Source organism: Eptesicus fuscus, chromosome 11 (assembly GCF_027574615.1).
Source record: "Eptesicus fuscus isolate TK198812 chromosome 11, DD_ASM_mEF_20220401, whole genome shotgun sequence".
In the NCBI taxonomy this organism is placed as follows: Eukaryota; Metazoa; Chordata; class Mammalia; order Chiroptera; family Vespertilionidae; genus Eptesicus; species Eptesicus fuscus.
In genome coordinates this window covers 14,527,288-14,671,466 of record NC_072483.1, presented here as the reverse complement: position 1 = coordinate 14,671,466, position 144,179 = coordinate 14,527,288, and the positions used below count along the sequence as shown (strand labels likewise).

Below are 144,179 nucleotides of genomic sequence, written 5' to 3'. Positions count from 1 at the left end.
TGTTTATGGAGCTCTGCTTCCATATTAAATCAAAACAATGGGACTGTCTATTTTCTTTCACATTCCTCTATCCAATCTGTCCTTTAGGACTTTTTCTCCTTCAGATCTGGTTTCAGAGCTCAGATGAATCTATTATCACCCGGATATGGTTTTGCAGCAGGTCCTCGAGAAACATCGTTGAATTCAATGTCATTTTGTTATGACATTGATGAGATGCTGTAGGAACTTGACTCTTGTTTGTGTCAGTTAGCGGATGGTAAAATTGGTTTCATTGTATGTCATTTTGCTTAAAGTCACAGAACCTATCGATGACCTTAAGTGGGACTTCCTGTATTTGACCCAGATTCTCACAGTCCCAGGAACAATGCAGGATCCTGCTATCCCTGAAGATGGGGACCTTGCACTCTCTATCTTCCAGAACAGATGTCACGTTGCATGAAGTTAGTATCTACAATGCTAGTCTTTTTCAAAACTAAATCGAAGTGAAAGAAGGCCCTATAAGTCTCTTTAGCTTTTGCTCTTGGGTTTAATTGGATCAACGTTCCACTATTCCATTATTTACCACTCAGGGTAAATAGGTTCTTCTGGTCAGAAGGTGCAGCATGGGACCACTTCCCTTGCAGAGCGCCTGGTCTCCTTGGTGATGGGGAGGAGGGACTGAGCATCCTAGCTTGGTGCCTGTGCTTTACTGTGCTGATTCCCTGCTCTACCTCTCCTCAAGAATCTCCCATTCTGTTTCTCCATGAGGTAAGCTTTCTATGTCAGCATTTGGCCTTATGGTGGGGAGACTTGAAATTTGAGCTCTGTAGGGTTAATTCAAGGAAGAAATGATTAGGCGACCTGAATTTGGCTAGTACCTATGCTTCATTCTCCAAAGTGGCCCTTTGAGTAATAAGATTGATTCCTGTGTCTGCTTCTAAAGTCAGAGGGTTGACAACGAATTATCATTTCTATAGAAACAAAGAATCCCCAAATCTTAGTGGCTAAACCAACAAAGGTCTGTTATTACCTGTTCAGCAGGGTTCTGCCCATCTGCTTTGACTCTTTTCCAAATGCCTGAAATCTGAGAGCTCAAAGCAGTTTTTAATATTTGAATACATGCCACACAGTGGGAGTTTAGGGTTTTAAAAGACTGGTTTAAATTTTAGCACCTCTGAGTAGGACTTTATTAGAAAATAGAACTAGAAAAAAAGTTTGAGTTTGAATTCTGGGATGTAATTACAAAAATTATGTCAGAATCATGTTCTCAAATGGAGAATAGTCTTCCTATTGGAGACCACATACATCTATAATAAACAACAGAAAGAAATATCGCCTACCACTGAAGGCCTTTCATATCTCCCTGCCTTGCTGAGAATTATTTTTAGTAATACTTAATTCATAGCTTTTCTTTCAGGGTGTTGGTACTTTCCCTTTTTAGATATGAGTTATACTGGACCAATCTCTATTATTTCTGGATTTCATGTCAGCAATGAAAAATGAATTGAGTGCTTTGAGAAAAAAAAAATCATTACTGGGAAGATGAATAGATCCACTGTACTAGGTTACTAAAAGTTGGGGCTCTGGAAAGATCATTGGTTTGCTTTTTCCAGGAAAACATATCTTTTTGGATACTCTTCAAAGTTGTTGTAATTTCCTCCAGCAGCAGGTGGGAGGTAGGTCTATTGATATCACTTTTTCTCCTGGCCCACTGACTTCAAAGACAGACCTTTCTTTGCTATGTGGTATTTAAATGTAAAAACAGCTTTGAGCTCTCAGATTTCAGGCATTTGGAAAAGAGTCAGCAGCCAGCCAAAATTATGTATTTGTTGCTTTTGCCATTGGAAAGAGATACCTTTTTTCAATAGATATGTATTGTTCCTATTATGTACCAGAGAGTGCTGTGTGCCAATAACACAATAGTTATCAAGACTGACACAGGCCATCACCTAATAGACTTCTCAGTCTGGGAAGAGGGAGGTGGCTGTATATGGGTAAACAGCCGTCAATTCAGTTTGAGAAATACCATGATGAGGACACACAGGGTGCTATGGGAATCTTATAGCAGAGGCAATCAGGGAAGACTTCCTGAAAGAAGTGACTTGTCATTGTGATCTCAGGGACAGCAGGTCTTAACCAGAAGAACAGAGTCAGCAAAGGCCCTGAGGTTGGCATATTTGAAGGAACTGTGTATGGGTAAGGGAGAGAGACATGTTTTCTAGAGAATAATTGAATAGGAAAGGGACAAGGCATGAAGTAAAAGGATTAAGGAAATACAAGGTCATGGAAAATCTAGCAAAATATGTTAGCAAATGTGGACTCTATCTCCATGGAAATAATCACTGAATGGTTTTTAGCAGGGAAGTGGCATGGTAAGATTTGTTTCTAGAAGCCACTCTGATTGCTATGTTGAAGATAGATTGGGAGAGACAAAGTGTGGAGGTAGGAGATGGAAAGATCAGTGGGGGGATAATGTAGTGATCCAGGTGAGAGATTATGGTCTCCTGAGATTATTGACTGTGGAATGCACAATATGGACATATTTGAAAAGAATATAGAAGGCAGAATTAACAAGCTGATGACAGACATGATATGGATGGTGTATGAAAGAGAGAAATCTAGCATGACACTGAGATTGCTCAAGTCTCTGAGTTGGACACTAGGCTGATAATAGAAACCCAAGAGGAAGAGCAGATTTGGAGGTTAAGACCTTGAATTCAGTTTGGGAAATGTTGACTTGAAGTGTGTGGTGGACACTGCCATTTATCCACTTGCATCCCCTTGGCCTACCATTGAAGTTGCCTGCAGATAGGCTTGCATGTGAAGACAGCTTCCTATCTCTCTGCCTGAGGCCATTCTCTGGCCACAATGTAAGCTGAGCTGCAGAGAACATGTAGTCAGGCCAGAAGTTCCAGAAAATTAATGTCCCAGGAGTGACCATCAATAGTGAGGGACAGGGATTGATGAATAAACAACTCAGCTTTCTTGTCTCTTTTTGCATCAGTTCTGAAAATAAACCAGTTGTACCCAAATAGGAGTATCAGAGTCTAAGATGCAGGTGTTTGTGAACAATCAAGTGGAGGTTCCAGAAGACAAAATGGATATTAAGGTCTGAAACTGGGGAGCAAAGTTTGGGCTGTAAGTATCAATTTGGGGGAGACATCAATATATGCTTTCTCATTGAGATGATGACTATAGATGATTTTCAAAAGAGAATGTGAAAGAAGAGGAGGGTTTATAATAATAAATTATAAAATTAGGGGACAGGCAGAGGAAGCATTGGCCACTAATGTGACAGAAAAGGAACAGCCAGAGGGGTGGGAGAAGGAGCAGCAGAATGTGGGACCACAAAGGTCAAGGGTGGGTGAGAGAATCTCAGGACAGAGGGGTTCTCAGAGAATAACTGAAAAATGTTCACTGGACTTAGCTAGAGGAGGGAATTGGTGACTTTGGGAAACACAATTTCAGTAGTACGTGAAGGCAAAGTCGGGCATCATGGGTTAAGTCATGGCTCCCAGTTCCTGAACTTCTTTGTTGGCACTATTCCTATAAAGCTTTAATGAGCTCTATTCCACTTTGATCTGAGAGGAAGGGAAGCAGAAAGACAGATGTCATCAATGTGCAAAGGGACCCTGGAGCATGAAAAGGGTGGCCTCAGCCACCCATCCAACCAGCCTCTGGTGTGAGGTGGCCAACTCACACAAGGGCCACAGCCCAGCCTGCGGGGCTGACCTGTGTGGAAAGAAGTATAATCTGAGGCTGGTGAATGGCCCCCAGTCTAAACACACTTCTTAAGCCACCACTCTCTAAGCTGAAAAGTCAAAGTAACAAACATCTCCGTGATGATTACTTTACCAGGTTGATTGGTAGTTCAGCAAGAGCATAAGGGAATGGGTCAACAGCCCAGCAGGCAAGCAGGCAGAATTGCCCAGGGAATGTAGGTCACCCTAAGCAGAGTGGAGAAACTGGGCAGCAAAACACCCTTTTGGGTTCATATACATGGAAGTGACCTAGCACATGAAAATAGCTCATACTTCCTGAATATGCATTAGCAACAGATCTAGCCCTAGATCCGTTACATCACCTTTATTTAATCTTATCACCTGTTCAATGAGTTCCTTTTAGCACCTATAATTAAGAAAACTGAGGCCAGAGAAGTTCAGTTACTTACTTATGGCCACACAACTGATACATTTAAGAGCTGGTTTCAGATTTAAGACTTGTAACTTTAGAGTTCCCTCTTTCAAGCAGGAACTACTTCATACAGCCTTCTCTTCTGAATAGTTTCTTCACAGTGGAGGGACGATTCAAACCATCAGCCCATCTTGCTCTATAACAAGCAAATTTTTTCTAGGGGTATTTAGGGTGAAGTCTGGGACAAATGTGTAAATCAAGTAAACTATGAAAAAATACCAGCAAGGGAAATAAAATAATGATGGGCAGGTATTTTGCTTTATCTTCATTTCAAAGATGATAGTTAACTTTTGATTGCTTACATGAGAAGTGTAGAGAATTTATAATAGTTCATATGAACAAATACTTATTTAGTGTCATCACCAGGAACAAAGATGGTGGCTGGTATTTTACACCTTGTCTTCAGGAAGGCCTGTTTGACTTGATTTTCCTCTCTACCTTGGGAGACGTGAGGTTGCTAAACCACAGTGGAGAAAGAAACTTGTGCTGGAATTGCTTTTCTAGATCTGACACTGCCCTAGAATCCCTAGTTCTTCATTTTTGTTGAATCATCCTCATATGAGCACCTAGGGTGTGTTGTGGCAATGAACTATAAAAGATTGTGCCGTGACCATCCATCAGTGTCTAATTGACTGGCTGATTCACTAGGGAGGGCAATTACTGTAGGTAGCTAGTGTGTTCCTGGTAAAGATGAGGCTGAAGTTACTCCCTGACTCTCTCTGAAAGAATCATGGTGAGGGTTAGGATTATCATGTTGAAAATAAAATCACAAGCAAAACCTTGTTGAGTCTTGGCAGAGAAGCAAAAGTTAAATGCTAAATTATGAACTCCACTTTGGGGCTATGCTCTTGCCAGAACCCCCTTATTTTGATGCTTTTTAGCCCAATGTTATTTATTTTCCTAATGTCCCTTCTCTTGGAATTCATTCCAGTAAAGTACATTTAGAGCAGTCTATTATATTTACTTTATTTTATAAGGGTATCATATTTTATGTAAGCATCCTATTACTGATGGTCATTATGTTGTTTCCAAACTTTGCTCTTACAGTGAAGTCTTGTAATGAATATACCATTTTATTTGAAACTTTCCACATATATGGAACCGTTTTTGTGGGATAATTACTTAGAAGTGGAACTTCTGGATCGAAGGGTATGTGCATTTCTGTTTTTGAAAGATATTGCCAATTTGTCCTTCAGGGAAACTGTATCAGTTTTCATTCAGTTAGCAATGGTTCAGTGTTTCTCCATTATCTGCTTATTTTTAGTAATTAATTATTTTAACATAATTTCCGACATTAATGAGTATTCAATAACCATATCAGGAAATTGCATTAATAGTTTCTCAATCTTTTTTTTATTTCTATGACATTAACACTTTTGAAGAGTCTGGAACAGTTATTTTGAAGAATGTCGCTCAATTTGGGCCTATCTTTTCTTTAAAACCAAGAATCAATGTCAAATAACTCAAAGCAAAAAACAAGGAATACTTGACAAGCATAAAAAAGAATAAGCAAAATAAAATTTAAAAATGTAGTTAGCAAGAATACCTATCACTTTAAAAAAAATTTTTTTATACTACTTAAGCATTTTTTTTGACACTTACTTGATGCCAGATATCACTTTTGTGGTGATAATAGCCAGCATTTGCTGGACGTCAAATATGTGGCAGGAAAAATACTAAATGCTTTATATGCATTAACTCCTGTTCCTCATAATAATGTCCCATATTATGGATGAGTACATTGTGGTACAGAGAGGCAGAATGGTTTCTGTAAGGTCACAGAATTAGTTCTCTCTCTTCCCTTCTTTTCAAGCCACAAAAGCCATACATGCCCATGGCACTAAGTCAACCTAATCCAGAGGGGGGTAAAGTAAAAGTAGAGTGCCTGGGCTCTCTCCAGTGCCCCACACCAGAGGTAACCTCTAATAACAGTATTTAATTCCAGACCTTTTCTATTAGAACCAAGATTTGAATACAACCTTTCTGAATTCAAAGCCTGTATTCATAATGAGTATTCAATGTTGTCTCCTATATGCAAAAAGAAAATTACGTTGTTGTATATATTTTATTAAATAAAATGGCTCTTAAAACACTTATCAACCAGATTATTGTTGACAAGCAGGCAAAGCAAAAACAGATTAAGTACCATCCATCTCTCTGCTTCAAAGAGCCTTTTTTATTCACAGCATAAAGAACACAAAATTAATTAATTAATTGAAACACAAAGAGGTTTTGACAACTGACCCCCTGCAAGTGCCTTTTGTGAACTTTCTATTTGGCCAAGTGTTGACTATAAAAACAGAAATAATAAGGCATGTAACCGAGGAGGAGGAACAAAAGCAGTCCTGTTGTGTGCTAGCTAATCTAGTTGAAGGTCTGCTGTAGGAGGAAGTTGGAGTTAATGGTTCTAACAAAATACTTGTAGCTTCAGGTAACCTAGTATTAGATACCTTGTGTAGTGCTGACTGTCCAGTATCCTGGTGAGGTTGTAATGGTGACCAGCATCTCAGGCATGTTCCATTTACTCAAGGTCAAGACAGCAAACTACCCATGGTAATGGCACTGGAAAACAAGAACTCACTTCTTCAGGTCTTAGAATGATCCAATTAAAATATTATCCTTGCGCCTGGCAGGCGTGGCTCAGTGGTTGAACATCGATCTATGAACCAGAAGGTCACGGATCAATTCCTGGTCAGGCATATGCCTGGGTTTCAGGCTCGGTCCCTGGTGTGGGGCATGCAGGAGGCAGCTGGTCAATGATTTTCTCTCATCATTGATGTTTCTCTCTCTCTCTCTCTCTCTCTCTCTCTCTCTCTCTCTCTCTCTCTCTCTTCTTTTCTGAAATTAATAAAACTATATTTAAAAATTATTTTTGTATTTTGGAGGTTGCCTCATTCTTCATAATCTGGGAAACTGGGCACTAAAGGGTACCCAGGAGTTTCACCGAGTTAAGATTCTTTCTGCCTTTTTTCTATTTCCACTTGGCAAATAATTATCACTGGGACTTAGACTAAAGGCCTGTTGGCTAATATTTTACTTAAATTTTTTTCATCTTTATTTTTCTTTTCTTGTATTGTCTTTGTCTTGTCTTTGTGTCAGGGTGATTATAACTTCATAAAATAAAGTACATGGCTTTCTTCCTCCTCCTCTTTCTCCATGTTCTTTAAAGCTCAGAAAACTTTGAATTATCATTTCTTTAAAGGTTTGCTAAAATACACCATAAAATTGTCTGTGCCTTTTCTCTTTGTAAGTGGAGAAAAGGTTGGGAGATTCTTGGCTACTCTCCATTTCTTTATTTGGGTTTTCAGTTTTTGGCAATTTTGGCAATTCTTTCTTTAAGTTTTCAAATTTATTGGCAAAAAGTTAGTTATACTGTTATTTATACTTTTTAAAATCCCTGCTCTATCTCTAGTTATGTCCCCTTTTTTGTCATCACTCTGTCATTGTCATATTTTCATTCTCTGTGAATTTTTCTCTGTGTCAATATTTTAGGGTCTATCTATTTTAAAAGGCTTCTCAAAGAACCAGCTTTTGGTCTTGATAATTTCTGCTTGTTTGTTCTTTGGAGGCTTTATTCTTTGCTTTCTAACTTGTTAAATTGAACATTAAATACTTAATCGACTTATTTAAATATTTTTATGTAAATACGTTTTAAAACTTTATCTCGATAAACACCACTTTAGCTGAGGGTTGGGAATACATTTCCCTGATCTGAATCTTGGTTCTGTCACCAGCGATGTGATCTTGGACAAGTTATTTCACTGTTCTGTGATTGTTTCACCTTCTTGTTGTTCAAACTATTCTTTATCCTTAAGAATCTTTCAAATGTTTAATTTATCATTAATCTCCCAGTTGGGGGATTGACATATTTCAAGGCTATTTTTCTTTTCTTCCTTGAGAGGGGTGCATATAAGTACACGATGATTCTGCCCTCATGGCGGACTGTTCCTTATCATAGTGTTATATCCCTCTCTATTCTTAAAAATGCTTTTGATTTAAAATACAGTTTTTTTGCAAATATTGATATTATACCACTTTTAAAATTTAGAATAGACACAGTGTATTTTTCTATATCTTCATTTTTGAAGATACCCAGCTAGTTACTGGCAAAATTAGTTTAATTCCTAGGTCCCCTGACCCCTTGCCCACGGTTCTTTCTCCTTATCAAAAATACATGCCACGTCTGCCTTCTTCCATAACGCAGCTCAAATCACTCTTCCCTATGAGGCCTCTGCCAACAACTCAGCCTGTAGTAATGGCTGCTTCCTCTGAATGAATGCTCAATGTCGGTAGCACTCACTCAGGCCTTAAGTATGCTATCCAAGTTTTGTGTGGATATCTATTTTAGAGGTTTTGTGAAAGCGACAGGATGGATTATATCACTTCTGCTGGTGACTCCAGATATATTTTATTAAGGGGGTCTGAAATGCCTCAAGGTTAAGAAATCAAAACCTAAGGACAACCAATCACAAACTACCAAGTAGGCTTTTCCACATACAGCACTTAGCCTGTAGCCTATCAAAATATCCCCTTGCTTTGCTTTCGCCTCTTCTCTGTAAATCTTTCCACTGGCTGCTGTCCGTGGAGCACTCCTAACCTCTCCCGGTTTAGTGCTGCCTGATTCCAATAGATTTTTGGTCAAATAAACTCTTAAAAATTTTACTATGTCTCAGTTTGTCTTTTAACACTACAAATATGCTCTATTCAAATCATTTTAGTAAGCATTTATAATCATTACTCAATGTGAAGGATACAAAAGAGGCATGTAGCAAAAATATAATGGCAAATATTTATTGAGCACCTGATATATGTCAGGTTAAATGTTTCATATTCATCCTCTTATGTATAATATATCAACTTCTATTATGTGGAGATTGTAATCATGGGCTGACTTAACTACCCACTGGCTCACTAACCACAATGCCTGGGTTCCACAATACTTTTGTTAAGTCCAGGAAAATGTTTTAGTTTCTTTCAGAATTAAAAAGGAAAATAAATAAATACAACCCTCCCTGTATTAGTCTTTGTACTCACACAGTCATAACTATAATTTGTAACATTTTTTTATAGAGTAAGGTGCCCATTAGGGCAAAAGTGCCTTGAGCCTTTGAAAGTCATAATGCAGCCTTCACCAAATTCATCCTCACTTATCAGATGAAGAAACTGAGACTCAACAAAGTTAAGAAATAAAACTTGTCACACAACTTGTGTTGTGGAGCGAAGGCGAGTGAACGACCACTGGAGTCCAGACCAAATTAAAATTTAGGGAGCCTTTATTAGCCAGCTGGCCGGCCAGCCAGCAGACCAGCGACTGTTCTGCCTTTCTCCACGCAGGGAGACCAGAGAGCAGCAGCGACCCTTTGTGTAGGACCGCTTTTAAACACATGAACCACATCCTGTTTTTGCAGAACAAGTAACCCAAGACAAAACAGTTTTTCCCAAGCAACGTCAGAGTCATGCCACTGACGACCATGTTATTCACAGGGTCATCCTGTTCTTCAGAAAGCTGACAGTGTTCTATGAAAGAAGGCCTACATGCTGGGAAGGAGCCATGAGACCCTATCTCAAGGCCTGGCCTGGTGTCGGCACTGACAACTCTATCTGGGGCATAGTCCACGGCCTCTCTGGAAGCATGCTCAAAAATTCCCACTCTCCAACACTTGGAAGTGGCAGAAGTTACGTTTGGAGTCTGTAGGACCTCACCAAAGACCATTTTAATTACCACACTACACACTATACATTTTATAGCAAGAAGCTCTAAGTTGAGAAAACGAGTTAATTGTACATTAACCCATTAGAAAACACTTCAGGGAAAGAATATAATCAACTGCCTAAACTCAGGGACAGATCCAGATTATGTAAGACCTGAGGCTTTTACAACTTAGAAGATCTTATTTAAGAAAAAATACAAAATTATAAATAAAAATTGGGTACATAATCTTGGAGAGGCCTGTCCAAGTAAGGGGCCCTCAAATGAAAGCCTCATTAGTTCATGGCAAATTCGCCCCGCCTAAATGTCCTTGGGCCTGAAGGATGCCAGAGAAGGAAGGATCGAAATCCGTCAGGAATATCAGCAAAGGTTTTAAGGAGGAAACGGGACTTTGAAGTGTGGCTCTGGTCTGGGAACCCTGCAAAGTCTGGGGGGCAAATATGAGCAAAATTTTTTTCAGGGAGGAGTAGAGAACTTCACCTGGCTGAAACCCACAGCATGTTGGTGACAGGGGAAGTGCAGGTAGCCTCAGGAAGGTGGTGCCTATTTTAAATGCCAGCATAGCCAGGCTGCTGGGAATCTTTGTATGCTCCTGGGTCTCCTGTCTTTACCCAGGAAAGGAAGCACAAGGATGAGGAATCCAGCTCCGGGGCAGGACTCTCGGAAAGGGCGAAAAGAAGCAAAGAGATGGAACTGGAGAACTAATCTGGGTCCGCTTTAATGAGCACCTCATAAATTACGGTTGGAAGGGAAGAGGTGGGGATACAAAAGAAAGGAAAAAGGGAAAAGTAAGAATCAAAAAGGATCAATGAAGTAGATACAAGGAATAGAAAGAACTAAGAGTCTGTGATAATTTTTACATTCTGAGCCTTTATAATCGAAGGGATAGTTGTGGGATAGCCAGAAATTTCAAGGTTTGTTAGGTTTGGTTTTACTGTATAGAAGTTAAAGTCAACAAAAAAGATCGCAACAACCAGGCTACATACATCACCCGAGGAAGCTGAACCCCTGGGACAGGGAGGCATCTGACCAGGGGCCGGCTCGGCTCTGCTGGCATTGTTAGCCTTTGCCATATTTTCTGCATACCAACTCCCCATCTGCTCATCACATTCTTTCTCAATTATGTTAACAGCTTTAGGAACCTTGCAATCAGGTCTCACTGTTCTTGCTGACTAGGAAGCATTTTGCCTTTTTTTTTTTTAAAGACTGCTGGGCTTTAAAAAATGTTTTATTATTATTATTCTAGAGAGAGGAAGGCAGAGGGAGAGAAACATCGATGAAAGAGAAACATCAATCAGCCGCCTCCCACACAGCCCCCACTGGGAATTGAGATCCCACTCCCACCCCTCGAACCCCAGCACCACCCCCACCCCAGCTCACACACCCCACCCGCCCACCAAGGACTGAGTCAGCAACCCGGGAATGTGTTCCAATGGGGAATCCTAGGACCTCTCTATGTGTGGGATGACACTCAACCGCCTGAGCCACACCGGCCAGGGTGAAGCATTTTGCTTTTTAACAGGACTTTAGTTAAATGCTATTATGAGATTAGTTATAATTTGACTCTGAGTTTCACCCAGCCTGTGCCTCTCCAGGTGAGTGGTCAGGAGGACTAGTCACAACAGAAACAGAAGAAAGAGAATGGATTTGAGAGGGCATTACAGAGCTATAAAAAAATAGGAGGATGTGGAATTAGAAAGAGGGTGGAGGCTTTTGATGATTCAAACATCTTAGTATGTGTCAGGCTCTTTGCTTGGAACAAAAGCCATTCCTATGAGTGATGCAGTCTCTGGCCTGAAGGCATCTGAATTTTCAAGATAGGTATTTGGGAAAGTGACAGGTCAGGCAGAGGATTCATCGCAGCAGATTCTAGAGGGTGAGGAGCAGGATGATGAGTTTCGTGTTAGCCAGGTTACGTTTGGGGTCATGAAAATGTAAATGAGGGCCAGTACACAATTGTAAACATGGGAATGGAGTTTAGGAGAGAAGCCAGGGCAAGAGGTATGCATTTTAGAGTATACCAACCAGCAGGAAGTTACTGAGGCAAGCATGGGGGGTGAAAGCATTGCTTCCGAGGCTGATAGGCTAGTACAAGTGGGGTTAGTAAGAGTAACAGGTGCTTCAAAAATCGGGGAATGATACATAATTGGTGAAAAAAAAGGAGAAGAGTTAAAACAACTTGACCAGTGAATATAGTACAAACAAGTCATTTAAATTGGAGGAGGGTCAACTTGAGATGTTGCCTTTTGAGATATAAATTTCCCTGTAAGTAATACTTTACATACCTCCCAAAACTTTGATATGCAGTTTTTGTTTTTGCTCTTTTCCAAATATTAACCCATAAATTATTTGGATGTCATTTCTAATTCTGCGGAATTACATCAGATGACAGAGAGCCCACTGGAAGACACCCTGTTCTATGATGTAACTGCTGCTTGACCTGCCTTACCGCCACCGGACCTTCACACTAGATCAGCTAGATCTGAGCCAGAGCAGAGGTTGCTTCCCATAAACCTCTCAGAGACTGTCTGACCTCCCCGCTGTGTCCCAAGCAGGCTGGTTCCTGGAACAGGCCCTTGCCTGGCCCTGCGTAAGTATGTAAGGCATTTCCCCCTTACCTGGGGCAGGTCACATGCTAGTATCCCTGTCCATTCTGTTTTGTCCTGTACAACCTCTTAGTGCCTGCTGTGTAGCTCTGAGGATAGCCATGTCATCTTGCTGCTGCCCAGGATGAGCCTCGTATATACATTCCCTTAATAAACTTATATTGTAATGCTGGAGTTGTCAGCCTCTTTCTTAAGGCTCTTGCCCCGATAATTTCACATAACAATGATAAATGGGTAAATATAGATATACAGATTTGACTAGAGGGGACTTTAATACAGAGAATTGATTCCAAGGTGACCATGTATTGAGAAGCCAACTGGGGACACTGAGGCAATCCAGAGATTAGCAACAGCAGGAACCCATTACCACTTGTAGGTCTGAAGGGACAATAGAAGGAGGTGGCTTTGCTCAAGCTTCAATCTGGAGTCATCTGAAGTGAGTCAGAGCTAAAGTGGGCACTTCTGTAGGAAGGAGGAAACAGCTTGCCTTTCCCTTCTTCCTCCCAATCTCAGGTCAGTGCTATCAGTGTTTCCCATTGGTGGAGACTTCCTGGATGCCAAAGCTCAAGGGAGCCTGGGAATTGTAGTTCCTTTTATAGGGGGAAGAATAAGGAGAAAACAGTGCAGAGGAGTTGAATATCTTTTAATTACTGATTTGTGATTTTATTTTATTATGATCAAAGACTGTCGTCTATATGATAATGACTATTTGGTATTGGTTGAGACTCACTTTGTGAGCTAGGAGATAGTCAAGTTATGTAAATGTTGCACATGTTGTTGAAAAACATGCATATTCTCTACCTTTGGTATGTGTATTCAGTGTTCCATATACGACCATCAAATTTGGTTTGTTAATTGTGTTATCCACATAGTAAAGATATATTTTTATCTATACAACGATTTTGATGACATAAAGTCAGTTTTTGAAGGAAGTTTGTTAAAAAGCTCTGATTATGATTGTGGATTTATCAAATCTACATGTCAGCTACATAGAAAATAGTCTATAAAGACCATGAATGAAGATAGTGCTGTGAGAGATGATGGTAGCCTGGCCTAAGATAGTGAGAATATAGAAAGGAAGGGAAAGAGAGAAATTAATGTTGATTCTGGCTTGAGTAACTGGATGAATGGTGATTGCCACTGACGAGCATTTTACCTTGTGCAAACTATATTAACACTCTGGACTTAGTTTTCTTATTTATAAAAATGGGTATAATAGATTGTATTTCCTAGGATTGTTGTGATGGTGAAAAGAATTAATATATGTAAAGTAAAAGCACAATATCTAAATAACTGTTTAATATTTTTTCTTATTACTGACTACGATATAGTTAATGGAGAGAAGTTTGAGATTGAGGTAGAAAATCAAGATTTCCTCCTGAGGCTCATTATATTTGAGTTGATTTGTAAGTTATCTTTCAATAAAGAGGGTCTAAGTCATCTCAGCAAATATTGCTAAGGTATGAAAGAGGATAGAAGTAAGAAAAGCCACTGGGAGGTCAAAGACAACTTTCAGGAGTTGGCAGAATCAAGGGAATATTTTCTTAAGGTGGGGAGAGAGGATCATGGTTTCAGGCAGAGAAGAAGGAGCCATTTCAGGGGGAGATGGAATCACTGCCTACATGTACTTTCCTGTTGGTGTTTGCTTTGCAATGTTAAGTGTGTTGTTGTCTGGCTTGGTTCTGAGTAAGACAGCTCGTCATCTCCACAAGGCAACAGAAGAGCAGAACTCTGGAAAAAATGACTGCAATTAACAGAACAACATTAACTTAAAGAACAACATTAACATACCTTGTGTGTGATTTATCATATGATCAGCAAGCAGATTATTCTAGTGACAGATTGTTAAGAAGTCTGTATTAAGCTTTTGGTACAACAGGGAAGAGTGATTAACTTTATGAAGATTCATGAGCACATATGTTTCCAGCTTTGAGCTACTACTGGTATGTGGAATGAAGACTGAAATTATGAATTCCACAGTATGCACTACTGTCTTGGCAGAGTTTAGTGTGAGATTATGCATGACTACACCTTTCCCACAAGTTTGCACAGGCGTGGGAATTTTCTTATTAAGGTTGTTATGCAATCTCTTGGCATACAAATGCATAAAAAAATATTCCCAGGAATATTAGTCCTGACTTACAATTATGCTTCCCCCTTTAACTAAGTTAATGCCAAACTACTTTTTCTGTTCTATATTGTTAAGGAGAAAAACAGTACCTTTTTTAAAGATCCTTACCTAAGGACATGTTCTCATTTATTTCAGAGAGAGACATTGCATTGACTGGTTGCCTTCTGTACATCTCCCAACTGGGTTTTGAACCTGCAACCTGGTTATGTGCCCTGACCTGAAGTTGAACCCATGACCTTTCAGTGTATGGGATGATGCTCCAAGCAACTGAGCCACACCGACCAGGATAGAAAACATCACTTTAAGATATTGTAACTGGAGGCATCTTTCATAAATCAGTTTTAGATCTATCACAAATAAATTATAAGCTAGATTTAATTATGAAGCCATTAACACACTTCATATAAATAAAAAATGAAAAACAAGTTATGTTTAAAGATAGAAGATTTAACAGGCATTTCTACCTTTTCATCTTCTTAGAACCCCACTAACACAACCTGTGAAGGAACAGTTTAAGGCTAAAACTCAATGAATGGAGAGAGTTGGAGAACAGATCATCTGAAAAGCAGATGAACATATGGTGATGGAATAAACAGAGCTGAGAAATGGAATCTAATCAAGCAGTGAAGAAAACTAAGAACTAATCTTACAGACTATCCAAAGCCTTAGAAACTAATGGCAGCAGGCACTTAGTGGAAGTGAGCATAAAAGGGCTGTGCATTCAATAAGAAGTATTGTTGGTAAGTCTGTTTAGAAGGAACTGGGTCCCTATTCTCTTCCCCAGATCCACGCAGCATCCCAGAAATTGCCCTTTCTTAACTGTCAGGAATGGTGGTTCATTTTCAGAATAACATAAAACAGATGGTCTGCATGGAGGAATACCAGTGCAGCTGAGGCTCAGGGGTCTGTACTAACAATAGGGGATTAAATGAATGTATGCATATTAGCTTTGGAGACAGAACATGCCACATCTGTTTTCCTGAGTCCAGAACACTGAAAGCTAGACTTTCACCCTCCTGGCAGGATACTGGAAGACTCTTTCCTTGGAAATATGGTTAGTCTATGATGAAAGATATGACATTGAAAAGATATTGAAATTCGAAGTTTCCCCTTTAAACTGCCCCTTCCGATGCTCCTACAGAGAAGCTCACATCAGACCAACATCTCTCATATGCTCAGGGCTTCCAGCCAGTGTTCTAGTGTGTCACTCTTAAACATCGTAGGATACAAAGACTGAGATGTCTGAGGAAAGCCTTGAACCTGGAAGATAAAAATAAAATAAAGAGAAAAAAGTAATGTTGAAGAAATAAAGGTAAAATAAATGTCAAATATCTCACAAAAAAAAGCTACTGTGACCATGAAACAAGAACAGAATTCTACCCCAATATAAATGAACAAACAAGTAGATAAATGGAATATAACCAAAACATAAAGAAGGTGTTGGAAATAAAAACAATAGCAGAAATGGCAATTTTCAATAGAAAGATTGAAATATAAAGTTGAGAAGTTTTACCAGCCAAAAGAAAAAGAGATGGAAAATAGGAGATAAAAACTAAGGTAATTAGGAAACTGATCAAGGAAGATTAGCATTTAAAAAAAATAGAAAAATGGAGTGCACCATATAAATCTCTTTGGCCACGACTATCATATCATTGCACACCAGCTGTCCTCCCAAGTGCCAGCACATAATTCTCTTTGTAGAGGATTTTCTGTGGCCACCACGGCCTGATCTACCTATCGTGTGTTGAGTGCTGACTTTCCTTGTCTTTGTGGAAACAGTCTTCAGTGGATGTTTGTCAGGTGCTGTCAATTCCTGATAAAAAGTATTCTAGTTCCCTTACACCCCATGTGAGATAACTGCAGTGCATATTCTTCACCTGCTCCCAGAACTCCTCAGGCAGGATTGTACTTAACAGTCCAAAATATTGACTTGCTTGATAATGAACTTTATTTCTGTCTCAATTCTCTACTCCCCCACTGGTGTTTTCTTGGATCACCTCCCAAATAAACTGACTGCACTCACAAAAAGGAAAGAAAAAAAGAAACAAGCAAAGTAATAAAAAAAAAAGGAAGGAAGGAAGGAAGGAAGGAAGGAAGGAAGGAAGGAAGGAAGGAAGGAAGGAAGGAAGGAAGGAAGGGAGAGAGGGAGCGGGATGGAGAAAGGAAGGAAAAACAGAAAGTGGAGAGGAGGAGAAAGTTAGTAATCTGAGTTTCTAGACTGAAACATTTACCAAGTGAAAACAGACTCAGGCAAATGCAACAACACTGTGAAATTTCAAATAATGAAGGCAAAGAGAAGATCCTTCAAGACTGTAAAGAGGAAAAAAAATATACAGGTCATATACAAAGGATCAGCAAGTAGTGAGAAAAAAATTGTTCCTCCAAACTTAGATGAAGACAATTGTTTTGTAGTTATGATAATAAGTGGCCATCAAAACTTGGTTTTTAACTTATTTAGTCTATCAAAGTCAACTCCCCTCAATGAACCAATCAGCATCAGTCACTTGCTTCTGAACACTGACCAATCAGGGACAGACTCACTCCAAAGGAACTATGATTCTACCGATGATGGCAACACAATAAAGCCTTTGAAAGTCCACCAGTCTCTGAACTGCATGCTTCCCCAAAACCTAAAACAAGGTTAGCAGTCTGCTCTGCTTGGAGAGACTGAGCCTAAACAGCATAGCTCTCTCCCTTGCTACAACAAGTAGTAAATTCATATTTGTCCTTTAATTTTAGATATTGCCTCTCATCATCCTTGGACATAGATTAACTTTTAACTTCTGAACAGGAGCATTGGAAGCTCCAAAGCAATGGAGGAAGGCTTTCAAATTTCTGAAGGAAAATAATTTACAACCTAAAATTATATCCCCAACAAAACTATCATTTAAATATGAGAATAGAAAATAATATCTGTATATATTCTCAAGGAAGGTCCAAGATGGTGGAGTAGGTGATAGCTGCACTCACCTCTTCCTAGGACTACATCAAAATTACAACTAAATTGCAGAACAATCAACCTAGATAACCATCTGAAGAGTAGCTGAGCAGAAGTCCTATAATCAGAATTTGCAGAAGAAGCCATACTGAGACTGGTAGGAGGGGCAGAGACGTGAAACAGGCTGGCCCTGCAACCACTTGTGGTGGCTAGGAATCCAGAGGAATATCTCAGCTGCAGGGCCCCTCCTGAGGAGAGAGGGATCTCAACCCCATGCCTGGCTCCCCAGCCTGGAGCACCAATGTCAGGAAGAGAAGCCCACATAACATTTGGTTGTGAAAATCAACAGTGATTCCTCTGCCTCCCCTGGAAGACCGTAGGCTGCTGGAAACCCAGGCATCCTCTTAAAGGGACAGCACACAAACTCACTTGCAGGCACTCAGCCTGGACTCTAGCAGAGGAATGGCCACTCAGTAATTCAGAGAGAGGCTGAGTTGTGTGGCTTTGGAGCATGGGATGGAGGGAAAGTCTCCAGTACCCCTATGTTGAGTCATGTCATGGACTCCATCTTTCCTGGGTTAAGCATGCCCCCCACGCAGCCAAAGCCTAATAAGGTCTACTAGCTCCACTAAGCCCACTTTGCAGTCTTTCTTAAAAAACTCTCAAGGAATTCCTGTCAAGCTGGAGGGGTGCCAGAGACACACAGGGAGAAACTGAGTTGTCTGGCTTCAGGGCAAGGCGGTCTTCCCTCACAGCTGACAGGCTCCGCATTTCCTGTGTTAAGCCCTCCCTACACACAGACAAATCCTAAATCTGCTTCAGCCTGGTGAACTCAACTAGCTCCACACTGACAAATCCCTGAGGCTCCTTGCCCCACTGCAAAATTCTGCAGGCCCCGGAAGGTGGTGGCTGGCCTCAGTGTACCCTAAAACGTTTGCTGAGTGACCTCAGACCAGCACTGGAGCTGAGTTTGAAACTGTATGAACACCACTCACCCCTAACTGGTTAGTTCCTGAGAACCTGTCTCACGCAATTTGCATAATGCCCAAGGCTTTTTCAGGGGCTGAGCCTAACAGGCAGCCAGCAGACAGTGGCAGTCTTGGGGTGCCTTGGGGTTTTTGCTAACCTGCCTCAGGCCCAGTACTGGTGGCAGCCAACCTTGGTTCACAGCTTGCTCCCTCCCACGCTCAACAAAGTTCAGCAGAGGAAGCACCCAACCATGAATCTCTTTCTAGCCAGAATAGGTAGCCTGGGGCTGGTCACAGGCAGCATCGGACATTGATCTGCACAAGAGTCCCTGCAAAGGCCCCAGAACCAACACATCTTCAAAGACTAAGTCAAGAAGAAACAAAAAAATAAAATAAATGAAAAGACAAAGCAGAAACATATTCATATATACAGAGAATAAACTTATGGTTGCAGGGAAAAGGCTAGGTGAAGAAGGTAAAGGAATTAAGAAATACAAATAGATAGTTACAGATTAGTAGTCATGGTGATGTCAAGGACAGCATGGAGAATATAGTCAATAATATTATATTTACTATGTGTGATGCCAGATGGGTACTTGACTTATTGGGGGAATCACTTTGTAAATTATATAATAATCTAACCACTATGCTGTACACCTGAAACGAATATAAAGTAATATTGAATGTCAACTGTAATTGAAATAAAATAAATATGCCTAAGGAATCCCTTTCTTTGGGTTGTGAAGGCTATGTGCGGCTGGTGATCTGAGTGTGTGGAATGTTGGTTTAATCCAAGCTGGCGTTTGGCTTCTCGGCAGTCCTGTGATGACAGTTCAGAAGCGCTCCCTCCTGAGAAGCAGAAATGTTCAATTAGCCAGAATTTGGGATGTGACTTGCTTTTTTTTTTTTTTTCTTTCCGTCTCTTTTTAACTTTTAAAATAGATGAATTTGCTTAAGGTATTTGTAATTAAAATGAGAAACTCAAATTAAAATATTATAATATGTACACAGGATGTTTAAAAAAAGAAAAAATACATTTCAGACATGAAAGAACTTAAACAATTCACTTCTCATATACTTTTTCTTAGGAATTCACTGGAGGGAAGCAAGCAAGGGGAAGACATAGGTTACTGGAAACAGGAGATCCAATTTAGGACAAAAGCAAAGGACAACTTCAGGATGACAGTGAAGAGACTCCCAGTGTTATCGGTGAAAGAGGAGTTCTTGGGGAACCACGAAGAAAAGAATTTCCTGAGGCCCCATGGGAGGAGGGGTTCAGTGGAAAGCTGTATTAATGATGTAAAATTAAGGAGGTTCCCTGCAAGTTCCGTCCATCTCGCCACGGAAGAAGTCCAATCTTGTCTTTAACAGGGCCGAATGAAGGCCACTGCCCAGAACTTCTGTTCTATATATTTTTTTATTGTTTAAAGTATTACGTATGTCTCCTTTTCCCCCGATTGACCCTCCCCCTGGGCCACTCCTGTCCCCCAGTGTCCTGTCCCCCACCACCCCAGTGTCCCTGTCCATTGGTTATATGCATGCATTCAAGTCCTTTGGTTGATCTCTTACCCACCTCCCCATCTCCCTTGCCTTCTCTCTGAGGTTGGATGGTCTGTTCAGTGTTTCTTTGTCTCTGGATCTATTTTTGTTCATCAGTATATGTTGTTCATTATATCCCACATATGAGTGAGATCATGGGATATTTATCTTTCTCTTAGCTTAGCATAATGCTCTCCAGGTCCATCCATGCTGTTGCATATGGTAAAAGTTCCTTCTTTTTTTACTGCAGTGTAGTATTTCATTGTGTAGATGTACCACAGCTTTTTAATCCACTCATCTGCTGACGGGCACCTAGGCTGTTTCCAAATCTTAGCTATGGTAAATTGTGCTGCTATGAACATAGGGGTGCATATGTCCTTTCTGATTGGTGTTTCTAGCTTCTTGGGATATATTCCTAGAAGTGGGATTACTGGGTCTCATGGGAGTTCCATTTTTAGTTTTTTGAGGAAACTCCATACTGTTCTCCACAGTGGCTGCACCAGTCTGCATTCCCACCAGCAGGGCACCTTTTTGTCCACATCCTTGCCAGCACTTGTCGTTTGTTGATTTGTTGATGATAGCCATTCTGACAGGTGTGAGATGGTACCTCATTGTTGTTTTGATCTGTTCCATATTAAAGTCCAGTCTAGTCCAGCATCTGGCCAGCTTAACTTATGTTCCCTGCTGCAGTCCATTGCATGTGGGGTCTGCAGGGCCATGGTCCATGTGGCTGCTTAAGGCCACATGGCTATGGAGAGAAAACAGGCAAGCACATGGGAAAGAGTGGTCACAGAGCAAGAGAGTGAGAGGGAACAAGTGGGAGTGGGGGGCGGGGGGACTCTTTGTTTGGGGATTTTAACCTTCCAAGGTTTCACACACTTCTTTTCATAGGTTTGTGTGGTTTTGTGTTTTGTTTTTTTAAATTTTTTTAGAGGGAGAAGAAGGGAGGGGGATGGACAGATAGAAACATTGATGAGAGAGGAACATCATTGATCAGCTGCCTCCTGCACATCCCAGTACTAAGGATTGAGCTCTGACCAGGAATTGAACCAGTGACCTCTTGGTTCCTAGGTCGATGCTCAATTGCTGAGCCACACTGGCTGGGCTCACACACTTCTTAAGCGGGTCACCTCCTAACCGATCCATTGTTTCTCAGGCTAGACTGACAGGAAAGCACCTTCCCTACATCACCCTGACTTCACTACACATGTGCCTAACTCGCGAGCCACGGTTTGCCGACCACTGTCCTAGTGGCCTGCAGGGAATGGACAGTGGTTCCCTGGGGAGTGTGCAGCTATAGCTTCCTAGTAAAGCTGCCCAGATGACCAAGCTTATATGTCTGGCCTTCCCCTTTGCTTTCTTCCTATTATTAATATTAATAAACTGTCTGATTACCACAATAACACAGGATAGTAGTTATACATCAGAGCAAACCAGTCCACTTGCAGCTTGCATCAGTTCTATAGTACTGCATAACGTATTAACCCAAAACGCAGTGGCTTAAGACGCCCATGGATTAATCTCTCAATTTTGCTGGGTAGTTCTAGATTTTCTTAGCGAGCCTCACTCGTGCATCTGCGGTCAGTTGGCAGTTGAGCTGGGTCTGATTAGTTCCAAGTAGCCTCACACAAGTCTGACAGGTGGTGTGGTGGTCACTGGGTCCCTAGGGGTGACTGGGCTATATTTCTCTGCTCACTCAACAGATGACCCTTGCTCTTCCCATGGCAGTGGGACTCTAAGAGCCAAAGTACAAGAACTTTTCAAACTTCTACTGTGTCGTGTTTGCTAACATTTCATTGTCCAAAGCAAATCACAATGTCAAGTTCAGAATCAAAGTGGAAAACATACTGTTACAGAGCGAGGGTGCATGGGCATGGGAAAGGGAATTGTTGTTGGCCATTTTGTTATCAATCTATTATAGAACTTATCAGAAGGTCCCAGGAAAAAATTCCTTAGGAAGATGAAATTGGTCAAATGTACCTGATGCAGCTGAACTTATTGAAAGATGATTTCAACAACTGTCAGCTTTTGGTGTTGAATTCTTGAAAAATATTAAGATAACTAGGCAAAGGGGAAAAAATGGCAATTAACTCTGAGGATAACAGAACAGCATTTAGCAATTTAAAATAAGCATAGTTTGCAACAAATTTAATGGTAATTAGTGTTTACTTAGTCATATGTCAGCTAGTTAACACTGAATATTGAATTAAGCTAAATTTCCATTTGGCCATATAAGGAGAAAGTTGGGTACAAAGAGTCAGTACAAATGACAAGAAGGATAAAAAAGAGCTGAGTTCTACTCTTTCACTCTTCTGTCTGAATGGAAAAACAAGAGATCATATCTAAAACCAGAAAGTCAAGAAGTAAGAATGTTATCTAGAAAAATGAAGATAAATACCAAAAAAATCAGATAAAAGAGGTAAAACTGGTGCCTCTAGAAAGGAGGAAATGAGTGAGGGGACAAGGGCCTGCTGTGTTTCACAGTAAGTCTTGGAGATCTATTTGTCTTCAAAAGTATGTGCATGTTAACTTAAAATAGAAATTAAAAAGGAAAAAAAGAAAAGTAATCAGATTAATATGCAGTAATCTCTGTCTAATACCAAGTGATAAAAAGTGAAATGCAGAATAGTTTGTAAGCTGTTATTTGTATTATAAAAATGGAAGAAGTGGAAAGTATATGCTTGTATATTTATAGAATAACTAGAGGCCCGGTGCATGAAATTCGTGCACAGGGGTGTGTCCCTCAGCCTAGCCTGCACCCTCTCCAATCTGGGACCCCTCAAGGGATGTCCGACTGCCCGTTTTTAGGCCCGATCTTGGTAGGATTGGACCTAAACGGGCAGTCGGACATCCCTCTCACAATCCAGGACTGCTGGCTCCCGACTGCTTGCTTGCCTGCCTTCCTGATTGCCCCTAACTGCTTCTGCCTGCCAGCCTGATCACCCCCTACCCACTCCCCTTCCAGCCTGATTGATGCCTAACTGTCCCCCTGCCAGCCTGTTTGCCCCTAACTGCCCTCTCCTGCAGGCCTGGTCACCCCTAACTGCCCTCCCCTGCAGGCCTGGTCACCCCTAACTGCCCTCCCCTGCAGGCCTGGTCCCCCACAACTGCTCTCCTGTGCAGGCCTGGTCACCCCTAACTGCCCTCCCCTGCAGGTGCAGTCACCCCTAACTGCCCTCCCCTGCAGGCCTGGTCCCCCCCAACTGCCCTTTCCTGCAGGCCCGGTCGCCCTCAACTTCTCTCCTCTGCCAGCCTGGTCACCCCTAACTGCCCTCCCCTTCAGGCTTGATCACCCCCAACTGCCCTCCCTTGCAGGCCTGGTCCCTCCCAACTGCCCTCCCCTGCTGGCCATTTTGTGGCGGCCATCTTGTGTCCACATGGGGGCAGCCATCTTGTGTGTTGGAGTGATGGTCAATTTGCATATCACTCTTTTATTAGCTAGGATAGTGGCCTGGTACACGGGTGGGGGCCAGCTGATTTGCCCTGAAGGGTGTCCCGGATCAGGGTGGGGGTTTCCTTGGAGCCTGGGGCGGCCTGGGCGAGGGGCCTGTGGTGGTTTGCAGGCTGGCCACGCCCCCCGGCAACCTAAGCGGAGGCTCTGGTATCTGGGATTTATTTATCTTCTATAATTGAAACTTTGTAGCCTTGAGCGGAGCCAAGCCTCCTGCTTGCTTCATGGCCACAGCCATCTTGATTGGGGTTAATTTGCATACTTGCTCCTGATTGGCTGGTGGGCGTGGCTTGTGGGTGTAGCAGAGTGGTGGTTAATTTGCATATTACTCTTTTATTAGATAGGATTAGTTAGCAAGTTCTGTTGAATCTACCTTCAGAACAATTTCCGATTCCGACCATATCTCATCCCTCTGTCACTCTGATCCATAGGAAAGCTATCGCCTCTTGGTACACTAGGCCATTGGCCTTCTCATTGCTTCCCTGGCCTCCCTGCCATTCAGTCCAGTACCCACAGCAGCCCAAGGAATCCATTAAACAAAAACTTAATGACTTAATCCCCCATTGAAAACCTTAAAGTTTGTGGTTTTTTTTTGGTTTGTTTTAACAGGTTGAATAAAACCAGACTCCTCACCAGGGCTCCATAGCCTTGTGTGATCTGGTTCTGACCTCATGTCCATCTCATTCTAGTCCATTCTCACCTCAGGGTCTTTGCAACTCATGGCCCCTCTGCCAGAATGCTTTCCCAGATTATCTGTGAGCCTGACCCCTCACCCAGATCCCTGCTCAACTGTTATTTCCTTAGAGTGACCTTCCCCAGCCCTCCTCACTGTACCCTCCCTCTCCCCACACTACCTACCTATCATTGTCTAGCACCTCACCCTGATTTTTTTTTCTTCATAGGAGTTATCACCACTTGACATTTAAATATATTTAACATTAATATTTAGTTGTCTCCCTCAACAAAATGTAAAGTCCCCATGAGGACAGCTATATTTGTCTGTTGTGTTTATTGCATTTATTCCTAAGCATTCAAGATAAGGTCCCATGCAGATTAGCTATTAATTTATTTTGAATAAATTAATAAACAATGAAAAATACGCACAAGATTTTTAAAACTATTCATAGTGGCTGCTTTGGGAAGGAGAACTGGGAACCTGAGTGTCAGGGATGAGAGAATAAGGAAGACTTACTTTTCTCTTCTTTAGGTCCCATGACCTTCAAACTTCTATGGCACCCGGAGTCCAGCAGCAATCTCCACAGTGCTGCACTGATGGTCCACAGGGTGAAAAAGACAAATGTGAGAACATCTGCTTAGAATACCGTTTTCTTAAAAGAAAGAAGGCATTATTAACATTGAATTCATAGATTTCGAGTGCATGTATATAATTTATAAATTATATTATAGTCCATTTAGGAGGTGTTTGTGATCCAATGCACCAAGGTTTTCCTCCCTGGCTTCCTGTGGGTTCTCAGATTCCACTCATCTCACTCCCTGCAGGCATTTTAGTTATGACCCTTTTCTGACTCTGTTTCTCCATTTCAGCCAAATCATTTGTACCTGATGGAAGTGAAAGTGCTGAAGTTTGTTAAGTGTTGACTTAAAAACAGAAAGATTGAGTTCATACACTTAGCATAAGCTATCTTAATATACACTTACTCATTCAATCCTGTTGAATGAGGTTAATAGAAATGGAGTAGATGTTGGCACAACCATGCTTACCCATAAAGGGTGTCCTTGTAAATTATAGTCCCTTGGGTGTGTCCTGGCTGAGAATAGGTTGAACTATAGTCCACAATTATGAACCTTGATACTATAATTATATACGGTCTTTTGGTACATGTGTATTTACAGCCCCATAGTGACCTCTTGTAAGGACTCCTTTGAGTACCGTACATCTGAGTTCCTCAGAATACCAGATATTGAGAATATTCAATAAAGACAGGTTGGTTGAGTGATTAACATTAAAAAGCATGGGTACTGCAATTAACTTAAATTATATCACCATGGTTTGCATAGTTAAGTATATAGAGAGAGTAAAACACACACACACATACACACCTATGTTCATTTAGTAAAAGCAGGAAGAATGTCTCAATCATTTTGGTTTTCCCCTAGTGCCTAGGGAAATAGTTTTGCTATGATCTGTACATTATAATAACTGGATAAATGGATGAATAAATGAATGAATAAAGTATACAATATCGACCTTGCTAATATCCACTATTCATTAAGCACTAACTGTGGGCTGGCCATTGAGCTAAATCCTTATCATCATTTCCTCATTTAATCCTTACAATGATTATATATGAACAGGTTTTTAAAATATTATAAATGAAAAAATAGGGTTTAGAAAAGTGAAATAAGTAGTCCACTGTTACATAATTGCTAAATAGCAGATTCAGGATTCAAACCCAAATCTAATCCCAAAGCCATCAGTCTTTACTAAGCAATACCAAAAAATAAAACAAACAAAACACCCTCTGGATGAAAAGATGTTGAAATTTCTCCAATAAAATATTCCCATCTAATGACTCGGTTGTCACTGAAAATAAACTACAAAATCAGCATATTATGCAAGAGCAGAAGTTAAAGATGTCATTAGCAAAATTAATGGGGGAATGAAGGGCGTTCAGAGTAGAACTCAGGGCAGGTTTAAGCACTTGGCCTAGAGAAGTTAAAACACTCACATTTAAAAAACTTAATCAGAAGTTAGAGAAAACTTTGAAAAACAGTAGACAATTGGAAATTGTTACAAAAATTAGAAGTTGCTTCTTGGCCACAACTTCTATTTATTGTAGATAAAAAGTAATAACTGAACACTTTTTTTTATATACAAGCTCAAGACTCCAGGTTCATTCATCCAACAGAACCTTTCCTATGTGACCAAAGCACTGTTGGGCAAAAAGGAAGTAAACAGTTTGCAGGCTTAAGCGCCCCTCACGAGTATTTCATCATCCACTGAAGAGCTGAGGCATGTACGCATGGCTGGAAGACAATGTAGGTCAAGTGAGGCCAAGCCAGGTGGGTCCTGCCAGCCAGCTAGGAACTGTGGACTGATGGCTGTCAAATGGGAGCTTTGGAGCAGCAAAGGGTTAAGATGTTGCTCTATGCCCAGGCTTCATACACCACCACACTCACCACAGAGAAAAAGAGATATGGTAACCAGAGTCCTGCCTGAGATAAGATAAAAATCTTAAATAAATTAATCAGAATTGTTCTGAATGTGATAAGATAAGGGGTTTAGATGATAGCAAGTGAGGCAGCTGCTGAATAAGAAGAGATGAACATATTTCTCCAGTAGGTAGCTTGTTTAATGGAAAGGAAAATATGCTAATTAGATCAAAAGTTGAGTGTCTCGTGTGTGTGTGTGTGTGTGTGTGTGTGTGTGTGTGTGTGTGTAAAAGCAAAAAAAATCCTAAGCTGCCTGGCAGAGGATTAATGAGATGTTGTGATGGAGGTTTTAAGTTTACTTTAAATTTCTCCATTTTTTTCTAACTGGAGAAATATATTTTCCTTGCAAAATTTATAAAAGTTACAGGTCAAAATAAAGTTCTCTCTGGCTACCTCCTTTCAAAATTTGAGCATGATACAAATAATCCTATATAATAAAAACCTAACATGCAAATTGTCCCCTTGGGCGGTCATTTGACCAGGAGTTTGACCGCTCGCTATGATGTGCGCTGACCACCAGGGGGCGGCGCAGAACATGACGGGCGTCTGTGCTACGGCACTGGCAGTGGGCAGCAGTGGAGGCACTGCCAGCCCCGATGGGCCCCAACAAGAGTGGGACCACAGTGAGATGGTGGAGCAGGTGAGCGGGTGGCGCCAGGCCAAGGCCGGTGTGAGCGGGGCCCGATTGCCCCACCTATCACCCTGCAGACGGTGACCAGTGGCTGTGGTGAGAGGCGGAGCTGCCACCCAGCTCCCAGGCGTTGAGGGAACTAGGTGGAGGACCCAGCCCTGACCAATGGCCTGCAGGCGGCATGGTGGAGCAGTTGAGGGGGCGGCGCCAGGCCACGGTGGGGTGCCAAGCAGGGCTGTGGGCCTGCGAGGCTGGGGGCGTGAGCTGGGGCCCCAATCCCCGCAGGCCACCCCAAGGGACCCCACCTGTGCACGAATTCATACACCGGGCCTCTAGTAATAATAATAATAAGCATGGCAGCAATTATAATATGAACTCCCTTTTACTAAGCAGGTGCTATACTAGACATTATTAGTTCATTCAGCAAATGTTTTGTGAGCAACTACTAAGAGCCAAGGACTAGAAAGACAACAATGACCTCAAAGAATTCATAATCACCTCCATCCACGCCTGGCATCATTTCCATCATAAACTGATAAGGAAAGCCAGACCTTATCTAAAGAAAGACAAAGCCACGCACCCAAGGTTGCTGTGAGGTAAGTGGTGGCACTGGAATTCAAATCTTGGTCTGTTTGTCTTCCAAGGCTGACCCTCCTTTCACTGCTGCCCAATTGTTTTCAAATCATTTATTTTAAAATCAGAAGTCTTTTAAAATATTTTCAATAAAAATAAAAGAAAATTATCACATAATAGCTCAGTGCAGAAGAAAGATAAAGGTGGAAGCACCTATAAAAATAAATTTGTTTCTATCAAGAGGACTGGATGGAATTGCTTAAGGATTAATATCTCAAAGGCCCAAGTCTCCTGTTGTTAACTTTAGGGACAGTGGCCAAACATTAATATTGATAGAGATAATCAAGATGAGTGTATTCCCATCCTGAAAGTGCCATGGAATCAGATTCCTGTTTCCCTCCCACAAACCCTAAACTCACTGGTGCTCTGAAATCTGGAGTCAATCGTTAAAATCTCCCCTGGTGATGGATGATCTGCTAGACTTGAGAAGCAATTCTAGCACAAGACTGATCTGTTTAGTGATTTTTCTTCACCATTCTATCTTCTAGCCTTCCTCCCAATATGGAAATGTTTGACCAGTGACCATAGGGCCACTTTATGGAAGCCCAGCAGTTGTGAATTATCATCCTGAAATATCTTGCTTTCTTCCTTATATTGGACTCATTTCTACCTACCCGGCCATTATAAGCCACATAGTCCTTTCTAGAATGATGCAGGTGTGTTATTCCCAGCTCCAGTCTAAAATCCGCTCCCTAGTTACTGCTTTAATTTCTCATTCTTGTTTGGTGAAATTTAATACTCTCTTCCAGGTAATACCAAGCCTGTTTGTCTCAGCACCTCGGCTTCTCTTTCTGCTGGCGATGTCCTGGCAAAACTCTTATGTTCCCCTCCATGTGCCCTACCAATCAATCTCCTCAGATCAATCCTGGCTCCATGGATTGCTTATGCAGCAATCATTGTTACAATTCCCCTATGAGCCCTCAACCAATGTCTGCTTATTTCTAGTCATGGAAAGCTTTCTTATTCGTGGAAGAGCCTGGCCATTGTGAAAGAGTAATAATGATTAAAAAAAAAAAAAAAAGATTCCTCCAGATTCTTAGCTAAAACTAGCTATCTTATACTTTCTGCCCATTGTTTCTTCCCTCCAGAATAGTCTTTTTCTTTTGTTAATCCTCACCTGAGGATATTTTTACACTGATTTTTAGAGGGAGTAGAAGAGAGAGGGAAAGACAGAGAGAAATATCGATGTGAGAGAAACACATGGATTGGTTACCACCTGCATGAACCTCAACCAGGGCCCTGGCCGGGGAGGTGCCTGCAACCGAAGTACATGACCTTGACCTGAATTGAACCCAGGACCCTTCAGTTCACAGGCCATCACTCTATCTACTAAGCCAAACAGATTAGGACCAGAATAGTGTTTTTCAATGTGGTCCCCAGACCAGCAGTATCAGCATTACCCAGGAACTAATTAGAAATGCAATTTCTTGCCCCGCCCCCATCCCCCTGCAGATTTACTGAACAGAAACACTGGGGACAGGGCTCAGAACTCTGTATTTTTACAAGCCCTCGGATGATTATGATGTACTCAAGTTTGAGAACTCCTGCATCAGAAAGCAAGACCCCTCCTGGACCAGCTTTCTTGGACACATTTAGCTTGATCTGGAGCTTTTAGTCACACTGATGCTACAATCTGCTGGTCTGATTCTCAAAAGACACTTTACTCTTTCTGGTATAGTTTGTCTCTTGGTCAAAGGGCATATCATTGGTTATACCCCTTTTGAGGGGTAGAAGCAAGTGTAGCTTTCAGTTCTTAAATTTCTAACTATAGAAATTATAACTAAGGTTTTCCCAGGGATAAGAATATTTTTAGGCAAAGTTTGACAAACATTGGCCAGTTATGGAAAGCAGCCAATATATTTCTAGCATAAACACAAAATATTAGATCTTGATACTTAGTGTGTCCTGTAAATATTCAACTGATAAATGGTTTGGAGAATATGAGAGATATAATGGTTAGTTGTGGTCAACATCAAGCTTGGTTAATCAGGACTTCCTGGGGACATGAAAATTATGTTGAACTCTGACAGATGGTAGAAATACAATTTTTCATGAAGAAATAGGGATAAGGGCAATGTTGAAGGCAGATGTTGAGATAATAAAGGTGGTTTAGTATATGGAGTCAGAACACTGATTTTGAAATAAAAATGGCCTGCCACTTGCAAGCTGTGTGACTGTGCTTCACATCGTAAGATGGGGGTCACAGGGGTACCTCCAGGTAGTGAGCAGAATTCCAAGATGGCCTCAAGATTTCTGCCCGACGGTGTGCATGCCTCTCCCCTTGAATGTTGGATGGCACCAGTGAGCACAATGGGCTACCACTCCTGCAATTAGGTTATTAACCAGTTGCCTTGGAGTCCATCAAAGAGAAATAATCCTGCGTGAGCCTGACATAATCAGGTAAGCCTCGTCAGGAAGAAGGGGAAGCCTCAGAGAGACCCTCCTACTCTACCACTGCCATGGAAGAAATAAAACAGACCACGAGACAGAGCCACAGGACAAGAACCTGAGAGTGACCTCTTGGAGCTGAAAGTAATCCCCAGCTGAGAGCTAGCAAGAAAGCAGGACCTTGGGCATCTTGCTGAAAGGAATTGAACGCCACCAACAAGCAGTGAACTTGGAAGAGGAACTCCAATGAGAGAGAAACTCTGCACCTTGGTTTCAGTTTGTGAGATCCTGAGTAGAGGACCCAGGTAACCTGGACCTAGACCCCTGACCCCAGAAACTGTAAGAGAATAAAGTTGTGTTGCTCTAAGCCACTAAGTTTATGACACTTTTTATAGAATTATTGGCAATAGAAAACTAATGTATTACCTCAATGGGTTGTAATAAAAAGATGTTTTTAAAGTATTTATCCTAGTGCTTAATATATAGTAAATGCTTAATAAACCCTAAGTTAAAAACATGACATATGATTTTGGATGACCAGATTTGAGAAAATAAGTCAATGAGTGGTGAGGGCCCTGTCAAGAAAGAGGAAGTTAGGTGTTGCTTTGTGAGGGAGTATGGTTAGCGATGCAGGTATGGCCAGAGGGAGAAGGCCTCTAGCCTCATGCTCTTTGGGGCCATTTGGGAATACCGGAGAGAAATATCAACGGCCAGTGGCAGGGAAATTGAGGCACCAGTGGAAGAAGTCTCTGGTGAGGTAGAAACTAAGCATCTCTGCAAGGCCACACGCACTGGGCCAGGGAGAGATTTTTCCTGTTAGGAAGATGAAATCTTGTACCTGGGTCATTGTGCCAACTGTGAGCTTGGCAGTGAAGCACTCAGTAGAAAGTGCTTCTTGATCAGCTGAGCATTGAGGCAGAGTTTCTCTCTCAGACTCACCCAAGGCGCTATCCACTGACTGATGCCTTCTCTCTGCTCCACTAACAAAAGCCTAACTTGACACCTGGGTGTGTTCTTGCCCCAAACTCACCTTACCAATCAAATGAACCCCAACATCTGCTCTCTGACCACCATCTTACAGATAGATTTTGACCTCTATCTGAATAACTCCAAGCATATTCCAACACTTCCCTAGCCCTACCTGATTAGGTTCTTGTTAATCTGACTCAACAGGGCCCTTTCCAAAAGAGAACACATTTTTAGGAATTAACTGAACACAATTAATTGGTGGCAAGCTTTAAGATGGCTTGAACTTAGGAGAATCTAAAGACTAAAATGTCAAACTTTCTGAGAGCAACCGACATGCAAAGTACTAGATCAGATATTATGGAAATTCAGAGAGTCGGAGGTATAGTTCATCTTCATCTACCCTATTTGGGAAATAAAATAGAGCACACAAAATTAACAACACAAATCATACGTAATAACTTAATATGGCAAAACAAGAGATGTTTACAAGAGAACACATGATTGATTACCAGATAGATGGTCAGAATAGTAACTTGCACACAAATTCGAGAAGGACCAAATTGCTGTGGGCTTTTCGGAAAAGGAAATGTCATGGAGAAAGAGGAAATGTTTGATCTGTATGTTAAAGTAGAGGTGATATTATGGGCTGAATTGTGCCCCACCCCCCGAATGTTGAAGTCCTAACCCCCCAGTACCTTAGAATGTGATTATATTTTGATATAGGATGGCTCTTTAAAGAGGCAATTAAGTTCAAATGAGGTCATTAGAGTAGGGTCTAATCTGATACAACTGGTGTCCCCATAAGAAGAGGTAATTAGGGCACAGACAGAGAAAGAAGACCATATGAGGACACAGAGAGAATATGACTGTCTACATGCCAGAGGCCTCAGAGGAAACCAGTCCTGCTGATACCTTGATATTGGACTTCCAACCTCCTGAGTTTTGAGAAAATAAATTTCTGTTGTTCAAGTCCCTCGTCTCTGGTGCTTTGTTATAGCAGCCCTAGCACATTAAGACAAGCAGTACCTGGTATCATTTATCCTTTGAATGCAGGGGAATTAACTGATTCTATAAGACAAGAAGGAAATAAAGGGGCAATAGAAGAGATTGATAAAAACAAGAAGATAAATTTTATGAAATGGTGTAGATAAAAATAAATGAATAAGAAAAAGTGGACAGTGATTGCCACAATAAACTTTTGTTGAGGAAAGAGTACCAAGCTTACTTACTCCAGCAGAGATACCCTTGTTTTGAGTCAATGGGGGAGAAAATTCCCCCAAGCTTACTTACTCCAGCAGAGATACCCTTGTTTTGAGTCAATGGGGGAGAAAATTCCATGAGCTCAATGACAAAGAGGCAAGGAAGAAGTGGAAAGAAAGAACTTCCAGGGAAATCCATGAAGGCAAAGCCCAAAGGAAATGAGAAGCACCATGAAGAGCCTAAATTATTGAAAGCAGAATATAGAAAGGGGAGTAACATGAGTCCTGAGATTAAAGGAAGTAAAAAAAATTAAGAATCAAAGGAAGTAAAAAGAGTTTGAATGAAGCCTAGAGGAGCTAAAAATAAACCATTAAACATAAGGGTCAAGTGTTATGTAAACCAGAAACAGGCCATTGAGATAGCATTAGATCATTAAAGGCTAGAATCGCAGTTTATGGGGATCAGAAAAGAAAGAAACGGTATAATTTTATTTTTTTAAAATATATTTTTATTGATTTCAGAGAAGAAGGGAGAGGGATAGAGAGATAGAAACATCAATGATGAGAGAGAATCATTGATCAGCTGCCTCTTGCATGCCCCCCACTGGAGATCAAGCCTGCAATTTAGGCATGTGCCCTTGATCAGAATCAAACCTGGGACCCTTCAATCCGCAGGCCAACGCTCTATCTACTGAGCCAAACCGGCTAGGGCAACAGTGTATAATTTTAAAACAAGAAACAAAATAAGATGGGAACAAAGACTGGATTTGGGCATGTACTTTTTAAACCTTTACTGGATCCTCTGAGCCAATAATTTCCCTATTTTGCGCCACTTGAAACCAACCAAAATAATAAAATAATTATGAATGGAGGAAAAAGAGTAATGCATTTCTCTTTGTCTATGTTGAATAGGTTAGATGTCATTTACCCAAGGTGGAGCTTATGGACAAGCAAGTCATCACAGCCCTTTTGGGGAAACAGCCTGTGGCTCCTACTAAGGGGGTCATCACCATGTGGCCTCTGCTAAACTTCCCTAAACCCTCAATCCCCAGTTCTCCCACCTCAGCTGACCAAAACTAGGAATGAGTATGTAACCCCAAGGCAACCAGTTTTTAGATGGGTTTATGGCTTATGAAGAGGTTGGCATAGAGCCTCTATTCAAATGGAGATATTGTTGGGTTAGCAGAGACCAACTCCTAGAAATCTGACATAGAACTGACAAAATGTGAGTAAGTTGAAAGCTTTGAGTTATTAGAAAAGTCGAGGAAGCAGATATGAACAAGCAGAAGTCGAAGTAAACTGAAATCAAAAGGTATTCATAGGAGAGTTGAGAAGTTGGTGACTAGAAATAGGAATGGTAGCTGCGCAGATGAAAGGATGCTGAGTCATTGCAGTTATGGGATCCCTGACCTTGCCAAGGCAAAGAGGTGACTCAGATCAGTGACTCTTCACTGCATGCCTCTAGTTCCTGAGTGACTGCCAGTGTCCCTGCGGCCCAGCTCCATAGCTTTCCCTGAATCCCCAGGAGGTTCCTACAGTCCTCATTTCCACAAATATTCTCACAATACCCCTACTTCTGTTGTAGTGTAACCCCCATCTTACAAAGGACACCTCAAAAAAGTCGAATTATGGAGTCATTTATTAAAGGCCGGCGGCATACGAGGGGCTAAAGCTCCAAATCTCGCAGCCCCAAACAGCTTGCCACATCTGGCTTATATTGGCAGAATATCACAAAAGTATCGATTACATCTTTGGGTCTGGAATGAGGAACCTGTTTCGCGATTTTACAGAAGTGAAACTGAGCAAGTTAGTTATCTAAAGTATCTACGAATCACTGAATCAACAGAAACACATTATCTGGGACCACCTGGACAATTTAGAATAATTGTGCTGTCCAGATTCTGGGATCACTGAGTCAACAGGAATGCACTATCTGTAGCTACTGAGACAATTTAGGATAATTGTGCTGTCTTGGTTCCCAGAAAAATGTGCTTCAATGACCAGTGAGATCACAATCAATGGGATATTCAAACCATCATCAATGGAGTATTGGGATAGCATACATAAGTTCAGAAAATCAAAATAGCTTTCTATTGTTTTAGCAAACAAATAAGTACAGAACCCAAACAGCAGTTTCTACCTGAGATGATTGCTACCATACTTCACTTCCATCACCCAAATGAACCATTGCTCTTTGTAGTGAAAGGACACTGACAAACATCTCAATGATAATAATGGCTAACCATCATTTAACACGCATTATGTGACAAGCACTGGGCTGTTAATTTTACATGTTCAAGCTCATTTAATTTTCTCAACAATCTTTGAGACTCTATTCATATTCTCACCAATTTATATGCAGAGAAATCTAACTTAGAGAGGTTACCTCAGTTATTCAAGGTCACACAGCTATCCTGCAGCAAAGCTGGTTCTGAATCCACATCTTTAGAGCCCAAACATATAATTATATTTAACTCCTGTTAAGTTACTCTCTTTCTTTGGGATCATTTTGGACTAGATAGTGGGAGTCAACTACTCCAACTCATAAAATTTGAAATGTGATGATCGTAAAGAATTAATAAAACAAGGGGGAAAAGATTCTTATTGTGACTATCATGTGCTATAAAATAAAACAATCTTGATGAAATTTAATAACATAAGTTCTAAAAAGTTCCCCCAAAGGAAGAAATGCTGAATGGAAATTAATTAGTAATTTCAGATGCATAATATGCCAAATGCATTACTTTATTTTAATAAATGTTTAAGGAAAAAAGTATTTTTTCTAGTTTAATTATAACCTTTATTTCCCTAATTTTTCTCACAAAGTCTTAAGCTTCTTAACAATTAATTCTGTACAAAGAGGTTTTCAGAAACCAAACATGGATGTATGAGAGACTACTTTGCATTAAAAAAAGAGAAGTGAAACTGTAGAGTTTACAAAATTTATATTCAAGAAAAAGAAGCTGTGAAATATAAAGTGCAAGATTCCAACTCTTTTAATTAAGCTTAAGTAATAACTAAGATTTATTTCCCAAAATTGGAAAATTTAGCAGAGGTATATGGAGGATATATCTATTTGAAAATTAATAATAATGTTGAACATGTGTTAGCTCCAGGAGGGCATAGATTTTGTTGTTTTCTTCACTACTGGATTCTTAGAAGCTAGAATAGCTTCTACTTTATAGTAGGTGTGCAAAAAATCTGGAAACTAAAATGAATAAGTGACCCAAACTCAAAAGACTGTGATTTTTCTCCAAATTCAATCTCTAAATGACACATGAATTTTAGCAAGTCATTTAACAAGGTGTAAGTTCTATTTAATTCTTGATTTGTGAGATTTTTATTTATTTATTTATTTAAAAGATATTACAAGAAGATGGGATTTGTCCTACCAAATATCAAATTTAACAACATGGCACTGTTTTAGGACTACACAATAAGTCAGTGGAACAGACTAGAAAATTTAGAGACAGATTCTTTGTGTGTGTGTGTGTGTGTGTGTGTGTGTGTGTTACTCCACAAAGGTAACACACAAGATCAATATATAAAATAAAATGAATTGGTTTGGGACAACTGGCTATTGTTTAGGAGAAAAAATAATGTTAATTCCCTCTCACACCATATACTAAGTTAAATCCTGATAGGTCAAGGACCTGAACATCTATAATAATAAAAGCGTAATATGCTAATTAGACCAGACGTCCTTCTGGATGACCGGGGCTGTGAGGGAAAGCCCAGGTCCTGGGTGCCTGCCGGCAGCTGCAGGGAAGCCCGGGTCCCAGAGGGAAGCTGGTGCCAGCAGCCGGGGGAAGGAAGGCCTACTCTTGCATGAATTTGGTGCATCGGGCCTCTAGTTTTTTAATAAAAAAGAAAACTACCAGGAACAAAATTCACAGAAATATGAATTACCTCAGGGTGATAAAATTCTTTCAAAAGTGACATTAAACTCATAACTATAAAACATATTAAAATGTAAACAACTATAATTGCTTTACATTTAAAAGTACTATAAACAAAGTTGGGAGGTAAATGGCAATAAAGGAAATAATTATAAAAGAAAGTAAAGAGTCATTATCCTATCTAATAAAGAGGGAATATGCTAATTGACCCTCGTGCTGTTGCAAAGATGGCAGTGCCCACATCCAATAAGGAGGGAATATGTTAATTGACTGCCACACCCTCAAATATGGTCGCGCCCACAGCCAATAAAGAAGGCCAGCAGGGGAGGGCAGTTGGGGGTAACCAGGCCGGCAGGGGAGGGCAGTTAGGGGTGATCAGGCAGGCAGGCAGGTGAGTAGTTAGGAGCCAGTGGTCCCAGATTGCGAGAGGGATGTCTGACTGCCTGTTTAGGCCCTGTGGGATCGGGCCTAAACCAGCAGTAGGATATCCCCCAAGGGGTCCCCAATTGGAAAGGGTGCAGGCTGGGTTGAGGGAACGCCCCCTCCATGCACGAATTTCATGCACCAGGCCTCTAGTTAAAAATAAAAAGTAGAGGAGAGAGTACTGGTTTTGAAGTTAAACACAACTGAGTCTGATACTTTCCTCTGCTATTTACCTGGTGTGTGACCTTGAGCACATTGCTTAGTCTATCTGAGCCACAGAGTGTGCACTGAAAAGAAGAGGGTAATAAAAGTGCCTCTCAGGCTTGAGGGAGAACTGAGAAAATGCATGTACAGAGCAAGGCACCTAGCAGAGACTCAATAAATATCAGTCTCTCCTTTATTTATTCACTAGAGGCCCAATGCATGAAATTCGTGCAAGAGTAGGCCTTCCTTCCCCTGGCTGCTAGCACCAGCTTCCCTCTGGCACCCGGAACCCGGGCTTCCCTCTGGCCGCCAGCAGGCACCTGGGACCCTGGCTTTGTCCGGAAGGTCGTTCGGAAGGACGTCCAGCCTAATTAGCATATTATGCTTTTATTATTAAATATTTTTAAAGTTTCTCCTCCTCTAATTCTCCTGTCCTCCTTTTCCCCCTACTCCAGATTCCCTGCCAGCTTTGATTAGACTGAGGAATGATTCAAGGCAGGAAAATCCAGCTCCCTTTGAAACAAAGACATAATTTGGTTAAGGCATTTGTATGTAATTCAGGGAGAACGTTCATGGAAAGCAGCATAGCAAAAGTGTTACAGTGAGTGAAGAAAACAGAACAGAAAGAGCAAACTGCAAGTAAAAATTCGGCAGCAACAAGATGATGAAAAGGAAAAGTCAAACAAGAATGAGAGTAACATCAAACCTAAAACTATAAAGAAAACAGATAAAAAAGTAAATATGTAATTATACACTTTGGAGAGCACATTCTAGCCCTACCATACCCCTTTGTCTTCCACTCATACTCTAGACCCACACTAGAAAAGCAACCAAGTTTAAACTTTTAATGGCTACAGTTTTAAAATTTTTTCTGGGTGGTTACTTCCCTATCTCTCAATAATACAGTCATATTGGCACTTCTTTATCAAGCAGAGGGGCAATCTGGGGACTTCCGACTTCCTTCCCATTCTGACAGATGAGCGTTTAGTTCACTTACCCCTCCCCACTCTCAATATGAATGCCTATTTTTAATTCCTCTATTTGTAATTTTAGGTAATGCAGTAACTTCAGTTCCTTTTCATAACTTTTTAAATATATGTACTTTTGTTTCCTGTTCCATTAACTATAACCTGTATCTCTCTACTCCCCACTTTGTGAAGTCCTCTCCCTTTCCACTTTTAAAACTCTCACACTGCTGTTTTCTGTAAGATTTCAATTAAAAAGTCCACATAACCAGCACAATGGAATAAGAAGTTATAAAAATGACATTTTTAAAAATTGTGAATTAGTTCATACACACAGATAATACTAGAGATTAATATAAGAATATATGCATTCACCACCCAGCTTTATCAAATTTTAACATTATAACATATTTGCTACCCCTTTTAAAAAACATTGCCAATCCATTGAGGGCTCTTATACTAATTACTGACTCTCTCTCCCATCCCAGCATTTATGATTAGATCAAAACCTCTTATTAATTCAGTGGTTATTATTCTAACCCAGTATGTATTTTTGACACATACTTTGGCACCCATATATCATATATTAATAACGACTTTTTCAAAAGTAAAATGAAAGCTACTGGGATTGAGGAGCACTAATATTCCTAAATTCTAAGATTTTGAGGTAAATCTTATGGCAAACGATTTCCAGGAACATGACTCACAAGGCACAAAATATACCATTAATGGGTAAAAAAAATAATAGCTTGGTGGCTTAAGAGGAATTATGGGGTACACCAAAGTAGAGAATCAGGAAGGTGATATTTAATTTTGCATCAAGACTGATTTAAGATTGAGCCTCCATGCAAATGAAGGGCTGAAACTGAAGAGGACATTCCCTAGCAGAGTCCCCTCACTACCTTCACCGGTGGGTAGAAAGAGTATCAGGGACAAGCGACAAGTCTGGTTCTCATTGTGCTTAACAGCATGAATTGCACTTCAGAGAAATAAGATTTAAGGAAGAAGGGACAGGGACCTGTCACTGACCCATTTTCTGCTTATACAGAACCATTTACAGCTAGAATGTATAACAGAAGCAGCTTAGCATCCTGCATTTAAACATGTGAGCACCTGCCAGAGAAGCAGAAGCAAGAGGCAGAAAAGAAAGCACAAAGTTAAGAGAATGGGAGGCAAAGAAAAGCTCAATGGCATGAAGATATTAATGTAGGGACATTAATTTTTCTTTAATACTGAACTAGAGGACCGATGCACGAAAATTCATGCAAGAGTAGGCCTTCCTTCCCTCGTCTGCCAGCACCGGCTTCCCTCTGGCACCCAGAACCCAGGCTTCCCTCTTCCCGCCACTGGCAGGCACCTGAGACCCTGGCTGGCTTCCCCTGGGCCACCCGCAGGCATCCCGAGCCCCAGTTTCATCAGGAAGGACATCAGGAATGACGTCTGGAATGATGTCTGGAAGACATCCGGTCTAATTAGCATATTACCCTTTTATTATTATAGATAAACTAAAATTTTACAAGAGATGTTTTGCCACCCATAATCCCTATATTACCATATAGGAAATTTTTGTTTCTTCATATTCTTTCCCAATTGTATCCCCCCCTCTACATACATACATACACACACACAGGAGTATGTATCTCATGTATACCTACTTTTTTTCTTACTGTTATTTTTATTTTTTATTATACCTACTTTTAATCATTGTATGATACACAGTTCCTTGTGCCCCTTTTAAAATTGGATATGCATTCATGACACAGTTTCAGCCATTAGACTTATTCTCGGTGGCTGCACCTAGTGCCTATTGTTTCCATGGCTACTGCAGTAGCCCCCTTATCTGTGGGTGATATGTCCCAAGATCCCCAGTGGATGCCTGACACCGCAGATTGCATCGAACCCTACATATACTGTTTTTTCCTACACGTTGGACCTGTGATTAATTTATAAATCAGGAACAGTAAGAGACTAACAACAACAATAATAAAATAGAACAATTATGACAATATACTCTTATAAAAGTTATGTGAAAGTGGCATCATTAAGTAAAATGAGGGGTACTTGGACATAAGCACTCTGACACCTCGACAGTTGATCTGCTAACCAAGATGACTACTAAGGGACCAACTGGCAGGGAGTGTCCACAGCGTGGAGATGCTGGACAAAGGCATGAGTCAGGCCCAGGCGAGACTGAGCGGGACTCTCGAGATTTCATCATGTTACTCAGAACGATGTGAAACTTGAGACTTATGAATTGCTTAAATTTCTGGAATCCTCCACTTCATATTTCTGGCTGTGGTTAACTGCAGGTAACTAAGACAATGGAAAGTGACACCATGGATAAAGGGGGACTTCTATATTATAAATATGCTCCTATTCGCAACATTAATAGGGGAGGGGATACTAAGGAAAATTAGAAAATGAGCATTTTTTTTTAAGAGAAAAGAGGTGAATGTGGGAGATTTAGAAGTTATCATTAGGAGCCAGTTGATTCAGCAGAACTGTGTCCCTGTTTCTTTTATGTTAATTAGGTATGACTTAGCAGGCATACTGTTCTGCTAAGGGAGATTCCTAATTTTTGAACTTGAAGAAATTTACAAATGCAGAAATAAACATAGCTAATAAAAATACATGTGGACCCAAAATTAATCAATGTTCATCATATTAGTTTAAAATAAATACTCCTGAAAAGTTGATGTTTCCTTTGGACCCCTCTGTAGTCACAGAAGTGACCTCTTAATGACTCCAAGGACCAAGGCAACTTCATCCCAAAGTAGTTCGTGTAAATGATAGAGGAGGGAGAAATGGGTGTGACCTATGCGGAAAGACTGCTCTTTAATGGGTTGCTGTTTCCAACTTCATTGCATAGTACTCTGCTTGTATAATGCATTATAGTTTGCAAAGTGCTTTTGTGGCCTGTATAGTAGTGGGATAGAAGGTGAGCTTCCACCAAGGCTGCCCACACCCCAGAGGTGGGCATGTGATGCTCAAGGTCGCAGCAGCTAGGGAGGGTGCTTACTGGAACTACACAGAAGGTAGGTCTTTGGTCCAGTTAAGGAATCTTTACCAAGTGACACTACAAACTTTCCTCCTGTTGAAACATAAGCAGCAAAATCCCTTCTTCTTGGATCAGTCCTACCCAGAGACAGTTCAAGGAGGGACAGCTTTAGACAGGTTGGAATTGAGAACTTCCGCCATTAACAGAAGATACTCTTGAGGGCGATCAAGAGAGCCATTCAGGGCTTAGAGCATCTTTCCCAGTAAAGACAGCAGCACTTTCCGAAGTGTGAGCCCATTTGGAAGTTGCAGGATTGCACGGAGCTTTGAAAGTCAGAGCAGCGCTGCATACTAAGACCACAATGTAAGGCCTTTCCAGGTGTTTCTTCTAAGAGATCCTGGGGCATGCTGCTGAGTCACAGGCGCTAATGCTGTGAACCACGCAGCAAGCATGTTCAGGAAAACACAGAGCAGAAAACAGAGATGGGAGCCTTAGACGGGAAGGAAGGAGGAGAGTTTGTCGATTAATGTCAAAAGTGGCACACATATATGTAAATTGCATACCGATACCAGCTTCAGTTTATTTAAAAGAGATCACCATTTATATCTACAATGTAGAAAAAGCATAACTCCGAGCATATTTAAACACTTGAACATATGTCAGAGAAGCAGGAATAAAGTCACAAAAGAAAGCACAATATTTCTAATATATACACATACATATGTATATATACATACACACACACACACACACACACACACATATATATATATATGTATTGTATATATATATATACACATTTGAAAGACAAATTTATGAATAAATTGAAAGGATCATTTAAAAATGAAAGAATTAGGACAGGCCAGAAATACCAATAAACTCCATAATTTATTTCATTTTCACATTGGCTAGAACCAATATGAAGATCCTAATTAGCATTACTATTACCCCTTGTGTGAAGCTTTCTCTTAACTCCCTCCCCCATTAAAGTTGACCAGTCCCTCTTTAGGACCAGAAAGTACTTTCATTTTGAGTCTTTTTTAGCATCATGATGGGTTGCACTGTATTTCATTTGTCCTTCCCAATAGGCTTTGAAGTCCTTAGATAAGGACCATGTTCTACTCACCTCATATCTCCAGCATCCACTGCAGGATTTGGCCAATGTATGTACTCTATACATGCTTGCTGAGCCACTGCCTGTCACAGAGAAATCAGTTGTCCTGTTGAAGTAACCTATTCCTACCTTCCTGTCCAGTTCTTCCAGCTTTTCCTTAGGCAGAGAATCAACACCTGTCATGTTATGTTCACAGGAGTTTTTGCTTCCTTTCTTCTATATGGCTTTTCCACAGAGAATAAAACAATAATTCTTTCTATGTGCCATTAAATAAAAAATATAGACAATTAGAGACCTAAGATGGGGCCTGAATGGACAAGCAGGGAACTTGACCCAGACAGAGGCACAGAGCTAGGAGTCATTCAGGGATGAGATTTGGGAAAGGAGAAAGCGGGTAGATCTACAGCAAAAACACTCAAACTGTTTCTGACCCATATTAGAACAGTAAAATGCCTGAATGATGTTGTTTGGCTGGCAATATCTGCATCTGTTGTTGCATAATTCAGGGATGATTAGAAGGGTCTTCTCTGGAATTATGCTATGCAGGCGCCTCCTGGCCTTGCCTGATGGGGATTATGTCATCCACTCGAGTGTTAGCAGATGCGCTGGTGTCAGCAGGCTTGGTGGGCCAGTCAGAGTTTAGTAGTGCCCACAGTGATCCTGGGTGATTGTTTGAGGATAGAGTTCCCATCTCTACTTCTATCAAGAAGATCAAACCACAGCCCTTGTCATATAAGCTGTGGGTGACTTTGGCAGTCCTCCTAGGAGGTAAGGGAAAGGAATGAACATTCATTCAATGCCTACTGTATGGCAGGAGCTTTGCTGCCCTTAGAAACTTCACAAAAGTTATTAAGTAAGATATCACCACTTCATGGAGGATGCCACGTAGCTATTAAGTGGTAAAGCCAGGATTCAAAGCCAGGTCTAATCTGGCTTTAAAACTTTAGCCCCTGATGCCCTCAAATGGCCTCAATAGGCCACAGTGGCTCTCACACGACCAATGAATGATTTGGCAATTGGCTATGACAAAGCGGGCCAGATATTCATGCCAACCCAGAATTTGTTTTATGTCTTACAGGTCTTGGTTACTTGGTTAAGTGAAAGACTAGAAATTTGGAAAGTCAAGAGGACTGATCAGTGGCACAAAATGCTCTCTAGTCATAAAAAAAAAAAAAAGGAGAAGGAACCAAGATGGCGGCAAAGTTAAACAACTAAACTGCCAACTCGCACAACAATTTCAAAAATACAACTAAAAAACAAAACCTCTACCACCCAGAACCATGGGAAAGCTGGCTGAGTGGTAGATTTACAACTAAGAAGAGAAGGGAGCGCAAATGCTGGAGAGCTGAGGTATGGAGGCGCGCGCGAAGCGGGCTGGCGGCAGGCGACTGGGCGCGCGGCTTTTCTTCAAACCGAAGGGAGACAAACTCCCGATCACTCTGAACTCCAGTTTCTGGGGACACGCGGGGGACCCAGATGCCTACAGGGAGAAGCTGGACTCTCGGCCATCGGTCGGAGAGTGAGAGTGACTTTTCTGCAGAGGTGTGCCCAGCAATCAGGGTTTGCTGCGCTGGAGCGCAGGACACGGGGACTTGGAAACGCGGAAAGGCAGAGACGGCTGAAGGCAGCCATGGCCGTTGGCCACACCCCAGCCTAGTGACGCCCTGAGACCCCGCCCCACCCTGAGGCCCTGCCCCGCACATTCTACAAACCCGCCCAGGCTCCACACAGTGGCTTTTACATATAAATGGCCTGTTCTGTGGCAGCTCAACCAAATTAACTGCAGCTCCAGTCAGACTGCTCCAAAACCGCCCAAGCAAAGAGGAGAAAACTGTAGCTCTTGCTGTAGCTCCTGCTGGGAGGCCTCAGACCTGCACCCCATTGGAGATCCAGATACTAGGGTATCTAGTGGTCGGTGTGGAAAACACCAGATTTCAACCACTCTCATAAGGGACACATTCAAGAGACAGACTCAGTGAGCACCAAAGCCCTACTGTGTCTCCAGCACAGCAATTCTTCCGTTATAGACACAGTAGTCTATAACCAATTGGCCTGGAGGTCAATTCCTCCCAGTGTCCAACAGCAATCAAGGCTTTTAACTACACCAAGACTTTCCACTCAGCCCACAAGGGGGTGTACCAAGAGCGACCACCTAGAGTAATTGGGGAAGCTGAGCTACCGGCCCCTATAGGTCACTGACCACACAAAGCCACTCCATCAACACAGGGAGGCAGCCAAAATGCAGAGACACTGAAGTATGTCACAAGTAGGAGAGATGGAGGAAAGCAAACTAATGGACGACACAGTGTTCAGAACCACATTTATAAGGTTACTCAAGAATCTTCTAAAAACCACTGAGAAACTTGAAGAGACCTTCAAGGACCTTAATGAGAATACCAAAAAAATGGAAAAGGACCAGTCAGAAATTATGCATACACTGTCTGAACAAAAGAATATACAGACACTCAATTGTAGACCACTGTTCCCGAAGAGTCAAACCAAAGATCTGGAATATGAGGAAGAAAAAAACACCCAACCAGAGAGGCGGAAAGAAAGAAGAATCCAAAAGTGTGAGGATAGCGTAAGGAGCCTCTGGGATGGCTTTAAGCATACCAATATCCGAATTTTTGGGGTGCCAGAAGAGAGAGAGCAAGATACTGAAAACCTATTTGAAGAAATAATGACAGAAATCTTCCCCCACCTGGTGAAAGAAATAGACTTACAAGTTCAGGAAGCACACAGAACCCCAAACAAGAGGAATCCAAAGAGGACCACACCAAGACACATCATAATTAAAATGCCAAGGGCAAAAGACAAAGAGAGAATCTTACAAGCAGCAAGAGAAAAACAGTTAGTTACCTACAAGGGAGCACCCTTACGACTGTCAGCTGATTTCTCAACAGAAACTATTCAGGCCAGACGGGAATAGCAAGAAATATTCAAAGTGATGAATAGCAAGAACCTACAACCAAGACTACTCTACCCAGCAAAGTTATCATTCAGAATTGAAGGGCAGATAAAGAGCTTCACAGATAGGAAAAAGCTAAAGGAGTTCATCACCACCAAACCAGTATTATATGAAATGCTGAAAGGTATTCTTTAAAAAGAGGAAAAAGAAGAAAAAAAGTAAAGATAAAAATTATGAACAACAAATACATATCTATCAACAAGTGATCCTAAAATCAAGTGAATTAAAAATCTGAGGAACAGAATAAATTGGTGACCATAATAGAATCAGAGGCATAGAATGGGAGTGGATTGATAATTCTCAGGGGGAAAGGGGTGTCTGTGTGGGGGATATGGGAAGAGACTAGACAAAAATCATACACCTATGGATAAGGACAACACGGGGGGGGGAGGTAAGGGCAGAGGGGGGGTGGGAACCAGGTGGTGGGGAGATATGGGGGGGAAAAAAGGAGAAACAATTGTAATAATCTGAACAATAAAGATTTATTAAAAAGAAAGAAAGAAAGAAAAAGGAACAACTAAGTGAAAAGAGAGAAAGGTTGAGAATAGTAGGGTGCAAGAAGCTCATTAGCATAACTCATTAGCATAACTAATGTTGTATTGGTTTGGATAGTATAAAGAGCACTACATAAAAACCCATGACATAGGAAATGCCCTTTATGACAGAATCCACCGAAATTCAAATGAGAAAACGCATCTGAAAGGGATTTAGAGCTTAAAGTGCTATACAACTGAGAGGGATTCTTTATATAAGGAGAAACTTTTTACAAGAGAAACTTGAAACAGGGGTGTTTTTGCCTCTCCTTTGAGAACTGGAGCAGTTTTGAGAGTTGCTTTTTGTCGAAGAAACAAGGTGTGTTTGTTTTCTCAATTTGGCAAGGTCAGGGACAGAACAAAATTAACCTTCAGGAAAAGAAACTCTGGGTCTATATGAGACTCATAATCAGACTCTGAACTGTGGCCAAGAAGGTTGAGTAGCACTTATTACAGTATTTTTAGAAAAAAACACCATAGTGTAATAAAGTTGTATAATCTAAATTAAACATTAATGGCATGCCTAGCACTTTGTACTAGTGAAATATTTTTACTTAAAAATCAATTTTTTAATTCTAACCCTTGTAAATATTCAATCTGATTCTATTTCAGTTCTATCTGCCCTGTCAAACCCTCGCCCACCATCCCTTATTCATTTTCTCTCCAGCCTTACATTGCTCATTGTACTTAAGAGAAATGTTACTCCTTTCTCCTAGAAATGTTACTCCTTTCTCCTAGAACTGTTGATTCTTTGAGTGTGAGTCCAAGTACACATCATGGCTTCTTCTTCCTTTCTCCTTGTTCCCTGTTCCTCTCCCTACCACCTTAGAACTTCAAGTTCACACTGCAGTTTCAAATATAGAATACTTTGCTGTTCTTCCCACGAGAGAGCTTAAAATGCCTCTAATTACAGTTTCCCCATCCATCCTCTCCTTTGCAATTTTAGCTGCAGCACAACAGTGCAGATTCCTTGACTCTCCTCTCTGGTTTATCATGTCATTTTGATGGATTTCTACCTTATATGAGTCTTACCTAGATAATGGCCCAGCACCCCAACTGTGCCTAAAAGAACTGCTTCCCAGGCCAAGCGAAAGGGCCACAGAGCTGCAGTCACAGTGGGCGATGCTATACAAACAGTGGCAAGTTGCCATTCAATTCTTCATTAAAAAATAAATTTCCATTTTAATCACCTTAACATTTTTTCCCTATTCTGTAAGACGGCATCCTCTTATTTCAATCTAGATGTGTTTGCAGTGAAAAGTAATGTAATCATATGGGTTAGCCTTTTTCCATCTGTCCGGAGTAGTATTCTTCAAATAATAGTGGGGCCTGAGCATCTCCCCTGGACCATTCTGGAACATCCTCAGGTTTGAGAATTCTCTGGGAAGCTATCTTAAGATCAACAAATGTATGTGTCAGGACAGTATTTTGAACATTAAATGATGCTTTCCCTTTTTTGCCATCTGTTCTTTTCTGTTACCTCTACTTTTTACTCTCAACCTTCAGGCTACTAATTATTTTGCTTTTATTGTCTTAAGAAAAAGAAATGAAGAAAAAAAAAAACCCACAAAAACAGAGTTGATTGTTGACTTTTTTTTTTTTTTTTCATTTCAAAACAGACTTTGAACCATAAGCAGGGGAGAGTTGAAAAGAAGAGACTGTTGAAGGCAAAATATTAAGCTTTTGATATTTCTAAGCCGATGCCTTGAAGGGTGGGGCCTGTGCACTATGTCAGAGCCAGACTTGCTTAGTAAGAATCTGGATCCAGGATCTCTTGTGAGGAAGCTAGTGGTGGGTAGACTTAGCAGTTTCAGAGCAAGTGGTCTGTGCAGTATACCTTCTGTCTGATAACAAAGGGGACAGCTGCCCTCCATCTGAGGTAAGGCAGGGAGATACCAGAGTAGGGTGGGGCAGGGAAAACCTGGGCAGCTAGGCCTGAGGCACTTCCCAGGCACAGTTCTGGGGAAGGAGACGGAAATGGTGAGAGGAGAAAACCTTGACTTAATTGATATTAAATCTCTACCACTTGGTGGCACTTAAGGGCACATATAGGGAAGGGAAATTAAACATTTCTTGTACCTTTATTTTTTTTGGCCTGAAATTCATACCCACTACTCAGTGGAAGCAGGAGGTCTTGGGTCAGGTCAAGAGTCTCTTGCAGGTTTTGTGCGCCATCGGGCAGTTTCTCAGCTTTTGTCAACCTTGAGTTCCTCACCATTAAAATGGGGATGTTGACATTAGGTTGAACATATGAAACTGACATTTTTGTGGTAAAAAAAATAATTGAATATCAGCATTTTCATGTGATTCAACCTAATACCTAGTTCACAGGCATGAAGAAAAAAATACATAGAATAATATCCTAGACTGTCCCTGGTGTTCAGTAAGTGCTAACTAAGTACATGAATTATAAAAAGATTTATAAATTAAACCCTGTAGTTTAATGCTCATAGTATAATCTGACCTCAAAATATCTGCCCCTTACCATCCTACATAATAAAGATGTAATATGCAAATGGTTGTTACACAGTGAAACATAACGACTGACTGCGGAATGACCGGATCACGGATCAGCAGGAGGGTGGGGTAGTGAGCTACAAGTGGGCGACAGAGAGCTACAGGGGGGGGGGGGGAGGGGGGCAGGGCAGCAAGCTATGAAGCGGGGTGGGGCAGAGGAGGGAGGGCGGGGGGAGCTACAGGAGGGCAGCAGTGAGCTACTGGTGAGCTACTGGTGCACGGATTCATGCACAGGGCTACTAGTACAGAATATAAAATGCCTATTAAGCGATCTCTTTCTTCTTCTCTTTACGCTCTCCTCCTCCTCTTCCTCCTTCTTTTTCTTCTTCCTCTTCTTTTTCTTCTTCCTTTTCTTCCCCTTCCTTCTTCTTCTCTTTCTTCTTAAAGTTTAATATTTTTCCTTTCCTCCCCTTTTAGAAAGCTCACTTTTTTAAAATAGTTAATGTTTTCTTGGTTCAAAAACCAAAATATGTGTTAGAGTTCTAAGAATAGCTTTAAAACTATCTGTATTTATATGGACATAAAATATCTGTCTTTATATGAATAAAGAAAGAGAGAGAGAGAGAGAGAGAGAGAGAGAGAGAGAGCAAGCTATAGTCCAAGACTTTGAGTTTATGACTAAGAATCTGAGGCCCACAGAAATCTAGTCCCTTTGTCCAAGGAAACCCAGAGAATCAGTAGTGGGTCTTTACATTAATTACACTCATCCACAACATTACAAGTTTTCACATTATAAATATGAACCTTAAATCAAGTAACTTATTTTTTTAGGCAAATAAAGCCTTTTTTAAAAAAAGTATTTCTTGGCTTATGGGCAATGGAAGCCAGGTTAAAATACCTTATTATTCCTGACTTCCACACTTGTGAATTTTTCTACTTGCTCATAATTTATCTGTTACCCCAAAACCAATACCCATGGCACTTTATGGTCATTTCCATACATGAGCAGAGTGGCAATACCTTTGAGTTGCTGATTGCTATGTTCCCAGTTGAGGTCGCACATGGTGACACTTTGCTTTCTTCCTGTCATAGAAGTGACCTTTTCGCAGTCCACTTTCAGCTATGTTTTTCACATTTTTCTTTTTTGCTGTTGTTCATTTTGCTGTTTAAAATGGCCCCCAAGCATAGTGTTGAAGTGCTGTCTTGTGTTCCTAAGTGCATGAGGCTGTGATGTGTTTTATGGAGAAAATACAGTGTTAGATAAGCTTCATTCAGGCATAAATATTAGTGTTATTGGCTGTGAGTTCATTATTAATTAACTAGTGATCTGGTGTGCAGATTTGTGCACATTGAAAGGAAATTAATTAGAAGGTGGCCAACGGGGCGGGACTGGGCGAGATGGGGCTGGACACGCCCTGGAGCCAACCTCCCATCGTCCCTTCCCGGCCGCTGCACCTGGGGCAGCGCTGTGGCTTGAAGGGAATCTGTGGGAATCTGTGGAGTGAGCAGGGTCCTTCCAGCAGGTGGGGTCCCTCAGCCTGGCCTGCGAGGATCTGGCCAAAACCAGCTCTGCAACATCCCCCGAGGGGTCCCAGAGTGCTAGAGGGCACTCTGCAAAGTTGCTGTCATACAGGGTGTGGAAAACAAATGCAAGTGTGCAGTAAATCAGATTCAGGGCCGACAGTGCCCCAGCAACAACATAACCCACAGCCTAAGGTGGAATTGCGTGGCCCCGTGAGGAATTGGGCTCCCTCCTCTCTGGTTCTGTGGTGCGTCACCTGAGAACCGCCGCTGCCAAGTCACTGCAGCTCAGCAGCTCCTGTGTTGAGCATCTGCCCCTGGTGGTCAGTGCACGTCATACCTACAGGCTGGTCGGATGGTCAGATGGCCGCTTAGCCTTTTATATATATAGATTGGCAATGTATATTAAATAAATTTTATTTATTTATTTATTTATTTATTTATTTATTTATTTATTTTTAAATTCTCACCCAAGTATATTTTCCCACTGATTTTTAGAGAGTGGAAGGAAGGAGGAGAGGGAGGGAGAGACAAACATTGATGTGAGAGAGACACATCAATTGGTTGCCTCCCACATGCACCCCAACCAGGGTCTGGATCCAGCCTGGAACCAAGGTGCATGCCCTTGACAGGAATCAAATTTGGCATCCTTCAGTCCACAGGCTGACACTGTATCCACAAACTGGCCAGTGCTAACTAAGCTATCTTTAAATGAACACACATAAAAAATGGTTATGTGTTTGGCTGACAGACATGTTGTGACTAGAGGCTTGTAGGAACCTAACCATTTCCCTAGGAGCAATGGTTCAGTATTTGCTAATTCAGCACCGGAAGAAACTTGATAGAATATAGTTACTGAGAAAAATAAAGATCAACTGTATTTTAGAACATAACATAAAGTCAAGTTTTCCTATCTTACTTTTTAGTTTTTAGTGTTAGTTTGATTTAAGTTTTTCTTAAATATGATAGTTGTGCTTTCATATCCTATGTTCTTTATTTTTTTAAAATAATTTTGGGTGGGGTATGTGCAAAAGTGGCTCCTAAATGCTATGGATGATGGTATTACTGGAAGGCATGGACTTAAAAGAAAGCCATTGTTAGTTCAAATATCTTTCCAATTTTATATACTCTGAACCACTTATGAAATAGATAATGTAGCAGTGGCTACCAAGTTTGCAGTTCCTTCAGGAGTATTTATATCTTTTACTAATGTTAAAGAAGAAATTTGCAGTCATTTTCAATAGGGAATTATGAGTGCATATTATTGTATCAACAACTTAAAATTCAACCTTATTTTGCCATTAGTAGAAAATGTAGTTTTTATCTTACCTACAATGAAAACCACGGGTTATTTAGCAAGTTTTTTACTAATAACCCTACGTTTTGCTACCACTTATGTTATAGTGACGCATGTATATAATTCCTTGAGATTTGTTAAAAATATAGCTACTTCCAGGAGGAACAATATATTAAATTTTAGCTGTTTCTTATTGTTGCTTTATATATTTTTGGACTGCTGTAATTTATACATAGACACAAACAATTTTAGCCAATTATATTTCATTGTGAATGAGTTTATCCAATGTTTTTTACCACAATGATTTTATCCAATGTTTTCTTGCTCAGAAGGCTTTGGTGGAGAGAAATGGACAGGTGGGGATGAAAATATGAGTCCAGCAAGAGATAGTGATCTAATCTGGGTAAGTGGTCTGGTATGGGTTCAAATCTGTCTCTCTTAAAAGGATATGCTGGCGTCTTAACCCCCAGTACTTATAATGTGACTTTATTCGGAGACTGGGCCTTTATAGAAGTAACTAACTTAACGTGAGATCATTAGGGTAGGTACTAATCCAAAATGACTGGTCTCCTTACAAAAGGGTAATATGGAAAACAGAGACAGACAAGCACACACAGAGAAAACGCCAGTGAAGAAGAAGGCAGAGGTCAGGATGATGCTTCTTTAAACCAAGGAACAATGAAGATTGTCAGCAGGCCACCAAAAACCAGGAGACAGCCCTGGAACAGACCCTTCCCCCACAGCTCTCAGAAGGAAGCAACCCGCCAGCACCTTGATCTCAGACCTCTAGCCTTTAGAGCTATGACACAATACATTTCTGTTGTTTAAGCCACCCAGTGTGTGGTCGGTTCTTTGTTAGGGCAGCTCCAGGAAACTCATACATGGCCCATCACTGGTTGAAGAATAAAACTAGTCCCCCTTGTGGCTTCTAATTCTGCTCCATCTCAACAAAACCAGAAAAGGAATTACTTAAAGCTAGACATGATGAACCGAATCCTACCCACGATCATGAAACCAAAGCCTCCATCTTTCACAAAACACAAGTGTGACTTCAAAACCTATGTCAAAGGATGGGTTCCTCCAAGGCCATTTAGGCCACTGACAACTTCCCTGGACTCTTTCATGCAATAAGCTTAACTGCTTCTATGTCATTCGAAGGTCAAACTAATGCAGAGAGAGTTTCTAGTGGGGGAGCATCAGGGACCTTCAGAGGGGTCTTCACTTTTATTTAACATTAACAGTCTTAAATGTGCTTTATTACCTACTTGGTACTGATTACATCTTTCCCTCCTTTGTGCAGGCAAATGTACTTGGAACTATTTTGGGCTCAGTGTGGGCTTGAGTCTTTGTTCACTCTGCTCCATTTCCCATGGTTTCCCTATTGATGGGAATATACTAATGAATAAGGATAAGAACTAAGTGGAAGTGGCTTTTAAAAAAGTAAATGACTGTTTCCATTGTATTATATGTTTTTAACAACATATTTATTCCTTATATCTTTTTGCTGGATATTTTGGGATGTGAGCCTTGCAATACTGATACGAATCCTTCTGTGATGATGACAATTTTCTTTGCCTAACAGCCTAACACCTGGCCAGGGACTGTCACTTCAGTGTATGAGATGGCGTCTGGTCAGAAATGAGAGCCCAAGTGAGGTAGATCAGTTGAGGGAATTTAATACCAGGAACTAATTACAAAGGTATAGGAAGGGCAGGAAAGCCACACTGGGGAAGGAGGAGCACTCTAGTATCAAAAGCCTTTACCTCTCACCCCTATGGTTGGAGAGACAAACAGAGGAGCTGAAGTAACAGACCCTTGGAGCCACTTTCCCTGGCTGGACCCAGAATGGGAATCATTGAAGAGAAGCTGTGGGAGAAGCTCCCTGAATAAGGAGGGGGAGAAATACGTTGGCTTCTCCTCTTCTTTCTGCCCATGCTCCTACTTTATCTCTTTATCTTTCATTGTCTTAATTTGTTTGGGGCACGGACAAGTGAGTTTAGCAAATGGAGTTGGCAGGAATCAGTTTCCTTCGAAACGGAGTAAGAGACAGGCAAGAAATGAATGGATCTGAAAGCAAGTAGGCAAATGACCAATACATTAAGGTTAGAGCATTGCTATATTGGACTTGGGGTAGCAAAAGGTCAAAGCAGGCCAGAGAAGCCCAAACTAGGGGTTGGGCAAGGTCAATGAGGTATCATGGATATTGCATATAAAATACAGGGTCATAAATAGAAGTTGAAGCAATATAGGGGACTAGCACATACATATCATAAATTATAAGTTGGGAAGATTAAAACAGTATCCTGGAGATTGGGAAACAGGAAGTTACAGATTTTCCCAATAATTAGGTCACACAGGAGATAGAAAATCAACACACATGGAAAAATGACAAGCTCAAATATGCTAGAGAAGTACAATATGTTATCTGTACCTAAGAATTCATTCCAAATTAGTTGAAATGTAGAGTTGAATCTAAAAAATGCTTTTCTTAGTTTTTGCCAGTATCTTTTCCATTTTATATATTTTTTGTTATCCAAGTTAATTTCCACATCTGCTTGAAAATTGTACTTTAAAATCGCTGATATTAGCTTGCCTACTTGTTGCTCTTTCTCAGGAGAGCAGATTGTAAAGGAAAGTCATTATGTATTGGAGTTTTCTGTTGATTTCAAGCTCTTTAAGTAGGATATTCCTGTTATATTCAATGGGCATTTAACTGTAATAAAGAAGGCAAAGATAATGGGAAATAAAAAGAGAAATCATCCAAACAATGAACAGAACAAAAGCTTATACTTAAAAAGTAATATAACTTTCAAGTTAGTCTTACATTTTCTATCCTTTCATGGCAATCTCCTATTTATTCTTTTAGTATCATATAAGAAAAGGATAGATACTTTAAAGTGATCATACCACTCTATTCTATATAATAAAAAGCTAATATGCAAATCAACCAAATGGTGAAACAACCGGGCGCTAGGATGTGCACTGACCCTAGCAGACACTCAACACAGGAGCTACCCCCTGGTGATCAGTGTGCTCCCCATGGGAGCACTGCTCAGCCAGAAGCCCTGAGCTGGGCTCATGGCTGGCAAGCACAGCGGCGGTGGTGGGAGCCTCTCCCACCTCCATGGCAGCACTAAGGATGTCCGACTGTTGGCTTAGGCCCGCTCCCCGTGGGCCATCAGTTGGACATCCCCTGAAGGCTCCTGGACTGTGAGAGGATGCAGGCTGGGCCGAGGAACACCCCCGAGTGCACAAATTTCATGCACTGGGCCTCTAGTGTAAAAATAATCTCTCTGAATCCATATATGCTTATTTGGATAACTGAATCAAAAATTATACCTAGCCTTTAATAAATTAGATTTAAAGTTTTTAAAATATATTTTTATTAATCAAGATATTTTGGTGGAATCTAAATTAATATCTGCAGGAGATGCCTCATTCACTAATTATACAGGCTTCTTGCAATAATTAATATTTTGAAGAAAGCAGTGTATTTTGCATACTGTTATTAATTATAAAAAATGTGTATTTTGGAGTGTAATAAAGGAAGAATGTAGAATTACAGAAATACAAGTTTATGCAATCACACACACAACTGAGGCTCAAAGCCTATACAGGTATAATGAGGCTACTGTAGCTATAATTACCTAGGTAATTAATAAAATTCATTCACCTAGAAATGTGAGCATCAACTATGTGGAGACACTAGGCTAGACTCTGAGAACATGTAGCCTCACATAATTCATGACTTCAGGAAGTTTATAAGCTAGAGAGAAAGCCTAAGAGGCTACTCAATCGACTATGAGAAATAGTCCATTGAGTAGGACCACAGGCGGCACAAAGAAGGGAGATGTCCCCAGGTAAGGAACCATCCGCAAGTTTTCAACCTCAGGGTTGGCAGATCTGAGCCTCTGGATCTTAGATAGCTCAGTCCCAGGCCTTGACCTCCTGCCCATGACAAGCTCCAGCCCGGTCTACCACCTTGAGCTAACATCACATTGCTGTACACATAGCCACACCCTCTGCTATCCTCTCACGCCCAGATCACAGGGCACACTTTGCAAACTAGAATTCCACCTCTACACACACACACACACACACACACACACACACTTCACTTTCCACACCAAACAGATCATTTGATCCTGTGGATTGCATAGGACCAAATGATCTGTTTGGTGTGGAAATAACCATTACTCAGAAATAACTCTGAACATTCACCCCCTCTGCACCTGCACTGCTCTGCTTGCCATTTCTTTTTTGTTTGTTTGTTTGTTTAAAGTATTACAAATAGTAGTACATATGTCTCCTTTTTTTTCCCCCCCAATTGACCTTCCCCCAGCCTCCTCTACCCCCTGGCACAGGCCTTCACTGCCTCCTCCCAGTGTCTTGTGTCCATTGGTTATGCTTATATGCATGCATATAAGTCCTTCGGTTGATCTCTTACCTCCCCGCCCCCAACACTCCCCAGCCTTTCCGCTGTAGTTTGACAGTCTGTTTGATGCTTCTCTGCCTTTGTATCTATTTTTGTTCATCAGTTTATAATGTTTTTTATTATCCATAAATGAGTGAGATCATGTGGTATTTTTCTTTCACTGACTGACTTATTTCACATAGCATAATGCTCTCCAGTTCCATCCATGCTGTTGCAAATGGTAAGAATTCCTTCTTTTTTATATCAGTGTAGTATTCCATTGTGTAGATGTACCACAGTTTTCTAATCCACTCATCTGCTAATGGGCATTTAGGCTGTTTCCAAATCTTAGCTATTGTAAATTGTGCTGCTATGAACATAGGGGTGCATATATCCTTTCTGATTGGTGTTTCTGTTTTCTTGGGATATATTCCTAGAAGTGGTATCACTGGATCAAATGGCAGTGCCATTTCTTAATTTATTCTATCACAGTGGTCTCCTATCAGGTCTCCCCATCTCCTGGTTTGTTTGACCTGCTCTATTGCCACTTTTCACTGGTAAAGAGCTATCTTTCCAAAACATGTTCTTCTCTTTTCCAGTACCTTCTGTTGGATCCCCATTGCCTACACACAGTGATTCTTAGACTTGGATGTGCTCAAGAATCACTGAAGGAACTTTTCTTTTTTTTAAAACAAAACACAGATTCCTCCAGAACCAAAATTTCCAGAAGTGGGGCGAGGACAATCTGTATTGTTTACAAGTTCTCCAGATGGCTCTTTCCTGTCAGCCTGGTTCTAATTGGGGGACCAGGATTTTTGGAACTGCAAGATAAAGTCAAATATAGCTCACTGTCATTCACATATTCACATAGACTCTTCCCTTGTATACACTCTATACCACAGCACAGTTGGAAGCCATTTCTGAAAACCCCAGGTTTTCTTTTCACCCTCTGTCATTATACATTATGCTCCCCAGAGGTGCTCTCACCTCCTTTTCCTCTCTGAAAGCATTCCCTAAGCCTTCCTGGAGCTCTCAGCTGACTGAGCTATGGGTCCTCCTCTGCTCCTAAAAGCCTGTACAAATCCCTCCTCATGGTGTACTTTAATTTTTACTTATCTGTTTCCCTTATTGTACTTTGAGTTCTTCAAGAGACGGGGCTGCAAATTACCCATCTCTTTAACCTTAGTGTCCAGCCTTGTTCCCGATTCATAACCGGCATATGGTATAAATGAATGAATGGGCAAATGAATGAGTAGAGTTCTAGTTACACCATGATAAAAATTGACTGTGTATGAAGCCATTACTTTTTATGAACTGAATAATTATGTAACTTCCAATAGAATACTATTAAGTGTAGCTAGCACAAGCTCATCAGCCTTTGAGATGAAATAGAAACCCAAATAAACAAATGTTACTGCAAAAAATATAATGACTGCTTTCCTAGTGCAGGATTGAGGAGGATCATTAAGCATTTAATGCAATGTCTGGCAGATGTCTAACATTTTTATTTTTCATTTGCCTTTGTGTTCACTTATGGACTGGCAATATAAACACACACATGCACTGCATATTTTTTTTTTATTTTTCAATATATTTTTAATTTTTCTGCTTTCACAATATCCTCTTATTTAGTGTTGGTAATTTTTTTTCTTAATGAAAATCTCATGAACTGCCAACCATTAAGCAAGAAATTAACTTAGTTGTGTAGGTTTACGATTCAACATAAATGAAATGTTTAATGAACCTCACATGTTCTAACTTGCCTTACATTCATTACCTCTCTTCAGGTAATAAACACTTATTTTTTTCCTCTTGTGATTACCCCTCCTGCACTTCCGTCCATGTAGGTCTTTTGGGTGGGACTGGTGGAGGTGGTGTGGGCATGACCTAGGCTTGGCCAACTGGAGTCACAGTGAAGTGCTCAGTAGGGCGCCCGATCCATGCCAGCTAATGGGAGTCACTCCCAGTTTCTCTGTTGGGACCACTGAGAAAGAGTATTCTCTGCACTGGGGTTAGAACATAAGCTATTTTTGCCACTGTGAGTACAGCTGCCTGGGAGCAAAGCAGGCACAGTGGTAAACAAAGCCAAAAGAGAAAGGCAGATTCTGATGATATTTTTAGTCTTTGCATCCAGCTATGCCTGAACCCGATTTACCCCCTTGAAATTTACATTTGGAGATCCACTCACTTTAAAGGAAAAAGTTCCTTTTTATTCTTAAGCTGGTTTCAGTTTTCTTTCTTTCGTTTACTACCAAAAGTTTCGTGGCCAATAAGTAGGACATTATGCCAGATTTTATAACATCATTAAGTTTGTTATATTCCACAAGAATTGTGTGAATTTTCATATAGCTTTTATCTTTTAAGGCTCTTTAGAGATGTATTTCAGTAGAAGTACTCTAGTAATTTGTTGTGAAATCTTAAATAAGTTACTTATTTCTCTGTACCCCAGTTTCTTCATTTGCTAAACTAGGGTGTTATGCTGAGTCCTTTTGAAAAATTATTATTCTACTAGAAGCCCGGTGCATGAAATTTGTGCACGGAGTGGGGGTTGTCCCTCAGCCCAGCCTGCACCCTCTCCAATCTGGGACCCCTCGAGGGATGTCCGACTGCCCGTTTAGGACCTAAACGGGCAGTCGGACATCCCTCTCACAATCCAGGACTGCTGGCTCCCAACTGCTTGCCTGCCTGCCTTCCTGATTGCCCCTATCTGCTTCTGCCTGCCAGCCTGATCACCCCCTAACCATTCTGCTGCCAGCCTGGTTGATGCTTAACTGCTCCCCTGCCAGCCTGTTTGCCCCCAACTTCCCTCCTCTGCCGGCCTGGTCACCCCTAACTGCCCTCCCCTGCAGGTCTGGTCACCCCTAACTGCCCTCCCCTGCAGGCCTGGTCCCCCCAACTGCTCTCCCCTGCAGGCCTGGGTCCCCCCAACTGCCCTTCCCTGCAGGCTTGATCACCCCCAACTGCCCTCTCTTGCAGGCCTGGTCCCTCTCAACTGCCCTCCCTTGCAGTCCTGGTCCCTCTCAACTGCCCTCCCCTGCAGGGTTGATCACCTCCAACTGCCCTCCCTTGCAGGCCTAGTGCCTCACAACTGCCCTCTCCTGCTGGCCATCTTGTGGCGGCCATCTTGTGTCCACATGGGGGCAGGATCTTTGACCACATGGGGGCAGACATATTGTGTGTTGGAGTGATGGTCAATCTGCATATTACTCTTTTATTAGATAGGATAGAGGCCTGGTGCACGGGTGGGGGCCAGCTGGTTTGCCCTGAAGGGTGTCCCTGATCAGGGTGGGGGTTCCCTTGGGGCGTGGGGCGGCCTGAGCGAGGGGCCTGTGGTGGTTTGCAGGCCAGCCACGCCCCCTGGCAACCCAAGCGGAGGCCCTGGTATCTGGAATTTATTTTCCTTCTACAATTGAAACTTTGTAGCCTGGAGCGGAGCCAAGCCTGCTGCTCCCTCTGGGGCGGCAGCCATTTCTGTTGCAGTTAATTCACCTTCTATAATTGAAACTTTGTTGCCTTAAGCAGGTGGGCCCAGCCAGGGTGTGCGGAAAGCTTTGCATCCCCTGTTGCCGGGAGCAACCCTGGCCTGCTCTCTCAAGCTCCATTCTGCCACCATTTCTGTTTGAATTTGTTTACCTTCTATAATTGAAACTTTGTAGCTTGAGTGGAGGCTTAGGCCTGGCAAGGGCAAGCAGAAAGCTTGGCTTTCTCTGTTACCTGGGAAACCTTGCTCTCTGTGGCTGTTGCCATCTTGGTTGGGTTAATTTGCATACTTTCTCTGATTGACTGGTGGGCGTGGCTTGTGGGTGTGTCGAAGGTATGGTCAATTTGCATATTACCTTTTTATTAGGTAGGATTAAAAAAATACCAGACACAATGTTAGAGCAATTGACTGCTATTTAAGGATCATAATTCCCTAGGCATAAATGCAGCAATGGCACAAATATGCATCAGGCTTGTGGGGGCCTAGAAGCAGGTGGAGCAGGAAAAGAAAATTGGATAAACTTTTTTTTTGATAAATCCAAAACAGTAAAAAAAATTATTATTTATCATATTATCATTAGCTTCTTTTGTAACTGGGAGACTTGTTTCAGAAATGTGAGAACTGTCACAGGTTGTTGAATTTACCGAAGGGTGAAAAATAAAAGATGTGTCAGAAAAAATGTATTCATAATTGAGTTTGTTCTCATTAAATTGGAACCAAATACAGTTTCAGATTGAGAATAGAAGCCTGAACATTTTTCAAACATGTTTTAAGGAGGATGGCAATGCCTGAGACAGCAGTAGAAATAAAACAACCCAATGAATATTTAAAAATCTGAGTTGCTCTAAAACTAGAACCAGTTTTAGGAAAAAAACAACATGGCATGTTAAACTAAATGCAATGTATGCATTAGACCACATTAAAATTTCCAAGAATTAAGAATGCACAACAAACAAGAAGTGTTGGCCAGGACGTGGAGGAAGGGGAACCCTCAGACACTGTTGATGGGAATGCAGACTGGTGCAGCCACTGCAGAAAACAGTGTGGAGTTACCTCAAAAAATTAGAAATGAAACTGCCTTATGACCCAGTAGTACCATTTCTGGTAATGTATCTGAAGAAACCCTAGGCATTAATTCAAAAGAGTATATACACCCCTATGTTCACTGCAGCATTATTTGGAATAGCCAAGATTTGGAAGCAGCCCAAGTGCCCATCAGTAGATGAGTGGATAAAAAAGCTGTGATACATTTACACCATGGAATACTAGTCATCAGTAAAAAAGAATGAAATCTTATCCTTTGCAATAACATGGATGGACCTGGAGAGCACTATGCTAAGTGAAATAAGCCAGTCAGAGAAAGATTTTACTTATATGTGGAATCTAATGAACAAAATAAACTAACAAAGAAAATAGAAACAGACTCATAGATAGAGAACAGAACATAGCCAGCTCTCAGAGGGGAGGGAGGTTGTAGGTCTGAGTGAAAAAGGTGAAGGTGATTACCAGAGGGAAAGAGGGTGGGGGAGGTAGGAGAGAAGAAATGGGGGGATCAATAGAGATGGAAGAAGACTTGACTTGGGGTGGTAAATACACAATACAAAATGTACAGATGATGTATTGTAGAACTGTACCCATGAAACCTATATAATTTTATTAACCCATGTCACCCCAATAAATTATAAAAAGAATGCATTTCTTTTTATCTTTTATTTTAAAAATAATAAAAGGTACCATTTCTGATAACATTTTTTTATCCAACTGGCAAGCACATGTGTTTATGCATGACTTCCAGTTTATTTACACATAAAAATGTCACTGCAACCTACAGTGTGTTTGTTTTCCCTCTCACATCTGTTTTTTCTCTTCTTTTAGATATTAATACTTAAATTAATGACATTCTCCTAAGACAGGTTGAACTCAGACTGAATTTTCCTAAAAGATTTTTTTTTTTACTATGTTGTGGCATTGGCATTAGATGTGCAGTCCAGGTAACTTGGAAAGTTCTCTCCTATCCTATTATATTTTTTTAAATTACAAAATCAATGTAACAAGATAGAAATTTACTAGTAGTTTATAACTAGAAGTGAATAATCTTCCCCTTTAATCTCATTCCTCTTAGGTTTCCCATTGTTTCATGTACAACTGTCCATATTATCTCTGTTTATGCCACATCCTATATAATAGAGGTAATATGCAAATTGACCCTCATGCAGTTGCACAAGATGGCCACCCCCATGTGGACACAAGACGGCTGCCACAAGATGGCCTGCAGGGGAGGGTAGTTGTGGGCAATCAGGCCAGCAGGGGAGGGCAATTGGGGGGACTGGGCCAGCAGGGGAGGGCAGTCGGGGGCAATCAGGCTGGCATGGGAGCAGTTAGGTGTCAATCAGGCTGGCAGGGGAGTGGTTAAGGGGGTGATCAGGCTGGCAGGCAGAATCAGTTAGGGGCAATCAGGCAGGCAGGCAGGCAGGCAGGTGAACAGTTGTGAGCCAGCAGTCCTGGATTGTGAGAGGGATGTCCCCCGAGGGATCCCAGATTGGAGAGGGTGTAGGCTGGGCTGAGGGACACCCCCCCCCCCAGTGCACGAAATTTTGCACAGAGCCTCTAGTATAAATATATACATATAGGGTCCACCCTTCCTTCCTTTTCCTTTCTTTACTCCTCCCTTTTCTGTATTTTTCTGAATATTAGATCACACTACAAATCAAAGGTCACAAACTGATGGCCTGCAGTCTAGATATATCCAGGGAAATGTTTTGTTTCCAAAACATTATGGAAATTTGACATAAAAACTGGAAGACCTGGCTCCACATGTCTGCGTGATGATAATATTATTGATGCTGCACAGGCCCTCTAGTTTCCATTCCCTGTTACTTATACCTTCACTAATCCACCTTGCTATATCACTGGTATATCACCCATAAGCATTTGAGTTTATATCCTTCTGATATTACTTAGCATCTTGCTTTGGGGATTTATCATATCATGGTATTATCAATTAGAATTAGATTCAGCTTCATATAACTGAAAAAGCCAAATTACAGAGGCTTAAACATTAAGGGTTTATTTTTCTTTCCTGTGAAATAAGTCTGGAAGAGGGGGTTCCAGAGCTTTTATAGGGCACTTCAGGGTCATTAGGGACCCGATTTCCTACTTCTCTGCTCCACTTTCCTTAGGACGCAGCCTCTGGTCTCAGGCGAGTTAATAATCCATAGTGGCTGAGAATCCACTTTATCTGTGTTTTGGGCAGGAAGGAAAGTGGAAGACACACAACTAAAATGGCACTCTTCCCGAGTCAAACTTCTTAAAAGATATTTTCCAGAAGTTCCACTCAACTACTTTTACTTGCATTTCATTGGCCATAACTTGATCACACAGCCACACCTGCCTGAAAATGAGATTGAGAAATGCAGCCTTTTGGTTGGGCACATACGTATCTGAATAAAACCCAGGTGCTTGTAGTATTGAGAAAGCATAAATACCAATCTCTCTTACATATCCCTGCAAATTAAAACAGGTACGTGGAAGAGATTGCGAGGGCCCCTCAACATCCAGCCTCCCCCTCTAAGTTAAAAGAAACCTGAGAGATACCTGGTCACAGAGACACTTGAAATAAAAGATGCATTTCTAATTCTTCACAATTTTAAATAATTCTTCGTGATCATAATCTTTTCTCCCTTCAACATCCAGTACTTTTATTTTTTTAAGGGGTCACCCAAATGGGATTTCTAAGACTAACATATACAAATTTTAACTTTAAAAAAATTTATCTTTATTGTTTAAAGTATTACAGATGTCCTCCTTCTTCCTCCCCATTGGCCCCCTCCCCCCAGGTCTTGACTGCACTATTGTCTGTGTCCATGAACTATGCATATAAAATATTTGGTTAATCTCTTCTTGCCCTCCCCCAACTCCTACCCTTCCCTCTGAGATTCCTCAGTCTGTTACATGCTTCCATGCTGTCTCAGAGGGTATTAATAAATATCGATGGTTAACTTTGTAGAAGGTTCTAGCAATTCATGTTCTCAGGAACAGGTTCAGTGCATGTCCATTTTCTTATACACTTATCAGCACTGGGTATTTTTTTTTTTCTCCTTTTAAATGTTGTGAATGATGGGTGGGAAAAAAATGGAATCTGTCATTGTCTAATTTGTAGTTCCCTTACTATCAGCAATAAAAAACCTCTTTTCCTATGTGAATTTTCTATTTAAATTTCTTTTGTAGAGGTGGTGTTAGGTAGTACTCTTTGCTAATGTTTCTGTTGGATTGTTTGCCTTTTTCTTATCATTTTAAAAACTATTATATATATTAACCTTTGTCATATGTGATGCAAATATTTTCTTTTAATCTATAATTTAAGTCTTTAGCTAATGGAAAGTTGTGAATGTAACCAAAGCTTTCCATTAATAGCTATGGGTTTCTATTTTTTTTTAAAATATATTTTTATTGATTTTAGAGAGGAAGGGAGAGGGAGAGAGAGATAGAAACATCAATGATGAAAGAGATTCATTGATTGGCTGCCTCCTGCACGCCCCCCACCCCCACTGGGGACCAAGCCCGAAACCCAGGCATGTGCTTTTGACTGGAATTGAACCCGGGACCCTTGAGTCCACAGGTCGACGCTCTATCCACTGAGCCAAACAAGCTAGGGCTTTATTTAAGAAAGTTTCCCCCACTCTGAGATTATACAAATATTTTCCTAAATTTTCTTATAAAATATTTATAGTTTTGTTTTTATTATTAGACTCATTCATTCAACTAATATTTGTTGAACTCTTATTATGTGCCTGGTCCTCTTCAAATTCTAGCGGGGATATTTTCTAGTTGGGAGAGAGACAATAAACAAATGAACCAATAAATAAACCAGGTATTTCACCAGAGAATTAGACATAGTGCATGGTAGTCTGAGGCAGGCTGCTTCAGATTGGGTGGTCAGGAAAGGCATCTTTGAGGAGGTAAAATTTAAACTGACTCAGGAACCACTAATGATTAGGGGGGAAGTACAGGGAGAGGAGGCAGGTAGAAATGGCCTTGGTGTGTGAAGAAGAGCAAGAAGGCTGATGTAGCTAATGCATCAGGGGAAGGGGAGGCAAGTTGGAGAGGGAGGCAGGCACTAGAACACAAGGGCTTAGTGGGCCACAACGAGGGGTATGGGTTTTATTCTACATTGAAGATTTGTAGTTCATCTGGAATTTGTGTTTATAGGTAAAGTGATGTGGGGATGTGGAGTCTTTTATTTTCCTTTCTCAATCTTTCTTTGAGACTTATATGTAAAACAAGCTATTCATTTTTTTGCAGGTGGTAGGGGGACTAGGATGATATCTCACAGAATCTCACTTCACTTTAAACTCTGTGCAGCTATTATCATTATGTGAAATACTAGAGGCCCAGTGCATGATTGAATCATGCACGTGTAGGGTCCCCTATACGCTTTCGCTTTTCGCGGTGGAGCTGAGTGCCTGTCCGCTGGTGCCGGAGCAGACAGGCACCCAGCTCCCACGCTTTTGATGGTCCGCGGCCGCTGAGGGGGGCTACCCTGCTGTTGAGAGGTGCAGGGGGCGGGACTCCCGCCCCCTGCGCCTCTCAACGGCCGCTGAGGGGGGCTGCCGCGGACACCTGGCTACCCTGCCGTTGAGAGGCGCAGCTGGGTGTCCACAGCAGGCCCCCTCAGCGGCTGCGGATCTGGCCGTTGAGAGGCGCAGGGGGGATCGGGGGGGGGAGTCCCTCCCGCCCCCTGCGCCTCTCAACAGCAGGGTAGCCCCCCTCAGTGGCAGTGGATCCGTGCCTCTCAATGGCCGGATAGGCCACCCCGAGTCCCACCCCCCAGCCTCCAGCCGCCCAATCGTGGGCATAGCGGAGTGATGGTAATTTACATGTTACTCTATTATTAGATAGGCTATTTTCAATTGAAATTAAAAATATAATGAGTATAATGTTTTTATGCCAGGGAATGTATGTGATCATTGAATAAAATCCTTTCAGAACTTCTTTTTAGAACTATGGTCAGAAGCAGTTGATAAGTCACCTATGAAAACCAGTTTTATTACTTTTTAGTCACATAAAGCTTTTTATCCAAAAACACAGCCCTAGTTGATCAGCTATTTTATTCACTGAACTTGGCTCTGAGAAAAATGACTTTTGGCCAATTCCAAAAGTCAAATCTCCCCACAAAGGGCCAAGATTTGCCCTCAATAAAGATATTTAAAAGAACGTGCTAAGGCTCCAAAGACAAGCCTGAAGAGATCTTCCAAAACTATTTTTGCACAATAGCAACCTGACAAGAGTAGGCACACGGGCCCTATGATAACTTATGTGAAGAGGAGGACCTGTTTTGAGATGTTTAAGTCAATATGTTTAAGTAATAAGTAAGAATCATTAATTTATACTTATACCCTATTTCTCTTGATCTGTCCATAAGATCACTCTGTAATTTGTTAAATGCTTTTAAAAAATTTAAGCTTTATAACACCGTGTAGGTTAGGTATTTCTGCCAATTTTTAGCTGAAGAAAGATTAAAGAACTCATACCTAACTCAAGTTTCTTGATTCCAAGTTCAGTGCCCTCTTTACACACTAAGTTAGTTGTCTAAGACCACACAACTTGAAAAGGGAGAAGCCAGAGTTCACAGCCACCTCCCTGACCACTAGCTACATGAACATCTTGTCCATTGAGCTATCTGCCCTTCATGAATGCTCTCTGTGGGTTTGATTGGTCTGCCAATTTGCAAATAGTCATCCCTGCAGCAAGTACCTAAGTTGATTTTTTAAAAAATATTTCGCATTTAAAAATAATGGAGATTGAGTGACGTGAATTTCTTGGTCATTTTAAGATCCAGAGACATTTGCTAAGTTGACCTTGAATATAGGAATACCCTAGGAAATCTCATGGTACCTGGTAACTAGTATATCAGTCAAAATTAAACGATGCTTGTGGCATTAGAACTGAAGGCCCCGAAAAGGGGTCAGGACCAGGTTTTGGTCTGGACTCTGTTCCCTAGCTTCTCTAAAATATTGGGGAAAATCACTTACACGCTCTGAGCTTCTGTATCACTTAGGGTTCTTAAATTTGATGCAAGTCATGGAAACAGATTACTAACTTAAGTAACAGGGGATTTATTGGAAGGATACTGCAAGACTCACAAATGCTTCAAAGGTTCAAAACCAGGCTTGGAAACCAACAAGAACCAAGCATCTGATTGACCGGAGCTAAAGGTATCGGAGTACTATTAGGGAGTAATGGATATAGGACAGTCAAACAAACCCCACCCATCCACTATTGCTTTCCTTTTGGTATCTAACAAGATAATCTTTAGGACATCTTTTAGCTCTGGCATCTTCTGCTTCTCTGTATTTGGAGAAGGGGGAGCAGGAAGAGGACATATGCAAATAGGGTGGTCAGAAATGCTGTGGCCGGATGTTCCCCTGAAGGAGGAAGGCTGAGCCACCATGGCAGTACAGAGGCTGACCAATTTGGCTTGTAGCAAGCAGGAAGTAAAAGGGGTGTTATGCAAGTAAAGGGTTTGGGTAGACAGATTATGAGGAACAAGCACAAATGACACTTCTAACAAGTGTTGGCAAATTCCAAACACTTCTAACAGTCGTAGCCTTTCCAGACAAAGGGCAGTCTCGGCTATGTGAAAGAGACTATGGTGGGAGGTTTCTTCATGCCTGCAAATGTAGCACCACCACGAGCTTTGCATTTGAATGCCGTGCATGAGTATACGTTAAACAGTCTTGCCAATCACAATTTGCAAACGTGCAGACCACAGGTCAGGCCTAGCTTTGCAAAGAATTTGTTACCAAGAGATAAAAATACAATTTCCAACTTTTCTTGAAAAAACAAAAGGAGGTTCTGGCAACACTGGGCCTACAGAGCAAATTTTCCATTGTCTTCTGTTGGGATGCTGGCTCTCCAGCTTGCCATACCCTCCTCATGGCCCTCTCCACTCATAACAATGCCTGCCTGGACCCAGGGAGCATTTAGGTTCTGACCCGTGCCATAACTACTTCCATGACAACCCAGCGAAGGCCGGCATGTGCGCTGCCATCTTGAGGATCTACCAGAGTGGGCTTCCCTCAGGGACCTGTTCAAGTCCCTAACCTCTGTCCTTGGGACTCCGTTGGTAGGATCCCTTTGCTCCCGACTTACACCTGTCATGCTAGAAACAACCATTTCCTCTACCCCAATCAAGCCACATCTCCCTCTCCTGTCAGAGCCAATCTTCAGGCATCTGTTCTCCTGAATGACCTTGAATACCTGATGGTAGAAAAGGCAGCAAAGAATCCCCACTTAGCATCTTCTAAAATGTAGGGGGCGGGGACACAACTATGCAACTGGAAACATTTCCTTGTCTTCTTGGAAGACAATCTCTGAGGAAAATCTTCCTCCAGGGCTATTTGTTCATTTATTTTCTGTGAGTAGCTGTGGATGTGCAGGGCACTAATAGATGATGATTCCCCTGAGTCTCCTCTACACACAGCCGATCCCATCTGGATGCTACTCCTCATATATTTCTATCCCTGAACTACAGCCCACAATGTAGGGCAGAGACCATTCAGTTCACCCTCTCCTTTGTGGAATCCGTTCCCTACAAAGCAGCCACATTTCCTTGCTTAAATCTCTTCGATGATTTCTGAGCTGCTTTGAGGCTAAACTTTAAGATGCTTAGAAAAGTCTACAAATCCTTGCCTTGTTTGCATCTTCCTTATCTCTCCGACTTCACCTCCCTTTGCACCTTCCCTGGCTCACTTCAATTTGACCACTTGGGTCTTCCTTCAATTTGTGGAAGAGGCCAAGCTCTTTCCCACCACAGGGCCTTGATGCTTGCTGCCCCTTCTTCCTGGAGGGTTCCCCTTTCTCCTAACACCCATTATCCTTCAGCCCTCAGCTTTTAAATCCTACTTTGGCAGAGAAGCCTTCTCTATCTTCTACCTTCCTCCCACTCTCCCACCCATCATCCCCATGTCTCTGCTATTATTCTTAACACAATTTGTGTGTTTCCCCACCAAACTGTAAACTCTATGAGAGTAGAGACCAGGGGTCCTCAAACTTTTTAAGCAGGGGGCCAGTTCACTGTCCCTCAGACCGTTGGAGGGCCGGACTATAGTTTAAAATGAACAAATTCCTATGCACACTGCACATATCTTATTTTGAAGTAAAAAAACAAAACGGCAAAAACACCCGCATGTGGCCCGCGGGCCGTAGTTTGAGGACACCTGGTAGAGACCTTACCATTTTGTGCCTATTGACTATTCAGGGTCAGCCCAGTCTCATCCATAATAGAGTCGGCGAGCAATATATATATATTTTAATCAAATGAATGAAAAACCCACATTCCATCCCCCAGGCCAGTCAATACCACACTATGTGATCTTCTGGAGTGAATTAGACATCCTTTCTTAAGGATGATATTTTTTTTATTACAGCCTCATATAAGCAGCTTTATCAGAAGATAAGCCTGGTCGAGAGGACAGCTATTAAACTTTCAGTTTCCCCAGAGTAGACCATCACCTAGGAACGGAGTAGAAAAACAAATCACCAGGCCCCACTCCAGACCACCTAAGCAGAGAACTCCGGGGTGTGGCCCAGCATTCTGGGTTGTAACAAGCCTTCCAGGTAATTCTGATGCACGCTTAAGTTTGAAAACCATCCTTCAAGGCTTTCCAGTTTTTAACCTTCTTTTTACATTAAACATTTTGGTCCTTAATCCTCGGCGTAATCCTGCTCGCAGAATGGTATACTCTTAAGCTCCCCCAGAGGGAAATATCAAAATGCGCAAGTGTGAATGAATAAAACCTCGGCACAAAGGCAGAAGCGCCAGGCTGCAAACCTTTGTTCAGCCGTCCCCGGCCTGCCCACCTCCAGTCTGATACTGCTTTTTTCCACCCCGAAAAGCAGTCAAGTTATAAGAATGGTTGAGTGCCGCTGACGTTTTCAATCAGATCGTCCTCCCCGGGGCGCGGGAGACCTTTGTGGCTGCGGAGCCCCGTCCCAGCCCTTCCCGGACCTGGCACAGAAGTCATTGAGACGAAAAGCCCTTTCAGCTTCAGAAGCACCGGAGGCTCGGGCCGACTTCCCCGCCCCTCCGCTCCAGGAAAACCCGCAGTGGATTTCACTCACGGCGGGACGGGAGCGGCCGCCGGCGACGCACCTCACTGCGCATGCTCTCTCGCCCCGCCCGCTCGGAGCCGGAAGCGGAGCTCGCAGCCGGCCCGGCCTGGCCAGGGCGTCGGCACCGGCGGCCATCTTGGCTTCCCCGGCGAGGCGGCGAGAGGGGAAGAAGTTGTAGGGTGGGGGCCGGAGTGAGGAGGAGGGGAGAGGAGGGGGAGGAGGCCGCGGTGGGGCAGGGCGGGGACTGCCTGCCCGCCTGGGTTGCGGAAGTGGTAGCCGCTGACCGAGCTTGCTGCTTTCTCGCTGCTGCTTCAGCTTCCCGGTTCCCCCACGGACGGAGAGGGCGGCCCGGCTGTGGATGGTCAGATAGCTCCTGTCTTCCGCCGCCGATCCCTGGCCACAACCAGTACGGAGCAGACGGCGGCAGCGGCAGCAGCAGGCGAGGAGGAAGATGGCGGGACGGCTGCCGGCCTGTGTGGTGGACTGTGGCACCGGGTACGGGGGCTTGCGGGCGGGGGTGGGGAAACTGAGGCTGAGGTGGGAAAATGGCGGGGAGGAGGAGGTCGGGGGAGGAATGGTGCGGCCAGGTGCCGCCGCCTGCTCTGGTGTCAGCTCTGGTCCGGTCGGGGTGCGAGGGGTGGGGCCCGGCGAGACAGGCCGCCCGCGTTCCCGGTTTCACACTCGGGGACTTGGGCGGGTGCGCGGGGCCGAGAACCCCCCACGGGATGGATTTCTCCGCGAACCCCTCCCGCCCTTCCCCCGCCGCGGTGGGCTGCCGCCCGGGGCGCGCGGAGGTCGCCTCCCGGGGCGCGCGGACGCGGTGCGGGGGTCGCCGCGCCCGGCGCCGGCTCGCCCTTCCCGCCGCGCCCGGCTCCCTTCCCTCCGCGTCCTTCCTGCCCGTTGTTGGGGGCCCGGGGGCCCGGGCGCGGGGACCGGCTCGGCCGAGGAGCGAGAAAAGAGAAGCGCTCCTTGTCGGTTTTGCAAGATCGCTGTGACAACACTGCCCAGGGTGTGGGTGGGGAAGGGGAAGAATCGGCCTCGGAAAATGGGAAGCTAAATCGGGGCTTTCATTGGCCACCCACCTCCTCCTCCTCTTCAACTCCCGGCCTTTTCCCTCTCAGCCTGCGTTTTAACCGGCGAACCGAGGCACATTTTAATTTGAGAAAGATGTCATGTGTTACTTCTCTTGCCTTAAAAAAGTCCCCCAGTGAGCAAGCGCGCCGCAACTTCCTTAGTTTTGTCAAAGCCGCTTCCTGCTTTCAGTCTTTTATACCCTTATAAGGTAGTTTTTCGTTTCCAACCTGAGCACATCTTATTAGAACTTTCAAAATTAAGCCGATTTCAAATAGACCCGAGTTACTGGTGCTAGGTGTCAAATTATGTGAACTTAAAAAAAAATGGATTTGTTTTCCGGGGATGGAGGACGGGAAGCACCCAGGAAAATAATTTTCAGTGGTGTACCTTCGTTCTGTGATGGTATCTTACAGCGAGAAGGAAGGCAGGGAGTGAAGAAGGGGATGTGCTTACTTTCCCAAGAGCTGTTGATCAGAGATCTGTAGTGTCATTTACTGAAATACAGAATGGCGTTAAAAAGTGGTCTTTTCCTTTTGCATTATTAGGCGTTGTAAAGAGTTATACACCACACTTTGGAGTTATATATAGAAAATACTGTCTATATTTTAATGTAGAAGGACTGCTTTATGTTACTGTATTCTTTTTGTGGATGTGTCCTGCGCTGATTTATTATTAAATAAATCATCTGTTGATTTCCAAAATACTCCCAATTTTTTTGGGGGGTGGGGGCGGGGTTGGGAGAGGTGGATTGCCAGTCTTCATCTCCCACCCTTTATTTGGGGCAAACCATTCTTAAAGGATGCTCCTCTATTTGCTCTCTGTAAAATTTCTCTTAAATTTATGCTAGTGTGGCAGTTTCTAAAATCCCAGCCATGCACAGGGAAACAACCCATCTATTAATATTTTCCCTTGGGGAAAATTAGCCTAGTTTAGCCTTGGTTACATGTTTTTTTTTTTTTTTTTTTTTTTTTTTTTTTTTTGTGGACAGCTTATTAAAGCTACTTTTCTTAATCCAGTCTTACTTTCCAGTATTTTCTTTTTCTCCCTTCTTACTCTAATTGGTGAATAGTTTTATGTTCAGGTTTAGTTTTAAAATCAGATTTGGCCTGACTGAGAAGGAATTTTCAGTGTTTTGTTAAACTGAAAAATATTGCTACATAGTTAATATTTTTATACTTTAGAAATTATTGGGTTGTCAATAAAATTAGTATAGATAATTGTCACCCTCACCCCAGTAAATAACATCTTAAGTAGGATGTTACCTTGTCTTCCTTCATTTTTTTCCCTTTTGAAATACAGTTTTGGTTATATTTGAATTAGTATACTAGATATTTCATTAAGGTTAACTGTCCTTAAGTGACCTTTCTTTTTTTTTTTTTTTTTTTAAATATATTTTATTGATTTTTTACAGAGAGGAGGAGAGAGGGACAGAGAGCTAGAAACATCGATGAGAGAGAAACATCGATCAGCTGCCTCTTGCACACCCCCTACTGGGGATGCGCCCGCAACCAAGGTACATGCCCTTGACCGGAATCGAACCTGGGACCCTTGAGTCCGCAGGCCGACGCTCTATCCACTGAGCCAAACCGGTCTCGGCCTTAAGTGACCTTTCTGATAGGGCAACTTTGACCTTAAAACACCTGCCAAGTGACCAGGAGGTGTGGGAAGGGTTCAGTTTATATTTAGGATATTTTTGTTTTAACATTTTAGTTATTACTACTTTGTTACATTTTACATTATTACATTAGTTTTACCTCACAAAGAGGGGTTGTTAATTGGACACTCATTATGATTTCAATGGAACTGATTAGGATTCCTCATTGCCCATTACTTTCTTTTACAAAACATCTATCACAATTTGAAATTCCATCTTTAGAGATCCATTTATTTTGGTCTTCAAAGGCTTTTTGGTCTTTCAGTTGCCTTTTAATGCAACTCCTAGAATAAACCTTTAGCTTTATTAGCACATAGAGGATAGCTCATTGAGATTGGACCGTGGGACAAGCATCTCTAAGTGAGGCCTTACTTGATAGGGAGTTTTGTTTCAGAATAGTGTGTGTGATCTCCAGATGCAAATTGTGCACCTATAATTTCTTTAAAAAAATATTTTATTGATTTTTTACAGAGAGGAAGGGAGAGGGATAGAGAGCTAGAAACATCGATCAGCTGCCTCCTGCACACCCCCTACTGGGGATGTGCCCGCAACCAAGGTACATGCCCTTGACCGGAATCGTACCTGGGACCCTTCAGTCCACAGGCTGATGCTCTATCCACTGAGCCAAACCAGTCAGGGCTGCATCTATAATTTCTGTATTCCTTTGTGCTTTAGAGAATGCATTCATGTCTGAGGTCTAATTGCAGTTACCCACTTAATGTAAGTGAAAAATGAAAACCTTAATCAGGTTGCTCATTCCATTTAATTATATACGTTAGGCAAAAGGTGACTGAAGAAAGTGGCCATCTTTGAAACTTGGTGATCTTAGGTAAGAAAAGCTGTAAGAGTTAGGAAACGAAGCTTAGAACTAGAATTTAAAAATCCTTCAGCAAAGATCCTTTATCTCAACATATGATGAATCACTTAAGCTCAGATCATAAAAAATAACTCCTTTTGAAAAAAATTTAGAAAGCATTGTTCTTTCATATTGATACCCTATCTACACACTTTTTTGGTTTGTATTAGAATAGTGCTGCAGAATAAAATTTGGCCACAAAGATTCTCATTGATAGAATTGGTTGCTTAATAACTAAATTACAGAACTTAAAGCTAGAACCAGTGGTGAGGAAACATTTTTATAAAATATATTTTTTTATTGATTTCAGAGAGGAAGGGAGAGGGAGAGAGAGCTAGAAACATCAATAATGAGAGAGGATCATGGATCGGCTACCTCCTGCATGCCCCCTACTAGGGTTTGAGCCTGCAACGCAGGCATGTGCCCTCGAACCAGGGACCCTTCAGTCCCCTGGCCGATGCTCTATCCACTGAGCCAAACCGGCTAGAGTGAGGAAAACATTTTTTTTAAAAGCACTTTTAACTTTTAAACACATGAAAAGTTAAAATTATCTTGTTATTTTTTTGCATCTTTTCACTCACATTTCAGTCAAGCCAAATAAAGGAGCTTTTAATGTACTTTTATTATGTTGTGGCTTGGTTACAGAGCTCTGCATTGTAAAATTTCTTTTCCCCCTTTAAGACCCCCCCCCCCCCGCCCCATATATATTGCATCGGTAAATTATTTCCATTGATTATGATAGCAGAGGTTAATAGCCTTATTGTAGAACTATTAGATATATTTAGATCTAGGATAAATTAAGGAATTTCCCTAATTGACTTAACTTCTTAGCAGTCTTAAAATGTAAGCGTAAATATTTTGTTGGAGTCCATTCATAAGGAGCTTATTTTATTCATCCTGTAACCACATTCTAGCAATAGATGGGATGACCTTGAGAGCAGAGGGGAAGGGCTGAGTGCAGGGGGAAAACAAGTGGAAAGTTCATGTTTCTTACATTAATTCTATACATATTATTTTATAATGCTATTTATTTCTCCAGCTAGCTCCAAGGGCAGAAATAGTCACTATATCTGTTACCCCAAAAAAGTTCATTAAAATTTTTATTCCTTCATGGGTCATGTTTTGCATGCTGTTTGAAGTAACAGACATGTTCCTGTTGAGAAGTTAATCTTATTTAGATTTTCCTAAAATCTCTCTCCTTTTTTCCTTTCCTGATTATTTTGTGATGAAACATTGATTTTTGGATTGGATATATGTTGTATCTAATGAAATTTCCAGCCTTATTGTAAAATGCAGTTCAAAATTTTTATTTTTAAGCAAAGAAGGGAAAGACCACCAGTAGAGGACTTGCTGGTCAGGTTTTTTAGTTATCCTATTTAAACTTGTGACAACTATTTTTTAAACCTAATTTTACGAAAGTAAGAAAATTAGATTAGAAAATTTAAATTACCTTTTTAATGTCATGTAGTTAGCAGCTAGTAAGAGTTGCTATTTGGACTTAAGCTTTCCTGTACTTGAGCCCTGTGTTTTTCTATTTCACTATAGGGACTCAGCCTCTTTTCAGAACTATGCACTTTGCTTTATTTTTATTGGTAAGATCAACTCAATTTATTCTTGTTTAAAGTAATTGTTAAAAAATCCTAGTATTACTAATTTGATTTAATTAATTAGAGAAACCTTATTGTGCAAATCTTTCTGACTTAAGATTTTTTTTCCTCATTATGTGGATTCTTTGACTTAATTCCTTATAACTTTGCTTAAATGTATTCTCTAGAAAAAATTTACTCTTATAAAAGAGAGAGAGAGAGAGAGAAACAGACAAAAGGTTTTGTTTATCAGGTAATAACAGCTAACATTTATCAAGAATTGTGTGTCAGGCCCTGTGCTAAATGCTTTATATTATCTCATTTACTTTTCACATTAACTGAGAAGTATTATCTCCATTTTATAGACTAGAAAATTTAGGGTGAGGGAAGTTAAACTGCTTGTCCAAGGTATTGTAGCAAATAACTGATGGAGCCACCATACAGGGTGGGGCAAAAGTAGATTTGCAGTTGTGGGTATGGGAAACACAAGAGTTTATTTCTTGTATTATTATTTATAATTATTGTATTTTCTATAAGAAAAACTAAAAACCTAACCCAGTGGTCGACAAACTCATTAGTCAACAGAGCCAAATAGCAACAGTACAACGACTGAAATTTCTTTTGAGAGCCAAATTTTTTAAACTTCTTCTAACGCCACTTCTTCAAAATAGACTTGCCCAGGCTGAGCTGTTTTGTGGAAGAGCCACACTCAAGGGGCCAAAGAGCGCATGTGGCTCGGGAGCCTCTGTTTGCCGACCACTGACTTACCCCTTTTGCCCCACCCTGTATAGGGGTCTCCTTATATAGAAGATGAGCCTTTGATAGGATGTTGATTAAGGCAGAAAGCAATGTTAGTAATTAAATACTGCTTGCACAGGTAGAAAGCAGTATTGTCAAATCAAGTCTTAATGTATACTTAGCAGCAGGCCAGGCACTCTCGGAAATATGAAAATGCATAATAAAATCCGCTTTCAGGAATCTTAGTGACAAGAGCTAAAAATCATTTAAAAAATTAGAGGCTGATGGAAGACTGCATTAATCAAACATTAAGATACTTAACTTTTCTGACAGCAACAGCTATATTCTGTAGGTTGTAAGGAAAGAAAGGGATTATTGTCATGAAGAGTCAAGAAATGTTTAGTGAAAGTAGGAAATGAGCTCTCTTTTTAAGGATTTGGAAGGATGCAGAAAGAAAAGCACATATAACAAAATGGAAAGAGTAACTGGTTCTTGTCTTTAGCCCTCTTAGCATATGTTGCATATTCCCCACATTATGAATTGACTACATAATAACATAATGCAGACTAGATTATGTAATGTGTAAAGGTGCTAACACTTATTGAGCACTTACTGTGTACCCAGGTGTTCATTATATGTCAGCAAAGTTTTGATTCAAAGTAATTTTACATGACAAAGAATAAAAATCTAGGAGAATAGGGAAATGTTGAAATTAGGGATTTCAGAATATTTTCAGGGTGGAATGCAGTAGGATCAGATGTAAAAGAGGTATTTTTGGGATGCAGTTATGGCACCTGGCACAGAAGTAGGAACTAAATTTTTTTTTTTAATGAATGAATAAATGAATGAATAAACAAGAATTAGGGGTTTGATTTACAAAACTGCTTCAGAAACACCTATACCCAGTGACTCAGGATCTCAAGGGTTATGCCTAGGAATATTCATTTTAATAGGCTTCCTAGATGATTTTTAATTAGCCCTCTAAACACTAGCTTTGCAGAGTGGGCTGAAATAAGGTATTGGCAGTGGGAATGGAGTAGAAGAGAGAAATTTGGGAAAGGTTGTTTCTTTCATTTAGTTTGTACCTTTCTTCTGGCAATTATATTGCCATTGTTTATTTATGGTCAGCATGATCTTTGCAATCATAGCTGTTTTTCAGTTCAAGCTCTACCATTTAGTATGACCTGAAGCTGTACACTTCAAATGCTGCAGGTATTATTTTTTTTCATCTGTTATTTGGCAATCATAATATCTGAATTTTTTTTTGAGATAATGAATAAAAGTGGTTCATCACAGTGATTGGTATACAGTAAGAGCTCAATACATTGTAATTATTTCAATTATCAGTTAGGCTCCTCCCCCCTCTTTTTTAAAATTGAATTGAAGGTTTTAAAGAAAGGAACACAGTGTCATGCCTGCTTTCTTATCTCCAGCCAGTCTCTTATCCTATTTTTTACTCCTTAGGAGGAGAGTATGTTCAAAATAGGGCTAAATTTTCCTTCACAGTATTCCTCCTTGTTCAGCATGCTTCCCCTCCTCCAACATGTGGAAACTGATAAATGCTTGGACTAGGGGCAGAAGTGTGGCATGGTTAAAAGGTAGCTCCAAGCAATATATCTTCTGAAACAAATCCTCTATAAAAACATTTGAATGCTCACCTGTAATTCTATTGGACTTGTGGCCTCTTTTATGGCACTACTGATCTGTAATAGCCATGGCATAGAGAGGCAAGAGCAGTTAGGTAATAACACTACATTAACATGCTTTATAGCTTACCAAGTACTTATAAATACATGCATTATTTAGTCACAGTGCAAAATAAGGTGATGTTATTGGATTAATGTTTTAAGTTTGGTTCTTCAGAATAGGATAGTGATTCATATTACTTTGTGTGCTATTTGTTTTATAACTTTATGTGGGTCTTTATATCATAAAATATATAAAAGGTTGAGTAATACCAAAGCAAATAGACAAATATCCTAATTTTTCCAAAGGACCATTTTGTAGAATTTTAATACTTTTCTTTCAAAAATTTTTTCAAAACCATTCCAAACTGTTGATTTAAACTCATCATACATACTCCTCGTAACCAGGAAAGGAACAGACTTGGATTTGCATGGTCAGGTATATTCTTTTTGCCTTCTACTCTTCCTCCCTACCCCTATCTCAAAAAACATTTTCTCCATCTGTTCTGATGCTGAATATTTCATCTTTAAACATTCTCTCCTTTAAGGATTCTTGCCCTTTGTGAAGAGTGTCTTTGAGACTTAGTCATTTACAGTAATTAGTGTGAATGAGCCATTGCTACAAGGAGAATAAAAGTCTTAAAGGAAATACATTTTAGGGTTGGTTTTTGAAATCCTCTCTAATAAAATGGTAATATGCAAATTAACCACTCCGCTACATAAGCCACACCCACCAGCCAATCAGGGCGAGTATGCAAATTAACCCCATCCAAGATGGCTACAGCCACAGAGAGCAAGGTTTCCCAGGTAACAGAGGAAGCCAAGCTTTCCATAGCCTGTTGCAGGCCTAAGCCTCCACTCAAGCTACAAAGTTTCAATTATAGAAGGTAAACAAATTCAAACAAATGGCGGCAGAATGAAGCTTGAGAGAGCAGGCCAGGGTTGCTCGCGGCAACAGGGGAAGCAAAGCTTTCCGCACACCCTGGCCTGGCTCACCCGCTTAAGGCTACAAAGTTTCAATTGTAGAAGGTGAATTAACTGCCACAGAAATGGCTGCTGCCCCGGAGGGAGCAGCAGGCTTGGCTCCACTCCAGGCTACAAAGTTTCAATTGTAGAAGGAAAATAAATTCCAGATACCAGGGCCTCCACTTGGGTTGCCAGGGGGCGTGGCCGACCTGCAAACCACCATAGGCCCCTCGCTCAGGCCGCCCCACACCCCGAGGGAACCCCCACCTGATCCGGGACACCCTTCAGGGCAAACCAGCTGGCCCCCACCCGTGCACCAGGCCTCTATCCTATCTAATAAAAGAGTAATATGCAGATTGACCATCACTGCAACACACAATATAGCTGCCCCCATGTGGTCAAAGATCCGGCCCCCATGTGGACACAAGATGGCCACTACAACATGGCCAGCAGGAGAGGGCAGTTGGGAGGCACCAGGCCTGCAAGGGAGGGCAGTTGGAGGTGATCAACCCTGCAGGGGAGGGCAGTTGAGAGGGACCAGGCCTGCAAGGGAGGGCAGTTGGGGGTGGTCAAGCCTGCAGGGAAGGGCAGTTGGGAGGACCCAGGCCTGCAGGGGAGAGCCGTTGGGGGACCAGGCATGCAGGGGAGGGCAGTTAGGGGTGACCAGGCCGGCAGAGGAGGGAAGTTGGGGGCAAACAGGCTGGCAGGGGAGCAGTTAAGCTGGCCCCCACCACTGTACAAGGCCTCTATCCTATCTAATAAAAGAGTAATATACAGATTGATCATCACTGCAACACACAATATAGTTGCCCCCCCCATGTGGTCAAAGATCCTGCCCCCATGTGGACACAAGATGGCCACTACAAGATGGCCAGCAGGAGAGGGCAGTTGGGAGGCACCCGGCCTGCAAGGGAGGGCAGTTGTGGGGGACCAGGCCTGCAAGGGAGGGCAGTTGAGAGGGACCACGCTTGCAAGGGAGGGCAGTTGGAGGTGATCAACCCTGCAGGAGAGGGCAGTTATGGGTGACCAGGCCGGCAGAGGAGGGAACTTGGGGGCAAACAGGCTGGTAGGGGAGCAGTTAAGCATCAACCAGGCTGGCAGCGGAGTGGTTAGGGGGTGATCAGGCTGGCAGGCAGAAGTGGTTAGGGGCAATCAAGAAGGCAGGCAGGCAGCAGTTGGGAGCCAGCAGTCCTGGATTGTGAGAGGGATGTTCGACTGCCCGTTTAGGCCAGATCCCACCAGGATCGGGCCTAAATGGGCAGTCGGACATCCCTCCAGGAGTCCCAGATTGGAGAGGGTACAGGCTGGGCTGAGGGACAACCCCCCGGCGTGCACAAATTTCGTGCACCGGGCTTCTAGTTATTTAAAAAAGTAAACTACATAGTATTGGTCTATAACAGTGGTCGGCAAACTGTGGCTCGCGAGCCACATGCGGCTCTTCGGCCCCTTGAGTGTGGCTCTTCCACAAAATACCACGTGTGGGCACGCACGCACAGTGCGATTGAAACTTCGTGGCCCATGTGCAGAAGTCGGTTTTCGGCTCTCAAAAGAAATTTCAATCGTTGTACTGTTGATATTTGGCTCTGTTGACTAATGAGTTTGCCGAGCACTGGTCTATGATAAAGTACAAGTGTTCAATTATTTAAAGTTTTAGAGCTTAGTCTAATTAAATACAGTGCACTTTTCTTCTCTATGTAAGCATTTTTAAAATTCAGTTACTTAAGCCTACAAAAATAGCATTTAATGTGCATTTGCGACACTTTCATGAATTAAGGGAAGTAAGTGCCTAATGACTCACATTAAATTGTGGAGCTGCAAAAGAATTTGAGAAATAATTTAAACCATACTTTACAAATGAAATAGAGGTCCAGAGTTGAGAAATGTCTTTCAGGATTGTTCCTAGTTATTGATTGACTAAAGGCCCGGTGCATGAAATTTGTGCACAGGGGATGGGGGTTCCCCCTCAGCCCAGTCTGCACCCTCTCCAATCCAGGACCCCTCGGGGGATGTCCGACTCCCGGTTTAGGCCCAATCCCTCTCACAATCCTGGACCACTGGCTCCTAATCGCTCACCTGCCTGCCTGTCTGGTTGACCTTAACTGCCCCCCGCCCCGCCAACCTGGTTGCCCCCCAACTGCCCACTCCCTGCCAGCCTGATCACCCCTCACTGCCTCTGTGTGCCAGCCTGATCATCCCTAACTGCCACCCGCTGCCGGCCAGGTTGCCCCCAACTGCCCCTCCCCCCCCCCGCCAGCCTGGTCGCCCTCAACTGCGGCCCCCCCCTTGCCGGCCTAGTCACTCCTTACTGCCCCCCCCGCCAGCCTAATTGCCCCCAACTGCCCCCCCTGCTGGCCTGGTCACCCCCAATTGCACCCTGCCTGCCGGCCTGGTCGCCCCTAACAGCCTCCCCACCCCCGCTGGCCTGGTCGCCTCTTACTGCCCGCCCCCCCTGCCGGCCTGGTCGCCCCCAACTGCCCCCCTCTGCTGGCCTGGTCGCCCCTAACTGTCCCCCCCACCAACCTGATTGCCCCCAACTGCCCCCTCTGCCGGCCTGGTCGTCCCTCACTAACCCCCCCCTCCCGGCCTGGTCACCCCACGTAGCCTGCTATTCAGTCATTTGGTCGTCCCTCACTAACTCCCCTGCTGGCCTGGTCGTAGGCAGCCATCTTGTGAGGGCGTGATGGTAAATTTGAATATTACCTATTTATTGTATAGGATAGGATAGCATTGTTGAATTCTTTTAAACTTTCTTTGGCGTTCACATTCATGGGTTATAGTAGTTGAAATTTCTTATTAGTAATTAATATGCCATAATGTGTTAATTATAGTTAAGGTAATTTTGGTTGAGGCCTGGTACAGCACGTGCATGAGAATTCTTTAGTGTTTTTGTTATAATATAAACACATTATGTGAGAAATATATATATAAAATATATAAAAATATATAATTTTATGTTCCCCAATATAACATTTTAAACCAAGTTTAGAAAAAATTTTTGTAAAATGAATGCTCTTTATGAAGAACTATGCTTTTCATTGTTTGAGTCATACAAATCTTAAATATATTTATTTTAGTTTTTGGATTTCAGTTATTTACATGGGATATGTACAAATGAGACATTTCAAGGCCCTGTAATAGTTTAGTACCTTCTCTTCTTTTTTAATCCTTACCTGAGGATATGTTTTTATTGATTTGAGAGAGAGAGAGAGGGAGGGAGGAAGGGAAGGGTAAAGAGAGAAAGAGAGAGAGAAAGTAAGAAAGAGAAACATCTGTTGGTTGCCTCCCTTACTCTCCTTAACCTGGGATCAAACCACCAACCTAGGTATGTGCCTTGATGGGGAATCAAACCCGCAACCTTTTCAGTGTAAGGGACCATGCTTCAAAAGACTGAGCCACCCAGCCAGGACTGTTTATAACCTTTTTAGAAACCCTTTGAAGTAGGTACTATTATGTAATTACCATTTTAAAGATGAGGAAACTGAGGTATGGCAAACTTAATTGCTAAAGTAAATAGTGGATACAGTTAAGTAATAAATCTAGAATTTGAGCCCTGAGGCAGTCTGATTCTAGAGTCCATTGATATACTGCCCCCAGTTGGGATATAGTCAACAAGGATGGTTAAATTGTTAACCCAGTTTTTGAAGAATGTTCGAATTTGAACTTACATATAAAAATAATAAATCTACATTTAGAACTACTAATTTTTGTACAAATATGAAATATATAGGGAAGTCTTAGTGACTAATTTATTGCTTTGATTAACCTAAAATATATGCATGTTAAATGATAAAGGCTTACTCATTAGCAGTGTGAATATTGCAAGGACATGTTGTATTTAACATGATAAAATTGACAATTGCTGGTTAACTCAGGACAGTTCAATTAAGGAAATGATATTTCATTACATATAATTTTTAAAATGAAGGTATTTCTGAAGCTGCAATTTGAAAATGAGTAATTTATGCATTAAAAAAATTCCTCTCTCTTTAATAACTGAATAAAACACAGAAATGAAATAGTTCACTAGAATAACTTAATAGTCCTGGCCCGTGTTGTTTAGTGGTTAGAGCCTCAGCCTGTGCACCGAAAGGGTCTCGGGTTCAATTCCCTATCAAGGGCACATGCCTGGGTTGCAGATTCACTCCCTCGCCCTGGTCTGGGAGCTTATGGGAGGCAACCAATCCCTGTGTCTCTCTCACATTGATACCTCCCTCTCTCCCTTCTTCCCTCCCTCCTCTGCCCTTGATTCCCTTCCACTCTTTCTAAAAATCAGTGGAAAAATATCCTTGGGTGAGAATTTTAAAAAAAGAATAACTTAATAATACAGGACTATTAAAATTTTTTTTTATTAAACTCAGAAGACCTTAGTATTTGACTCTGAAAATAAAGAATATATAGATTAAGGGAAACCGGGTTACCACAAAGTAGTTTTTTCTAAAATAGAACTAAAGAGATTGTTATCACGAGTGTATGATAGATTTAGATGCATTTTATATAAAAAGCACACAGGATTTTAGTAAAAGCTTGTATGTTTCCTGTTTGAAAATTTTGCTGTATAATAATAAAAGTAGAGGTAACAGAGCAAAGAAGAGAGAACTTTTAGAGTTTTTTTCCCTTGCCTTTTCTTGGTTAATTTGTTATTTGTTTAAAAGATTAGTTGAAAATTTTATTGCTTCCAAAATGCCTCTCAAAGGGACCTGCTCTGCTTATTTCAGATTGCCTTTCTGTCAGGAAAGTTACTTAAACAAAACAAGGGTTTGATATATATATATTTTTAAGTGAACAGGAATTAAAATTGATAGGAAGACTGTGAGAAGAAGAGAAATGTAACTTGTTGCTATATCAGTGAGGAATCTTGGATGCAAACAACATAATGACTCTAGCTAAAATAAAGCAAAAAGAAAAAGGAATTATTTAAAAGGCAGTGGTGTAGACCACAAAATTGATGGAAGGCTGGAGAACCAGGCTCAGAAAAGCAGAGAAAAAGGGAGACTAGGTAACAACACTCTGCCACCAAAGTCATGCTGTGGGAGGTCTGCAGGATGCTGCAACTAGATATTCACCATATGAATTCTAAACTATCTCTTCATCTTGTCAAGATTCAAAGTTCTGATGTAAGCTCAGATTGGCTAGACATAGATCATGTGATGACAGCAGGTCAATATTAGTTCCTTCCTTCTATAATGGGATGTGTGGTTTTGCCTCCTGCTAATAAGTCTTAATCATTGGTGGGTTCCTCAGAAGAGGAATGGGGATTTGATTCTGGCAGAAAAAATGAGTGTCCACTATAGGGGAAAAGATGAGTATGGGAAAATATGTTGATCATTTTTCTTTATGTTGCCTTTAATTTCTTATTTTAATAACTATTTAGTCTGTTGCTAACTAGCAGTTTGAATCAGCATTCTTTTCCAAAAGTGCAAAAATCCTTAGAATTTGTGTTTAATCTAAACGTGTGAAAGAAGTTTTTTTTAAAAGAATAATTGATGGTTTGAGTAATACAGGCTTTTCGTTAGAACAGAGGAATAAAAGTATAGTAATTTTGTGATTATGGAATATTTTGGAAATGCAGTGATATGAGAGGCTACTTCTTTAAGGTTTTTAAAAAAATATTGAACCCAGAATTATGATTTAAAGAATTCGAGCTGCACTCATTTATTTTTTTCAGAATATAATGAGTTGCGTGCGCCTGCACACACACACACACACACACACACACACACACACACACACACACACACACACCTCTCCCCCCCAAACACGGGAGGAAATAGCTTATGCATTTATTTGTTTATAGTTGGAGAAATTCGTCTTCAGTAAATATCTAGTAAGCATCAACTCTGCAAATGAACACTTTTGCAATACTTCTGTCATGGAGAATATAAAGTTGAACAGAAAATGGTGCCTGCCTTTAGGAAGCTCACATATACACAAATAATTATGACAATGTGGCAAGTGTTCTGGCAGGTATTGAAACTCTTTGGAATTATAGGTGAAGGAAAATTTATATTTTCCAGGGAAGATGAAAAAAGTCTTCCTGGTAGAGATACTAACAGAAGGCCTTGACTGATAGGCAGATATAAGGTGCGAGAACAGTAGGAGGAAACAAAGTGAGGTGGAAAAGGAAAGGTTGAATTTAGGTTTGTTAGGTTTGATATACAAGGAAGTAGTGTGTTTCATATGTTACACAAAAGTATTGAAATGTTTGTTATGGTACAGGGAAGTAGCGAAAAAGTCTGATACATGGAAGATGCTCTGTAAGTGCTTCTTGTTGATTTAAATTTAAAAAGATATGTTGGAACTGAATTATGGAGTTCTGGAAATTCTTATTTCCTTCACCTTTTTCACCCAGTCTTTCAACCCCCCTCTCAGACAGCTGCCAGTCTGTTCTCTGTATCTATGAATCTGTTTATATTTTGTTTGTTATTTTGTTCATTAGATTCCACATATAAATGAAATCATATGGTACTTGTCTTTCTCTGACTTGCTTATTTCACTTAGCATAATGCTCTCCAGGTCCATCCATGCTATGGCAAAAGGTAAGGGTTCCTTCTTTTTGACTGATGAGTAGTATTTCATTGTGTAAATTGTACCACAACTTTTTTATCCACTCATCTACTGATGGACACTTGCTCTGCATCCTTATCTCAGTTAATATAAATAATGTTGCAATAAACATAGGGGCGCTTACAATTTTTTGAATCATTATTTTGGGTTTCTTCGGATATATTCCCAGAAGTGGATTGCTGGGTCATAAGGCATATATGTATGTGTGTGTGTGTGTGTGTGTGTGTGTGTGTGTGTATAAAGCCCCGGTGGCGGGGGCCGAGGCAGAGGTGGTTAGGGGGATCAGGCCAGCAGGGGAGAGCGGTTAGGGGCTATCAGGCAGGCAGGCAGAGGTGTATATGTATGTGTGTATGTATGTGTGTGTGTGTATGTGTGTGTATACACACACATACACACACACACACACATATTAATAAAAGGGTAATATGCTAATTAGACCGGATAGACCAGACGTCTTCTGGACAAAGCCATGGTGGTGGGGGCCGAGGCAGAGGCAGTTAGGGGGATCAGGCCAGCAGGGGAGAGCGGTTAGGGGCGATCAGGCAGGCAGCAGAGTGGTTAGGGCTGATCAGGCAGGTGAGCGGTTAGGAGCCAGCGTTCCCGGATTGCGAGAGGGATGTCCGACTGCTGGTTTAGGCCCGATCCTGCATCGGGCCTAAACCATCAGTCAGAAATCCCCCGAGGGGGTCCCGGATTGGAGAGGGTGCAGGCTGGGCTGAGGGACCACTCCTCCCCCTGAGGGACACCCCCCTATGCACAGATTTTGTGCACAGGGCCTCTAGTATGTATATGTATATGTATGTGTATGTGTATGTGTATGTGTATATATATTTTACTGATTTCAGAGAGGAAAGGAGAGGGGGAGAGAGAGAAACATCAAAGATGAGAGAGAAACATTGATCAGCTGCTTCCTGCACACCCCCCACTGGTAATTGAGCCCTCAACCTGGTCATGTGCTCTGACTGGGAATCGAACCATGCCCTTCGGGATCATTGGTCAGCAACACTCAATCACCGAGCCACACTTTCAAAGTCTAATTTTCAAAACATTTTTTAAAGGTTCCTAATAATATAAGAGTTTTTAAAGAGTCAAATTCTTTTGTCATCTAGTTCTTTGCTATCTCTCCACCAGAAAAAATGTGAGGTTTTGAGGGCTCAGCCTAACTCAGCAAATTTATTTCCAGATTTTAGAATATGACCTTCTGTATTTTTTATTTATTTGGTTTTTGATAATTTTTAATAGAATTTATTGGGGTGACATTGGTTAATCAAATTATATAGTTTTCATGGGTACAGTTCTATAATATATCATCTGTATTATATTGTGTGTTCACCCCAAGTTAAGTTTCATTTCATCACCATTAATCCCCCCTTTACCCTCTTTTACCTCCCTCCACCTTTCCCTCTAGTAATTACCATACTGTTGTCTATTAGGTGTTTTGTGTGTTTTTTTCCCCCCTAATTCCTCCACCTTTTTTACTTGCTCTATTATTTAGATTGTATTCTACATACCACATTTTTCTTTTAGCCAGGAACCAAATTAATTCTTGGAGGCTGTAACTGTCAAGGTTAAGTGAACCAAGACATTTCCTTTCACATTTTTTAAAAAATTGGTGAAAATACTGGCATCTCTGATAGTCATTAAATACTATAATTTAGTGATGTATATCCATTGTATTCAGACTTTACAGGATTTTGTTTTTAGTGTCCAGTTATCTCCTAAGTAGCTACCTCCAATGTGCTGCTTGTTTTTTAATATTTGTTATTGTAAAAATATAGGCAGAATTCACTGTGGTAAAACATTTAAAAAACTATACTTATTAAATTGTAATGCATTCAAATGGTCTGAGATGATAGGCTATTAAAATCTTCTCACCCCTGACCATCACCTACCCCAGTTTCCTTCCCTGGGGATAACTACAGTTGCTGATTTCTTTGTACTTTTTTAGAGATATTCTGTGCCTATACAATAAACTATATGTTTTTAATCTTGCCCTTTTACTTTTTTACAGATGTAGAATACTTGAAAGAAACTTTGTTCTGTACCTTGCTTTGTTCAATTAGCAATACAATTTGGAGATTGTTTCTATCAGTACATAAGAGTTCTTCAATCTCTTTTTTAATAGCTATGTAATATTCCATAGTATAAATTTAGCACATTTAACTAGTTTCTCATTTGATGGTTATTTAAATTATTTCCAGTCTTTTGCTGTTCTAAGCAAGATTGTAGCAGAAAAGATGCAGTATATACATCTAACATGTGTATGTACAGTAACATGGGCTTGTTATATGTTACTTCAAGTATGTAGTAATATCTCTACAGGATCAGTTTCTAGATGTGGAAGTGCTGGTTAAAAGCTATTGGTATTTATAATTTTGAAAGTAGAGATGTTTAAATGAATTGAAGCTATGGAATTTTGTGTATTATTTACCCACCATGGAACTTCACTTTATGATAAATGGAAATCTAAGAATTAAATTAATAATTGCTAAGATTTAAGTGAAATCCTTATAAAATTCTTTTTATTTTGCAGGTATACAAAAATAGGATATGCTGGAAATACAGAACCACAGTTTATCATCCCTTCCTGTAAGTGTTTCTTTTAAGCCACAGATTAACAGATTAAAAGATCTTTTTCTTAATTAAAGTAAAAGAGACTATCATTTCTGATACACAGTACTATTTAATCCTTTAAATACTATAGTTGGCAAACTTTAAGTGTGGCCTCATTTCTGCACCTTTAATCATTCATTTCAGCTCTCTGTTTAGCTCCATTTACCAAATCTTCCAAGTATCTCTTTAAAGATAAGATGAAGGAATTAAACAAGCTTCTGCTTTAAGGATATTGCTGTTAACAGTATGTGCTTGTAAACTAACTGTTAAGAAGGCATCCCCATCACACACTTAGAAGACTGTCCTTTGGCTTTTGGATATGATTACTTTTTGCAGGGCCTTGTGCTTGTTGACAATCCTGACCAAAGCTCATGCTTTAAAATAAGGACGGAATTTCATCTTTAAAGATGTTGACTTCAGCTGTTTTCTAATATCTTATAACCACCCAGTGTTATTATTCTGTCCTATTTTGTCTACTTTAATTGAACATCAACTTTCAGTAGTTTGTCTTTAGTTTTTTAAAAATACTCTCATACTTGGCTTTGTTAGAGCTTTTATTTGTTAGCATGGATTATGTATCTGGTCCTTGGCATACTTTAGTACTTTTGATTTTCAAATGATTCATCTTTTTCATGCTATATAGTAACACCTGTGATTTACTTGTCCTAATGTTGAATTGAAACTTTAACTTATTAGATGACAGACCTTTTGAGCCTTTGCTTGGTGGTGCTAACTCCTGGACAGTTTAATTTTGGTAGTGTCAGTAGTTTTGCACAGTAGTATTTATGTGACTGTTTGAATATTTTTGTGTATTCTTACTATGAAAATAAGAAAGAAATGGAAAAATAAACATGCCGAGAGGAATGAAAGCAGTTGACATTTCAGAATTAGTGAAGTTGAGAACTATGTAGAAATTATTATGCTTGCCAAAGACTGCACATCTTTAGTCTCAGTTGGGTACTAACATGAATAGCTTATTGGTATACTTTTCTAGGAATTGATTTTATAAGAAATTAGCCTTCTACCTCAGTCTAATTCTTTAATACCTAGAAAGGATTTTAGGTGACACTGATGATATAGCTTATTCATGTGAGAATAGTGGCCTTAGTTTGGTGGTACCATTATATTGTCCTTGTGTACACTGAAGGACAGGTTTGCTTTTCTTTACTTTTCCTCACATTTATATATCAATTTATTGATTGTTGTTTTTGATGACAAATATTGGCTCTATTGCTGACTTGTATAGAAGTGCTTTTGTAGACTAGTACTTGACTTTAGTTATACAGGGGTTGGCAAAAGTAGGTTTATAGTTGTATGTGAACACAGCTTATTCTTTTATTATTTATTTGTATTACAACTGTAAACCAAGTTTTGCCCACCCTGTATTTGAGTTTAGTGCTGTCAGACCATTGTATATGCTTGTATTAGTTTCCTAAGGCTGCTGTAACAAAGTACCAAAAATTGGGTGGCTTAAAACAACAAGAGACTTAAGTTCTGGAGGCTCGAAGTCCAAAACCAAGTTGCCAACAGGGCCATGATCTTGCTGACAGCTCTAGGGGAAAAACCTTGCTTCTTCTAGCTACTGGTGTTTGCTGATAATCTTGGACATTCCTCGGCTTGTATATACAATCACTTGGCTGTCTCCTCCCTGTGTGTTTCCATATTGCCTTTCTTCTGTGTGGCTTTCTGTGTCCAAATTTCCTCTTTTTATAAGGACACTAGTCATTGGAGTAGGGCCCACCCTAATAACCTTATTTTAACCGGCAAGACCCTACTTCCAGATAAGGTCACATTCTGTGGTTAGGGCTTCAACATATTTTTTTTTTGCAGGACACAATTCAACCTATTTCTGGTTTTGCAATCTCTTAATATGTAATCTTTTATAAGGCATTATGTTGTGATTAAACAATTATTTTAGGAGATTACTGATATGTCACTTTCATCTTTACAAAATTTGGTTTTGCTTATGTTCTCAAGTGGCTATATGTAGTGTTTATTGGAGACCTTTAAAATCTTGATCTTTTGAACCTTAGGTTCTCATCATCATTGTACCCATTCTCTATTTCGTCTCTCTGTCAAAATATTTTAGTTTTTATTGTCTTTATTTTTCCAGTGTACATTCAGTGTTATTGTGTTAGTTTCAGTTGTATAGCATAGCGGTTAGATAATCATATACTTTACAAAGTGTTCCTCGATATTTCCAGTTACCCAACTGGTAGTTTTCATTGTCTTATTATGAGAATTTGCAGCATGTTAAACATTTATTTGCCTTCTGAAAGGAAGTTTTTGATTTTGGAGTTTTTTCACCCAACTTGTATTTTAATACTTTAGGTACAGAGTTTATAATCAGCAGATATAGTCATGCTACTGATGAGCATAAATATTTGATCTGGAAAGGCTGTAGATATGGTTCAAAGTTATTTTTATATATCTTTGTTTTCCAGGAAATTTATAGTGACTTATCTGGATGTCTATGGACATTATAAATGAACTAGAGGTCCAGTGCATGGATTCGTGCACTGGTGGGGGTCCCTTGGCCTGGCCTGTGCCCTCTTGTAATTCAGGACCCCTTGGGGGATGTCAGAGGCCCCGTGCATGGATTTGGCCTGATCCCCGCAGGCCAGGCCGAAGGACCCCACTGGTGCACGAATTCCTGCACTGGGCCTCTAGTATACATTATAAGATCTTTGGTTAATCTCTTCCCGCCCTCTCCCTTCTCCCCTTTCCCCATGAGATTCATCAGTCTGTTCCATGTTTCCATGCCTTTGCATTGAGTGTCTGCCCCCTGGTGGTCAGTGCTCATCATAGCTACCAGTCAAATGGTTGAACTGTTGCTTAGGCTTTTATATATATATATATAGATTGTTAGAGAAGGTTTCTAACATTTAGGAATAGAATGTGGACTTAGAATTTCTTCAGTATTTTTTACCCACTTCATGACGTATATAACTGTTATTAAATGAAAGTATAACAGTTGAATGCCAGATTAACTTAAGTGTATGCATTTTTTATTATTTACATTATAGATATTATATATAGGTATTATGTATAGGTAATTATAATAATGAAGGACTGCTTAACTTGGAGGATTTATAAACATAACTTAATTAAGAAATATGTAATAAGTTTTACATATAGAACTGTATGCTGAATTTCTGAAGTTTTTTAAGGGGATTATTATAGGTTTTACCTAAATGATTTGAAAAAAAAAAACTTTGTCTTGTATATGATTAAAGTTTAACAGAACCTTATGTCAGTGTTATATTGAAATTACTAATCTATTATAGTACAAATAGAATAGAAATATGAATGCTTTTATTTATTTATTTTAACAATATATATTTATTGATTTCAGAAAGGAAGGGGGAGAGAGAGATAGAAACATCAATGATGACAGAGAATCATTGATCAGTTGCCTCCTGCACGCCCCCCAATGGGGATCGAGCCCACAACCTGGGTATGTGCCATGACCCGTGACCTCCTGGTTCATAGGTCCACACTCAACCACTGAGCCAAGCTGTCTGGGCATGAAGAAAGCTTTAAGAAAAAAAAATTCCCCTTGTAATTTTTGTATTGTCATTAGTTAGTGTTTTTAATTTTTTTCTTTCTGATGGTCCATCAGGCATATGTTGATTTGATAGGATTATAAAATCAAAGTAGATCTTAACATAGTATTAAAAAATATAACTGAAACATTTCCAGAGCCATACTTCTTTTTTTTGGCTTTTAACATTTGAGACCTTGTCTTTGTATTGAGATTTCATTGTGTTAAATGAATTTGGTCATTCTTTTTTTTTTTTTTTTTCCTTTTACCTTTGTGCTTTAATTTGGCAATTTAAATATGCTAGATCATGTTTTGTTTAATAGCACTTTATAATGGAAGTATTTTATAAATTTGTTGCACCTGAAAATAATAAAATTTTTGACATGTATAAATAACTTTTATTTTAAAGGTATTGCTATTAAGGAGTCAGCAAAAGTGGGTGATCAAGCTCAAAGGAGGGTGTTGAAAGGTGTTGATGACTTAGACTTCTTCATTGGTGATGAAGCAATAGAAAAACCTACATATGCAACAAAGGTATATTTTATGATTTGTAAATTATAAATAACATTTTCTGTCAAAAATTAGTTTATAATTGTGCCATTTGGAATTTCACTCTGTTATAGGTCTGATAGCTTCAACCTCTTCACAATAGAAATTTCTCCTTCCCTGTGGCCCCTCCCAACTTAGCTTTAACTTTATTTATTTATTTTCCAAGTGGAAAATTTCAGCCTGTCCGAGTAGAATTTACTTTTCCATACCTACTAGATCTCAGAATCATCAATGTGATTGCCTTTCTCATAGCCACATTTAGAGACATTTCCCATAAGTATTCAAACCTATACCATTTCTCTCCTTTTTGAAGCTTATATCACCTGGAAGTGCTGCTCTCTTTTCCCTTCTTTTTCTTTTTCCCTTTCATATCCTGCCATTCTTCCCCTTCTTCCTTTTTATTGAGGTATAATTTGTATGTAGTAAAATAGGTAAGTCTTAATTATATATTTTAAAAAATTTTATGACTCCAATTGTAAATGTTCAGGATATAGAGTAAATCTAGTAACCTAGAGGCTTTTCTTGTGCCTACTCCCATAATCACCACACCTACCCATACCAAAAGGTAAACACTGTTCTGACATTTATGATCTTATTTTTGAACATTGACTTTGCCTCATTTGCAAATTTCCTCCTTTGCACCTCATTTCTTCTGTTCTCATAATTTATTAATGAACACTACCATATGTAAAAAATTTGGCTAAGTGCTGAGAATACAGTGATAAATAAAATGACTTTCCTGATGAGGCAATTATAATGTGGTGGAAAGGAATACACTGAAGAAATAATTATAGGTGTTAAGGGTGTTACAAAAAGGAAAGTATAGAATAACTCTGGAATGTATATCAGGAGTAGCTAACCTATTTTGTGGACTCAGAAAAATCTTTAAGGAGTAAATCTTTAAGCTGAGGCTTGAATAATAAATAGGTGTTGGATGAATTGTGTAGGCAAGGTTATTTATACTAGGAAGAGATTCCAGTATTCAGGAAGGTATTAAAGTATGAGGGGAGCCTGAAACTGAACGACCAGTGTGCCTAAAGCATAGAGGAGGTGGAAAGAAGTGAGGAAGCTGAACAGGTAGGCCAGGATAAAATTGTTGAAAGTGTTGTTAGGCCATGTTAAAGAATTTAACTCTGTCCTTTGGGTAACATTAATGGTTTTAAGTAGTGATTAAAAGCACAAATATTGAAGTATATTGGCTTGGCTGGAATTCTGGCTGTGCAACTTTCTTTCTTTTTTTTTTTTTTTTCCTTCAGAGAGGAAGGGAGAGGCATAGTGAGAAATATCAATGATGAGAATCATTGATTGGCTGCCTCCTGCATGGCCCCTACTGGGGATCGAGCCTGCAACTCGGGCATGTGCCCTTGACTGGAATTGAACCTGGGACCCTTTAGCCTACAGGTTGATGCTCTATCCACTGAGCCAAACCAGCTAGAGCTGGCTGTGCAACTTTCTAGCTTTGTGATATCATTCAGTATCTTAATCTTTCTGAGTTTTTGTTTCTTTATCTGTTAAATGGTGATAGTACAGGATTGTTGGGAGATTTAATGAGATGATGCATATCAAACAATTGTTATGGTGCTTTGTACAAAATGAATACTCACATATATTGGCTGTTTTTATTTTTTATTTATTTAAAAAATATATTTTATTGATTTTTTACAGAGAAGTGGGGAGAGGGATAGAGAGTTAGAAACGATGAGAGAGAAACATCAATCGTTTAATGTTTGTATAGCATAGCGGTTAGATAACCAATCAGCTGCCTCCTGCACACTCCCTACTGGGGATGTGGCTGCAGCCAAGGTACATGCCCTTGAGCGGAATCGAACCTGGGACCCTTCAGTCCGCAGGCCTACGCTCTATCCACTGAGCCAAACCAGTTAGGGCATTGGCTGTTTTTATTGGGGACACAGCATCATTCTGGGAAGACCAGACTATTGTAATTGCTAAGGCAAGGAATATTAGTGTGTTGGACTACAGTTATGGCAGTAGGCATAGAGAGAAACAGAAATTGTGTGTGTGCACACAAACATTTTACTTTCATCATAGGGCCTTTCAATCAGGATGGCAGCATAGGTAAATCTAGTACTCGCTTCCTTCCACAACCCAATCAAAATTACAACTAAACCATAGGACAACCATTATTTAGAACCACCTAAAATCCGGCTGAATGGAAGTCTTACAACTAGGGAGTTAAAGAAGAAGCCACATTGAGACTGGTAAGAGGGGTGGAGATGCTGAATGTGCTGGTCCCATACTCACATGTGGTGGATATAAATCAGAAGGGATATCTCAGCTGCAGAGATCCCCCTTTAGTAGTGAGGGGTCCCAGCCCCACATCAGGTCCCCTGTCCCAGGGTTCCAATGTCAAAAAGAGAAGTCCCCCTAACTTTTGGCTGTATAAACCAGTGGGATTGAGGCTGAGGGAGATGGTAGACTGCTGGAGTCCCAGGCAGTTCCTTTTAACATGTTAAGCACCATGTTAGTTACCGGTGACTGACACTATACTTTCCGTCCGGACCAGTCAGTCACTGGTGCCGCCAGTATATCGGTGAAATCGGATATTGCGGGCTAAACAGAAAGGAAGACAAAACAGGCTTGGCAGATAACATGTTAAAGGGCTCACACATGGACTTATTTGGACTCACTCCCTCTGAGCTCTATCACTGGGCAACAGCGTGAAAAAGGCATCAGAGACATAGGGGAAGGAACTGAAATGTCTAGCATCAGGGCGAGAGCTGGGGAGGCAGCTTTCTTCCAGACAGAAGTGCTGGCAGAGGCCATTGTTGCCTTGATGAGCTCTCCACCTCCACAGAGCCAGCATGTCTGAGTCTCCATCAGCTTGGCTAACACTGTCCACTTCTCCTCACCTTGTGATCCCTTGAGGCCCCACCCCACCCAATTTAAGGAGTACCCATGCTGTTTCTAGTGGCTTTTCTGTATGAGTGGCTTGTCTTGGCTCATGTTTTAGATTTTCCTAAAAATCTTTCAAACAAGCAGCACCTGGACTCAGCATACCCCATACCTCTCACTAAGTGGCCCCAGGCCTGGCACTAGCAGCAGCTAGCCTTGATTTGTAGCTTGGCCTCTTCTGGGCCAACACAAGTAGCAGACATTTGCAGATTGCTTTGTAGCTCATGTCAGATGGCTCTGGGCAGTAACAGGCAATGGCTGATTTTGGCCTGCACCTCCCTGGAGACCTGAGAGCCTGTGCATCCAGAGGACAGCTTCTGACCACGTTGAAGCATCACCTCACAAACAACTCCACAAGTGACACACTAAAGGGACAAATTCAGTGGGCACCAGAGCCCTGCTGAAGTAAGTCCTACTAGGTGGGGTGGGCCCCTGCATAGCTGATCCTCCATGATGGTCAGAGGTCAGTGGTCTGTGGTCACAGCCAGTCCTTGCAGCTGATGGGCCTGGGGATAAATCATTCCTATTGATGTTTCAACAGCAATCAAAAGCTCAACTACAAGAGGAGGGTGTACACAGCCCACACAGGGGGCACACCCCAGTTGCCCATCTTGGGTTATCAGAAAGGCTATGTCACTAGGCCCTACGGAACACCTACTGTATTAGGCTACTCTACAAGCCTGGGAGATGTAGTGCTCTACGTAATGCATAGAAACAAACAGAGGAAGGTTGCAAAAATGAGGAGACAAAGAAACATGTCCCAAATGAAAGAATAGAACTCAACTCCAGAAAGAGAACTAAATGTATTATAGATAAGCAATCTACTAGATGAAGAGTTCCAAACACTGCTTATAAGGGATGCTCAGTGAACTTAGTGAGAACCTCACAGTATGAAAAAGGATCATTCAGATGTGAAGGATACATTAACTGAAATGAAGAAGAATTTACAGGGATTCAATAGTAGAGTAGAGGATGCTGAGATGAAATCAGCGATATGGAATATGAAGAAGCAAAAAACACCAACTAGAAGAGCAAAAAGAAAGAAAAATATGAAGATAGTGTAAGTAGCCTCTGGGACAACTTCAAGCATACCAACATTCACATCATAGGGATGCTGGAAGGAGAAGAGAAGGAGCAAGATTTTAAAAACCTTTTTGAGAAAGTAATGACAAAAACTTCCCTTAACTGGTGAAAGAAATAGACACAAGTCCAGGAAGCACAGAGAGTCTCAAATAAGGTGAATCCAAAGAGGCCTACACCAAAACACATCCTTAAAATGCCAAAGGTTAAAGACAGAGAATCTTAAAAGCAGCAAGAAAAAAGCAGTTAGTTACCTACATGAGAGCTCCCATAAGACTATCAGCTGCTTTCACAACAGCAACTTTGCAGGCCAGAAGGGGCTGGCAAGAAATATTCCAAGTGAAGAGCAAAGTCCTACATCCAAGATTACCCAGCAAAGCTGTCATTTAGAATGGAAAGACATAAAGAGCTTCCTATACAAGAAAAAGCTAAAGGAATTCATCATCACCAAACAAGTAATATAAGAAATGTTAACGAGTTTTCTTTTTAAGGAAAAAAAAAAGATAAAAATATGAACAATAAAATAGCAATAAGTACATATCTATCAATAATTGAATCTAAAAGACAAAATAAACAAGCAGCACAGAAACAACCTCACAGATAAAGAACATTTTGATTGTTGCCAGAAAAGCAGGGGGTTGGAAGAATGGGTGAAAAAGGTGAAAGGATTAAGAAGTATAAATTGGTTGTTACAGAATAGTCATGAGGATGTAAAGTGCAGCAGAGGGAATATAGTCAGTAATCTATAATCATAAAAGTATAATATGCTAATTAGACTGGACGTCCACAGGATGACCTTCCGGATGAAGCCGGGGCTGCAAGGGAAGCTGGTGCTGGCAGCCAGGGAAGGAAGGCCTACTCTTGCACAAATATCATGCATTGGGCCTCTAGTATTCCAATAACTATGTATGGTATCAGATGGGTGTGAGATTTATCCAGATGATCACTTAGTAAGTTATGGAATATCTAATTGCTGGGGTGTACATATGAAACTAATATAGTAATGTATGTCAAGTGTAATTGAAACAAAAATGATTTGAAAATGGGGAAAAATAAACCTTTGTAATGGGAAACTTTATATATAAAAATAGAGGAAAGAATATAATGAACTTCAGGAATCCATCTCAGAGCAATGGAAGTTATCAACCTTGGACCATCCTTGTTTTATCAGATCTCCCTCTTACCCCCAGATTATTTCAAAGTAAATTCCAAATATTGTTTTACCTATAAACACCTTTAAAGGTAAGGACTTAAAAAAAACACATTTTAAGTATATTATCCCTGAATACAGTGCAGTTTCTTAATATTATCTAAAATCTAGTCAGTGCTCACATTTCTCTGATTATTAACCTGTTTGAATCAAGATTCAAACATTGTGTACTCATTGGATTTGGTTGGTAACTCTTCAGTCTTTTTATAGGTTCTTTTCTGTATGTATGTTTCTTCTTGCCTTTTAAAATTTCAATCTTGATATGCTTATTGATTTTTTTTAAAGTGGGGGAAGGAAGGAGGTAGAGAAAGAGTGGGGGTGGGTGGGGTAGATCAGTGCAAGAGAGAACATCGATTGGTTGCCTTCCATACATGCCTTGACCAGGTATTGATCCCAAAATCTAGGCAAGTGCTTTGACCAGGAATTGAACCCACCAACTTTCGGCATACAGGACGATGCTCCAACCAACTGAGCCAACCTGGCCAAGGCTATCTCTTTTGCCTTTATTTATAGAAAATTTTTCGTTGTCTTGTTAAATGATTCATATTCTGTATTCTGATGATTGCATCCTTGTGTCATTTAATGTGATCCTCTACTTTCTATATTTACTTTGGGGGGAGGGGCTGTTGTAAAATGGTAGTTAAATCTAGAAGTTTGATTAGCTTTTTGTAAAAATAATGTGGGTTTGTTGTTGTTTTCTTGCCAAGTATAAAAAAGTGGATATTTAATGAGTAACAGGGAATGGTTAACAAGATATTGGTGGCAATACTTTGTACCTAGTAATTGAGGATAATTCTCAGTTCTTGGAAAGTTTCCTTGCTCCTCCTTATTTCTTGAGATTGAGAACATTTAAGGAGAAACACTTTTGACTGGGGTGTGATGTAGGGAGAAGAAGGTAAGTTTAGTTTTTAACAAGTAGTGTTGTAGGTATCTGGGAGACATCTGATATATTGTTAGACAGATATTTGGCTTTTGGAACTCAGAAAAAAGACATAAATATTTGGAAGGTATCAGTTACCTAGGAAGGGCTGAAATTACCTAGGGAAGTGTATACCAGGGAAGAGCCTGGGACACAGCCTGATTAGTGCTCTATTTAGGTTTGAATAGAAGAGGAAATCTTTGCAAAGGAGACTGAGAAAGCGTGGTTAGAGGATGGGGTAAACAGGCAAGTGATAAACAGCATGGAATGTTGCTAAGATATCAAGTCACCTGGAGCCCATATATTAATTACTGTTTTTTTAGCTACAAGGATGTCATTTGTCACCTTAATAAAAGTCATTTTAGGAGTAGTGTGGCTGGATTACAGTAGGATGGATTGTGAATGGTAGGCCAGGAAAAAATGTCAATATTCATTGAGGTTTGGCTGTGATTAGGAGAGAGAGATCAAGAGACATGTGGGTTTAAGGTAGAAGAAATGTTTAAATGCTATTATGAAAGCGCCATTAGAAAAAGAGATTAAAATAACATGTAATTCAGGTCTCTGAGAAAGCCAGAAAGGTGAGGTCCAGAGGACAGATGATCTAATTGATATGTGGAAGATTCTCTTATGTTATTAAAAAGTGAAAGAGTGAAAGAGAAAAAGGAATATGTATGGAGTCAGTTTTATAGATTTGATGAAGGGATTCCTAACTGTTGGTGTCTGTCGTCTCTGTGACATACATGGTGTTATCATCTCTGCTTCCCAGGAAATAGTGGGAGGTGAAATCTGAATAATGGGGACATTTAAAATCATCATTGTGGAGAGTAAAGATGAATAGAGTAGAGAAATAAATGCTTGCCTGGCAAAGTTAGGTCCATTTGAGAATAGCAAGTATGAATGCTTAGTTTTATTAACCCAGTTACATATGTTTCTTCAGTATAACCAGCATTCTGTGTATAGGCAAGTTTAGGGTAGGATCATGCTGAGTTGGGCTTTGGTAGATGGAATGACAAAAGGAAATATGAATAGTCAAAGTGATGTGGCATAAAATCTCAGAGTGTGTGTGTGTGTGTGTGTGTGTGTGTGTGTGTGTGTGTGTGTGTGTTTTGGGGGGGTGGTGATAGCTAGGGAATAATTATAATAGCCAGTGGCCTGCTAGTCTAATTGTAATAAAGAGAGATATAGCAAGTTGCTGGCGGATGAACGGTTATGATCAGAGTGGAGCGTCCTTGTATTTCTGGTACTTGGAGATGCTGAGGATACTGAGATCTAAACTAGCCAAAATGGGGAAAAGAAATCTTTGAAGGTGTTGAAGTTAGTGAGCTGAGAGACCATAGTTCCTCTGTACTGATTCTTTTCCCTTAAACACATTTTCATGGCTTCCAAATTCTGCAAGCAAACCTAAAAAACCAAAACTTTCTCAGTCTTTATTTGTACCTGCTTTCCTCAGCCTTTTAGCTATTATTTTCCTTTTGAAACCAAATTTCTTATTTAGTCTCTAATTTTTTGATAAACTATTAAATCTTATTGTAACAGTCTTCATCCTTCTTGATTTGTCTTTTCTGTTTGTAACTTAGACTATTCTTTATTTGTTACTGTTTTATTTTCACTATTGTTACTTGTTCCTCCATTGCCCACTACTCAAATGTTTTTATTTCCCAGGTACTGTCCTTGATTCTCTTTTATTTCTTTATTAAATTCTTTGTGTAGGTGATCTCATCCACTCCTCTGTCTGCAACTACAACCTAAAATCTCTACTTCCAATTCCTTGGCCTCATTTCCAACTACCTACTGTCAACTACCTACTGCCCGGCTCTCAAATATAATCTACCAAAACAAAACTTATTATATATACTCTACCCTTGCTTAGTTCAAGAAAAAATAAAACACAACTTTTGTGTCTTGATTAATAGGTTCTTTCCAGTCTGACTTCAAAGCTAAAAATATTGTTATCTTTGCATTTCTTCTCATTCTTATTGATAGAAATCTTAAATCTGGCCTAATATCATTGATATCACAGTTGGGGCTTTTATTTTCCCTTGGTTAGTTGTCTTAAATTCTTTTCAGCTTTCTCAGTGCTGCTATAATAATCTTCCTAAAAATCAAAGCTGTTCTTGTCACTCCCTGCTTAAAATTTTCTGCTGATGCCCTATTTCTTACAGAATAAAATCTAAATACAAGGAAAATACAGTTTTTGAGAATCTGTTTCCTTTATCTAGAACTGATCTGTCTTTCCACACCCGCTCTCCCCACCCCATCCTTTTGTCACACATATTTCTCATTGTTAAATGCAGTGTTTGTCTTTTTCCATCTTTTTTCTTTCTATTCTACATCTACATGTTCTTCCCTCTCCCTCCTCCAAGAAAATAAAATCAACAAGGTTGCTCCTTTAAGACCCAGTTTAGATATGACCTCATCAGTCATATAGGAGTATTTCTATTTTTCTTTAGAAGCCTAGCTCCTTATCTAGTCCTAGGTACTTTATTTCTTTAAAAACTTACAATAGATTTGTATCTATCTCTTTCACTAGATTGAGCTTCTGGGGGGCAGGTTGTTCATGTCCTTAGCATTTGTGCCAATGGTTCACAGTTGCTACACAATAAAATAACACTTAGACTCTTTAAATATGTAAACTTCAGTAATATTATAAAATGAATGATGTAGTACATATTTTTCCTTACTTAAAGCCAGGAGAATTCATAGTATAATTCCTTAAAAAGTATGGAGAAGACTAGGGTGAGATGTGAATATTGGGGATTAACTGATAATAGGTTTAATGACTGAGTAAATGACTATAGGAGGTTTACTTGTTCTTTCAGTGTAAGGTATTAAGTATGTACTATGTGCATGGAACTATATATTTTTGTTTGTTTCTTTTTCTGTTATATATATTTAAAAATTTTTTGCATAAATTTTAATTTGCTTATTTAAGGAATTCTTTATATATTTGGAATACTAATCTTTTGTTAGTTATATGTGTTGTGGAACTGTATTTTATTGCAGAGATTCACAAATTTTCTCAATGCCTTTTAGTGTCTCAGTAAGATTGTGTAGAGTGATATCTAGACCAAAAGAAATATCTAACAGTTTGCTTATTAAGTGGCTAGGTCTAAGGAACTAAATAGCCTTTTGAAAAAAATAAGACACTTATTTGAAAGGAAAAGATTTAATTGTTAAATAATTACAATTCTATAAGAATATAATTGCCTGTTAGTTACTTCACAACTTCTCACACCTGGAATCAGATTGCACATTGCCTCCTTTCTTATTTTACGGTAGAAGCCCAGTACGAGCGAAATCATGCGTTGTTAGGGTCCCTAGGCCTAGCCTGGCCTCTGTCACTGGCCTCCGCTGCCCTATGACGCTACGTGAAGCTCCCCTCCCAGGGACGCTCCGTGATGCTCGCAGCCCCTCGACTGCTCCGCAAGGCTTCCCCCCCCCCCCCCGCCCCACCGCCCCACCATGCTCCGCGAAATTCCCCCTGCCCTGCCACTGCTCCGCAAAACTACCCCCGCCCCACAGCTGGTCCTCCTGCCCCGCCACTGCTCCGTGAAACTCCCTCCACCCCGCGACTGCTCTGCGAGGCTCCCGTTGCCCCTCTACACTCCCCCCACACAGTGACTGCTCCACTAAGCCCACCACCGCCACTCAACAGTCCCCAGTCCCGCCCACCACCACCACCCCCCCTTCATGGCAAGCGGTTCGGGGGCCGGTGGGGGGGGATGACTTTAGAGGTGCTCCATGCACTTCATAGTGACCGGTCATCCGTTAGGTCGTGACGGCACCTGGCTCTTTATATATTAGGATAAGTTTTTGGGGGAGGTCCTAGTTTTTATTATAGCAACTACTGGCAACTCAGCTTCTCAAAGAGGTGATGTTATTGAAAATAATATATGTAGTATTACCTAATGTTGAAACTTAATTTCTCTGCTAGTAAGATATGCAGTGTTGAACTGATTTTGGGTGTCACTGTATTTTCCTGAAAAATTTAAAGTAATTGGTGTTGTCTTTGTGAATTTGCTATAGTACCCTGGGGTTCAGTTTTGAAAGCATGTTTCTTTGCAAATATATATAGTTTTTCTTTAAATTTATGTGTTTGATTTATTATTGCTATATACTTACCAACTGTGTTTTATATATCAGGCACATATCAAATATCTGTGAAAGAGCTAATAAATTAAAAATTAAGGTAATTGTAGTAAACTATAATTTTCATAGGCTTAATTATAAGTTTTTCGCTTATTGCAAAATTTTCAGAAATTCAGACAGACTAGTACAAATCTAGATGGAAGCATCTAGATTTACAATTTTTAACATTTTTACATGTTTGCATTATGTTCTTAATTGAATCACCAGAAAATATATTGTGGAGATAATTTTATTTATTTCTAAATAGTTATGTATGAATCTCTAAAGAATGATCTACACACCTTGATTATCACACCTAAGAAATGCTGTCCTTATCTAATATTCACTAATGACCTAGTATTCTCTGGGTTTTTAAATTTTGGTAGTTTATTTTGATGTTAATAATATTTGTATTTTATTTTTTTGTTTTAATAGTGGCCAATTCGCCATGGTATAGTTGAAGATTGGGATTTGATGGAAAAGTTTATGGAACAAGTGATCTTTAAATATTTAAGGGCAGAACCTGAAGACCATTATTTTCTTTTGGTAAGTACAAATTGTAATTTTACTGAGGAAAGTTTTGAAGAAACTCAATGAGAATATTTTCATCACATCTGTATTCACGAGGGCATGCTTTAATTTTTATTAAATTGTCATATGTCTAAAAGTCTCTGCTAAAAAGCTCTGTTGTTTTTAATATTATCCTGTTCTGGAGTTCAAATAGAGTAGTAATATATTGAAACAACAAAGTTTAGATACTTAAGAAATTCTTTTGATAATTAATATGTAATTTTTTTGATAGGAATAGTAAGGTTCAGAAAAAAGTTGGAAATGTGGTGCTTCCCTTTTTAATTGTAGTCTGATCATTATTTCATTTGTAATTCTTGGTAACAAAAATACAATATAACTTAATTTTTAAACTTTTTTCTTTTTACCAAAATAGTTGCATGTTCATATCTTTAAAAAATCAAATGGTGTAAGATCGAAAATAAAAAAATAGCACTCTTCTTCCTCACCTCTCCCAACCCTTGATTCGTATTCCCCAGAGACTAACATTTAAAAATTCATCCATGTTGTTGAGGATACCAATAACTTGTTGCTTTTTCTGGATTGTATTCCATTAGATGAATATGCCTTACTATGTATTTCTGTTGATGTTCACCTAGTCCTAGGCTGTTTCCAGTTTTTTACTATTAACAATATTTTAGCTACTGGGAACATTCTTATACAGATCTTTTTGGGGACAAATGTTTTCATTTCTCTTGTATAAATACTTTGGTACAGAATTGCTGTAGGTAGGTGCATAATAGGTTTTATAGGAAACTTTCAGAACTTTTTCAGAACCTTTTATATAAGATGTTAGTAAGTTGGTTGCTCTACAATCTGCCCAATATTTGCTGTGTTAGTCTTTTTAGTTTTAGCCATTTTAGTGGGTGTGTAAAGCTTTCTCATTTTGGTGGTAATTTACATTTTCCTGATGACTAATGGCATTGAGCACTTTTTCATGTACTTACTAGCTATCTGTATGTTTTCCTTGTGAAGTTTCTGATTATATTTTATGTAGAACTTCTTTTGTTTTGGAGTTTATAAGTTTTAAATGCTTTGGTTTTTTAGTTTGCTTAGTTTTGTATGTATTACTAAATATTTTCATACTGTTGAACCTAGTTCCAAACTCTTAACATCAGGCAGTTTAACTATTAAAAGTTTTACATATGAAAAACTCTATTCCTGCTTAATTTTTTAAACTTTATTTATAGTGTCTTTTAAAATTGAAAAAATACATTTAATTTGTTATGAATTCAAGTTTTATCATCCTTTTTTTTTTTTTTTTTGTAATTTTTGCTCTGTAAATGTAAGAAATTCCTGGCTTTCCTCAAGCTCAAAAAGATAATTCTTTTGTGTTAAGGTTAACCTTTTGCACTCGGATGTCGAGTGTGCCTCGACACAGTTAGCATTAGAATAAAGGAATCGAGAAAAAAGCAAGCGAGTGCAAAGGGTTAAAAGTTTTGCCTTTTAACTTTACATATTTGAGATAACAGAAAGGATTGGATTGTCATATCAGTCTCACAAGAATCAGCCTTACCCAGTTTTGAACTTTAATAATTTAAGTGAATTAAATGATCATGAGACATAAGCAAAAAATGAAGTCTGGGATTGCCAGTGCTGTTCCCTAGGTTGTTTTTGCCTCAGACTTAACCCAGACACAGGTTTCTAAGTGATGTATGCAGCCACATAACTTAAACTGAAGAGAACTATGTAAATATCTCCATTTTATAGTCGCTTAACAGTTAATGTTAACTTACATAACATTTTTTTCAGGAAGCTGTGCCATAAATTTGTAGAATCTTGACTTATCTATATAAAACACTAATATGCAAATTGACTGAAAGGCAGAACAACTGGTGGAACGACCTGTTTCTATGATGCGCACTGACCACTAGGGGCAAATGCTTAACGCAGGAGCTGCTCCCAGCCCACAGGCCCCGACCTATGGCAGTGGCGAGGGGTGGGGCTGGCAAGCAGGTGGTGCCAGGCCAGCCAAGGCAGGTGCAAGTGGGGGCCACACGATCACACCGCCAGTCACCCTGCGGATCAGCCCTGATCACTGGCCAGGCCTAGGAACCCTACCCATTCACGATTTTCGTGCACCGGGCCTCTAGTTTACTATAATTATAGACAGATCAGGTACATTCTGCTATAAACAATGCATAGATGATTCTTCCACTAGCAAATACCATTGGAGGTCTTTCATTACCATGTTTACAAGGTGATTTGACTGGGTCTCCTTCTTCCTTCTTTCCCTTTCTCAATGTTTAATTCTTACAAGTGGAGTGACAGGAATCAGTTTCTTTTTTTTATGTGAATAACCACATTTTTGCATATGTTTAGATCTGTTTGAATTCTCTATTTTTTCTTTGATCCGTGTGTCTCTCTTTACCTCTAAGCTTAATGACTTTTAAATACAGTGTTTGAAATAAATTATTTCTCATTTAAAATTGTCTATAAAGTTATCAAAATATTCTGATATTGTCTATTTAAAATGTTATTCAATTTAATAGACTGAACCTCCTCTGAATACTCCAGAAAACAGGGAATATACTGCTGAAATAATGTTTGAGTCCTTCAATGTTCCAGGCTTGTACATTGCTGTGCAGGTAAGCAAGCTCATAAGTTAAGAGAATCTGGATTCTTAAGTTTTAATCTGGTTTAATTCTTATCTATCTATCTATCTATCTATCTATCTATCTATCTATCTATCTGTCTGTCTACCTATCTATGTGTGTGTATTATAACCTCAAAGCATATCATAGTTCTCTCCTGAATTGATAATTTAGAAATCATATTATAGGAAATTGAGTTTTAGTCAGTAGAAAAGAAGTGTTAAAGTATGTTAATGGTTTTTGGTTAACTCATGGCCTTTTATAGGACAGCAAAAAGGGAACTAAAGTTCATTGAGTGTTTCTACCATGTCAGGAACTTCATATCTATAATAATAAAAGGGTAATATACTAATTAGACCAGACGTCTTCCAGGCCTCATTCCGGACTGCGAGTGTACCCCCCACGTCCCGCGTGGTTCAGGGTTCAGGTTCAGGGTTCGGGTTCTGGAGGAGGCCGCACACAAATGAAAGAGATAAGACAAGAAAATACTAATTTGGGAATTGGCCAGGTGGAAGCCCAAGAGAGGACTCTGCTTTGCTCTGGCCTTGTGATCCCTTTTATTCAGGTCTGGGATACACCCATAGCCCTTAGACAGGCAATTCCAGTAATAGCTCCATGATAGCCCATCAGCAAGGATTTACACAAGACTAAAAGGTGGAAGTTGCTTTAGCTCCCTTTGTCTCCACCAGACAGTGGGTGTATGGCTCTGACCCTTGCCAGAGCCTCAAGGTTGACCAGCCTTGCGCATTTCTTGTCCACCTCTTTCTGCTAGTGAAGGCAATGGGCAGCTTCCAACACTGGACATCCTTCCTGACGAAGCTGGGGCCGGAGGGAAGCAGCCCGGTTCTGGGTGCGGGAGGGAAGCGGGTGCCAGCAGCCAGGGGAAGGAAGGCTTACTCTTGCATGAATTTTCGTGCATCGGGCCTCTAGTATATATATATATTCATTTATCCTTATAACATTCGTTGTGTCCTTTTTTTACCGTCTGTTTTGACTGATTTATTGCTAGGTGTATTTGACCACCTTCTCCTTTGTGCCTCTCTGTATCCTATATATCATAAATCCCTGCAATACTTTATTATACTTAATTTGTGTGTATATCTATATGGTACAGCTTCTGTCCCACCCCTCAGGATCAGAACTCACCTCTTATTTTTTAACACTATAGTAAATGTGATAACTTGGTATATCACAGATGCTTGATGAGTATAAAAACTATTGTATAGTTCTGGTGGCACACAATGTTTGTAGTGTGATCCTGTGTTATAATTGGAGGTCAGCCTAGACATCTTTCTAGGTCCATTTTTCAGCTATTTATATTGCAAGTAGATTTTAAAAAGCTAGTTTTGTTCTGTTTTTAATTATTAGTCGTATATCTTATTTGAGGCTTGGATTGTATGAAATACAGATTTTAAAAAATGAACTAGCTGTGTTAATTTCTCAATTTGTAAACTCCTTTTTTAAAGAATTATACTTTATTGCCTATGCCACAATTTCTCACAGAAAAATGTTACCTCATCAACTTTGTTTTATAATTATATCATAGTATTTGGAAGTGTGCAAGGGCTTTTTCTGTGATAAGCTGTTACATATCCCTAGATGCATGTTGCACTTGAAAATTTGGAGATAATCTTATAAGAGTGATACTTGTTTATAGCCATTTTTGTATTGAATAATTCTGGTGATTGGGTTGTTGGTGGTGTGCTTCTCCTACTTTGTTGTTTGTAACAGGCTATCCCATATAAACATAGTTTAAGTCTTGGCAATCTTATACTATACAATTTCACGTTAGTCTTCCACATTTTTTTGGCTTTAGGAGAAAAAAGGCTCGCACTAAAATATGGAAAATGTATAAATATGTCCCTGAAAGCAGATATCAGCTTGTAAGTTTGTCTTAATAAAATGTAGGATGTGAATAATTTGATTGTATAGTGTAAATTAATTTTGTGTATTTTCTTTCCAGACACTACATTTAAAATTGAATAAAGTACTCCAGTAAAATATATGTAATTTTAACTCTCGGTCTTTGTGTTTCTTTTTTGCCTGTCTTACTTCTTTTTATTCAAGGCCGTTCTTGCCTTAGCTGCATCCTGGACCTCAAGACAAGTAGGGGAACGGACATTGACTGGTACGGTAATAGACAGTGGAGATGGTGTCACACATGTCATTCCTGTGGTAAGAATATTTTAAAATTACTGAACAGGACATCAAATTACACATCTGACAAGTTAAATTATATGAATTAATGCCACTTTTTAAAACTTTAAATATTATACTTTAAAATTTTGCTGTGATTTGGCCATTTGTTCAACTATAGTTGTATTTTGCTCAAATTATTGTTAAAATTGTATAAACAAATTCTAAAATGTTTCTTTTGCTATAGGTTTGTACTACTATTAGAAAATAATTAGAAATTTATTAGCAATAGTTTCTAATTCATAATTGGGAAATGATGAATTGGAGTATATGGAATGAAAAAATACATCTTTACTTAAACTTGGAATTCTTTTTTCCAGTTTGATGTGTCTTTGTGTGTATTAGCGAGTTGATAATCTCTCTTGTCCTTAATTAACACATTTCAGACTGGTGTGTACATTAACAAAATGGCAGTTAGTTGTGAGCAATGACTATTAATGACTTTTAAGGAACTATTTATTTTTTTTAAATAAAAAGCTCAAGATATGATGGGGCTTCATGGTTTGAATTTAGTAAAGCATATTAAGAAAAATGCATCAGATTGGATTATTGCCTGAGATAGCATTTTTTTGCCAAGGCCTTTGTGCTTCTAATCTTAATGACAAATTAGCTTTTTTACTGTGCCTCATAGATTCAAAATGACAGCTCAAATTTATACTGATCATTATTTTCTTATTTTCTGTTGAGTTAATGGGTTATTTTAATAATTCTGTTTTATCTTCTTTATTGACCTATTAGCTATACTATATTTTTTTGGTATTGTCATTTGCCTGTTTCTTGGTGGTTGTTGCTCCAGGGCTTATAGTAAACAACTTTAACTTAACACAATCTAACTCCAAGTAATATTCTAACATTTCATAACCTTTCTAGTCTGTATTGTCATTGTCATTCATTTTACTTCTACATGTTACTTTTTCAATAGTATATTATTAATTTGTTTCATTGTAAGTTGTATATTAGTTTTGCTAGGGCAGCCATAACGAAGTACCACAGACTGAGTGACTTAAATAGTAAAGGATTAATTTTTTCACAGATATGCAGGCTAAAAAGTTTGAGGTCAAAATGTTGGTAATGTTGACTTCTGAGGACTCTCTTGTAGACCATATGTCTTCTCTGTGTCTGTGTTCCAGTCTCCTCCTCTTTTAAGAACAGTAGTCATACCGGATCAGGGCCCACTCTAATCATTTCATTTTAACTTAATTACCTCTTTAAATACCCCATTTCCAAAGACATTAACATTTTGACAGTATTGGGGATTAGCATGTTAACTTAGAATTTTGGGAAGGACAAGTCACAAGTCAGCCTATAATAAATAGTCATCTTTAAAAGAGATTTTGAAAAACACATATAATTCTTTTATATTTACCTACACACCATTTTCAGTGCTCTTTATTCCTTTGTGAAGGTCTAGATTTCCATCCTTTCTTTCTGTCTGAATGTTGATTTTTAATATTCTTATGGTGCTGATCCACTGCCTATGAATTATTTCATGTACATACTTTAAAAAAGTCTTTATTTTGCCTTCATTTTTGACAGGTAGTTTTACTTAGTGTAGAATTTTAGGTTGACAGTTTTCTTCCTTTCAGTATTTTAAAGATGTGGCTCTACTGTTTTCTGACTTACTTTGATTTTGAAAGTATCTGCTATAATTTCAGGTTTGTTCCTTTGAATGTAACGTTTCTTGTCTGGCTGCTGTCAAGTTATCTTTTTACATATTCCAGGTTCACTAGATTTTAGCGATTTGATTGTGATGTATCTAAATGTGGTTTTCTTCATTTATTCTCATTGAGCTGCTTGGACCTATGAATTTGTAGTTTTTATGTTATCTGAGAAGTTTTTGTCCATTATTTCTTCACATATCTTTTCTTTTCCTACTTTACCTCCTTATCTTTGGAAACTCCAATTACATGTATATTAGACTGTTTAAAGTTGTCTCATAGTTAACTGATACTCTTCACTTTTTTCTAACCATTTTTTTTTCCTGTACCCTTTTGGATAGTTTCTATTTCTATCTTCATGATCATGATTTTTATTCATTGTCTAATCTGCTGTAATTAAATTTATTGTATTTTTAAGTTCATGTATTTTTGTTCTTATAAGTTCTGTTTGGGCCTTTTTATAGCTTCTATTTCTCTGTTCCTCATGTTTCAATTGATCTTCTTGATTAGGATCAGATGGAGTATATTACCTGTTTTAATGTCCTTGTCTACTAATTCTGTATCTGACATCTCTGCTTCTTTCTCTATTGATTTATTTTCTTCTTGATCAGGGGTTGTATTTTCCTGGTTCCTTTCTTGCTTAATATTTTAAGATATTTTCTTGGGACACAGGTAAGTGACTAGGAATCAGTTTGATCCTTTAAGGGACTCCTTTAAAACATTATTAAGCATGTCCAGAACAATGTTTTATCTAGGCCTACTTTATCCCCCTTGTTGGGGCAATATTCTTTTGGAGACTACTAGGTGCTCTGAGTTTGAGGTCTTTAAACTCTGGTGAGTGGGAGCATAAACTATTCCCAGCTATGTATGAGTTGGGGATCGTTCTTTCTGCCTGCTCCTTTCCAGAGGTTCTTTCTCTGGCCTTGATTTTTCTCACATACACATGATGATTACGAGTCAGCTAAGATCATAATTCTCAGATCTCTAGAGCTCTCGATCTGTGCAGCTTCTCCCATTTTAGAAGTCTAACTTGCAGATTCTGTATCCTCAGCTTAATGAGACTACCAGTCTCTGGATTCTCCTTCCCATTATTGTTGCCTAAGAACTCTCCCTGGGCAGCAAGATGGAATGTTTGTAGCACTCACCTTGTTTGTTTTCCATTCTCTTAGGGATCACTGATCTACTCTGATCTACTGATCTATTCTCTAATATCTGAAAATCAACTTCATATAATTTGTCCTGTTTTTAAGATGAGAGGGTTAATTCAATCCCTACTATATTGTCATGGGCACATGAGGACATCTCTGACATTTCATTTGTTAATGAAATTTAATTTTGCTACATTATTTTTTGTTCTTATTACTTGGATCAATAAATTTATGAATTCTGCAGAACTTAATTATTTGGCATTATTATGGTGCATGGTATGTCTGAAGCTTGTGAAATTGGTACTTACTTCATTGGGAAACATGATAGCCAGCTTTTGATTTAATGATCAAATTTCCTACGATGAAATCTAAATTTTTTATTAAAATTTTAGAAGATTTAAAAATCATCTCATCTGAAGCCTATTATCTAAAACATTACTACTTCAGAAAGTCATTATTTCTAAGTTATTGAGTTATTTCAGTCTTGGTTATAAACTCATCAATGAGAGAATGTTAAGTTGCTGGCCATTCATTTTTGTTACTGTACAGTATTATAAACTCTATGATAAGTAATTGTGGGGAACACAATTGAGAAATAAAGACTAGAAGAATTATCCTGGGATAAAGCAATACTTTAGATATAACTACACTAACCTGAGGTATTGGTCTTTAATAGCTAATTATTTAGGTTATATTAATTGTGAAAACATTGACAGTAAATTTGATACTCTTTTTTCCTCCCCCTAGGCTGAAGGTTATGTGATTGGCAGCTGTATTAAGCACATTCCCATTGCGGGACGAGATATAACATATTTTATTCAGCAATTGCTGAGAGACCGAGAAGTAGGAATCCCTCCAGAGCAATCCTTGGAAACTGCTAAGGCAGTAAAGGTAAAGAGTGATGAGGTGTAATTCACTTAGAGATTAAAATCAAATTTAAAATATTAACATGAAAAATTCTTAAGAACGGTACTTAAAAACATGTGTTAGCCAGTTACAAATTATTAATTACGTGTGTGTGTGTGTGTGTGTGTGTGTGTGTGTATTCTCTGTATCTCTTATAAGGAAATTTTGGGGGATTACCAATTCTTTTTTCCTCACATCTTAACATTTGAGAGGACTAACATACATTTTCATGATTATTTCCTTTTGTAAAATAAACTCGTTCACTTCAGAGTCCTCAAACCTCAATTTCTTCACTGAATTCCTTATTCTGAAAGTTTTCTGTTGCAAAATTATTTTGATTTAATTGATTGATTTTGACATAGTTAGCTCAAGTGTTAATGGCAAATAGAAAAATGTGAAGGCTGTGTAAGTATTCTATTAACTTGTATGCTACATACGTCTTCATTATTTCAGTGTTTAATACAAACTATCAAAATACTGAGCATCATTTTTTACATTTATCATTTGTCAACATACCTACAAAATTTCATTGGGCCTATCACATATGTTTGGAATATGTAAAAGGAAATCTAACCTGGCAAAAATAACTTAATTAATTTGCCTATCCTATATAATAAAGAGCTAATATGCAAATGGTCATCATGCCCTTGTGCCCTCGTGCTGGGGCCAGGAGACCTGAGGCCGCACCCCCCACCCTGGCGCCAGGCTGGGGGACCTGAGGCTGCGCTGGGGACCTGAGGCCACGTCCCCTACCCCGGCGCTGGGCCGGGGGACCTGAGGCTGTGTCCCCCACCTGGCGGGGTTTGACGGGGAACCTGAGGCTGCGCCCCCCACCCGGTGAGGCTTGGGGGACCTGAGGCTGTGCCCCCTGCTCTGCAGGACTTGATGGGGGTGGGGCTGGCCGGGTCTGGGTCTCACATGATTTTGAGGCACGCACGAGTGGGCAGGGACTTGACTCTGGGTCCCACAGCAAGCCCCAGACTCTGACAGGAGGGAGATTTTCATGTACATTTTACTAATTTTCTTTAATCTCTGACACTTCTATTATAGAGAAAGGGCAAATAGCAATATTAAAATATTTCCTCTAATTAATTCCCTTTTATTGTGCATGGATTTTGTGCATGGGGCCACTAGTCTTTATATGATTATTTTTAAAGGTTGGGAATGAAAATAAATTTACTACTTTCTAGATAGTAAAGGAATTACTAAATGGCTGCCAAACATCACTCTACAGTTGGTGACATTATTCTTAAATATGTAAACAATATGAACACTACAGTTTTAACAGTTTTGGGAAATCTGTGGAGTTTGAATTAAATCTATTTTAGAGAAATCTATTTTAGAGAATACTGATGCTCAGTCTGAATGTCTTTTTTTTTTAAGGATCATTTTTCTTTTTTTAAAATACATTTTTATTAATTTCAGAGAGGAAGGGAAGAGGGAAAGATAGAAACATCATGATGAGAGAATCATTAAACGTTGCACATCCCCTACTGGGGATCGAGCCCACAACCCAGGCATGTGCCCTGACCAGGAATTAAATAAACTGTGACCTCCTGGTTCATCAATCAGTGCTTAACCATTGAGCCACCCTGGCCGGGGAAAGATCACTATATGTAATTACTATTTCCAAGGTTTGGAGAAAGAAGACCTAATATAACTTAACCAAATTGCCTTTTGTTTTCTAATATTCTTTCTCTCTATATCCTTTGATTATCAATAATAATGTTTGTATCTATCTTGGGTAGAATAATTGATACGTAAAAATATGTGAAATATGTATTTTTCTTTAAAAAGAAATAATGAGGTTGGAAGTCAGGAGTCCATAAATTACAAATAGAATATTATAACCCACAACATTTTGAATTGCATTTTAGATGATAGCTTTTTCTTGGGACATATAACCAGATAAGCAACAATTCAGTTGTCCAGGTGATATAGTGAAAAAGAATAGTTTATATTTTCAGCCTTTTTTCTTCTGCTTATTTACTTAGACTATAATCACTTTTATTCCTGCTAAGGATATACATTAATTTGTGTGGATTTATCAATTATGAATAATTCTTTAATTCTGTATATTTTATGCTTTCTCTTCTTTAGAATATAGAGTTCATTAATTACTAAAACAGTATAAAATGTTGGAAGACATTTTTGAATATTTTTTGAAATAACATTGAAATAGTAGAACTTGATTCTTTCATTTATCAAATCCGTCTATTTATATATGAAGCCAGGAGGTGAACTGTTTATTTCTACTACATAAAATTTTCTTTAGCTTAATTTCCTAATTTTATTTTCTAAAGATTTTTTTGTTTCTAGTTTACTGAAAATATGTTCCTCCCCCCTTTTTGTACTTTTCCTAAAACAAGAGGAATAAATTGCTTGTTTCTTTGTTTTTCTAGGAGCGCTATAGTTATGTCTGCCCAGATTTAGTAAAAGAATTTAACAAGTATGACACAGATGGATCGAAGTGGATTAAACAGTATACTGGAATCAATGCTATCTCAAAGAAAGAATTTTCCATTGATGTTGGTTATGAGAGATTCTTGGGACCTGAAATCTTCTTTCATCCAGAGGTAATTTTTTTAGATGGAATTGTTTTATAATACTCAGCAAAAAATATCAGTGAACTATAAGATTATTCAAGAAGAGTTAATCTCAGGAACTTTTTTTTGTATACTAAAATGCTATAGTTAGTTATATATATATTTTTAAAAAGGCCTTTGTCAGAACAGGCTAAATATTACTATTTTTCATGTATTTAGAAAAATGAAATCTTTAATATTTGTGGCTTATGTGGGGTCATAGAAAGGGGAGTCCTTAAACTTTTTGATGATTTAAATAAAATATGTAAAATGATCATTATAAAAAAACCAATTGACTGTCACAAAATATTTAATTGTTAGCAAAATAGTCTCTGTCTCTATGAAATGTTAATGACATACAGGCTATATTAAATTAATGAAAAATACATGCTTTTAATAATGAAAAGTTCTTATAACTTATAAGAAACAACTTTATTAATAGAATTACTAAAGTTAAATGCCTACTCTTGCTTACACATTTAGCAAATAATAAGTGGATATAATTGTCATGCTCTCAGTTTAAGTATTGGATATTCAAAAATTAATTTGTCTTGCTTACTGAGCTTAAAGAATAAGAGAGATGAATACCTAAATAGGTATAGTTGCTTTAATGGATGCATGCATCAGGTGAGGAAATAGAAGCAAAGAGCATCTAAGTTTGCTTGGGAGAACCAGAGAAACTTTTTAGAGGAGATAACAGTTGAACTGAGACTGAAAGGTTGAGTGGATGTTTGTTAGGCAGTTATGCTAGGGGAATATATATCTGGCAGAGGAAATAAGCTGGGTAGAGGTCCTGAGATATAAGAGAACTAGATAATCCTAATATATAAAAAGCCAGGGGCCATCATGACCGAAACAACTGGACAGACGACTGAATACAGGCTGCGTGGTATGACAAGGCTGGCAGGGGGGTTAGTGAGGGACGACCAAACGACTAAAAACAGGCTGCATGGGGCTACCAAGCTGTCAGGGGGGTTAGTGAGGGATGACCAAACGACTGAACAGCAGGTTGCGTGGGGTGACCAGGCCAGCAGGGGGGGCAATGAGAGGCGACCAGGCCGGCAGGGGGGGCAGTGAGGGGCAACCAGGCTGGCGGGGGGGGGGGGACAGTTAGGGGCAACCAGGCCGGTAGAGGGGGCAGTTTGGGGCAACCAGGCTGGCAGGGGGGCAGTAAGGGGTGACCAGGCCAGTGGGGGGGGGGCAGTTAGGGGCGATCAGGCAGGCAGGCAAGTGAGCACTTGGGAGCCAGCGGTCCAGGATTGTGAGAGGGAAGTCCGACTGCTGGTTTAGGCCCGATCCCTGGGACACCCCCCACCACCACCATGCATGAATTTTGTGCACCAGGCCTCTAGTAAAAGTATAAAGGGAGTAGTAGGAGATAGATCCAGATTGGTGTTCATGAGGGACTAATATGCTATGTAAAGGAGTTACTGGATTCTGTAGTCGTGCAGAAAACTTCAGCATGAAAATGACACAGATTTATGTGCAGTATTAAAAAAGTCACTCTGGCTGTACTGGGTTGGATAGATTAGAATAGAGGTGTGAATTGTGTTGGAAGCAGGTGAGTATTGCAGTTTTTCAGATGAAAGTTAAATGTTAGTAGGTCAATGAGAGTGAGAAAGAAGGTGAGAGAGAACGAATAGAATCAACGTGACTTACTGATGCTTAGATGTGAGAAGAGTAAAAATATGAAGAATCTCTGATGATTCCCAGGTTTGTATCGTAATTAGATGTTATGCCATCCACTCAGATTAGGAACAGTGAAGGGGAAGAATAGGTGAGGTGGAAACATGAGATGACTTTATTTTGCATCTTTAAAGGATTCCAAAATGAACACTTGGGTTCTAAGGATTTTGAACTAGTGTGTTTTCAAGTGAGGATAGATGTGAAGTTATTAGCACATACGGAACAAAGGAAGAGAATGGTCAGGGAAATGATGTGGAGTGGGAATAAGGGGAAGAGTGGGGCCCTAGTCAACACCAGCACTTTATGGAGAGGCAGAGTAAGAGGAGCCTGCAAAGAATACTGAAGAATGCAGAAAGGGAGCAGCTGAGCCAAAGGATTATGCTGTTAACATTAAAAGAAGTGAGAATTTAAAGAAGTGAGGTTAAGTAGTAGTGCCCTTTAATACAGTATGGTAATAGAGGAAACTTGAGAAGCACTCATGGTTTTTTTGCATCCAGATTATTGGTGTTCTGGCGGAACAGTTTTAGGGGAATGGTGTGATAGAGGCAGCTTGTTGCCTCAGTGATGGATGAAAGTTGGGAATTCATAGTGTGGACCTCCTGGGATTATGCCTTTTAAAAAGTTATCTTTAGTGGTGCTTTTAATAGAGAGAGAGAGAACAATATTAGGTACTAGAGGCCTGGTGCACAAATTCGTGCACCAGTGGGGTCCCTCAGCCTGGCCTGCGGGATCAGGCCAAAAATAGCTCTCCGACATCCCCCGAGGGGTCCCAGATTGTGAGAGGGCACAGGCCAGGCTGAGGGACCCCACTGGTGCCTGATCAGGGGCGGGGCAGGGACGCAGAAAATTGGCCAGCCAGGGACAGACTGCGGGAGGGCTCCAGGCGTGTCCGGTCAGTCTCGTTCAGTCCTGATCTGCAGGACCCCAGCAACAAGCTAACCTACCAGTCGGAGCGTCTGCCCCCTGGTGGTCAGTGCACATCATAGTAAGCAGTTGAGCAGCCTTAGCATATTATTGGCATACTAGAGGCCTGATGCATGAACATTTGTGCAAGAGTAGGCCTTCCTTCCCCTGGCTGCCGGGACCGGCTTCCCTCCAGCATCCGGGACTCGGGCTTCCCTCCTCTGGCTGCTGGCAGGCACCCAGGACCCGGGCTGCTTCCCTCCTCCAGTTGCCTGCAGGCACTGGGGTCCCAGTCTGCTGCCCTTGGGCTGCCGCAGGCACCCAGGATCCCGGCTGGCTTCCCTCTGGCCCGGGCTTCGTCAGGAAGGATGTCTGGAATGACATCTGAAAGACATCTGATCTAATTAGCATATTGCCCTTTTATTATTATAGATTACGCTTTGTTTGGTTGAATGTACAACTGGACACTTAGCATATTAGGCTTTTATTATATAGGACTAGTAGCCCGGTGCACGAAATTCGTGCACATTGAAAGGGAATTAATTAGATGAAATATTTTAATATTGCTATTTGCCCTTTCTCTATAATAAAAGTGTGAGAGATAAAAGGAAATGAGTACAATGTATAGGAAAATAATACATAATTTAATTAATAACTAAACAATAACAAAATGATATAAGAACAATAACAAACTTGTAATATAAAAACAACATTGATGCAAATAATGACTGATAAAGTGATTAAACTTATTCTAATATCTCCCTGTATACCACATTAAGAGTAAAAACACTTTCAGAGTGCTTGACTAATTTCCCTTGAGATAAAGTATTTACAACTTTAACTTTAACGTAACATGCTCTTTGAACTCAAGAGAAAGCAACAGCCGTAACTGGTTTGGCTCAGTGGATAGAGCGTCGCCCTGTGGACTGAAAGGTCCCAGGTTCGATTCCAGTCAAGGGCATGTACCTTGGTTGTGGGCACATCCCCCGTAGGAGGTGTGCAGGAGGCAGCTGATCGATGTTTCTCTCTCATCAATGTTTCTAACTCTCTGTCCCTCTCCCTTCTTCTCTGTAAAAAAATCAATAAAATATTTTTTAAAAATACTTAAAAAAAATAAAAAAAGAGAGAGAGAGAGAGAGAAAGCAACATTAACTAACCATGTTCAAAAACGGGTTCAGGTAGGAATATATTCCTACTCTGTCTAGAGTTTGTCCTTGTGATTTATTAATAGTCATCACAAATGCTGGCATAACGGGAAACTATCTTCGAATTAATTTAAATGGGTGGCCAGTGTCAGATGGGGACAAATCAATTCTTGGAATCAGAACAATCTCTCCCTCTGCAGATCCTGTTAATATTTCAGCTTTGATAATGTCAGGTCGCAATCTTCCTATCCAATAATAGACAAATATGCAAATTGACCATACCTCCGACACACCCACATGCCACGCCCACCATCCAATCAGAGTGAGTATGCAAATTAACCCAAACCAAGATGACTACAGCCACAGAGAGCAACGTTTCCTAGGTAACAGAGGAAGCCAAGCTTTCCGCCTGACCTGGCCAGGCCTAAGCCTCCACTCAAGCTACAAAGTTTCAATTATAGAAGGTAAACAAATTCAAACAAATGGCGGCAGAATGGAGCTTGAGAGAGCAGGCCAGGGTTGCCGCCGGCAACAGGGGAAGCAAAGCTTTCCGCACACCCTGGCTGGGCCCACCCGCTTAAGGCAACAAAGTTTCAATTATAACCCCAACACAAATGGCTGCCGGCCTCCTCGGAGGGAGCCCCAGGCTTGGCTCTGCTCCAAGCTACAAAGTTTCAATTGTAGAAGGAAAATAAATTCCAGATACCAGGGCCTCCGCTTGGGTTGCCAGGGGGTGTGGCCGGCCTGCAAACCACCACAGGCCCCTCGCTCAGGCCGCCCCACACCCCAAGGGAACCCCCACCTGATCCGTGACACCCTTCAGGGCAAACCAGCTGGCCCCTACCCCTGTACCAGGCCTCTATCCTATCTAATAAAAGAGTAATATGCAGATTGATCATCACTGCAACACACAATATAGCTGCCCCCATGTGGACACAAGATGGCCACCACAAGAAGGCCAGCAGGAGAGGGCAGTTGGGAGGCACCCGGCCTGCAATGGAGGGCAGTTGAGAGGGACCAGGCCTGCAAGGGAGGGCAGTTGGAGGTGATCAACCCTGCAGGAGAGGGCAGTTAGGGGTGACCAGGCCAGCAGAGGAGGGAAGTTGGGGGCAAACAGGCTGGCAGCAGAGTGGTTAGGGAGTGATCAGGCTGGCAGGCAGAAGCGGTTAGGGGCAATCAGGAAGGCAGGCAGGCAGGCAAGCAGTTGGGAGCCAGCAGTCCTGGATTGTGAGAGGGATGTCTGACTGCCTATTTAGGGATCCGACTGCCCACCGGGATCGGGCCTAAACGGGCAGTCGGACATCCCTCGAGGGGTCCCATATTGGAGAGGATACAGGCTGGGCTCGAATTTCGTGCACCGAGCCTCTAGTTTGATAATAAATCTGGTACCATTACAAAGACCCCATTTACTATTAAGATTTCTCAATAGCATGATGATTGCACCCATTTTCAATTTTAATTTATGACACGGCATTCTAGAAGGAGTAATACTATTAAGAAATTCAACAGGAAAATTTTCCTTTTCAGCATCATCTGTTGAGTCAGTGGAATCATCACTCAAATAGGTGTGAAAATCTCCATCAAGTATATCCAAAATTTCTTCATTTAATTTTTGAACATGCTCATTTTTTGAACAAAGAATTGCACGTTTAGATATATTTTTAATATTATCTATAGATATACTATTTCCAAAGGTGACTTTAATAATAGATCCATTAAAAATCATTTCATGGGGAATTTCAATAATATCCATTCCTAAATGAAAACTGCTATCAAGTTTGCCATCTCCAAGTTTTACTAACCATTCACTATAAGCAGAATCCTCTGATCTCATATTTGTTTTAAGAGACAACTATCTGAAACATCCCCAAACACTACAGTACTTTTAACTTATTTGTACTATGGCCAATCGTATAGCATGGTGGCACAAAAATCCCCTCTGAAAAGAACTTTCCCACCAAATGCAACATTCAAAGTAGTGCCAGCGAGAGCTTTATATGTATGGCACGTGTGCGAGTCAAAGTTTATTTTTAAATTTCCAGTGTGCGTCATATGTACTGGTTGGTCAGACGGATGGACAAATGTCGGTCACTTAGCCTTTTATCTATACAGATTATGAGTCATGATTTTACCTTTTTAAAAATTATCCTTTAATACCTCCAAAGCACAATGAGTAAGAATCTGAAGGTTTATGTGGCTTCTATTTGGTTTCTAGGACAAAGTTCTTTCCTTTACCCACCACTCACTTCTCTCCTTTTATTCTTGAATGTTAATTCCAACATAATTTTTGTAACACCTCTTGAAAAGGATCCCACCAAGTTTTTGATAGTCCACATGATAAAACTTACAGAAAAATATAGCATGAGACTTTCATTCTCTCACTAACTTCTTCATATAACTGTAATTCCTCAGACTCTATAGAATGAAAAAGGAAAATAAAAGTGCCTTCTCTCATTCCAAGGCCTTTCTCAGTCAGGCAACCACAAAAAGAATGAGCCTACAATTCGTGCCATGTAATCTCTATCAGGCATAATTCAAATCAAATCCCATCAGGCAAAGACTGGGATAATTAAAATGTATAAGAGAACAGTGGTGACCTGGGGGAGAACTTATGAAACCTTGTCTCCTGCTTTTGCTGACTATTATTTTCCTTATGCTAGACTCCAAGTCCCTATCGGGGACCCGGTCAGGCAGCTGCTGGTGCTAATCCACGCCGCCTGCCCTGGTCCATGATCCATGATGGCGGACGTGGGCAGGTGTCTGCGGGCGCTAACCCACGCCGCCTGCCCTGGTCCATGATCCGTGATGGCGGAGCTGGTCAGGCGGCTGCGGGCGCTAACCCACGCCGCCTGCCCTGGTCCATGATCCGTGATGGCAGACCTGGGCAGGCGGCTACAGGCGCTAACCCATCGGCTGCTGGCGCTAATCCATGCCGCCTGCTCTGGTCCGTGATCCATGATCGTGGACCTGGGCAGGTGGCTACGGGCACTAACCCACGCCGCCTGCCCTGGTCCATGATCCGTGATGGCGGACCTGGGTAGGCGGCTGCCGGCGCTAATCCACGTTGCCTGCTCTGGTCCGTGACCCCTATCCGGGACCTGGTCAGGCATCTGCCAGCGCTAACCCACACCGCCTGCCCTGGTCCGTGATCCGTGATGGTGGACCTGGGCAGGCGGCTGCCGGCGCTAACCCACGCTGCCTGCCCTGATCCATGATCCGTCATGGTGGACCTGGGCAGGCGGCTGGGGGCGCTAACCCACGCTGCCTGCCCTGGTCAGTGATCCGTGATGGGGGCTTCGAGTCAGCCGCCGCTGGCGGCGGCTGACTCTAAGCCCCTATCCAGGACTTGGTCAGCTGGCTGCCAGCACTAACCGCCTGCCCCAGTCTACCATCATGGCTTGGATCCCACCGGCAGCGGGCACTGCCCCTTCCCCCCGCCATCTTTGCTGGTTTAATGTGTATATTTGCTCCTGATTGGCTGGTGGGTGTGGCTTATGGGTGTGGCGAAGGTACGGTCAATTTGCATATTACTGGTTTATTAGGTAGGATAGGATGTGTGTTCAGTTCACTGTATTTTTTGAGAATAGACCTTTTTTATGTAAATTAACTGGGTCACTTCCCAAGTGAATTTTAAGATTCTTCTGTAGTTTTAGATATTTCTGTCATAGTTCCTCTGTCATTTGAAGGATTTGCTCTGTTTTTTGTTTTGATTAGATGAAGGGATAGGCATTTGAACTTGAACAGTTGAAGATGAAATGTATGAAAGCGTAAGGATATTTATTTTTGAACTGTTAAATTCATCACAAATACAAGAACTATTTTTAGGAGGAATGGGTTTAGTATTTTTCTTTTTTTCTTTTTAAGGAAATTATAAATTTTTGACAAAACTATTTGGATTGTTGTGTTTCATTGGGTGTATTCTCTATACATTTTTCAGAGGAGAGGAAAAATATTCCTCCTCTGATAGCCACTTGCAGTAATATGAAGACTTGATCAGGGAGCATTTGGAAGCAAGACATCCTTTTGCTGAAAGTGAAAGAAAAGGCCTAAAAATAATCTTAATAGGGACCCTAGGTTGAGCCTTCTAGTATTAAAGTATTGAATAACTTTCAACGATTTGTTAATTTGTTTACTGTGAATTATTTTTTCCTTAATTTATTTACTAAATATTCATTGCTTGCTGCTTTACTTCATATTATTCTACTTGTCACCTGAGGTTCTATAGCACTATAGCCCCTGAGCTTTTTCAAAAGATATATTTAAATCAGACTTAATTTCTTTCTAAATCAGATTTTTTTTGTGTGTGTGTGGATCCAGATTATGGGAAGATTTAAATGTTGTATACATTTTTCATTTCTGTATATTCTTGATTAAAAACTGTGAGAAGGGCACAGAGTTACAGCACAGGAATGAATGACCCTATTCCTGCATTTTACTTGCTCATAGTATAGTAGATAAACTATCTTAAAGGTAGGGAAAGTATTACCTCATGTGTGTATTATTGTTTTAGTTAAATACTGAAGAGTATGGTTAACAAAGATCAGTGTAGAGAATTTGCAAGTTCTGTATTAACAAATTGATAACATTTTTAAAAATGAATATTATAGCACATATTTTTTGTCATATTGTTAATATTTTCTGTCCGGGTTTTGAGAATTATGTATCTTAAGCTGTTGACAGGTTCTCAGGTTGTCGAGGTTATTTGGGGTAGTAGGTACATTTGTGTTATAACTTCAGATTCTTTTTTTTTTTTTTAACAGACTGGTTAGGAAGGTAGAGTTGAGATGGAAAGTCATTTGATAGTTTAAATCATTGTAAAATGAAGTTAAAAATGATAACATTTTTAAAACTTCATTTTTAATTGTGACATTTAAGTCAGTATTGATCTAATCTCTATTATATATCCAACTTTACTTACTTTTCAGTTTGCTAATCCAGACTTTACTCAACCTATCTCAGAAGTTGTAGATGAAGTAATTCAGAATTGTCCTATTGATGTTAGACGTCCTCTCTACAAGGTCAGTATTTACAGCTAAATTGTTATTCAAGGTCATACTTTTAAAAGCTTCTTTATTTTCTGTCCATTGTTGAATATTGCGTTTAAAACACTTCTCTTTAAAGGATATAATTGGATTTTATTACCATTTCTTATATCTTTAGTTTTTTTTATTCTTTTAAAATAAAGGTCATGCTTGCTTATTTATTTATTTACTTTTCTCCACTAATATAGAATATTGTCCTCTCTGGAGGGTCAACCATGTTCAGGGACTTCGGACGTCGCTTGCAAAGAGATTTGAAAAGAACTGTGGATGCCAGGCTGAAATTAAGTGAGGAATTGAGTGGCGGTAGATTGAAGGTTGGTTTTTTTCTATAATTGATGGGAAGGTTGAGGGTGCCTTGATTATTATAATAGGGATGGGAAATGTCTGCCAACTTTTGCTTTTATTAGGAAAATAAGAGGAACTGTTGGATATTCTAATGAGAATGATTAATATTAAACATTCATATCTATATTCTTGACCATTTGATTCCTCTAGGATATTGTCTACATTTCTGGAAAATATTCTTGTAGCTGTGAAAGAGATTTATGTTTCATCCTTGTTAAATGTAGAAAATTGACACAAAACATAATTCATAAGATATGTTGCTAAATAAAACACATTTTACTCAACTGGAAAATTACCAAAAATGAGGGATACTACAGTCAGTCAAAATTACAGTAAAATACAACACTCTAGAGTTTGCTGCCTTTTGAGAAATTACATGACAGCTGACTGTTTTCAGCCCCTAAATTTTGATTATTTTAATCCTACCCCTTGAAGTTCAGTTAAAAAGTATGTTTAAGAGTTCAGTGATTTTCAACCTTTTTCATTTCATGGCACACATAAACTAATTACTATAATTCTGCGGCCCCCCAGAAAAAATATTTTTTGCTCATCTGACCAAAAAAATTGTTATAATTTTGATTCATTCACACTGGATGGCTGTTGTGTTGATTATTGTCATTTTTTTTATTTGACAATCTAAGGGAAAAGAGGTCGATGTCTCTGACTAAATAGTCAGGTATTACATGCTTTAAAAATTCTTGTGGCTCACCAGTTGAAAATCGGTGGTTCAGTTTATAGGATTCATTATAGCTACATGAAATGAGAAAATAAATGCTGTTTTTTAATATTTCAATGAAGTAAAATTGTTTAACATATTTCTAAGCTTCTGGTACATTTCTAAATAAGAAAGGAGGGCTCCCTCTCCCCCACCCCCCGGGTTTGCTGATCAGTGCTATACTGACATCTAGTGATATTGGGAAAACTTGATATAGGATTCTCCCTCTTTCCCCTTTATTTTACTTGATAGTCATTTTATAGATCTTCATAAATCTTTATATATCTGTATCTAAATCTGGCATTATTCCTTTTTAATCTGTAATTTTTAATGGCAACCAAATACCTTTTTTTGACCCCAAAATAAAAAAATAATAAGCCGCATCTTTTTATGACTTGTAAGTTTGAAAACTTTTTTTGAAATAATTTCATATTTACCAGAAACATTGAAAAACCTAGTAGGAATTCCTATATATTGTTCACCTAGATGCCCCAAATATTAGTATTTTATATATTTTTATGTATACATATATATATATATACACACACACATACACACACACACGCACACACACACACAAATATATACGTATACCTACACATACAAAAATTATTTTTTTTCTGAATTGTTTAGGAATGAGTTGCATATATGGTGGCCTATTACTTCTAATAATTTAAAGTGTGTTTCCCCAAAACAGGATGTCACAATTTTAAAATCAGGAAATCATCTTGAATACAGTATGTTATCTAGTTATAGATCTGATTCAAATTTCATTGGTTCTATTATTATTGTTCTTTTTATAGCAAAAGGAAAAAAATACATATTTTTTTCTGATCTAGGATACAGTCCAGTATTACATGTTCGAATTAGTTGCCATGTCGCTTCAGTCTGGAACAATTACTTATTCTTTTTTAACCATTAATGTTTTTAAAGAGTGGAGATCATTTGGTTTTGCAATGGTTCTCATTTTGGGGTTGTCAGATGTGTCTTCGTGATTAGGTTCAGATGATGCACTTTTGGTAGTAATACCACAGAAGTGATGATGTGTCCTTTCAATGCATTTATTGCTAGACAGATGATATGATTTGTCCTGTATGTTAATTTAGATCACTTGGTTAAAGGTGTGTCTTTCAGGTTTTTCTACTATAAGGTGATTTTTTTTTTTACACATGTAATGAGAATCTTATGGGAAGATACTTTGAGACTCTGTAACTATCCTGATACTCATCAAACTTTTAACCTCTAATTTTAACACCCATATTTCTTTCCTTTCATAGTTATTACGGTGGTAGTTGCCAAGTGGTATTTTGCAAATTCCTTCATTCCTTTTATGTTTTTTAGTCTCATCTTACTTATGGAAAAGTGTTTCTTTCATTCATTCATTCATTCATTCATATCTGTAGAAACTGATTTCTCATGTTATTCCATAGCTATATCATTAATATCATTTTGATTTAATATCGACATTAATATTATTAATATCATTACTTTTGATGCTCAAATTTTCTAAGATTTGGCCAATGGGAGCCATTCGAAGTAGCTTTTTGGATGTGGTCCCAGTATTTTTCAAGCACTTTCTTACTTTTCTGGCACAGCAAGATATTCCACGCTCATCCTGTGCATTCTCTTCTCCAAACCAGGAATCAGCTCTTTTCTCCCCAAGGCACCCTTGTTCATTTTAGTGGGAAATGCTATTAGGAAATCAAGTTTTGGACATTAGATATATTCGTTGCTACTGGGTGTCAATGCTTCTAAGCCTTGTTGGCCGTTGGAGCTAGGGTGTGTGTGTGTGTGTGTGTGTGTGTGTGTGTGTGTGTGTGTATGAACATCTATATCTAGTTCTCTATGTAAATTAAAAACTGAATTCATGCTGATAATGCCAGTTCCAGAATACCAGAGGTTTGCTCTAGCCTTTTACCTTTCCATATTTGTAATGCCCTCTCGGACAGTGAGAAAACTGGCTTCTGTTATCTATAATATATTTATGTTTTTGCTCTATCCTTGGCTATGTTTTATAGTAGCTTCAGAATTGTTGATTCATACCACTGTGAGAAATAGGCCTACTAACTAGAGTTCAATATTTGTGTAGTTTTTAATCTTAAGCCTGAGGGCATAGTCATAATCCTATGTTCACAACTTACTTGGAGTAGTTCCTTCCCCAACTTCAGTGTGGTTATGCTTTTAAAAAAATGAGCTTAATGTTTTTCTACTCTGTTGTTTTGCCCAATGTGCCTCTCACATCTTTTAAAGTTTTACTTATTTTCAAGTATGTGATACTTTTAAAAGCTTTAAACATATATATTATATGTTTATATATATGTTTATAACATATATATTATAGTTGATATATGTAAATTTAAATTTAAGGCAAATGATCCAAAGAAACTGTTATTTTAATATACTGTTGAATCAATCTTACTATTTTTTTTCTTTTTTTTTAGCCAAAACCTATTGATGTACAAGTCATTACACACCACATGCAGCGATATGCAGTTTGGTTTGGAGGATCGATGTTGGCTTCCACGGTAAATGAGAAGAAGCTTACTTTTATAATTTGATTATTTTTTTAATTTTTTTTTTTAGATATAAGAATCCTTGAATACTTAAGTTTTAGAAAAATGAGAAATTTAAAAAAATATTTTAAAGTTTTAAAATTAGATAAATATGTACATAGTATTTTTAAAAAGTGCAAGTCATTTGGATTTAATGTCCATATTTTTCTTTGCTTGCTGGACATTTTTTTAGAGTGAGCATTTAGAATTTTTAAATGTATCTGTAGGGAAAATTTTTTGAACCCTGTGATAATGCAGATATCAGAAGGCCATTGTTTTCTCTGTGCAAATATTTAAAAGCATTGAGTTAAGGGTAATGTTTTACTGGATAGGATGTACCTGGTCTAAATTAAGTAAAGGGAATTCTGAGAGCCCTCTTCCCAAACCAAAACATCTTAAAGCCTCTTAAAAAGGTATTTTAACATCATTAGCCAATTAAATATGGGTATTTTATCTCATAGTGCACAGAGAATTAAATAAAATTAAGGTGCTTTTATATGAATTATTAAAAACTATACAACCTTAAATTTAAAACCATTTAACAATAAGAGGTAAAAGTATTTTCTTTCTTAATTTTAGTTGTCTTCACTTGTGCCATATAGCTAGTTGAGTTTGTAGCTTTGCCCTTTGAGAAATGAGATAACGGAGAGAGTATTGAATAGTCTGTCTATACCAGACCTTGAGTGAGGAAAGCAAATTGACTACAAGTTTTTGTAGCATCACTAAGAGTGATTTGTTGGTACTTCAGATTAATGCTGCTTCTGTAGATTATTGATTCAATATATAGTTTGGGAAAGTCTCAGTAGAATAGTCTTGGCATTTGAGAATCAATTTTCCATTCCTTAAAATTTCAAAATCTAAGACAAATAAGTGTTGAGGAGGAGGTTGATGGACATAAGTTAAATGCTCCTTTTCAGTTCTGAGTTAGATGTATAGGTGATTTTAAGTCATGGTTGCTGGACTTTCTAAGCTTTGTTCAATTACTGTGGATGGACTACTAATAAACATTTTAGACTTAACAAATCTATTTTAAAGCATATTGAAAAGTGGTAGATTTTTTTATCTTTATGAAAATACTTGTTTTTATTTTCAGCCTGAGTTCTACCAAGTATGCCACACCAAAAAGGATTATGAAGAAATTGGACCTAGCATTTGTCGCCACAATCCAGTGTTTGGAGTCATGTCGTAAAATTGGCTTCCTAGTTATTGGGGTTAGGGAGGTGGGAAAGAAATCATCTTTCTGATTACATGTTTTGTCTGGATGGCTGGTTTTGAAGTTTTAAACCTGACTTGAAATAATAAGACCAAACATAATTATACAGGAATATTTTAATAAATATATCAACATGCGAATGTAGAGGAGCGCCAAAATGATTGTTTTTCTTTAGGTTGAATATTTGAATCTTATGTGTAACAAAAAGAAGTGGGTTTTAGTTCTTTCTGTGTCCTGATATTTTGTATATTATTGAATTATCCAAGATTTGATGGGATTTATCAGTATGTAGATAGCTCTATAATGCTTGAATTGTGCACTTCTAAGTGTGCAATGCAAGAGCTTGTTTATATTTCATACTTTTTATACTTTGAGGAAAAAAGTCAAAGAAAAACTAGTATTTGAGTACAAAAAAAGTGACCAAGTAAAGGATAAATTAAAAAAATAGCCTCATGAGACTTGATGTACACACATGCTCGTGGGATTCCAGTTATTATGAATTGCTGCCATCCCCCTGTGCTGCCCCAATGGTTTTCTTTGCAAGTGCTTTCGGAACTAAGAAGCTAGTATCTTGGATTAACTGATGCCTGCTAGTGCTTTCTGATTATCGCATTCTGTTTGTTGCTTTAAAGGAAAAGTAAAGACAAGACTGTTGGACCAGTATTGCAGTTCTGTAGTGTCATTTCTTATAAAAAATGAATTACCAAAATTCATATATTTAAAGCCTAACACCATTCTAATAAAGGCACAGATTTCTTTTTAATACTTGTTTCAAGCTCTTTAATCTTTATGTTAACTAATCTATTTCCTTCAAATCTCTGCAATAGTTCTTTAAAATCAAACAGTTGGTTAGCAAGCTGACTTTTTTATGTGCTCTAAACAAATAATTGTGAACTTTTAATATGTTGAGTGCTTTCATTTTGATAACTGGATCTCCATTTGATATTTCATTTGTATAACTCATTTGCAGTCTGAAAATTTTTTTAGTGCCAGTCCCTGACATATCATGAAAAGTTAATTTTCTTTGCATTTAAAAATCTCTGGATCATGAAGAAAACGTGATGAAAATAAATTAAAACTGAATTACCTTTTCTAATGTTTTTTTTTTTTTTAGAAGCATTGTCATTCTATTTTGTGCTTTTGTATTTTATGTTATTTCTGTTTGTTGGAATAGTGGGATTCATTGAAATCTCTATAATGTATATGGTAGAAAATTTCTTGTGAACTTCAAATTTTATCCGGTTATTTATAGAAGACAAAGATGGGAGATTTTACAGGCTTTTTAGAACTTAAGCAGTAATACCAGTGAACACTTGAACTTCATTAGCCATGAAAATAACACATATGATTAGTATATCTCTACCCAAAAGTTAAAGAACAAAGTGTTTTTGTTGTTTATTTTTAGTATAAAGATAGGATTGGGGAGTAAACTTTATTTTTTATTTAGAATGAATCTGGATATTTAAAATTATATTATTAATTTATATGAATCTTAATTCTTTGAGTGTGGAATAAAGAACAAACTGTATGTCCTATAGTAGTAGTAGTATCAGTATCAAATATCTTTTTTTACTTGAAAAATATTTCATAAACATTATTAAAAAAACTAAATAGTGAAAGTAGGTTTCTTTCCCATCCTAGTCTGTGTCACTTCTTTTTATTTATTAAAAAATTGTTAATGTTGACATTATTGCAGGTGTCTCCTCCCCCTTACCTCCCCCTCTCCCCTTTGCCTATCTCCATCCACCTCCACTTCTCCCTCCCTTGGCCTTCACCAAACTGTTCTGTCTCATTTTCTCATCATTACATTGTTAGAAATGTCGGTGTGCCCTTGTAACTTTCTGTGCATATTTAAATGAATATAGCTCCCTTATTTTACACAAATAGGAGCTTACTATATATACTGTTGCAAATATCTTTTGATACAGACCTAAGCTGATAAACATTACAGATTTCATGCTCCTGGCTCAAAGTATCATTAGCATTGTCATAAATGTCATTTTCACCTGGGATGGTTGAATAGTAAATGAATAAGCTCAGAAGACACATTTACAAAGCTGCAGATTACAATCTCATACATTCTGAAATATGTTCTTAACTGATAAGAACATGTGAAGGTCAAATATTTTCTTTTAAGCTTATGCTTATTTGGGAAAACAAGAGGACTCTGCTATGCCTTTTGCCTTGCAAGTGCTTATAGGAGTGAGCTATCAATGTGGTAGAAACAGTGCTCTTATTTCTTTACATCTCTCCTGTCGTCATGTATCATTTTTGCATTTTATAGCACCTTTGGTTGTATATAGGTAGAGGTTGGCCAAGCTGAATTCAGGTCTCACACCAATTTGATGTCAGGCTGCATGAGCATGGTACATTGGAATTTTATTCTGAATCTACAAGTTGTGATACAACTCCTTCAAGTTTGATTTTTTTTTTTTAAGCACAAGAAACATTTATATAATTTGGATAAATTCTGAACTTTCTGGACCTTAATTTATATATAAGGTATTGGTGATAGCTATATTAACAATGCAACTTTTGTGATTTCTGAAAATATAACCTAGCTGTTTTATTTTTAATAGCGCTTTGATCAATGGGAAATATTATTAGACAGAAATAAATAAATGACAGTTATCTAACTTGATGCTTACTCTTTAGTAAGCAAGTTTTCACAACTTATTTCTTAAACATTGGTAAATAGCATATACTGCAAGTAATCACCCTCTTCTGACCTAGCTTCTTTTCTCATGAGGTAATGCAGCTATCTATTCAGGTCGCCCATACAATATTTTGGTTTGTTTTCCAGGCTACCTCAACAGATTGAAATAACTGTTCTTGCAGTTATTTCTAGAAATTTTTTTATAAGTAATAATATGAATTATAAGGATAATAGGCTATTATGTTCTTTATTCTTTCCTTAGTTGCTATAGAGAAGTTCTAGAAAATATCTATACAGTAGGTCCTTGGGTTACGTCGGAGATCTGTTTCTACGGTTGCGACGTAAAACGATTTTTGCCATAAGTCAGAACCCACCTACATAAGCACCTACGTCACTCACGTGGAGCATATAAACAGCAGTACGTAATGAAGTGAAACAGTAAAAGAAATTTAAAAGAAAGATAACAATTCCTGACCTTGTGGTAAATAAATAATAAAAAACATAAAGCACATATGTACATACGTTGAAATGACGGAACTTTTTTTTTAATATAAATAAGTGGGATATAGTGACATAACCATGAAACGACATATGTTGAGTCCGACGTAACCCGAGGACTGCCTGTATATATAAAAGGCTAATATGCTAAGTGTCCCTCCCTCCATCCGACTGGTCACTATGATGTGCACTGACCACCAGCGGGCAGACGCTCTGTGCACATGTTGCCAAGCTACAGTGACTTGGCAGTGGTGGTTTTTGGGTGACGCACCCTGAAACCAGAGAGGAGGGAGCCTGATTCCTTGCGATTCCACCTTTAGCCATGGGTTAGTTGTTGCTGGGGCACTGTCAGCCCCAAATCTGGTTTACTGCACACTTGCGTTTGCGTTCCACACCCTGTATGAAAGCAACTTTGCAGAGTGCCCTCTCTCACTCTGGGACCCCTCGGCGGATGTTGGAGAGCCCGTTTTGGCCTGATCCCTGCAGGCCAGGCCGAGGAACTCCACCTGCTGGAGGGACCCTGCTCATTCTGCAGACGCCGGGGAGGGACCACGGGAGGTTGGCTTCAGGGCGTGTCCAGCCCTTTTTGCCCAGTCCAGCCCCACCTGCCACCTTCTAATTTCAATGTGCATAAATCCGTGCACCGGGTCACTAGTATCTATATAAATAGAAACTTTCAGGTAGCCCTAAAGATGGTACCAGAATAGTTGTAACATTGAGGAAATGAAGTACCATTGTAAGAGTTGTCATTCCTCTAAATACTGGACTGATGTGTCAGTAATAAAGTCTGGTTTATTCTTCCTTTGTTAACAACCCATCTTTGACTCCTGTGACGCCCTGCTCCCTGATCTGTTATGGTTCATAATCACTGGGCATGAGTACCTTAGCCCTCTGTAGTCTTCAACTGTTAGCACCTGATTCCAACTTAGGTTAATGGGCACTGTATACATATATTGGCTAAAATACAATCCAAAGTGTGTGCAGACTCTGGGAGTGAAACATTCTCCCACTCATTGGAATCCTGTGCTAGAACATATTTCAGTATAATAGCACTTGGTCTATGTAGTTGGCTAGGGGCAGACTTGTTATCCAAAAGTTATGGGGAACTTTAACAGCAAACCCTAAAACTAAGTGTTGTTTTGTTGTTGGTTTTTGGTTTTGTTTTTCTTTTGAGAGAGGAAAGTGGGAAGAGAGAGGAAAACATCAATTGGTTGCCTTAATGTGCCCCCACCACCAGGGATCGAACCCTGCAACCTAGATACTAGTATGTGCCTTGACTGGGAATTGAACCCACAACCTTTTGGTATATGGAACGGGATGATGCTCCAGGTGACTGAGCCACTGGGCCAGGGCAGTACTAATTAATGACATACTACATCTAAGTTGACCTTAAGCAAGAATGTTTAGATCTCCTGGAGAGTCTGGGAAGTTTTTAGATCTCTGAAAAAGGATTTCTGCTACTCATTGTTGATAACTCGGCACTATGTAAATGTTCATCTCTCTTGCATAACTTGTTTTTCAGTATACCAGATCTTTTGTTATAACCTGCTTGGTCTTGATAGAATCTTAACAACAACAAAAATTAAAGCATGTGGTTGTCTTTGGTAACCTCCATGCTGTAACCCAGTTTAACATGCATTTGGAACTCAGGAGCTGAAATTAAATAACACCTATCTGAATTTAGAATTGCATTAATATTGTTCCAGTGATCGCAGGAGCAGGAAAAAGGGGGACCAAAAATAGATAAGAATGATTTAGAAAAAATGACAACTGAAAAAAAAAATAGAAGAAAAGTACTGTTGTTGTTATTTTGATTTAGCAAATGATTATTTACTGTTTTCCAGTGTGTGCCATCCTTTGTGGTCACTTTTATACATTACATTGAAACTCAGATATTGAGCCAAAATAGTTTTACACTACAATCGTGTACAGTATACTACCTATATAGTAGTATCAAGTTTTGGGCCTCTAATTCCAGAGGCATTGATTGTGTGCTATGGTTCGGGCACTGTCATGAAGATGAATAACATCCTGTCCTGAGCTTAGTGGCTAGTGTAATAGTAGTAAAGACACAGTCAGGAGTGAGAAGTATTTTGCTCAGAGTTTGAGAGATCACTAAGCTTAGAATTTCTCTTCATAAAGATGATGGTCCCGGTAGTTTTGAGGAGAAAAAAAATAACTCGGGTAAGGTGAAAGTTAAAGTGACTATGGTTTAAAAATACTTTGTGTGCACCTGAAATTCTTAAAATGATAAATGTATACAATTGAATAATTGAAGAAAGTAATTTGTCTTACTCATTTGGTATTTCAAGTGCCTTACATTTTGCCTGGCACATGGTAGTGGTTCAGTGAATGTGTTTGATAGATTAGTGAATGAGTGAATAAAATCAGTTTTCATTTTGAAATTAAAACTTTGAATTATTTGAGCATACAACTTTTGTCCCTTTGAAAATATCCAGAAAATAAGACTGGGTTATTACATTTTTCTATTCTAGTTTTTGCCTTAAACATCAACAATCTACATAAAACAGTGGGGTTGCCCTAGCCTGTTTTGCTCAGTGGTTAGATCGTCAGCCCAAGGATTAAAGGGTCTCAAGTTTGATTCCAGTCAAGGCCATATACCTTGGTTGTAGGCTCGATTCCCAGCCCTGGTTGGGGTGCGGGAGGTATCCAATCCATGTGTCTCACATTGATGTTTCTCTCTGTCTCTCCCCCTCCCTTCCGGTCTCTAAAAATCAATGGAAAAAAAGTATCCCTGGGTGAAGATTAACAAAACAAAAAAACAAACAAACAAAAAAAACCACTGGGGGATTATAAAGTGATCATAAATTTTCTGATGTAGTTCTTTAATAGTTTCTTAATTAGGTCATCATTTTGAAATCTCCATAGTGTAAATGATGTTATGCTCTAAAACAGCATTGAACAATGCTGATTGAAATGCCTTTAAATGTTTATAGCATTGAACATCAGCAGCAGAAACACTACTAATTTCCAGTTCTGGATTTTATTTGACAATTTTGATTTTCTCTGGTCTAACTCCCTTTTCAAACCAATTAATTTAGAGATGATGACTTAAAATGTTCTCCATTTTCTATGAGTGAGTCACTGGTGCAGTAGATTGTCAATCTTAAATTGGAGGTTTATTAGAGAGTCAATACGGGAGTTGGAGCCATACATCTTATTGAGAGTGCATGGTATTTTTCCCAAGCAAATTGTAATCTGCTTAGAGGTTTGGGCTTTAAGAAAATCTGAGACTTGTTTTTTGGTGCCACAATGCTTAGTTGGTATGTCATAGACATTTCATGAGTTGACTAAATTACTTTATATAGCATAGTTTCTACTAGAATAGACTTGATTTCTCTTTTCCAATAGCTTGGAAGATGAAGAAAATTTGGTAGATGGAGTATAGGTAGAGAAGATGTTTTAGGTATCAAAGATACCACCTGCATAGCACTTAGTCACTGGAGGGAAGGATGAGCATGATGTGACTGTAAGCAAGAGTAGGGGATAAGATGGGAGGATATCTGCCACTCAGACATTGACAGGAAAACTTAAAAATTGGTGCAGTTAAGGTTGAAATCACACACACACTTGACATAAGTTGCATTGTGGAATGTTCAGAGTCTGGTCTAGTCCTACATTTTACAGATGAGAAAACATTTGAAGGGATTTGGCTGGCAAAGTCCACATAAGTTTTTTTTCAAAGTTTACTTAGCTATGTTGTTTAGCCTCTCTGTCCCATTTTTTTGGGAGAACCGATATCAACATTATTGTGCTATGCTACTGAGGAGAGAGATATCAAATAACCTCAATATATGTCTACCAAACCATGCAGGAGGCCTAGAGTTACCAGGCTGAAGTGCTGAATTCATAAGAGCCTAAAACTCAGCAAGTCTATTTGAGACTGAATTGGAAAAAAGGACTCTGTATTCAGAATAACAATTGGAACTTGAAACTGTTCTGAGCTCTTTGCACATTTGGGCCATGAATCTCTAAATTGATACCTTATTTCAGATCTCATTGATATTGAAAGTTAAACTTACCAGTGACATAACTGGGTTTTTGTGAATCAGAAAGTACCACAACTGATTTTAAAGACTGGGAAAGCATTTTTAGGCTACAAATAAAAGTGAGGTTTCTGATAATGTTATGAAATACAATTCTTGACATGTGGCAAATGCTCAAACACTTGTTGAATAAAGTTATCTGGATCAGAAGAGACGTGTAGAAATGGTATTTCTGACTCTATCACTGTTTTGCTCCAGTAATTAAAAAAGAATATTTAGGACACAGAGTAATAGCTACTTTAAAAATGTCACATATTTGGCACAAATTAAAATTCTGTTTACGTATCCATTTATAGCTGTCTTAAACAGTGGTCGGCAAACTCATTAGTCAACAGAGCCAAATATCTACAGTACAACAATTAAAATTTCTTTTGAGAGCCGAAAACTGACTTCTGCGCATGGGCCACGAAGTTTCAATCGCACTGTACTTGCGCACCCGCACGTGGTATTTTGTGGAAGAGCCACACACAAGGGGCCAAAGAGCCGCATGTGACTTGCGAGCCGCAGTTTGCTGACCACTGGTCTTAAAAATTCATCTCCTTCAAGTCGATTGAAGTGGTTCAACCATTATGTGTACATACATATATTTTAATAACCTTAAGATCAAGGGTCTGCTAATGATCTCACATTGGGTTACATTTGAATTGTGTGTCTGTGGATTCACCTGCCACTGATATATCTAAAAAAGAAGTATAGTATTTGATCTTTTCCTATTTCTCTTCACCTTTATAAATCGGAAAGTTACACCTCAACATTAGTCCTTAGGGTACTGGAAGCATGAATGAAATGGTTTTAAGTATTCTTTTCCCCAGAGTAGAAGACTTTTTGTTCAATCATTAGCATTCTAGTATTCTTGAAATTGAAGTAACTACTTGCTTTGACCTATTTCAAAGACACACGACTTTTTCAGACTTTTAGCAGGAGATGGAGTGGCAGATGGTGGGTTTTGAGTTTAGTCTCTCAATCCATCCACTAGGTGTCTCTCTTTTCTCCCCTCATCCGTAAATGAATATATTTCAATTAGATTTGCTGCTATCAAAAGCAAATTGGATCTGGGTTATAGAAATTACACATTTCATTTTCCCATTTAAAGGATGTCATTTTCAGTAATAAACCCATGACTTCAGTAAAAATATATTTCTTAGGCTGCAGCAGTAACTCAATGTGGGATTTATTTATACAGCAGTATCAATTTGGAACGTTTATATGCTAAACATTTTCAAGGTGCTAAGGATATAATAGTGAGCAAAAAAGATGTTTTTAGTTTGTTTTCATTCTGGAGCTTTAAAGGAATAACCAAGTCACGGCAAAATATATTAAAATTTCAATGTCAGAACCAAAATTGTTTATATCCTAACATTAAGGAAAGCCAGAAAAGGTAAGGGATTGGGTAACATTCTAAACGTTTTTTCATCCTTAAAGTTTAGTTTCTAATAGTACTTACTTGTATTCTCTTTGCTTCTTTAAGGTAAGACTTTATACAAGTTCTCTGTAGTGATATAGATGATTGAAAAGGTGCAAAGTCAACAAAGAAATGTAAGACTGATTTCCTCAAGTTCTGTGGACATCAAGCAGAGTTGAGGCACCCATCAAGTTATGTCCCACATTTTCCTATTAACATATAAGGTAAATGAAGGTTTCTTACCCAGAAAAGAAGCTCAGAAATTATTTCCACTTTGCAACATGCAACATTTCCACCAGAACTCCATAAGTGGGTGTTTTACTTTGATGTATGAAACTAGCCAGTTGCTTTTACCACTTTAGCATAGAACTAACCATAAGTGTCCTGACCCTGACGTACTTGAGATTTAGCATGGGAGAGGACTGTGATTTTGATTTTATATTCCAGGAAATATTTAGGATATACCTGCCTCTGTTCTGTATTCTGATAATTATTTTTTAAAAACATTTTTATTGATTTCAGAGAAGAAGAGAGTGAACCATCAATGCTGAGAGAGAACCATTGATCGGCTGCCTCCTGTACACCCCACACTGGGGATTGAGCTGGCTACCCGGGCATGTGCCCTCACTGGGAATCAAACTTCGACCTCCTGGTTCACAGGTCGATGCTTAACCACTGAGCAACACTGGCTGGGCCATTGCATGCGTATAGTATTTTAGGTAGTCTTGAGATACCTTGGAGGGAGGGAGCGTTCAAATTACATGAAACCTGGCATCACTACACTCATGCATGTATCCTGTCCGTCTTGCTCTCAAGCAGCTTCACACATTGAATGGAAAAAGCAATTTGCTGCCCCTGAGAACCCCAGAACCCCAGGTGTTGCTGATCAACAGGACGTGGTGGAACGCTCAGTGAGGAATGTTCTTTAAGAACAGTCTTCATTTAGTCATCTAGACTTAGTTTCTGTTTAGTAATCTAAGCATTGACTGATGAACTCTTGCCTGCAATTTGGTGCAAAGCGGAACTGCTTTATCAGATGAGAAGTCTTGTGTTCACCAACTCCTAGTAAGTTTGCCCTGGAATTATTGGGTATGTAGACATTCTAGTGGCACGTCTTTAGGTCTTGTGAACAACAGCTCTCTGTGCTTTCTGTGCTCCATTGACACCCACCAGAACAGTTTGCAAACAACTCTTCCCAGTGTGTTAACATTTCACGAAGAGATGAAGTGGGAAGTGTTCCTGTCAGACAAAAGCCCTTTACTTGAGGGGTTCTGCCGGGTTAAGAAGTTTCCACTCCACATGGATTCATTATGTTCTCTATAACGGGTGTAATTGTCTCATGATGACATAGTTGAGCTGAGATGATTGAACATACATTACTTGAGCAATAAAAACTTGGTAGGCTCTGCCTTTTAAAGCAATTAGTACATGCCAAAGGTAGGATAAGACAAAGAAAAGGCTGATTACTGTCACCATTCATAAAAAGCAAAATCTGAAGGACACAGGTTTGAAATTACCATATTGTTCCGAAGCAGGATTTACACAGAAAGCCAGCCAGGCCTCTGTCCTTTGGAAGTTAATGGATGCCTGTTGCAATCCTGTTAAGATAATGTTTTTCCTCCGCTGAGAAGGAATGTCCTGCTTCCAGTGCTGCAAGCCTGGACGTCCTCGGGTGGAAGAGCTCCCCAACCCCCACGGGACTAGCCCTAATTGGTCTTCGTTTTACCTGGGCCTGATGTATCATCTTTGCTGAACTTGAAATGTTATTTCTTGGAAATCAAATTCAGTCCAAGAAATATTTTTTAGCATCCACCGTGTAGGAGTGGGCTAGACCTTGGTGGGAATACAGAGCATGTTGTATTTATAGCCGAGCATGGACACTAACCAAACACTGAACACTAACCAAAACACAGGGTGGTGTAGTGTTTTGGGTTGTAATGGACGTGAGAAAGTAAAAATTAGCTCAGGCTGAGAAAATATAAATACGCATGCCCTCCATCAGACACAGATAAAGCCAGCTGCAGAGTTCATAGGAAGCAATTTCTCTCCCAAGGACATGCTACAGCTGTAACGTGTCATAACAGCTCCCTTTGAGCGACTACTGGCTCTCACATTCTGAGAAACTTTGCTCTCTGAGATCATAGACTATCAGAAATTTTGCTATTTGAAAGTATATCAGTAAGAATGAAATGGAATTTCCCACTGTAACATATTTTACTTTGACACAGAAAAATTGCTTCAATTCCCAAATTCGGTGCAGAGCCTCAGAAAAGGGGTTTGGGGACACACATTCCACATGTAACCTTCGTAGCTTCCAAGGACACAGGAAGCTACGAAGGTTACATGTGGAATGTGTCGTACAGCCCTGCTTTGCTCCGAGCTTGTTGCAATGCTGATGTATGTAAATGTCACCCTTTCCCCTGTAAACCAAAATTAATTTTAGACTCTTATAAAAGAATTTAAAAAAGCATTTATTTGGGCAAAGAAGGAGTTGCAGCCCGGGAAACACAGATTCAGGTAGCCACCTAAATTGTGTTCCACCAGTTCACAGCTAAAGTTCCTGCCCTGGTTCTCAATTAGGTTTGTTTTATGTAAATGAGGCATCCAAATGTGCGGTTCTGATTGGACAGAGCAGATCTCAGTTGGTAGAAAGAGAAAATCAGGTTTCCCTGCTGTGGTTGACCAGCAGGCTCAGTGCGGGAAGCTGAGTTCACTCAGGTTCTTCCCGGTGGACAGAGCACATGAGGAGCCCCTGTCCGCAATAGGCCCCTATTATGCATAACACTTGGGGCCGCAGTTGACCAGGAGAGTCTATCTCAGTAGTTAAGTTCCTTCTCAGAGTTTACATAATGATTCTATCTTGTCAGGGTCTGTGGAGAGCGCCTATAGTGTTTGGACAGGTTCAAGCCTCGGACTAATGAGAGGGCACAGTCCTCTCATGGCCACGTGCAAGTCCCAGCTTGGAGGGCACAGCCCCCGCTTCCCAGCACAATTATAGCCAACAGGTATAGTTGTAAGCTTGAACCTATGGTCCGAACACGTGGCCCCACGTGCCTGAGTGATGTGGGCTTGATAGAGTTCACGTGCATGTAATTGAGTAGCTTCGAAACTCATGAGAACGTTGTAACCATGCCCTTACTTTGCCTCGTGGAATCTGGCTATAAAATAAAGACACCGCCTGTAAGCCGTGCTGTCCATCAGAGAGGACAGCGTCCCACCCAGACCCAACTTTCATTCTCTTGTCTGTCTTTTCTTAATCCTTCACCGCCCCCTCTCAGGTTCACCGAACCTGGCTGAGCTGGCTCAGCACAAGGGTCTACACCCCACATCTTGTAAGTTTTACACGTCCTCCATGTGCAGTCCCCTTCACAGTAATGGTCAATAAGCTTGCCTTTGTCAGAGGATTGGTTGCTCCGGAAGCCTTCAGCTGTTGGGCTAGAACAGAAGCACATTCCAAGTGTAAGGGACAAAGGGATGAAGGAACTGATTTTAACTGAGTATCAGGAACACTCCAAGAAGGCAGTTGCATTAATAATTTATTAGATGTTGTCACTTTTTAACAGTTTATTTAATGTTATAGATGTAAGACCAAGTGAACTGAATTGATTTTTTTCCACTCTGACAATTCTGAATTTATCATTAAATATGTGTATAATGTATTTACCTAATATATACATTGCACATACGCCTGTATTCTATTTGTTCACTTTTAAGGGTTTTGTGTGTAGATAGTTTTCTTTCACCAAGTAATTATCTCTTCCTGGAGGGTGGAGTCTGTGCTTAAAATTCCACCTGATTTTTTCCTCCAATGTTTTGACCACATAGTAGATGTCCAATAAATACTTTGCACATGGAATCAAAGAAGTTTCACATCTTTGGCTGGGAGGCTGGGAAGTTTCCTTGAGCCTTTACCCAAGTAACAGATTGTGGTATCCTCTCCATCACAACCCCACCTCTGCCTAATAAAGTACAAATCACCCTTAGGCAATGAGGCAGTGCGCAATTGAAGCTCTTTATGGCTCCATTTGTCCGCAGTCCCCTAAATGTCAGTGGATAGATGTGTTTGTCATAATGTGCGGTGAGTGCAAATAGGCCCCCCATTAGCAGTATCATTAGAGATAAAATAGATGCTCAGGAACTCAAAGAGGCGATAAGCTGTCAGATTCCACTCTGAGGAAATACAGATTGTCATTTGCAGTTGAAAATGGGCAGAAGTAACTGCACAATTCCTCACCGGAACTTGATTTGTTTTTCAAATCTTTGCATATTTACTTTTGCTCACCCACCACTTTGATGGAGGCACATAAACCATTAATTAAGATGTAGCTCAGGGGGACCACTGAAGACATTAATAGATCTAAATAGAGCAGCATCAAAAAAGTCGTCTCAATTTACGCATTGCCTCCCAGGTGGGCCTGCCCTTCATGCAGAGGGTTAGTGGAGAAGCAGGAATCTCTGGCCAGGAGGGGATCTATGTCAGTAACACTTCTCCTCACTTGAAGCTCAGGTACGCAGGTCTACAGCCAGCAGAGGTAGGGCTTCAGAGGAAGAAGCAGGTATCCAGAGGTGATCTGATAAAAGTCCACGTTCGGAATGAGCCGCCCTCTTCCTCACTGGTCTCCTCATTCAGGCTAGCCAGACACAGTCTGCAAGCTGGTATCCCTCAGGAATTGCAGCATTTTAGCTTCGTGACAGGGGCTTACCTGTGTTCCTGCACCCACGTTCCTCTGGGCTCACTAACTGGTGTGAGGACCCAGTCACTTCGGGAACGGACACACCCAGAACGGTTTTATTTTCCCCTCAACTAACTGTGTGTGAGGGAACCAGAAGGAAGCGAACCCCAGTCTGCTCTGTTAAATTCATTGTGAACCGCTGCAGTCTCCAGTCATTTCAAAGCTCCTGTCCTGAGCACAGCTCAACATGGGCAAGGCTGCTGGGGGGGGGGGGTGGGGGGGGGGGGGGGAGGCGGACTGGGGGCGGGATGTCCCAGGCCCCACCTCCTCCCTTGCCCTCTTTCCCTGCTCTGCTCCTGCTCCACCTGGGCTGGGAGGCTGGGAAGTTTGCTGTCTTCTCTTCCATGAGCTGTTGTTGCCAACTGGTTCCTAATCCTACAGATTCATTAGGGCCCGATGGGATCAGTAGGCCTCGCTGACAATGCCAAGCTCTGCCCACAGTGGTGAGCCCTGTGTCTTCTGCCTGAAGACCCCACCTCAGGTACCTTCAATGTCCAGACATCCAACTGGAGGATGAGATGCAGGTAAGTCCTCAATGTTGGCGATAGGTTCTTGGAAGCTGTGACTTTAAGTGAAACGAGGTATAATGAAACCAATTTTACCATAGCCCAATTGATATAAAACAAGTGTTAAATTACTGTGGCATATTTCTGGTCACAAAAACATCACTAAACTTCTAAATAAAGACCCAAAACACTTATATTATTAAACATTTGAAATAAATGTGAGCTGTATATACATTTAAGAAAGATGAATAAAGGTAAGATATTATCCAGCTGGCTTATTCTAGTTTAGGGTCACGGTGGCCTGTCTTGCCAGCTCAGGGTGCCAGCTGGGACCCACCCTGCACAGAATGCTGTTCCTTTGTGCCCCTTCCTGTCACCCCTCCTACCCCAAGGCAGCCACTCTTGAGTTCTAGCCCTGTTCTAGAATTTCATATGAATAAAATCCTTTACCTTCTTTCTCCCAACACTACACCTGTGTGACTCATTCCCATTGTTGTGTATGTCAGTATGTGTTCCTTTTTGTTGCATAGTATTACTTTCTTGTTGTTGAATAGGATTCCACTTGTTTTATTTGTGAAGTCTTTCAGTCTCTCTTCCTCTTTCCTTAAAGCATCCCCTCTCTCCTCTTGTTGCCCTCCAAGGAAGGATGCACAAGATGTGCAGCTGTCTTCATGGAATAGAGGAGGGAAAAGGCAACACAAAAACATGTTCTGGGCTGCAAACATTGCACAGCTCCCCCGCTGCCTGGAGGCAGGATGCCTTGGGACAGAGGGAGGTGGAGTAGGTCACGGAACAATGGGTCGGTTGGAGTTTGGAGGGAGGTGGCAGTTCAAGCTCCGGCCAAGCATGCCCAGGCATTGCACCTGTGCCCTGAGTGTCTTGGAAACGGCTGAAATAACTTTTGTAACCTTTGGGTTGTCATTGTAACTGTCCTGACTCCCTCTTGTGGTTTCCAAGTATAAATTTGCTGTAACACCTGAGGACTGCACTGCAGTTCGGCCTTTACCGCGGTGAAGTGCTGCAGCTGTAGTCGCTGGCCAGCTCAATAAAGGCTCATAAATTTTGATCTCTGTCTCTGGTGGTCGTCTCTTGCGGGTCACCCCATAACAAGCACACAAAGTAATGTTACAATAAGTTAGCCTGCCACGGAATAGACCTGGTGGAGGTGGAGGTGGAGGAAGGACGATGCTGCGTGGCTGAGCCTGGTGGTGACTAAGATGACTGGGGTGAAAATGCCTGTTGGTGCCAATAGCAAAAAGAGGCATAGAGTGAGTTTAGGATGGAAAATGACGAGTTCAGTTTGCTACCTGTTGACTTTGAAGGTTTCAATGGAAATGTCTACTAGGCAGGTGCAGCTAGAGTTCTCTGGCTCAAATAGCAGCTCCAGAACTGAAGGTGAAGATCCAGCATTCACCCCTCACAAAGAGGAACATGCTGACGTCTTGAGAAAGGAAAGTTAAGAGAGAGAAATAAGCCAAGGACAGGGCTTTGGAGAATGCTCTGCAGATGGAATCAAAGGAAGAAAGAGGAGGTGGTCATGGAATTAGTTTGAGAATCACAGAGAAAAGTGTCCTGGGGACCAGGACAGCCGAGGACATTAAGGAAATAGCTGGCAGAAATGCCAAAAGCTGCAGAGAGTTGACCAAGGTAAAGTCTGAATAAAAGGTTATTAAATCTCCCAATTGGGAGCTTACTGGTGGCGTTTGAGGGACCAACTTCAGAAGAGAAATGGGAACTGAGGCAGGTAGCAAGGAGCGAGGGGAAAGAGAAGGTGTTGAGACAGATCTGATCATTGTAAACAGCCTTTTTTCAAGAAATGTGTATTTAAAGGAGTGAAAGAGGGCTCAATGGTAGGAGAGGGGACGGAAAGGAGGGAGGACAGGTTGCGTGGGTTTGTTCCCTGGGGAGTGCTGAGCACTCCTGTGCTGGGTGAGAGAGTGCTTTCTGACTGAAGTTCCAGAACGGGTAAGAGACGGTGGGATGGAGAGTGAGAGGGGTGGGTTAGCTCTGGAAAAGGGTGATGGGTTGGTCCTCTTCTCAGAAGCAGTAGAGGAGAGGGTGGGTGGGACAGTCCTGGGTCAGAGTAGAGTAGCTTGGGCTTGTCCTCAACATGACATGGCTCCTTAAGACATTTTGTTGTTGTTCTACTTGCTCTGAATATGTGGAGTTTATAAAATGTCCTCTTTGGTGTTTAGGTGGTTGAATTTCAGACCAGCACATGCAGAGAAGGCCTTTCCAGAGAAGGCTAGGTGGTGGAGATCACCGCCCCCGCCATCCCCCCCCCCCCCCCCCCCCGAGAGTCAGCTGTAACCACTGTACACTGTATTCTGCTGTGGCCCGTGGCAGCAAGCTGGGAGTTAGGAACCAGACCACGGGGTGGTAACAAGGGACTCCGGGCATACATCCTTTGATGGGATTAATCGGGGGTGGAATTACCCAAATTAACAATTGTGATTAGCGTTGGCCAAGGAGGTTGGCAAGGCGACCCTGGGATAGGCCAGACTTGGAACTCAGAAGTGCTTCTTGTTGCGTTCATTTACAGAATTATATCGGCAGCGCCGAAGAGGCTCCCAGAAGACTGTATGGGCTTCACAATTCACGTCATGGATTGTGAGCCCACGGTTTGCTCAGGCTAGAATGATGCTGTATCCCGAATGCATGCCCACGGTGGTCGGGGGAGGCAGTGATATCTTCTACTTGACCTCCAGGCTCCTGGGTGGGTTCTGGAGGGTTGAAGTTGCTAGAAATCCAGCTACTTCTTAAAAAGGATGCTATGTTTTTAAAAAACCCTAGCAAGAATTCTCCGTACGGCCAGTGTAACAGGCCCAGATATATGAATATTGAAGCTGATGTAAATATATTTGTTGACCTTCTAGGCAGAGGACTCTGGTCTAAGCTGCCCCACTCATTCACATTGCTTTGGTTTCTTTATCAGATGTGACAGATTTACCACTGATACCTCTAGGGAAAAAAGTCACTTCCCACCTCCCTTCCCACCCCTGTGGATCTTAAGATTTTTTTGTCCGTTCCTCCTGGTAGCGTGGCCTAACCCCGAACTCTTGGTGGTGGGTACTACAGGTGTTAACATACAAAAGAAGAGACGATGTATCTAGGAGGCTATCTTTCCGGAAGATTACTCGAGGACACTAATTTTCTAAATGTTAAGAAATCCTGAATTCTATCCATGAACACCGAGTGGGGATAGTTCAGAAACTGGCGGCTGCCGCCGTGGGACTCGGTCCAGCTTCAGCTTCCTTCCCCGCTGATGATCCTCCTCTGCCTGGAGCTGGGTGGGAGGCAGCGCTACGCCCTGGAAGATGTGCTCGGGCTCTGGGAACTTGCATTCCCTGTGACAGATGGTGGCAAATTAAACTGGCAATTGAAAGAGCCAGAGCGTTTCCGGGCCCTCTGCTCGAGGAGTGATTCCAGATAGGGAGGGGCGGGGAGGGCAAATAGCTGGGAAGTGGCCAGAAACTCCGCACTCTGAGTCAGTGTGGTCTATCAGCTATTCCAGACGATAGGGGCGCTCACAGGTCACACACCCACATTTTGTGCTTTGTCTAGTGAGGCAGCACACGGAGGAGCTCAGGAGCAAGTCCAGGATGGGAGGTAGGAACAAAGGCGTATGAAAGGGGGAGCTGAAAATGTCATTAGTCCACCTTTATCCTTGGTTTCACTTTCCTCGGTTTCAGTTACCTGTGGTCAACCAAGATCTGAAAATATGAAATGAAAAACCCCAAAAATAAGAAATTCCTAAGTTTTAAATGATGCCGTGTTGGTTATCAGACTGGCTGTTTTGGTATCACAGTGCTTGTGTTCAAGTCACCCTAGTTCACTTCCCAACGGCTCAGTGCACAAGAGCAGTGATGCTGGCAATTCAGATTGGCCAAAGAGAAGCTGTGAAGTGCTCCCTCTAAGTGAAAAGGTGAGTACGGTACCATAAGCTATCTTGAGAGAGAGACCACATTCACGGAACTTTTATTACAGTATATTGTTACAATTATTCTATTTTATTACTAGAGGCCCAACGCATGAAATTTGTGCAAGAGTAGGCCTTGCTTCCCCCAGATGCTGGCACCAGCTTCC

The 144,179-nt window shown here is 40.2% G+C and overlaps 1 protein-coding gene and 1 long non-coding RNA gene across 2 annotated transcripts; one reads left to right on the top strand and one right to left on the bottom strand.

The window, feature by feature from the left end:
- Positions 1 to 68,077: 68,077 nt before the first annotated feature.
- On the bottom strand, positions 68,078 to 68,982 carry LOC129150671 (uncharacterized). The gene is made up of 2 exons (XR_008557394.1): positions 68,907 to 68,982; positions 68,078 to 68,793 (listed from the first exon to the last, which is right to left on the bottom strand). It is a non-coding gene; the product is annotated as an uncharacterized LOC129150671 (long non-coding RNA).
- A 21-nt stretch (positions 68,983 to 69,003) lies between these two features.
- Positions 69,004 to 127,317, top strand: ACTR3 (actin related protein 3). Its single transcript, XM_028148135.2, has 13 exons — positions 69,004 to 69,076; positions 69,213 to 69,392; positions 86,554 to 86,609; positions 90,587 to 90,711; positions 101,412 to 101,522; positions 104,036 to 104,131; positions 106,205 to 106,312; positions 109,887 to 110,030; positions 112,448 to 112,621; positions 121,290 to 121,382; positions 121,595 to 121,720; positions 124,908 to 124,991; positions 126,112 to 127,317. Exons 2-13 carry the CDS (start codon positions 69,349 to 69,351, stop codon positions 126,205 to 126,207), a joined length of 1,257 nt encoding a protein of 418 aa, XP_028003936.1. The 5' UTR covers positions 69,004 to 69,076; positions 69,213 to 69,348; the 3' UTR covers positions 126,208 to 127,317.
- Positions 127,318 to 144,179: the final 16,862 nt, after the last annotated feature.

Bases quoted from the DNA above. Each gene is read 5' to 3' on its own strand.
- ACTR3 (XM_028148135.2), top strand. From the start codon at position 69,349: ATGGCGGGACGGCTGCCGGCCTGTGTGGTGGACTGTGGCACCGG. The intron at 104,132-106,204 runs GTAAGCAAGCTC...TTTTTATTCAAG, and splicing joins GCTTGTACATTGCTGTGCAG to GCCGTTCTTGCCTTAGCTGC. The intron at 106,313-109,886 runs GTAAGAATATTT...TCCTCCCCCTAG, and splicing joins TCACACATGTCATTCCTGTG to GCTGAAGGTTATGTGATTGG.